General features: G+C 40.1%; 1 protein-coding gene and 3 long non-coding RNA genes across 4 annotated transcripts; all 4 read left to right on the forward strand.

Annotated features, from left to right (window-relative positions):
* The first annotated feature begins 1,210 nt into the window (after window positions 1–1,210).
* Window positions 1,211–53,315, forward strand: LOC110207639 (uncharacterized). The gene is made up of 3 exons (XR_002324265.1): window positions 1,211–1,419; window positions 48,093–48,167; window positions 53,211–53,315. It is a non-coding gene; the product is annotated as an uncharacterized LOC110207639 (long non-coding RNA).
* On the forward strand, window positions 28,732–44,309 carry LOC144456193 (uncharacterized). The gene is made up of 2 exons (XR_013485102.1): window positions 28,732–28,993; window positions 44,145–44,309. It is a non-coding gene; the product is annotated as an uncharacterized LOC144456193 (long non-coding RNA).
* A 2,612-nt stretch (window positions 53,316–55,927) lies between the features above and the next one.
* Window positions 55,928–64,736, forward strand: LOC144456397 (uncharacterized). The gene is made up of 3 exons (XM_078151630.1): window positions 55,928–56,098; window positions 60,360–60,575; window positions 64,356–64,736. The coding sequence occupies exons 1-3, from the start codon at window positions 55,928–55,930 to the stop codon at window positions 64,590–64,592; spliced, it is 624 nt and encodes a 207-aa protein (XP_078007756.1). The 3' UTR covers window positions 64,593–64,736.
* A 43-nt stretch (window positions 64,737–64,779) lies between these two features.
* On the forward strand, window positions 64,780–66,625 carry LOC110200183 (uncharacterized). The gene is made up of 2 exons (XR_002322195.1): window positions 64,780–64,927; window positions 65,984–66,625. It is a non-coding gene; the product is annotated as an uncharacterized LOC110200183 (long non-coding RNA).
* The last annotated feature ends 77,554 nt before the right edge of the window (window positions 66,626–144,179 follow it).

Consider the following 144,179-nt stretch of genomic DNA (forward strand, 5'->3'; position numbering starts at 1 on the left):
CATCTTTGTCTAGGAAACTACCCCATGCTATAAGATTCAACTGAAAGGTAACTTTTCTTCCTCCATGAAACTTTCCATGATTAGCCCAGCTAGATGGGATCTCTCCCTGTGTCGCCAGCAATCAAATAGTGCTCTGAACGGAAGAGCGCGAAATGAACTTGAGACATGGGCCAGGTGGAGCAGCAGAACTGACTCAGTTTATTGATCTGAGGGTACAGGATACATAGAGAAACTCTAGCCTAACTTCAAAGAGTCCTCCTCGTAAGATACTCCCCAGAACATCTGCTCAGGATGTGACAACATACATTTCCTCGTTATCAGGGTTCCTAGATTGGATTGTATTTTCCAAGGTTTTCTCAGGTGCCTTGGTGCCACCTGCATTCAAGAGTGCCACTGACCCCATTTATTAATTATTTCTACCATGATTAATAAAATGATCAATTACACAGAAACTATGTCTCTTCAACTTTTTATATGTCCCAAGTTACAGCTGAAAGACTATGGATAGGCTATGATAGAATGTGTACACAATCTCTTTTCTCTACTTCTTTATCATTGCATTGGTTGAAACCTATATACAGATATATAGAAATTAATCTATATCTGTATCTATATCTATATCTATTTATCTGTTGCTTCCAATAGCATGGTTAAAAAGAAGTAGAGAAAAGGATGTCATCAAACTATGTATGAGTAAAAGAGAAGATGGTCTGGTTCCATATCAAGAGCAAGGGACAACCAAAGGCCAGCCAATGTGATCCTTGGGTGTATTTTCCAGGTCAAGAGACATTAAGGTGCCCAGCACATACCTCCTATGGTAAACTTAAGAGAAAGACTTCGATAAAGATAGTCCAGGGTGGGCAGGCTTGGATGAGTTACACTCTGCATTGTTAGAGAGAACACTTCAATCATTAATTGAATAACACATATGACTCTGTGTGTGCATGTGTCTATATATGTGTAGGGTGTCCCCCCAAATCCTTGTTTTTTAGCTTAAAACTGCACCAAAAGTCTTGAGACAACCTGTATATGTAAATACGTAGTCAAGGGGACATAAGACACTGGAGAGGAAGCTAGTTTGGAGTCAGGAAGACTGAGTTCCTCTCACATACACTGGCTGTGAGACCTAACAATGGGGAAAAAAGGTCATTTGTGACATCCCACCCTGAGACCTTAAAATGTCTGCCAATTTCTGGGTAAAAATATTGCTATCCAAGAATGCATTAGACACACTTCTCATCAGTTTGCAACCATGCCTCACAAAAAAACCTTCTTACACAACAATACCGGAGAGAACATGGAGAAAGGGGCATTTGCTCAAGCACACAGAACATCACAGGATTTGATTTCTGATTATGAGTATATTCAGAGTGCCCCATTAAGGGAGGATGGAGAACACCATAAATCACACAGGAAGCGGTATGAACTCTTTATTTACTTCTCAATGTGCTTTTCTGATGTCTCACTTCTGACACTGTTGATCAACCTCTTCTCTTGGATACTCTCTTCTCCCTAGGTTTCCAGGACACCACTCTACTCTGGCTCTCCTCCTACCTGTCTGACCACAGCTTCTCAGTCCCCTTACATCCAGGTCATTTCTTCTAACTGGGATTGCCCCACAGGGCTCTGTCCTGGGTCCTTTTCTCTTCTGCCTCTCTATACGATTTCACTTAGCCTTCTTATCAGCTCCCTTTGCTTCAGTTATCATCTCTTTGCAGCTAACTAACTCTCAGATCTCTTGGCCCTAACTTCTCTCCTTACCTGTAGACTCCCATTTCCAATTATCTTAAATTGGATGTCTCACAGACATCTTAAGATCAGCACACCCAAAACTGAACTCCTTTTCCCCTCAAATCCTCCCCTCTTTTTTTTTGAATGACATCAGATTTTATTTTTACACATAAAGAACAGAAAAAGACTGTATATGATATTGTGAATCTCTAGACATCTTATTTTTTAAAAGTACATATTAAATTTAACATGATAGTATCAATATTGGTCTGCTTTTGTCTTTTTTTTTGCTATTTTCTGCATAATTTAAAATATTTCCTTAGTGCTTTTTTTATCCCTATCACTCCCCTTTTCCTCAAAAAACAACTCTACCCAATAAAAACCCTCCAGAGTAACAGATAGCTATAGCTGAACAAAACAAATCCATCCTTTAGCTGTGGCTGAACATATATCTTTCATTCTTCATCTACAGGTCATTCCCATCCCCTTTCTGTGGAGAGGTGGGAAGGATGCTTCGTCATTTGTTATCTTGCCTAGTCTTTTCATTGATCAAAGTTCAGAAGTCTTTCAAGGTTTTCTTTTTTCTTTTTGATTGTTTTGTTTTGTTTTGTTTTTACAATATTCTAGTCATTGCATAACTTGTTTTCCTGGTTCTGCTCACTTGTTCTCTGAATACTATCCTATCATTATTTCTTATGGTTCAATTATATTCCCTTACATTTATATTGTTGTTCAGTGGCTTCAGTCCTATCTGACTCTTTGTGACCCCATTTAGGGTTTTCTTGGCAAAGATACCGGAGTGGTTTGCCACTCCAACCGAGGTAAACAGGGCTAAGATGCTTGCCCAGGGTCACACAGCTAATAAGTAAGTGTCTGAGGTCAGATTTGAACTCCGGAAAATGAGTCTTCATGACTCTATCCACTGCGCCACCATACTTTATTTAGCTATTCCTCTAATTGGTAAGCACCCAGTTTATTTTTGGTTCTTTGCTTCAATAAAAAGTGCTGCTGCAAATAGTTTTCTATCTCTCAGTTCGATGATCTTAAATGCACTGCCTTATTCCAGACCATGTAGCTAGCATTATGGGAAGCCAACCTACTATTTACAATTCAGGGTACAAGTCAATCAATGGCCTTAATTCATCCCTAATTACAGTCCAATGCATGCAGAAACATAGATTGGTACACAGGGAAGGGAATCTCTATGAGGTAAGCAGGCTTCTCAATACAAGCCATTTCCCACATAAAGTCTTATTGTACCAAAAAGACATAATTGTGCTGACTGCAAAACAGGTCGGCCACTGGCCTTGGGTGACGTCTGTCACGTTTCAGGGACAGGTCAGAAACTTCTTATTCTGCCAGTCTGTCATTACCCTCTGGGGTTTGAGACAGGGTGCACCATTTGTCTTTTGGTGCTCTTGCCCATGATCTTTTTTTTTTTCAACCAAAGACAAGGTTTATTAAACATCAGTCATATTGGCCAGACTCTTAAAGAATCTAAACATATTGATGCTCATTAAGATGAGAGGACATGAGGAAGTCTCAGCTTCTAAGTGGTGGCCAAGATGGATCTTATATGCAGAAAGATTGTGGGAGGGATCTAGGAGTAGTTTGAGGTGACTGGAGAAGGGGTATCTTGATGGGAGTGGCCAGTAAGCTGGGGTGACTGGAGGAGGGGTCTAGGGGAGATCTTGATGGGAGTGACTGGGAGGTTGAATGGGATCTAGATAGGATTAAGGGTGGGAAGCGTCCAGGGCAGTTGGGAGGTAACAGAACAGAATTGGGAAATTGGGTTTAGCCATAATGAAAGGTCAGTTGATAGGATTATAGCCTCAGGTGAACACTACAGATCTGGCCAGATGGGAAAGTTCAGCGTTTTTCCTTTCTGGGGTACACATCCAAAAGCCATGGCTTTTTCCTTTTAGGGGTTCAGATCCCACCCCCATCATTCCCCCCTCAAACAAATGGGACCCAAATTCTTTTGGGGTAAGGGAAGAAGGTCTTGGCTTCTGAAACTGCTTCCTGCTGGCAAGGGGCATAGAGTTGTCCCTGTCTTGAGAGGGTCTCCAAGAGGTTGAGTGGAACCGAGTACAGGCTGCATCCAGGGAATGATGTGGGGGGACATTGGCTGGTACCCACTGTTTGCTACCAACTGTAGGTGAATGGCCTGTAGTCTGGAAGACATAAATCTGACAGAAAAGACTTGCAGGTCCCATTTACATTTGACCTACAGGATTATCTGATCTTGTTATTTTTTCTAAAGTTGAAGTAACACTTTTGCAAGCAGAAGTTTTCCACCCCTGGGTTCAATAGTTACGCCAATGAATTTGCCAGAGGCAGACTTTCACTTCAGTTATCACTGAAATTGTCCTCCCCAAACCAAACTGAAGATGTTTCTGACTTAATTTCAGTTCTTTGGGGATACTGCATAACTACACATTTAAGTCAAAACAGCAAGATCTCACACACTTGCATTGATCTTTTACTGATCATTTGCTCTGATTATAGAAATCTGCTATAAAAGGATAAAGCAGGGACTACATTTAGGACCCAAATATGACAGGATAAAACATCCTTAGCTCTGTTTGGATTCAGATAATTCAGTTTTCCAACCATGCTGTATCAAATCCACCTCATAGCCAGACTCAGGAACAGCCAGGTGAGTAACATTCCTTTTCAAAGGAACATAAATGGGGAAACTGAGCCAGGAGGATTCCATCTTAGACTGAGGCTAAAATTGTCCTCTCAGCCTTTTCTGATGCTGACTTCCCACCAGTAACACATTCTCTCTGAGTAGCTTGTGGCATTTCTCTCAGGTGGTGGATTATTGATTATTGATGGTTATTATGATCCATTAGACAACACAAAAAAAAAAGTACCATGAGCTTTTACCTCAAACAGCAAGTTTCACTAATCACAGCTTGGGAAAAACTTTTCCAGGATTTACATCTCAAATTTAAATTTGTCCTACTGTAAAAAGCCAGTCATTAGAGATTATTTCTATATGCTTGCAAATTCTCAGCAAGACAAAACCCAAACAAGCTTTTTGGCAAGTTTACACATTAAAACAATAACCAGCAATAGCCAAATTATTTTAGTGCTAACCAAATTATGAAAAGTTGCTTGACATAACTGATACAAAAAGTTCACCATTTTGAAACTTAAAACAAACCCATCACCAATCAGGTGACTTCAATTTTATTAAATTCATTTCCAAATTACTTTACACAGAGAATCAACATCTCATCGTTAACAGTTAAAACTACAACTTTACAAGAGCGTGCTTACCCAAGTTCAGAGGCTAGCTTCTTTACCTTGAGCAGGATGATGTGCTGAACCTGGGTGATGCTTCCAGGCAAAGGTTGCCCCAGGGCCCAAGGCCATTGCCAGTGGGGCCCATTCTGTAACTGCTGCCTCTCCTCCATCCTTCTTTTCACCAGGTAGGGGAGGGCAAATTTAAAGGTATGTGTTGGGGTGGGAGAGTGAAACTCTCTTCTCCTATGACAGGGATTAACAGATATGCTCTTGACTGAAGGGAAGGGAGTGACAAGGGTGTGAAGAGATGTTTCAAAAGTCCTTAATGATTGATCACAAGACCTCCAGAATCAGCTGTTCTAACTCTTCCCTGGAGCCTCCTTGAAGGATTTAGGGGCATAGAAGAAAGGGAATAAGTATGCCTCAGGGAACCAAAAAGGACCTGCAGTTTTTCCAGTTTACTAGCCCTGAGAGAATTGACAGAATTGGGCATATACCTCCTGAAAGGGCATCCATCCTTGTCCTCTGTGCTGTGGGAGGTATACCCAGGTTCACAGTCTTGAACTGAACCAGTGGATTAGTAGCCTGAGAGCGTCAGGCTGAGTGGAAGACAGCCTCGTAATGGTCTGCCCAAAAAGCCCCTCCAAGTCTTCCTAGGTGCTTGGAGAGTGACCCTAACTGCAGGGCAAGAAAGGTGGGGGAAGGCTTACATACCTTCCAGTCTTGGCTGGAGAAGAGCTTGAGGTTATGCAGTTTCCCCATACAGGCCACCAAAATGTTGAACTTTAGGGGTTAGGGGTGCTGGAACCCCAAAATCAGAACACATAGGTTCTGCCTGTATGAATTTCAACCCAAGCCTTCTCTCAGCCAGAGACAAGGTTTATTAAAGATCCATATTAGCCAGACTCTTAAATAATCTGAGCACCTGTGAGTTATTGGTTAGATCATAAAAATCTGAGCAGTGGCTAGATTATAAGAATCTGAGCCCCCAAGCTCTTTTACTGTGACTGCCTTTGTACAGTTGCATCATACTGTGGCATTATTTACACTTCAGTATTTCCAGGATTGGTGTGGCCTCTTGCTCTCTGGATACAGATTGCAATCTTCCCAACTCCTGCATAGACAATCTCTTTATGGGCTGCTCTGTCAGGGCAAGCAGGGTAGCCTCTATATAGTGCTTTATTATCTTCCTCAGGCCTCAATTTCCTCATCCATAAAATGAAGAGGTTGTACTAAATGACATTGGAGACCCCTTCCAGCTTTCTATCTATGATCTCATAAGTCACTTACAAAACAAGGCCCCTTCCCCCTCTTCTGAACTCCATTATTACAGCTGAAGGCACTACTGTCCTCACAGAACTCAGCCTCACAACCTGGGTGTCATGCCCAACTTTTCATTCTGTCTCACCCACCATATCCAGTCAATTGTCAGGTCCTGTCATTTTTACCAGAGTAACATCTCTTATACACCCCCTTCTCTCCTCTGACCCTGTCACCACCCTGGTGTAGACCTCATCACCTCACACTCAGACTTCTGCAATAGCCTTCTGCCTGGTTTCCCTGCCTCAAGTCTTCTCACTCCAGTCCGTCCTTCATCCAGCTACCAAAGAGAGCTTCCAAAAATGCAGATCTGACCATGTCACACCTCCCCCTGACCCCACCACTACTCAGTAAACTCCAATGATTCCCCATCTCCTACAGAATCAAACATAAATTCTCCCCTTGGCATTCAAAGTCCTTCATATCCTAGCCCCCTTCTACTTTTCTAGTCATCTTATGCCTTAATCACCTCACACACTCGGTGATCCAGTGACGCTGGCCTTCTCCTTGTTCCTTACACAATACACTCCATCTTCAGATTCCAGGCATTTCCCCCGTCTATTCCCCATGTCTGGATTGTTCTTCTTCCTCATCCCTGCCTCCTGGCTTCCCTGGCTTCCTTCAAGGTCCTGATCAAATTCTCCCTTTTGAAAGAAGCCTTTGCTGATCCTTCCTTAATCTTAATTTCTTCCCTCTATTGATTATCTCCAGTTTATCCTGCATAGGTCTTCCCCCCCACAGAATCATATCTTTATTTACTTATTTTTAATTTTTCAACATTTTTATTTAACGTTTTAAGTTCCAGATTCTATCCCTATTTCCTTCCTTTCCCTCCCCCCACTCCCCAAGACAGTGAACAATCATAGATAGATAGATAGAGAGATAGATAGATAGATAGATACACACACACACACACACACACACACACACACCCTGTATATATCTTGTTTGTACAGTTGTTTGCATGTTATGAGCTCCTTGAGATCACAGACTGTCTTTGCCTTTCTTTCTGTTCCCACCACTTAGCACAGAGCTTGGCACATAACAGACAATTAATATATGCTTACTGACTGCCTGACTTGCTGTGTTTTACACTTACTATTTTAGTGTTCTTTGACATCAAAACCACCATGACTTCGAGGGGCCATTGGTTGCAATGCAATGAGGATTAGTGACAAGGCTGTGGTGATCACTCAGTCACTAATATGGCATGCTCATTATTTGATGTGAGTGAATTTAGTTACCCATAGTAACTGGTCTATAAACTCAGTGATGAGAAATGATATATTATATTGCATTCATTGGACAAATATTTATTAGGTGTCTTCTGTGTTACCAAGCACTACCAATATAAATTATCCATAGCTCTGGAAAATCTGCCTTTTGGTCAGTTCTTGGGTTATGGAATATCTGATAATATGGGAATCTTTTTTCTCTCATGTGGCATGAGGGGAGGGTGGAATCTTTGGGAGATATATGGTACCATGTGCCATGCGTATTTAAACATTATAACATGACAATTTCTCTGCATGATGTTCATATAATATTGAATCCAATCAGGTTCCTCCATCATTGTCCTCAACACTAATTATACAAAATATAGTTGATTGTAATGATAAGACATCTCCCTCCCAAATCAGTTCCATTTAATTTACGAAGTTTTTATCAAGTGCTTATGATGTGCCAGACCCTGAGGATACAAAAAGAAAAATGAACCCTGCCCTCAAGAAGCTTACATTTTACTGATAGAAAAAAATGTATACAGCTAAGTTCATATAAAATAAACAAGAAATTATTTTTTACTTTAATATTTTATTTTTCCCAACTACATGAAAAACAAATTTTAATATTAATTTAAAAAAATTTTTTTGAATTCCAAATTTTTCCCTCCCTGCCCCCTTTCTGAGACAGTAAGCAATTTGATATAGGTTATACATTAGCAATCATGCAAAACATATTTTTCCCTATCAATGTTGTCAACAAAGAAGACACAAAACAAAACCAAAAAAAATCACAAAAAAATAAAGTAAAAAAATTATGCTTTGATGTGCATTCAAACTTTATCAGTTCTTCCTCTAGAATGTGAATAGCATTTTTCATTCTGAGCCCTTTGTAACTGGCTTGGATCATTGTGCTGCTGAGAATTAAGTCATTCAAAGATCATCATTGTACAATATTGCTGTCACTGTATTATTGATGTTTAGGAACTATTGCAATATCTGACTTGTGTGTGTGTGTGTCTATATGTATATATATATTTAACTATACGTATATAGAGATATGTATATAAATATAGATACACACACGTTGTCTCAACATAAATACATTTGCATTTATAGGTTGACTGCATGTATACTCTTTACCTCCTGGAAAAGCTAAAGCACAAAATGTTATTGAGTCAGCTCACTGCCTTGCACATAGTAGGCACTTAGCAAATGTGTCATGATTTTAATTGAATCAACTCTTGTGGGTTCTTTTTTATTTTTAAAATTTTGTATTTAAATGGTATTTTATTTTTCCCCCAAGCACATATTAAGAACATTTTTGACCATTTGCTTCTACAAGATTTTGAGTTCCAAATTTTTCTCCCTTTCTTCCTCCCATTCCTGCCCCTCTTCTGAAAATGGTAGGCAATTTGATATAGTTTATACATGTGCTATCATGTAAAACACATTTCCATATTCTTCATAGTTCTGAAAAAGAAACAAGTCAAAAGGAAATGAAACCATAAGAAAGAATAAAGTAAGTGAAAAACAAATATGCTTCGATCTGCATCTGTGTCCATCAGTTCTTTATCTGGATGTGGATTTTCCTTTGTGAGTTCTTTGTATTTGTCTTGGATCATTGTTTTGCTGAGAAGAGTTGAGTCATTCATAGTTGATCATCACATGATGTTGCTGATACTGTGTACAATGTTTTCCTGGTTGTGTTCATTTCACTTTGCATCAGTTTGTACAAGTCTTTCCAGGTTTTTCTGAAATCCATCTGGTCATCATTTCTTATAGCACAATAGTATTCCATTACATTCATATACCACAGCTTGTTCAGCCATTCCTCAATTGATGGGCATCCCTTCAATTTCCAATATTTTTCCACCACAAAAAAAGGCTGCTATAAATATTTTTGCACATATAGGTCCTTTCCCCTTTTTTATGATCTCTTTGGAATACAGACCTAGCAGTGGTATTGCTAGATCAATGAGAATTCATTGTTTGGTTTCCCTTTGGGATAGTTCCATATTGCTCTCCAGAGTGTTTGGATAAGTTCACAACTCCACCAAAAGTGCATTAGTGTCCCAATTTTCCCATATTCTCTCCAACATTTATCATTTTCTTTTTTGTCATATCAGCCAATCTGACTGGTGTGAAGTGGTATTTCAAAGTTATTTTTATATTCATTTCTCTGATCAAAAGTGATTTAGAGCACTTCTTCATATGACTATAGAAATAGCTTTGATTTCTCATCTGAAAACTGCCTGTTTATATCATTTGACCATTTTTCATTTGGGGAATGACTTGTATTCTCATAAATTTGAATCAGTTCTCTGTATGTTTGAGATAGAGGCCTTTATCAGAGACACTTGCTATAAAGATTGTTTCTCAGGTTTATGCTTCTAATCTTGGTTTCATTTGTTTTGTTTGTACAAAAGCCTTTCAATTTAATATGATCAAAAGGATCCATTCTACATTTCATAATACTCTCTTCTCTCTTATTTGGTCATGAATTCTCCCCCCTCTTCCATAGATCTTAAAGGAAGACTATTCCTTCCTCTTCTAATTTGATTGCTTCATTGTCTATGGTACTTTTTAGCAAGATGTAGTTTCCTCGCTTATCTCTTTTAATTAGGTACGTTTTTGTTTTTACTTTGTCTAAGATCAGGATTGCTACCCCTACTGTTTTTACTTCAGTTGAAGCATAATAGATTCTGCTCCAGCACCTTATCTTTACTCTGTATGTCTTTCTGTTTCAAGTGTGTTTCTTGTAAGCAACATATTGTAGGATTGTGGTTTTTAATTCACTCTCTTATCTGCTTCCATTTTGTGGGAGAGTTTCTCCCATTCACATTCACTGTTATAATTACTACCTGTGTATTTCCCTCCATCCTATTTTTCCTCCTGTTTACCCTCTCTCTCCTTTCACCCTTTCCCACCTCACCAGTATTTTCCTACTGTCTACCACTTCCCCTGATCTGACCTCCCTTATGTCAGTCTGCCCCTCCCCCTTTACTTAATCTCCTTCCCTCCTACTTCCTTATTGGGTAAAGATAGATTTCTATATTCAATTGATTGTGTATATTATTTCTTCTTTGAACCAATACTGATGAGAGTAAGGTTCAAGTGATGCTCATCACCCACTCTCCCATCTTCTCCTCCACTGTAATGTGTTTTTCTTGCCTTTTTATAGGAGATAATTTACCCCATTCTACCCCTTCTTTTCTTCTGCACCCTTTGTACTCTCTTTTTCATCCCTTAATCTTTTTTGTCATTCTCTCAAATTCACCGCATGCTTGTATCCTTTGTATATGTATATTCTTTTTATCTGTACTATTAGTGATATAATTTTTAAAAGTTACAAGTATCTTCTTCCTGTGTAGTATGTAAACAGTTTAGCTCTATTGAATCTTATATTTTCTTTTCCCTTTTTACATGTTTATGCTTCTCTTGGGCTTTGATATTGGAGGTCAAATTTTTGGTTTCGTTTTTGTCTTCTCCCTGTGAAGGTTTGAAATCCTTCTATTTTGTTGAATGACCATTTTTTTCTCTTGATGAATATATTATGCTTAATTTTGCTGGTAAGTGATTCTTGGTTGTAGTCCTACCTCCTTTGCTCTCTGGAATATCATGTTCCATGACCTCAGATACTTTAATGTTGCAGCTGCTGGGTCCTGTGTGATCCTGATTAAGACTCCCAGATATTTGAATTGTTTCTTTCTGGCCACTTGGAATATTTTTTCCTTGACCTCATAGTTCTGAAATTTGGCTATGATTTTCCTTGGGGTTTTTATTTTGGGATCGCTTTCCTGAGGTGATCAGTGGTTTCTTTCAATGCCTATTTTGCCTTTGGCTTCCAGGACATCAGGGCAGTTTTCCTTGATAATTTCTTGAAAGATGCTGTCCAGGTCCTCCTTTTGATTATGGCTTTCAGGGGTGACTTTGCACAGCCCTCCCTCACTTAAATCTAATTCACTTGCATGTCATGGCATCACCTCCCTGATGTCACAGTCCTCCTCAAGAACAAAGGACAAACAACAACAATAATAACAACAACAACAGCTTAATTCTAATATTGTCTCTCCTGGATCTATTTTCCAGGTCACTTGTTTTTCCCATGAGGTATTTTACATTTTCTTCCATTTTTTTTCATTCTTCTGAATTTGTTTGATTGATTCACAATGTCTCAGAGAGTCATCAGCTGCCACTTGCTCAATTCTGACTTTTAAGGTGTTTTCCTCGATTAGCTTTTGTACTTTCTTTTCCATTTGGCCAATTGCACTCTTTGAAGAGTGGTTTTCTTCAGAGGATCTTTGCATCTCCTTTTCCATTTGACCACTTCTACTTCTTAGGCAGTTTTCCAGGCTGTTGACTCTTTTTTCATAATCCTCTTGCATTACTTTCATTTCTTTTCACCATTTTTCTTCTATCTCTGGTATATGATTTTTTGAGCTTCTTTTTTGAGTTCTTCCATGAGATCTTTCTGGGCTTGAGACTACTTCTCATTTTTCATTGGGGTTTTGCCTGTAGGTATTTTGACATTGTTGTCCTCCTCTGAGTTTGTGTGTTGGTTTTCCCTGTCACCACAAATAGCTTCCAATGGTCAGACTCTTTCTGCTCATCCTTTTTTTTCCTTTTTCCTTTCTTTTAAATTTGAGCTCTGCTCCCAGGGTGGAAGGGGCACTGTCTCTAGCTTCTTGTACTAGTTGCTATAGTCCCTGGCTGTTTACCTAGTGGTGCACTGGTGTTGTCTTGAGGCCCACAGGGGAACCTCATGTCTGGTGCTGTGCTATGTGTGTGTGTGTCGGGGGGTTGGCTGGCGCTGCTGGAGGCTGTAGGGGTATGGCAGCTTATCTAGTGCTAAGCTGGGGTCCTAGTGGTGATGCCTGGTGTGTGTTGAGGCTGGGTGTGGAGTTTCTGTGTTTCCCAGTGGCTACACTGAAGCATGTTTGGTCTGTTCTCTGGAGGCTGCTTGTTTGCTTGGGGCTACACTGAAGCATAGGCCTTGAGTAGAGCCATAAGGGGCTTAGCAATAAGACCAAAATCAGGGACTTGAGGGTCTTGGAGGTGAACAACGGCTGGGGTGGCATGAGAAGCTTACAAGGAATTTCCTGATCCCAAACAATTAGCTCAACTGTCTCCCACACTTCCAGGGGAACATGGGGAGGTCTGGTGCACAAAGGGAAAAGGAAGATGGGAGGCTTAACTAGAGAATATTGGCTCCTATGAGGGAGCCAATTCACCATCAGGTCCCTTCACAACAAAGGTGCAGGGCAAGAGGAGAGCATAAGGAGAGTATTCAAACAACAAATCCTCAAATAGGCAGGGGAGGGGGTATGTCCGGAGACATCCCTCAGTTTTCCCTTCAATGCCCATCACCAGATGGGTTGAGGGGTGGGTAGGGCCAGAGTAATTGGTTAAAACAAAGAGAAGGGCTCAGTGAGAGAGATGGAGAAAGTGGGAGTGCTGCCGAGCTCCAGGCTCCCCTGCTATTCCCATCTTAAATGAAGAAAGGGAGGATGTGGTACTGAGGGGTGACTCCACCACTTTTCCAACATCAGGGACAATCCTTCCTCCAATTTCTCTCCTGGTCACATCTTGGGTGTAGTGTCAGAGGCATCAGTCCCAGGGGCTCCCTGGGGGGGGGCGCCCTGGAGCGGAATTCCTTGGACCAGTGGGCCTCCTTGTGGGCCTCACTGCCTGAGTTGACAGGCTTCCTCTAAGGGGGGTGCCCTGGAAGGGCACTCCTTGGACCAGTGACCCTCCTGGTGGCATCGAAAGCAGGTTTCCCCACTGCCAGAGTTGCCAGGAGCACACAGGTCTTTTCCTGGCCATGGCAGCAGCTGAGAATTGAGCATGCTCTCTGTCTCTAGCCCTTTCCCTTCTTTTTCTTTTCTCTGCTGCTACTAAGTCTCTGTTGTTAAAAACTCCAAAGGCTGTCTCCAATAGTTGGGCCTGAGGTGTCTGAGGTCCCATTGTCAATTTCTGAAGTTTCTTGCTAACATCCAGGGCAGACTATTAATGAAATACATGCTAAGGATTGTTGCCTCTTCTATAGAGTTGGGATCTAAATTCATATACTTTTTAATAGCTTCTACTAGCCTGTCTTGGAAAAGGGCAAGGTTTTCCTTTTTCCCTGAGTAATTTCCTTAATGTTTTGAAAATTTACTTGCTTTTGAAATGCAGTTCTTAGGCCTTCTAACAGTCAAATTACCACATTGTCTCTCTTTCCCCTATCCTCACTCTTCTGGTAATCCCATCCTGGGTCAGTAGCAGGAACAGCAGCTATTCTTGGGGGGGTATTTTGTGGGGTCATTGCTAGCCAAATGGTCCCCCAATTTTTGGGCTTATTCACAGATTTTCATCTTCTCCACAGTGGTACAACAGGTGGAGAAGAGGATATGCAAATCGCTCCAAGAAAGCTTGAATTAGAGGGACATATCCCTAAAGCCCTCAGTAAACTTAGTGGGACCTTCTGAGTATCGCCCCAGTTTCTCTTTAACCTGAAAGTGGTCTGAAATGGTGAATGGAACATGCACTCTAATTGTCTATACAGGAACTTCCCTTAAGGGAAAAAGTTCTGAAGGCACTGTGGGAACTGGGACTGGGGAGGAAGGGAGATAGGAAGATTCACAGCTTGTGAGTGAGAGACTGGAGAATGCTGGCTGACCTGGGCTGGACTGCAAAGCTGGGGTATCCGGCTGGCAAGGGGAAAAATCAGCTGGTACCAGAGGAGGGGGAGGGGTCAGGGAAGCAGACACCACTGAGACTGGGGCCTGGGTGGTCCTTTCCTCAGGGTAAAGGGCCTGGGGAGGAGGTGCTGAGGCAAGGCCCTTGTCCAAAGCCTGGGTAGGGGTTGCCTCCAGATCAGGGGACTGGGGAGGAAATGCAGGGTAGGATACATGGAAGGTGAACAAGGCAGGGTACAAAAGGGGGGGGGTGCTAGAGGAAAAGGAAAGGAAAACCAAGGGAAGGAGGGGGGGACATGGGGAACAGGGGGGGCCAAGGGAGAATGGGGTAGAGATTGGAGCTGAGGGGAGGATGGGAAGAGGGGAGTGCTCTAGCACTGGGGCCATAAGAGGGTCATCCAAAAAGTCTAGTTGATCTCCATTCCCCATTTGTGGGGCAGCTCTCGATACGAGCTTCCTACAATCTTTTCTGAGAATGGGATCATGAGGAAGCTCAAAAACAGTCATTATGTAGGGAATCTCTACCCATTTTCCTTCTCTGCTACAATATCATTCTAACTCTGAGAGAGTATGTTGCTGTAATGTCCCAAAAATGGGCCATGCCTCATAATTTTCCAGGTGATACTGAGGCCAAACAGTGTTGCAAAAGAATACCAGCCTTTTCTTTTTAAGTCCTTTAGAGAAACTAAAAATTTCCCAAGTTTCTAAAAGACAGACCAAAGGCAAATCTTTGGGAATTGAAGAGGATTGACCCTTTCTGGGCACGGGGTTCTAGAAGTCCCTCCCTCCTTAAAGGAGGATTTGGGAATAAGCCTCAGGAAATAAACAAAAAACCACAAAGCCCAAAAAAGTATCTGAAGTTTTCCCAATTCCCTAGCACTGAGAGAATTTAGAGGATTGGGCCTATGCTTCTGGATAGGGAGCCCAAAGGTGTGCCCAGGTCCATGGTGGAACAGAACCATGGGACTGAGAGCTTGAGAACATCAGACTGAGTTCAAGACAGCCTTGTAGCTGTCTGACCTAATGGGACCTGAGAGTTCAGGCCAGAAAAAGACTTCCAAGCCAAGCCTTCCTAGTTGCTTGGAAATCCACCAACTGCAGGGCAAGAAAGGGATCAGGGAGAAGGGGAGAGGCTTATATACTTTCCAGTCTTGGTTGGAGAAGAGCTTGGAATTAGGCAGTTCTTCCCAGTCAGGGTACCATATATTGAGGTCTAGAGGTTTAGGGGTGCTTGGACCCCAAAATATTGAGAGCAAGAAATGCGGGTCCTGCCTGAAAGAATTTGACCCAACCCTTCTTTCAGCCAGAGACAAGGTTTATTAAAGATCCACCATATTGGCTAGACTCTTAAGGAATCTGAACATTTGTGAGCTATTGGCTAGGTTCTTAAGGAATCTGAGCACCTTAATGGAGGTAAAATGGACCTTATATGCAGAAAGACTGTGGGAGGGATATAGGAAGGTTCTTGATGGGAGTGACTGGAGGTCTAGAATGGGGTCTAGATAGGGTCAAGGTGGGAAGTAGCCAGGGGCCATTGGGAGGTAATAGACAATGGAGCACTAGGCTAGGTTAAGGGTAACAGAGAATTGGGAGATTGGGCATGGGCAATAATGAGAGGCCAGTTGATAGGATTATAGCCTCAGAGAAATGCCAGAGACCTCTTTGATGAAGTGGAAAATTTAAGGAGAATCCCTTAGACAAATGGGACCCAAATTCTTTTTGGGGTAAGGGGCAAAGGTCTCGGCTTGGGCCTGTACCCCATCACTGGTGTTGGCTTTTGCCTGCTTCACCATGCTGGGGCTCAGGATCCCTGGTGGTTTGTGGAAGTGGGGCTTGCTGCTGGCTTGCTCCTACACTTCTCATCCTGGGCTGAGCTCCCCTGTCACCCAAGTGAAATGGACCTTTCTTGCCGATCCTCTGAGTTTCTTGGGTTACAAGATTGTTTAACCCCATGTTTTTGCTGGTTCTGCTTTTCCGGTTTTGTTTTGGGGCTCTTATTTTATGGTCGTATGGAGGTGAGTATGGGGAGAGCTGCACAGGTTTACTGTTTACTCTGCCATCTTGACTCCTGGAAATAGATCTCCTTGCAAGTTTCTAAAGAGAAGCTAGGCCTACCAATCAATAACTTTGTTCTGTTTTATGGCTTATGATCTATTTTCCACATAAAAGCTCCCCAAGTGCTTTACTTGTGTCTGTTGCTTTTGAGAGTCATGTCTAGCTCATCATGACCCTATTTGGGGTTTTCTTGGCAAAGATACTACAATGCTTTGCCATTTCCTTCTCCAGCTCATTTTACAGATGAGGAAACTGAAGCAAATAAGGTTAAGTGACTCATCCAGGGTCACATATCTAGCAAGTATCTGATGCTGGATTTAAACCCATGAGAATGAGTCTTCCTGACTCTAGGCCCAGCACTCTAACCACTGTGCCACCTCGCTACCCTTGTTAGTATCATAGGTAGGATTTAAACCTAGATCATAGGATCATAGATTTAGAGCTGGAAGAGATATCAGGGGACATCAAATCCAACCCTCTCATTTTACAGGTAAGGAAACTGAGGCACAAAGAGATTAAGCAACATCGCACAGCTAATGAATATCTTAAGAGAAATTTGAAACTAGGTCTTCCTGACATATCTCATCCTACCTTCTATTCACTATGCAATGGTGCCTCTTTGACTGCCAATAGGGAAAAAGAGAGGGAGAACAGGGGGAAAAAAAACAAAACAACTTTTTGGGTTAAATGGTTAAATTATGGCTGTCAGACCTCTGCATTCAAGAGACCAGGCCTGGGGTAGGAAATTGAAGCTGGTCATGGTCCTGATGCATGTTTGGAAAATAAATTTGTGTGGCTTAGGTAAGATTATTGGGATGCCTCAAACTCTCCCATTTCCTGAATAAAATGGGGTGGTCATCGCCCATTATTGTTGTTTAGTCCTGTCCAACTCTTTTTTTTTTCTTTCTTTCTTTTTTTTTTTTAAGGCAATTGGGGTTAAAGGACTTGCCCAGGGTCACACAGCTAGTAAGTGTCAAGTGTTTGGTCTGAGGCCAGATTTGAACTCAGGTCCTCCTGACTTCAGGGCTGGTGCTCTATCTTCATGACCCCATATGGAGTTTTCTTGGCAACGATGCTGGGATGGTTTCCCATTTCCTTCTCTAGCTCATTTTACAGATGAGGAAACTGAGGCAAACTAAGTGATTTGTCCAGGATCACACAGCTAATAAGAGTCTCAGGCCAGATTTGAACTCAGGAGATTGAGTATTCCTGACTGCACCCAGTGTGCTATGTAGCTGTTGTTGATTCTCCCTAGACAGTCTGTTTCATAGAAATAACCAAGGGTCGCAGCATTTATTTGTCTAATGGCTGGTCTTGAGAGATAATTGCATGGAACATGGCTTTCCCATTTCTTTACCCCTATATTTCTTCACTGGCGAAATTAAGAGGGGTGATAAGTGATAAAATGAAGTGAGGAGTGACCTAGTTCAGCCATTTTATAGTGAGGAGATTTATTTTCTTAACTTTATACAATAAACATCCTCATGGTCTGATTTATTGTATTTTTTTCCCTTGGTCAGCTGTGTTGAGGTTGCCATCCTGTGCAGTAAAAGATTGATAGGAGCTTTTCCTTTCCTTTTCTTCTTTTTAAACAACTATAGCATTCTTGGGGGAGCTTCCAGACCTATCAAATTTGCTGGGGTTGTAAGTTTCCTCCTGGCATGGGGCATAGAGGCATTCAATTCAACTGAATTCAGTTCACTTTAATTCAGTTCAACACATTTACTACGTGCACGTTATGTGTAAATAAATGTGCTAGGCATTGAAAGGGAAATAAAACTCCTGGTCTTTGTTCTCAAAGTGCTTGCAATCTAGTCAGGGAGATCTGTCAGCACACAGAAGAGTTATTTAAAAAAAAAAGAATAGGATGCAATGCACAAGTTACAAAGAGCTGTTTGTAAGTACCTAATATGTTTACAGAACACTGATTGTATGGACAATGTTTGTAAAGTACTGAAATAAAAACTGACCTCTAGGTGTTTACAATCTAGGCAAGGAGATGTATGTATACAGATCATTGTAATAAGAGCAGAATGTGATATTTTGTAAAAGAAGAATCAAATACTATGTCAGAAATACCAGTTTGCAAACTACTATAATTACTTGGACTATGTTTGTAAAGTATTACGATTGGAACTTCTCTCAAGGTTCTTGCTTTCTAGTCAAATGGATATGGCTCATACACAAATTGCTAGAATAAAGGCAGAATGTGATTTTTTATTTTAAAAAATTTTAAGTAACATTTCATTATTCCCCAGTTACATGTAAAGACAATTTTTAACATTCATTTTTTTCAAAATTTTGAATTCCAAATTTTCTCTCTCCTTCCCTCATCTCTCACCTCCCTGAGATGATAAGCAGTTTGATAATAGGTTACAATCATGCAAAATTTATGATCATATTAATCATTTTGTGAAAGAAGACACAGACCCAAAGGGGGAAAAAAAACATGAGAAAAAATGTAGAAAGTGAAAAATAGTATATGTCAATCTGCATTCAGATATTATCAGTTCTCTGGAGCTGGATAGCATTTTTCATCATGAGTCCTTTGGAATTGTCTTGGAACACTGTATTGCTGAGAATAGCTAAGTCATTCACAGTTGATTACCATACAGTATTGCTGTTACTGGGTGCAATGGTCTCCTGGTCCTGCTCATTTCACTCAGCATCAGTTCATGTGAGTCTTTCCAGTTTTTCTGAAACTAGCCTGCATATCATTTCTTTTATGACACAGTAATATTCCATTACAATCATATATCACAACTTGTTCAGGCATTCTCCAATTGATGGGCATCCCCTCAATTTCAAATTCTTTGCCACTACAAAAAGAGCTGCTATAAATACTTTTGTACAGATAGGTTTTCTCCCCCTCCCTCTTTTAAAAAATCTCTTTGGGATACAGACCTAGTAAGTGGTAATGCTGGATCAAAGAATATGCACAGTTTTATAGCCCTTTGGACATAGACCAAAATTGCTTTCCAGAATGGTTGAATCAGTTCACAACCCCAAGAATAGTGCCTTGGTGTCCCAATTTTGCCACATCCTCTCCAGCATTTACTATTTTCCTTTTCTGTCATATGAGCCAATCTGACAGACCAATGTGACGTGGTACTTCAGAGTTGTTTTAATTTGCATTTCTCTAATCATAATTATTTAGAGCATTTCTATGTGACTATAGATAGCTTTGGTTTCTTCATCTGGAAACTGCTTCTTCATGTCTTTTGACCATTTGTCATTGGGGACAATTATTATTCTTATAAATTTGAATCAGTTATCTATATATTAGAGAAATGATGCCTTTATTAGAGACATTTGCTGTAAAATTGTTTCCCATCATTCTGCTTTCCTTCTAATCTTGGTTGCATTGGTTTTGTTTGTGTAAAATCTTTTTAATTTAATATAATCAAAATTGTCCATTTTACATCTAGTAATGCTCTTTATCTCTTGTTTAATAATAAACTCTTCTCTTCTCCATCAATCTGACAGGTAAGCCATTCTTTGCTCTCCTAACTTGCTTATGGCATCACCCTTTATGTTTAAATCATGTACCCATTTTGATCTTATCTTGACATATAGTACAAAATGTTGATCTATACCTAGTTTCTGCCATACTGTTTCCCAGTTTTCCCAGCAGTTTTAGTCAAATAGTGAAGTCTTGTCCCAAAAACTGGGGTCTTTGGGTTTATCAAACACTAAATTACTATGGTCATTTACTATTGAGTCTTGTGTACCTAATCTAGTCCTCTGATACACTACATCATTTCTTAGCTAGTACCAGATAGTTTTGATAATTGCTGCTTTTTAATACAGTTTGAGATCTGATAGAACTAAGACCATCTTCCTTCACATGTGTTTTCATTAATTCCCTTGATACTTTTGACCTTTTGTTCTTCCAAATAAATTTTGTTGTTATTTTTTCTAGCTCAATAAAATAATTTTTGGTAGTTTCATTGTCATGGCACTGAATAAGTAAATTAATTTAGGTAAAATTCTCATCTTTATTATATTACTTTGGCCTACCCATGAGGAATTAATATTTTTCCAATTGTTTAGTTCTGAATTTATTTGTGTGAAAAGTGTTTTGTGATTGTGTTTATGTAGTTCCTGGGTTTGTCTTGGTAGGTAAACTCCCAGGTATTTTATATTGTCACAGTTATTTTAAAAGGAATTTCTTTTTCTACCTATTCCTGCTAGACTTTGTGAGTAATCTATAGAAATGTTGATGATTTATGTGGGTTTATTTTGTATCTTGAAACTTTGCTAAAGTTATTGATTATTTCAACTAGTTTTTAGTGATTCTCTAGGATTTTCTGAGTATACCATCATATCATCTGCAAAGAGTGATCGTTTTGTTTCCTTGTTGCCTATTCCAAATTCTTCTATTTCTTTTTCTTCTCTTATTGTCATAGCTAACATTTCTAGTACAATATTGAATAATAGTGGTTATTAACAGGCATTGTTGCCTCACCCCTGAACTTACTGGGAAAGGTTTTAGCTTAATCTCCACTACAGATAATGCTTGATGATGTTTTTAAATAGATACTACATTATCATTTTAAGGAAAGCTCCATTTATTCCTAGGCTCTCTGTGTTTTTAATAGGAATGGGTGTCGTATTCTGTCAAAAGCTTTTTCTGCATCTATTGAGATAGTTATGTAATTTCTGTTGACTTTGTTATTGATATGATCAATTACGCTGATAATTTTCCAAATATTGCATTCATTGTATAAATCTCACCTGGTCATAGTGTATGATCTTTGGGATATATTGCTGTAATCTCCTTGTTAATATTTTATTTATTTTATTTAAAATTTTTACATTGATATTCATTAGGGAAATTGGTCTATAGTTTTCTTTCTCTGTTTTGGCTCTTTCTGGCTTAAGTATCAGCACCATATTTATGTCATAAAAGGAATTTGGCAGGACTCCATCTTTGCTTATTTTCCCAAATAGTTTATATAGTATTGGAATTAATTGTTCTTTAAATGTTTGGTAGAATTCACTTGTGAATCCATGTGGCCCTGGGGATTTTTTCTTAGAGAGTTCATTAATGGATTGTTCAATTTCTTTTTCTAAGATGGGGTTATTTAAGTCTTCCATGTCCTCTTCTGTTGATCTGGCAATTTATATTTTTATAAATATTCATCTATTTTTTCTTAGATTGTCAGATGTACTGTCATATAATTGGGCAAAATAGTTCCTAATGATTGTTTTAATTTCTTCTTCCTTGATGGTGAATTCGCCCTTTTCATTTTTAATACTGGTAATTTGGTTTTCTTCTTTTTTAAAAATCAAATTTACCAAATCTTTATCTATTTTGTTGTTTCTTTGTTTTTTTCCCCCCACAAAACCAGCTCATAGGTTTACTTGTTAGTTTGATGGGGTTTTTTACTTTCAACTTTATTAATCTCTCTTTTGGTTTTCAGGATTTCCAATTTGGTGTTTCATTGGGAATTTTAAAATTACTCTTTTTCTAGTTTTTTCAGTAGCATGCCCAATTCATTGACCTGCTCTTTGTCTATTTTGTTGATGTAAGCCTTTAGAGATATAAATTTCACCTAAGTACTGCTTTGGCTGCATCCCATAAATTTTTGTATGTCCTCTCATTGTTGTCATTCTCTTTAATGAAATTGTTGATTGTTTCTATGATTTGTTCTTTGACCCTCTCATTCTTTAGTATTAGATTATTTAGTTTCCAATTAATTTTAAATCTATTTTTCCATGCCCTTTATTAAATGTAATTTTATTACATCAGGATCTGAAATGGATTTATTTAATATTTCTGCCTTTCTGCATTTGAGTGTGTTTTTTTATGGCCTACATGGTCAATTTTTGTGTAGGTTCCATGTACTGCTGAGAAAAAGATATGTTCTTTTCTTTCCCCATTCAGTTTTCTCCAGAGGTCTATGATATCTAACTTTTCTAAAATTCTATTCACCTTCTGAACGTCTTTCTTGTTTATTTTATGGTTAGATTTCTCTAGTTCTAAGAGGGGAAAGTTGAGGTCCCTCACTAGTATAGTTTTACTGTCTATTTCCTCCTGTAACTCATGCAACTTCTTAAAAAATTTGGTGCTATACCATTTGGTGCATATATGTTTAGTATTGATATTACTTCATTATCTATGGTTCCTTTTAGCAAGATGTTGTTTCCTTCCTTAACTTTTAAAATTAGATCTATTTTTGCTTTTGCTTTGTCTTACATCACAAGTGCTGCCCCTGCTTTTTTTTTTAATTTTAGCTGAAGCACAATAGAGTCTGCTCCAGCCTTTGACTTTTGCTCTGTGTGTCTCTCTCTGCTTCATATATGCTTCTTGTAAACAACATATTGTAGGATTCTGGTTTTTAATCCACTTTGCTATCAGCTTCCATTTTATGGGTAAGTTCATACCATTCACATTCACAGTTATGATTACTACCTGTGTATTTCCCTCCATCCTGTTGTTTCCCTGTTTATACTTCTCTCTCTCTTTCTTTTCACCCTGTCCCTCTTCACCAGTGTTTTGCTTCTGATCACTGACTTTCTCAATCTACCTTCCGTTTTATCACTCTCCCACCTTACTTCCCTATAGGGTAAAATAGATTTCTATACCCAACTGCATGTGTATGTTATTCCCTCTGTGAGCCAAATCCAGTGACAGTAAGGTTCAAGAGATACTCACCTTCCTCCCTTCTTTCACTCCTTGGTATAATAGGTCTTTCATGCCTTGTTTATGCTTCTGTTGAGTCGTATTTGTAAATTGAATTTTCTGTTTAGCTCTGCTCTTTTCATCAGGAATGTTTGGAATTCCTCTATTTCATTGAATGCTTATTTTTCCCCTGCATGATTATGCTTAGTTTTGCTGGTTAGGTGATTTTTGGTTGTAATCCTAACTCCTCTGCCTTGCAGAATCATGTTCTAAACCCTCTGATCCTTTGATGTAGAAGCTGCTAGATCCTGTGTAGTCCTGACCTGGCTTCTTGATATTTGAATTGTTTCTTTTCTGGCTGCTTGCAATATTTTCTCTTTGACCTAAAAGTTCTGGAATTTGGCTATAATATTCCTGGGAGTTTTCACTTTTTGATTTCTTTCAGGAGGTGATCAGTGGATTCTTTCAATTACTACTTTACACTCTGGTTCTAGGAAATGAGGGTAGTTTTCCTTGATGATTTCTTGAAACATGCTGTCCACACTATTTTTTTTTTTATTGTGGCTTTCAGGTAGTACAATAATTCTTAAATTATTTCTCCTCAATCTATTTTCCAGGTCAGTTGTTTTTCAATGAGATATTTCACATTTTTTTCCTACTGTTTTCATGTTTTTTATTTTGTTTGATTGCTTCTTTCATGGAGTCATTAGCTTCCACTTGCCCAATTCTAATTTTTAAGGAATTATTTTCTCCAGTTAGCTTTTGTACTTCTTTTTCCATTTGGCCAAATCTACTTTTTCAGGAGTTGTTTTCTTCAATGAATTTTTGCACCTCTCTTTCCATCTTTTGTACTCCCTTTCCCAAGCTGTTGGCTCTTTTTTTCCTGATTCTCTTGTATAAGTCTCATTTCTTTTCCCATTTTTTCTTCTACCTCTCTTGTTCGAGTTTTAAAAAAATCTTTTTGAGCTCTTCCAGGAGTTCTTTTTGGGCCTGAGACCATTTCATATTTCTCTTTGAGGCTTTGCATGTAGTCATTTTGACACTGTTATCCTTTTCTGAGTTGCATTTTGATCTTCCCTGTTGCCATAGTAGCTTTCCATGGTCAGGCATTTGCTTCTTTTTTTTTTCCACTCATTTCCAGCCTATTTCTTCACTTTTAAAGTTGAGATCTGCTCCTGAGGTACAGGGGACACTGTCCTACACTTCTTGTGCTGGGGTCCAGGGCCTACCCATTGGCCTGCTGCACCAGGGCCTATGGGCCTGGTCATTCCTGCTGCACTAGGGGCTGCAGGCCTCACAGTGGACCTCGGACCTGTTGTGCCATGAGGCCATGAGGGGGCCTCAGTTGCTGACCTGTATCTGGGCTCAGGGGCCTCCCACTGGCTTGCGCAGACACCACCTGCACTGGGCTTCACTTCACTTTTACCAATGGAGACAAACCTTTCCTGCAGTCCTTCTAAGTTATCTTGGGATGGTAAACTGTTTCACCTTGTTCTTCTGTGAGTTCTGCTGCTCCAGAATTAGTTTTGAGACATTTAAAAAAAAATGTTTGGATAGGATTTGGGCAGAACGCAGGCAAATTCCTGCCTTTTCTCTGCCTTCTTGGGTCCACATCATGTGGAATCTTTTAAGTGTCATATAAACAAAGGAATGTGAGATTCCAAGGGATAGTCATTATTTCTATATGACTGTGAAAATGCTACTATTATCATTATTAAATCAGTCAACAAACATTTATTAAGGTTTTTCTAGGGGCAGCTAGGTGGCGCAGTGGATAGAGCACTGGCCCTGAAATCAGGAGGACCTGAGTTCAAATCCGGCGTCAGACCAAACACTTGACACTTACTAGCTGTGTGACCCTGGGCAAGTCACTTAACCCCAATTGCCTTTAAAAAAAAAGTTTTTCTGTATGTCAGACACTGTGCTAAGTGCCGAGGATAGAAATAAAAGCCAAAACAATCCCTACTCTCAAGGAATTGTAGATTCTAACTGGGAGACAGTCTGTAAATAATTAGTTACATATAAAACATATATATCGTTATCTGAAAGATGGTACGGGCTGAAGTCAGGAAGACATGAGTTCAAATCTGGCCTCAGACACTTAGCTATGGGACCCTGGGCAAGTCATTTAATTTCTGTGTACCTTGGTTTCTCATCTATAAAATAATGATAATAGTTGCATCTACCCCAGGGTTGTTGTGAGGATCAAAAGACATAACAATTGTAAAGTACTTAAGACATTATATGGCATCCAGTAAGCATCACATAAATGGTAGCTCTTCCTGTCCTCCTCCTTCCTCTTCCTCTTCCTCTTCCTCATGCTCCTTCTTCCTTTTCCTCTTCTTCCTCTTCCTCCTCCTCCTCTTCTCATTATTATTTTCATCATTACTATTATTATTACCAGGAAAGGCCTCATATAGAAGGTGGGATTTGACTGTAGCTCCCCCATACTCAATGAACTTCAGTGTTTTCTGATTATTTTTAGGATTAAATATAAAGTCATCCACTTAATAATAATTAATGGAATACTATAGCAACTACTACTATTAATAAATAATTAAATAAGAATTACTTATGGTAAATATATTTATAAATAATTATTAACATTGCTAGCTTAAATAATAATTAAATATAGGTAATGGGGACTATGAAATATAGTTCTGTTTTATAACTGTGTGACCCTGGGGAAGTTAGTTGGCCTCTCTGGGCCTTAGTTTCCCATCTGTAAAATGAGGTGGGGAGGAGGTGAAGCCTCTAAAGTTCCTTTTTTAGTTCTGATCTATGATCCTATGACCTTTCGTGACCTTCCAAGGAACCACTGAATGGATTCAAGCTCCTTAACCTGGTATTCAAGGCCTTTCAAAGTCTTGCCCCATTTTATCTTTCTGGCCTTCTTTCCTCCCCAACATAAACCCTTCATTGTAGTAAAACTGGTCCATTTGCCATTTCCCATAGATGAGTCATACAATCCTGTCTGTAAATTTTTTGTTTTGCCATTTCCTCTCCTTGGATTACCTTCTCCCTCATTCTGTTACCTCTTCCTTTTTTATCTCCCCTCCACCGCTCCAGCCTCAGCTTTGTCTAGGAAACTACCCTACAAGGTAGTAGGGTCCTCCAAGGTCTGACTGAAATGTAACTTCTTCCTCCGTGAAACTTTCCATGATTAGCCCAGCTAGATGGGATCTGTCCCTCCCCTGAGCTCCTTCTGTTTATGCCACCTTTATGGCACTTATTGAATAGAGTCTTGAATTGTAGTAATGTGTACATCTTCTCCTCCTGGACCATAATCTCTTGGAGGGCAGGAGCTGTTCTTTATTCACCTCTAGATCCTCACTGTGTCTAATACAGTTCCTTGCACACAGTAGATGTTCAAACATTTGTCAGATGAATTGATTCTATTGCCTAGGGTAGTATTTTGCACACAGAAAGTGTATATCACATGTAAATTGAATTTTGAAAGCTACAATAGTAATAAATATTTATGGAGTGATTTAAAGTTTACAAAGTATTTTATCAATATTATTTGATCCTTACAACAACCCTGTGAGACAGGTTTTATTAATCTCCATTTTTATATAAATGCTGAAATTGAGGCTGAGATGTTAAGTGACTTACCCAAGGTCACACAGTTAGTGTCTGAAGAAGGACTTAAACCCAGTGCTTCCTCATTTCAAATTTGTTCTGTCCACTCCTATGTCAGATATTATTCAGGATTCACATGCATATAGTAAATGGGAGAAAAATAATGATTCCTTGCCCTGAATGAAGGTTTATAGAAGGAAAATGCTGCCCCTCTTCCACTGACTACCAAGAGATGCTGCTCTTAAAATAGGGTTGAAAGTTTTGGGGGATGGTGGGGAGGAGAGCCAGGAGAGGGAGAGGAAGAGAAAGGAGGAATTCACAAGGTAAATGAAGGAGAAAGTATTACAAATGGAGAAGGATTTGCTTTAAAAGCTTTGGACTCATTGAATGATTTTTATTAGACTCTCTTACTTACATTGGACTTGCCCTAACATTTTAGGCCCTGGGTATGTCAGGCAGTCTTTATTTTCATGGCTAGACTAAAGGTCTCATAGTGGCCCATCCAATCCTGTATGTAATTCTCTCTCTCTCTTTCTCTCTTTTTTTTTTTTTTGGTGTGAGGCAATAAGGGTTAAGTGACTTGCCCAGGGTCTCACACAGCTAGTTAAGTGTCAAGTGTCTGAGGTCATTTTTAAACTCAGGTCCTCTTGACTTCAAGGTCAGACCTTTATCCACTGTGCCATCTAGCTGCCCCTGTGTAATTCTCTAATGTAGTATCTTGTAATGTAGGAGTCCTGGAATTTTGGAAGAACAACCTCTATTTCTTTGCCTCCCAGGGACCAGCATCCTCAAATCTCCAGTCTGGAGGGTGTCTATGGTGCTTTTTGTATCTGCATAAGCATGTATGCATTAATTCCTACAAGCATGCGCAACTCTAGAAAATGTGGTTATGGAAGCAGTCCATGTGCTAGGATTACACATAGGATCCTTTAGGGATTTGCAGCCTGAAAGACTAAAGCCTGATTTGAGAAGTTAACATTCAAATAGCCCCTCAGCCCCCTACAATGGGTCAGTCACCCCTCTGACTAAGCCACAGTGCTTTTAAGGAAAGAAACTGGATCATATTAGAGGGAAAGAAGAGAGGCACAGGATTGGCAGAGCTATGGGAAGGCCAAAGGAGCAGTTTATTTCTGTCTCTCTGGGTCTTAAAGCAGGACCATGTGTCCAGTTCATCATCTCCAACTGGAGTTAGAGAAGAGCTTCGTGGTGTTGCTCAATCGCTTCTGGTTTTGGAGTTTTTGCTCAATTTATAGAATATTTCCAGAATCAAAGTATTTTTTTTTCCTATTGGGTCAATGTTTTAGAACTTCTTTGTATATGCAAATACATTTGATTATAGCTGGAAGACTACAAATAGGCCATGATAGAATGTGTGCACAATCCCTCACAGGAGAATTGTTTCATTCTTTGTATCTCTACCTGGCACATAATAGGAATTTAATAGACTACACACACACATATGTAGATATACATATATCCATATAGATATACATATGTAGATACAACACATATCTTATATTTTTTGATGAGATCCTTTTCTCTATTATCTTCTTTGCTATTCCATTAGTTAAAATCTATATGCAGATACAGATAGGTATACATATATTTCTGCATATATATGTATAACCACATATAGGTTTCATTCCACAGTTAAAGACAAGTAGAGAAAAGGATGACCTAGAAAAACATGTGAGAAAAAAAGAAGATGGTTTGGTTCCATGTCAAGAGCAAGAGGTAACCAAAGACCAGCCAATGTGCTCCTCTAGCCCATGTCAAAAGACATTGAGGAAGGTGCCCAGCCCTAAGGTAGACACTATAGGGCAAACTTAAGGGAAAGAATAGGACAAGAGTAGCACAGAGTGGGCAGACTTGGATAAGTTAAACTCTGCATTGTTAGAGAGAACACTTCAATTATTAAGATCACAGACACATATGAGTGTGTATTATATATACATATATAAATGTATGTATACATACACCCATATACATACATACATACACACACATATAGGATGTCCTCCAAAATCTTAGGTTTTATAACTTTAAACTGCACCAAGACTCTTAAGACAAGCAGTATATGTAAGTATGTAGTCAAGTAGGTATGTCCTAACATACTGGAGAGGCATTTAGACTTTGGAGTTTGAAGTTGACTTTGGAGTCAGGAAGACTGGGTTTCCTCTTACATATACTGGCCATGTGACCCAACAATGAGGGGGAAAAAAAGGTCATTTGTGACATCACACCCTGAGGCCTTAAAATGCCTGCCAATTTCCTGGTAAAAATATTCCTATCCAATAACGCATTAGACACATTTCCCATCAGTTTGCAGCCATGTTTCACAAAAAGGCCTATTTACACCACTATACTGGAGAGGACATCAACAAAACCAAACCACAAAGAAAACCTCACAAGGACCTAACCAATGGACTAAAAATGTCACATGAAATGATTTCTGATTATCAGAATTGTCTGGGTGCTACAGAAATGAAGGAGCGAGAAGATCATAAATTAAATGGAAAGAGGTTTGAACTCTTTAATTACTTCTCAATATGCTTTTCTAACGTTTCACTTCTGACACTGTTGATCAGCCTCTTCTCTTGGATACTCTCTTCTCCCTAGGTTTCCAGGACACCGCTCTACTCTGGCTCTCCTCCTACCTGTCTGACCACAGCTTCTCAGTCCCCTTACATCCAGGTCATTCCTTCTAACCGGGATTGCCCCACAGGGCTCTGTCCTGGGTCCTTTTCTCTTCTGCCTCTCTATACGATTTCACTTAGCCCTCTCATCAGCTCCCTTTGCTTCAGTTATCATCTCTTTGCAGCTAACTCTCAGATCTCTTGGCCCTAACTTCTCTCCTTACCTTCAGACTCACATTTCTAGTTATCTTAAATTGGATGTCTCATAGATATCTTTTTTAAATTTAATTTTTATTTTTTAATTATGGAATCAAACAAGCATTTCCATAATAGAGTATAATAAAAAGATGATAACACATGAACTTGCAAATCTATTATGTATAACTTGCTATTCCTTTAAAATATATAATAAAGCTATCATGTAAATTTCTTCCCCCCCTTCCCTGGCCTTAAAGATGTCTACCAATAGACACAAATAGGGTGTGTGTGTGTGTGGTGTGTGTGTGTATACACACACAATGCAGATATACACATATATGTATGTATGTAGAATTATCATATATACATACATATATATATATATATATATATATATATATATATATACACACTTCTATTTATCATTTCTTTCTATGGATGCAGATAGAAGCTTTCTTCATATGTCCTTTGTAGTTAATTGGAGTATTTGTATAGTCAAATGACTTATTCGTTCCAAGTCATTCTTAAAACAATATTGCCGTTACTGTATGCAGTGTTCTCTTGGTTTTGCTCATTTTGCTCTTCATTATTTCATGCAAGTCTTTCTATGTTTTTCCTAGGATTATTGAGCTCATTGTTTCTTATAGGGCAGTAGTATTCCATCATGATCATATACCATAACTTGTTCAGCTATTCTCCAATTGATGGGCATCCCCTCATTTTTCAGTTCTTTGTCACCACAAAGAGAGCTACTATAAACATTTTAGAATACATAGGTTCTTTTTCTTTTTCCCTAATCATCTTTGGAAACAGACTTAGTAGTGGTATCGCTGGGTCGAAGGGTATAGGCAATTTGGGCATAATTCCAGACTGTTCTCCAGATTGGTTGGATCAGTTCACACTTCCACCAACAATGAATTAGTGTCCCAATTTTTCCTCACCCTCTCCAAAATTTGTCACTTTCCCGTTCAATTGTTTCAGCCAATCTGATAGATATAAAATGATATCTCAAAGTTGTTTTAATTTGTATTTCTCTAATCAATAATGATTTAGGCCATTTTTTTTCATATGACTATAAACTGTTTTGATTTCTTCATTGAAAAACTGCCTGTACATATCTTTTGGCCATTTGTCAATTGGGGAATGACTCATACTCTTATAGATTTGACAAAGTTCTTTATGTATTTGAAATATGAGACCTTTGCCTGAGAAACTGTCTATAAAATAGTTTTTTCTCCCAATTTTCTGCTTTCCTTCTGATCTTGGCTATATTTCTTTTATCTGTACAAAACCTTTTTAATTTAATGCAATTGAAATTATCCATTTTATACCTAACTTTGCTCTCTACCTCTCTTCCTCTTGTTTATTCATAAATTGTTTGCCTATCCATAAGTCTGATAAGTAATATATTCCACATTCCAATTTTCGTATAATATTTCTATGTCAAGATCAGGGATACATTTTTACTTTATCTTGGTAAGTGATGTAAGATATTGTTCTGTCCCCAGTTTCTGCCATACTGCTTTCCAGTTTTCCCAACAATTTTTTTTACCAAATAATGAATTCTTATCCCAAAATTTTAAGTCTTTACACTTGTCAAGTACAAGGTTACTATATTTATTTGCTGTTGTAAATTGTATATTTACTCTGTTCCATTGATCTACCAGATAGTTTTGATAATGACTGCCTTGTAATATAGTTTAAGATCTGATACTGCTAAACCTCCTTCATTTACATTTTGTTCATTATTTCCTTTCTTGACTTTTTGTTCTTTTTTTTTTTTGCCTTTTTTTGATGAGGCGATCAGGGTTAAGTGACTTGCCCAAGGTCTCACAGCTAGGAAGTGTTAAGTGTCTGAGGCTGGATTTGAACTCAGGTCCTCCTGACTACGAGGCCAGAGCTCTATTCACTGCACCACCTCGCTGCTCCTATGACTTGTTGTTCTTCCAAATGAATTTTGTTATTATTTTTTCCAACTCAGTAAAATATTTTTGGTAATTTAATTAGAATGGCCTTGATTAGTTTAGATAAAATTGTCATTTTTATTATGTCATTTTTACCCTGCCTCGCCATAAACAACGAATATTTCTCCAATTATTTAAATCTGATTTTATTTGTATAAAAAGTTTTTTTATAAGCTTGTTTATATAGCTCCTAGGTTTTTTTTTGGCAGGTGTAGGTATTTTGTACTGTCTAGAGTTATTTTAAATGGGATATCTTTTACTATTACTTCTTGCAGGGTTTTGTTGGTGAGATATAGGAATGCTGATGATTTATGTGGATTTACTTTGTATCCTGCTACTTTGCTAAAATTTTTAATTGTTTTAACTAACTTCTTAGTTGAGTCTTTTGGATTTTTCAAATGTATCTTCTGCAAAAAGAGATAGTTTTATTATCTCATTCCTTATTCTAATTCCTTCTGTTTCTTTTTCTTCTCTTAATGCTATTTCTAGGATTTCCAATACAATATTGAATAATAATACTGGTGATGGTGGGCTTCCTTGTTTCACACCTGATCTTACTCGGAAGTGTTCTAGCTTATCTCCATTATAAATAATGCTTGTTGATGGCTTTAGGTAAATGTTTTTTATCAATTTAAGGAAAAATTCATTTGTATACCAATATTTTCAAGTTTTTAATAGAAATGAGCATTGACCTTTATCAAAAGCTTTATCTGCATCTATTGATATAACCATATGATTTTTTAAAAAGTTTTATTATTGATATAGTCAATTATGTTAATAGTTTCCCTTATGTTAAACCATCTCTGGTATAAATCCCATTTGATTATAACGTATAATCTTTGTAACATATTGATACAATCTTTTAGCTAGTATTTTATTTAGGATCTTTCCATACATATTCATTAATGAAATTTGTCTATAATTTTCTTACAATGTTTTTATTCTTCTTGGTTTAGTTATCAGGATCATATTTGTTTTGTAAAAGGTGTTTGGTAGGATCCCTTCTTTTCCCATTATTCCAAATAGTTTATTTAACATTGGAATTACTTGATCTTTAAATGTTTGATAGAATTCACTTGTAAATCCATCTGGTCCTGGTGCTTTTTTCTTAGGAAGCTCCTTTATGGCTTGCTCAATTTCTTTTTCTAAAATAGATCGATTAAAAAATTAAAAAATAAAATAGATCTATTTAGATATCCTAATTCCTCTTCTGCTAATTTAGGCAATTTATATTTTTGTAAATATTCTTCCATTTCACTTAAACTGTTAAATCTATTGGCATATAATTGAGCAAAATAAACTCCTTATAATTGCTTTAATCTCGTCTTCATTGGTGGTATATTCACTCTTCATTTTAAATACTAGTGATTTGGTTTTGTTAAATCAATTTAAAGTTTATCTATTTTAATTTATTTTTTCATAAAACCAGCTTCTAGTTTTATTTATTAACTAAAGTAATTTATTTATGAATTCAATTATACCCAGTTTTATTAATCTCATCTTTAATTTTTAGGATTTTCAATTTAGTGTTTAATTGGGGATTTTTACTTTGTTCTTTTTCTAGTTTTTAAAAATTGCACACCCAATTCGTTAGTCTGCTCTTTCTCTATTTATTTAGACATATAATTTTTTCTCTGATTGCTGCTTTTGTTGCATCCCATAGGTTTTGATGCATTTTCTCATTGTTGTCATTGTCTTTAATGAAATTATAGACAGTTTTTGATTCATTCTTTAACCCACTGTTTCTTTAATATTAGGTTTTTAATCTCCAATTAGTTTTTAATTTATGCTTCCTTGGTCCCTTATTAAATATAATTTTATTGTGTTTTGATCTGAAAAGGATATTTTTAATATTTCTGATTTTCTGATTTTAACTATAAAATTTTTATGTACTAATGTGGCCAGTCTCTGTAAATGTACCATGAACCACTGAGGAAAAAGGTATTTTCTTTTCTATTTCCATTCAACTCTCTCCAGATAGCTATCATATTTAGCTTATCTAAAATTCTATTTATTTCCTACACTTCTTAATAGATTTATCTAGTTCTGAGAAGGGAAGATTAAAATACCTCACTATAATAGTACTACTCTCTATCTCCACCTGTAATTCATTTAACTTTTCTTTTAAAAATTTAGACGCTATAGTATTTGGTTCATATAGGTTTGGTATTGGTATTGCTTCCTTGTCCATGATACCTTTTATCAAAGTTTAGTTGCCTGTTTATCTCCTTTAATTAAATTTTAGCCATCACTTTGTCTGAGATCCTAATTGCTACCCTGGCCTTTTTTGCATTAGTTGAAGCATAATAAATTCTACTCCAACCTTCCACTTCAACTCTATGCGTATCTCTTACTCTTAAATGTGTTTCTTGAGAACAACATATTGTTGGATTCTAATTTTTAATACATTCTGCTGTTTCTGTTTTATGGGTGAGTTCATCCCATTCACATTCAAAGTCATAATTACTACATGTCAATTTCCCTCCTTATTTTTACTCACTATTTTCCTTCTCAACCTCTCTTTTTACCCTATCCTCATTACCTTATCTTCTCCCCTTATCCTCCTATTCCTCATTTTACCCACTTCTCTATGAGTCCCTTATCTTCTCCCCCTACCCTCTAATCTTAATCTATATACCCTTCTAAAAGTCTCTCCTTCATCTTGCTCCCCACATATAAGAGAAATGAGGCCAGATTCATGTAGCTAGGTGGCGCCATAGTGCACAGAGTGCTGGGCCTGGAGTCAAGAAGACCTGAGTTTGAGTTCAAATGTAAAATTGAGATAATACAGGTTCCAATTAATTTGCATGACTGAATACATCTATGTTTTGGGGTTTTTTTATGATATCATTTATGTTCCTCTGCATTGTCCTCTTTTCTCACTTTCTCAGGGCATTTTTATTCACAGAATGTCACCAAGTGCATTTTTTTCTAGGACTGAACTTATATTTTCATTCCTATTGAGTAATCACAATGAGGAGTAAGGCACCCAGAGAATATGGTGCTGGGCCTGGAGAGTCAGGAAGCCCCAAATTAAATTTTAGCCTCAGATTCTTAATAGCTGTGTCACTCTGGGCAAGTCATTTAACCTCAGTTTTAACTGTAAAATGGTGATAATAGTAGCTCCTACCTCCCAGGGTTATTGTAAGAATCAAATGAGATAATAATTGTAAAGTGCTTAGCATAGTCACTGGCACATAGTGGGCACTTAATAAATGCTGGCTATTATTATTACTATGTAGAAGGGCCTTGACCTGAATAAGCTGTTGTATTGACTCTATCCCTTCTTAGAACTTTGAGTAACGGCAGGACTCAGCTTTATTGGATGAATCATAAAATGTTAAGGGTTGGAAGAGTCTACAGAGATCCTTGGTCCAACTCCCTTATTTTACAGATTAGGAAACTGAGAGCAATTTGCTCAAGATCACATAGTTCCAATGATAATTACTTACTGGTGTTTAGGAACTATCACAATACACAATATTTGACTCATATGGATATATATAGACATATATATACATATGTATGTCTATATATATGTATATATAGACATACATATGTCTATATATATGGAGAGAGAGAGAGAGAGAGAGAGAGAGAGAGAGAGAGAGAGAGAGAGAGAGATTGTCTCAACATAAATTCAGTTGCGTTTATATCCTGACTGTACATACATTCTTCACTCCCTAGGAAAGTTGAAGTGCAAAATCTTATAGAATCAGCACTTAACAAATGTTTGATGATTTGAATTAACCCACTTTTGCCAGTTTCTAAAGAGAAGGGAGGCCTGCAAGTCAATAACGTTATTCTGTTTCATGACTTATAATCTGTTTTCTACATAAAAGCCTCCCAAATGATTGTTTTTTGTTTTTTGTTGTTTAGTCTTTTACATTCCTGTCCAGCTCTTCATGATCCCATTTGAGTTTTTTCTTGGCAAAGTAACTGGAGTGGTTTGCCGTTCCCTTCACCAGCTCATTTTACAGATGGAGGGAACTGAGGCAAACAGTGTTAAGAAAACTTGCCAAGGATTACATAGCTGATAAGTGTCTGAGGCTGGATTCGAACTCAAGACTTCCTGACTCCAGGTCTGATGTTCTATCTGCTCTACTACCTAGCATTCCCTCCCTTTTGTCTACACCTAATCAATTTCTTTTCTTTTCTAGATGGTTATGTGGACAATTATTGTACTTTAGATTCATGCCAAGACTCAGTGATTCTGTTTGTATTAAAATTCCTTGTTAACAGATCTTATTATGCCTATGATTAGTAGATAAGTATTAGAGATTTGCCTGAGGCTCAGAAAGGAGTCAATCAGTTGCCCGGGATACAGAGTTAGTATCGTAGATAGGATTTAAACCAAGGTCATGGGATCATAGATTTAGAGCTGGAAGAGATATCAGGGGACAACAAATCCAACCCTTACATTTTACAGGTAAGGAAACTGAGGCACAGAGAGATTAAGCATCATACCCAGGATCACACAGCTAATGAATATCTTAAGAGAAATTTGGAACTAGGTCTGACACACCATGTCCGGCCTTCTATCCATCATGCGATGGTGCCCCTTTGCAAATAGGGAGGAAGGGAAGGAGAAAAAAAAGCTTTTCTGGGTCAAATGGTAAATTATGGTTGGTAAACCTCTGCATTCAAGAGACCAGGCCTGGGCTAGGAAATAGAAGTTGGTCATGGTCCTCATTGCCTGTTTGGAAAATAAATTTGTCTGGCTTAGGTAAGATTGTTGGGATGCCTGAAATTCTCTCATTTCCTGAATAAAATGGAGTATTCAGTGCATATCATTGTTCATTCCTGTCCTATTCTTTGTGACCCCATTTGGAGTCTTCTTGGCAAAGATACTGGAGTGGTTTGCCATTTCCTCCTCCAGCTCATTTTACAGATGAAGAAACTGAAACAAATGGGGTTAAGTGACTTACCCAGGGTCACACAGCTGGTAGGTATCTGAGGCTAGATTAGAACTCATTGGATGAGTCTTCCTGACTCCAGGCCTGACACTGTAGCCACTGTGCACCCAAGACATGTGGCTATGGTCAAATGCAGAAGGTGATGTGGTATCATTAAAAATGCCCCAGATGTAGATGTAAAGGTTTCTCCAGAGAAGGGAAATAAAGCAAATCAGGTCACTGCAAACTGGCTTGGCTTAATATCAATGGAGCCAACATGTGGAAGGGGACTCCCCACTCTATCAGACCCCCACTCTACAGAAGTAGGCCAGCAGGTCATAAGACATTTGTTAGCTTTTCTGTGCAATCATACACACCAGAGGGAGGGATATTTTAATGAAGAAAAAAAAGATGATATACTCACAGTTTTCAGCTATTATGTTCCTCTCTAACACTTTTATCATGCTGTATCAGTAAAATAGCAAATAGACAGTAGTGCATTTGTGAACATTAATAATGAATTAAAGTAGCTTTTTGATGGAAGAGTATTGATAATCTATAAGAGAATAAAACTTTCAAGACTATTGCTTCCTGTGAAAGATATCAAATGAAGTGAATTTGCACTAAATTACATTCTGCTAGTTCATTTTCTTTTAAATAAATCAAACAATAAGCCATAATATATTGCAAAAATGCCAGCTGTGTACCTTCAGTTACATTGCTATAATACTTATCCCCAGTCTGGAAACATGAGCATTCATTGCTAAATAAACCTTGGCTTCCTTGATACATGTGGTGATGCTGTTCATAATATTGTTAATGGTGTGATAACTGCTAGATCAGTAGCTTCATTCATCATTGGTTTTTTTTTTAATGTCTTGATTCAATTATAGACTCAGACCCATCCCTCCTGCAAGCTCCCCATTTGTGCTAAAGATGACATCTTCCTAGTTACCCAAGTTCATAACCTTGGAGTCATCTCTGACTCTCCCTTACTCCCCACTTCTGATCAGTTGCAAAAGTTCTATTGAGCTTTCTTCTCCAATATCTCTAGCATCAGTCTCTGAAGATTTTGTTCCCAAGGCCACCACCCTAGATTAAGCCCTTTTTTCTACTTGCCTGGACCACTTTTGATTTTTCTTCATGCTTCCAGTCTCCTCTCCAATTCATCCTTCACACAACATCAAAATGCCATTCCTTTATTCTTTTTAAAATTTACTTATTTTTAGTTTTCAGCAATCACTTCCATAAGATTTTGAATTTTAAATTTTTCTCCCCTTCCCTCCGTACCTCTGTCCCCAAGATGGTGCACAATCTGATATCAGCTCTACATATACGTTCCTACCAAACATATTTTCACATTAGTCATGTTGTAAGTAAGAATTAGAACCAATAGGAGGAACCACAAGAAAAAAGAAACAAAACACAACAAAAGAAAAAAAAGAACGAATAGTATGCTTCGATCTGCATTCAAACTCCATCATTCTTTCTTTGGATATGGAAAGCATTTTCTATCATGAGACTTTTCGAGATGTCTTAGATTCTTGCATTGCTAAGAAGAGCTAAGTCTATCAAAGTTAGTCATCATACAATGTGGCTGTTACTGTGTACAACATTCTCCTGGTTTTGCTCACTTCACTCAGCATCAGTCCATACAAGCCTTTCCAAGTTTTTCCGAAGTCTGCCTGCTCATCATTTCTTATAGCACAAGTATAATTATCTTATATCTATTATCATATCTTATAGCACATTACATTCATATACCACGACTTGCTCAGCCATTCCCCAGTTGATGGGCATCCTCTCAATTTCCAATTCTTTGCCACCACAAAAAGAGCTGCTATGAATATTTTTGTACAGGTGGGTCCTTTTCCCATTTGTATGATCTCTCTGGGATATAGCCCTAAAAGTGATATTTGCTGGGTCAAAGGATATGCACATTTTTATAGCTCTTGGGCATAGTTCCAAATTGCTCTCCAAAATCATTCCTTTATTCTTCATGTCTGACAGTGCCACTCTCTACTCAAAAATCTTCAATTTTCCTTACTGCTTCTAGGATAGAAATGCAAAATCTATAGCCTGGCATTTAAGGTTCTTCATAATCTGGCTCTCACTTTTCTAGTCTAACTTCTTATTACTCCTCTTTATCAACTCTGTTCTCATCAAACTGGCCTGTTAACTGTTCTTTATACAGAACAATACATCTGCTGGCTTTGTTGGGTGCACAGGTAGGGTCCCTATCCCCTAGGTTCACTCTCTTCTTCTGTTTTTTAATTTTTCTCCTTGACACACTAGCCTCTTCCTTAATTGGCCATTACGCGGAACTGAAGTGTATTCGGTGTATTTACTGTGATTATCATTATTATTAATGGTGTTGTTGTGAGTTGGAAAAAGACCACAGACTCCAAGTCCTATCTGACTGGATCCACTGCAAATTTACATTCTTTTAATTCAGCTGGGCCCTCATTGTAGCAAAGCAAGCCTTCTACTCCTTCCTAACCGGTGCTCTATGGTACTTACCAGAGCCGTTGTTCCAAACCTTTCTGTTCTCCTCAAGCCTCTGATAGCTGTTCTCCTCACAGCTCTCTAAGTTTAACTCATAAAACATAAGGAAAAAAAAAACATGAAGTTGTTTGCCAAGAGCTCCTTCTTGCCTCTTACCTCATCTCACATTCCCCCTGACCTTATCTCCTGTTTACTCCTTTATTCCTGTCTCTAAAGAAGAGGTGGCCTTGCTCTTCACCCAAGTCAACCCCTCTACATCCCTTTGATCCTATCATCTTCTATTTTCTTCAGTAAATTTCCCCTTCTCACATTCTCTCTCCTTCCCTCCCTCTCCTCTTCTCTTTTCTCTCTCCCTCTCGCTCCTCTTCTCCTTCCCTCTCCCTTTCTCTCTCACTCTTTTCTCTTCCCCTTCCCTCTCCTCTCTCTTTCTATCTCTTACATTCAGTTTCTCCCTGTATACTAGTCCCTCCCCGATGCCTACAAGCACATATAAGTCTATTCTTTAAAACAATCCTCCCTAGAGTTTATTATTCCTATTATCTATCATCCTCAAATTCTCCACCTTGAGTTTGTTGAGGAAGAGTGAAGAGTTGAAGATAACAAACTGAGACCTGGTATAAACCTTAATTTAAAAAGGCCAAGGTCACCCACTGCATCCTGGGCCATCGCCAGTCTTTGTCTTGCCACTGGACTCTGATGACTCTGAAAGAGAGAGAGGTTAATGACTTTGCACCACCCTGCCTCACTGAAATCCAAAGACACCGCCCTCGTGATGTCATTGGTCCTCTTCAAGGACAAAGGACAAACAACAACAAGCAATAAAAAAAAATCTACTCTCATTGACTCTGCCCCCTTTTCTCTTACTCTTTCATAAACCTTTGATATTTTTGGTGACATTTGACTCCACTGACTACTTTCTCCTTCTACACACTTTCTCTTCTCTGGGTTTCTGTAACATAGCTCTCTCTCTCTCTCTCTCTCTCTCTCTCTCTCACTCTCGCTCTCTCTCTGTCTCTGTCTCTGTCTCTGTCTCTCTCTCTCTTTCTCTCTCTCCTCTTCCCAATGTCAGAAGTCTTCTCAATTGACTTTGCAGGATTTTCATCCATGTCACATCCATTAACTCTGCTTGTCTGCCAAGACTTTGCTCTGGGTCCTCTTTTTTTTCCTTTCTTTCCATATTCTTCAGTTGGTCATCTCATTAGCTTCCAACAGGTTCCATTATCTCAATTACCATTCTCTGCAGTTGGCTCCCAGATGCATATATCAAGACTTAGTCTCTTTTCAGAGTTCCAGTCCCTTATTACCAACTGCTGATTATACATTTAGAAAAGGGAAACAGCAGGAAATAAGCATTTCTTAGTAGCCTACTATGTGCTAGGCATTTTATCAATGTTACTTCAGTTGGTGCTCACAAAGTTGTTGTGAGATAGGAGACAGAGATGAAGCGACCTGACCAGGGTCACTTAGGAAGTGTGTAGGTTTGGATTTGTTTTTCCTGAATCAAGGCCCAGCTATAAATCTCAAACTTAACAACATGTGTAAACCAAAACTCATTATCTCCCCCAACACACAGACTCACTTCAAATCTGATATTTCCTATATTTTTTCAAAGAGAACTACCATCTTTCTGCAACCTCAGGGTTATCCTTCTTACTCACCTTATGTATTCATGTGTTGAATCTCACCATTTCTGCTTCCGTGACATCTGAAACCCTTCACTATCTCTCCATTCGCAAAGCCACCACTCTGATACAGGTTCTCATCACCTCTTACCTGCACTACTGCAAAAACCTCTTACCTGGTCTCCCTACCTCATCTTCCCTTATCCCAATTCATCTTCAATACAGTTTTCAAAGTGATTTTCTTAAGGCACAGATCTGAGCATGTTGTCTTCCCCCCCATTCAATAAGTTCTAGTAGCTCCCTATTACCTTTGGTATCAAATACAGACACAGCTAGGTGACACAGAGGATAGCGTTCTGGACCTGGAGTCACAAAAACTCAATTTCCAGAGTTCAAATCTGGCCTCAGACACTTACTAGCTGTGTGACCCCGGGCAAATCACTTAATCCTGTTTGCCTCAGTATCCTCATCTGCAAAATGAGCTAGAGAAGGGAATGGCAAACCAACCACTCCAGTATCTTAACTTAACGCAGCTCTTAATACTCTTAACACAGTTCCTTGCACGTGGTAAGCTCTTAATAAATACTTGTTTTGGGGACAGCTAGGTGGTGCAGTGGATAGAGCACCAGCCCTGGAATCAGGAGGACCTGCGTTCAAATCCGACCTCAGACACATGACACTTACTAGCTGTGTGACCCTTGGCAAGTCACTTAACCCCAATTGCCTCAATAAAAAGCAAACATAAAAAATAAAAATAAATGCTTGTTTTGATTTGATGAAATGGAGTTGTTGCTCTCACCTTGCAACACCTATCATCACCCTCACCTGTGGGGTTGCTACAGATGGGTTTGCTACATATTCATATCAGATCCCTTTATATTTTCAATATCAGAATTTTAACTGAAATGTTTGATGCAAATAATTTTCCAATTTAACAGCTTCTCTTCTTAGTTTAACTATATCAAGCTTGTTCCTGCAAAATCATTTTAAGATTTTGTGTAATTAAACTTGTCTTTTTGGAAGTCCCTCTATCCCTTGTCTGGTGTGAATTATTGTGCTAACCGGAACTTTAGGAAGGAATCTTCTTCCCTCCTCTGAGTTCTTTTTGTGATGTAGCCTTTTATATTTAGGTTACATCCAATTCAAATTTATCTAGCAATTCTTATCAGATGGGGAGATGTTCTACCATTAGTTTGAGTTTACAGACAAAGCAATTGTGTTGATTTGCTTTTAGGTCTTGCTTATCTAGTCTGTTCCACTGATTTAGTTTTTCTTAAATTTCAACTAATACCAAATAATTTTGATGATTACTGTTTTATAATATCATTTAAGATCTAATAGTACTCGGTCCCCTTTGTTTCCAATTTGTCCTATTTTCCCTTGAAATTATAGAGACATTTTTTGCTTCCAAATGAATTCTTATTTTATCTAGTTCTTTAAAGTAATCCCTTGGTAATTTGCTATAGCACTAAATTTGCAAATTAAATTAGGAAGTATCATCATTTTTATTATATTGCTATGGCTCAAACATGAACAAAAATGCCTCTCTAATTATTTTACTCTTGCCTTATTTCTAAAAAAGAGCATTTTAAGTCATCATATTTTATCTATTTTATAGTTATTTTGAATAGAATTTTTCTATCATTTTCTTCTGAAATTCTATAGATACTGGTTATTTTGTGTATTTATTATGTGTTCTGCTACATTACTGAAACTACAGACCATTTCAATTATCATCTTCATTTATGCTTTGGAGTTTTCCATATGAATCATTATATGGTCTATTACAGGGCAAAATTTTGTCTCCATTTGTTGGTATTTATTCCCTTAAGTTCTTTCATATACCTTATTGCTACAGCTAGCAGTTCTGGAAATGTGTTAAATAATGATGAGGAGGGAAACATAATTTACCCCTATGCTTCTTAGCAAAACTCATTGGGTCTTCATTTTAGTTCCAAGCTCTAGATCATATTAAAGAAATACTGTGCGTTCTTATGCTTTTGTTTTTAACATAATGAATGTTTTCTTTTGGTTAAATCCTTTTCTGTACCTATTGATATAATCATCTTGTGGCCTGTTTTTGTCACTTATGTGGTCAAATGTGTTAATTTTTTATAATGTTGAACCATCTTTGCAGTCCTGGCAAAAATTTAATTTGACAATAAGTACATTTTAATATGCTGCCATAATGTTTTATATTTGTAGCTGTCAGTCCCAAGTATATCTCAATAGATTAATTCCCAAATATTTTATACATTTTATAATTATTTTTAGAATTTCACATTTTTAGTCTAGCATAGAAATATGGATGATTTTTCTGCATCTATTTTGTATTTCACCCTTTTATTGAAGCTTATAGTCATCCCAGTTGGTTTCTTCACTAATTCTGTGGGATTTTCTGAGTGAACTATTTTGTAATCTGCAAAGGGGAATATACTTGTACTCTCCTCTTTGCTGATGTTTATACCTTTAATTGCTCCCTCTTATTTTAGTGCTTAAAGTGGCATTTCTACTTGCTTCATTCTTGCTTTACCCTTGAACTTGTTGGGAAAGCTTCCAATGTTTCTGCATTCTTGATAATTCCTTGTTTTAGAAATCTATGTTAAATCATGTTTTAAAAGGGTTCTTCCACACCTAAGCAGATGGTGCAGGGGTTAGAATGCTGGTCAGAAAGACCTGAATTCAAATCTAACCTCAGACACTAGCTATCTGACCCTGGACAAGATCACTTAATTGCTATTTGCCTCAGTTTCCTCATCTGTAAAATGGGGACAATAATAGCAGCACCTACCTCCAAAAATCAAGTAAAATAACATTATTTGTAAAAAGAGCTTAATATAGTGCCTGGCACATAGTAGGCAATATATAAATGTTTATTCCTATCCTTATTCCCAATAATACAAGTAAGAATCATATTTTGTCAAAGGCTTTCCCTGCACCTAAGAATATAATAATGTGAGCTTGTTGTCTTAACTGTTTATATTATTAATTATGCTAATTGTTGAACCCCTATTGTTGAACCATCCTCATATCCCTGGTATAAGACCAACTTGAACATATTGAATAAATTTTGCAATATATTCATACTCTGCTCAGATTTTTAAAAAATGGTATAAATATTTATTAGTAGAATTGGTCTATAGTTCTCTTTCTTTATCAAGATTAATGCCACATCAGGCACCAAGCCCAGCTAATAGTCCACTAAGAAACTTACAAAAGCTAAACTTATCCTAGCCAGTTCATCAAACTCTTCTGCTAGTCCTATGCAGTGTGTTCTACCTGAAAAAGCAAAACAAGGATTTACAAATCAAGGCCCCGTAATACAGTTCATGAGACTGAAAGTCATGTTGCACTATTGCTATTTAGTATAGGAGGACAGAAAACAACAAAACACTTAAAATGCTTTCTTCATAATTTACTAATATGAGACAACTGGTTCATACGGGTTAATGCTGATAATTTCAAGTATTACAAAGGGCTTCTTTGCCTACAAGGATGAGGGGAAAGCAGAGACTGGAAAAATGGCTGACGTTGATGCTCATAAGGTATCTGGGGAATCAGGGCATGAAAAATAGACTATAAAATTCAAATAATTTAACATCATTTGGCTTTAGTCCCCCTAACAACACTCCAAATTTTTTGTGTCAATCACTTGGCTTAATTTTATGACAACAATAGATCAGCGTATACACTTCTTCAGAGATTGATTCAAAACATCTCACTGACCAAATGAAACGGAAAGGAAACCAAATTGAGTTGATTTCCCCAAAGCTCAGTTAGTTGTTTGTCAATCGAGTACTGGATTCTATGTTTTTCCACACATTTCATCACTCTCTTTTGTTGTGTTTTTAAGACTCTCCGCTCCCCGAAAGAAAAATTCAAGAATAGTAAGTCATAAAGACTGTATTTCAGTGCCTGTTAACACCAGACCAGCGGGTTGTTGCTGCGGCTGTTGTTGTGGCTGCTGTTGTAAGAAAATCAAGTACTTCCAGGAACCTTCAAACTCTAAAAGAAACAAGATCAATCACCAAAGCACAAAGAAAGGTGAAGCAAAATTCAGAAATCAATGTCAAGAGAAATGCTGTAATTCAGCCTATATACCCACCAGAAGATAAGCAAAGACCATCAGAAGATGAAGAGATAGTTCTTCCTCTACCATGTGGCTTAAACTTCTTGAAGATGGAAGAAGAGAGAGAAGGCCAGTTAAAAACTGATGATAATTACTGTTATGAAGAAAAAAAAACTTGTCGTCAAAATGATAATGCGAAGACTGAATACTAAGTATAGTATTGGAAAAAGGTTAATTTTTGCTCACTTTGATGAAACTCAACTTTTTCATCCAAGTCAATACTAAAGCTGTTATCAGAAGAAGTCTAGGTGAACCTACAAGATATCCTAGGCATCTTCATCACACTATAAGAAATCCATCAAGAAATTCTTTGTTCCCTTTTTTTTTTTTGCTTCCATGGGGTCTATATGTCTTGTCTTCATTAAGGGAATGATGAATATGTTGATATGCTAAGAAGAAAAATTGCTCCAGAATTGTAGAAATCCCCAAATGGAGGTGGGAGATGGCAATATGACCTTGCATCATGTCACATGTCACAAAAGTTTATTAAATTCATCTAAGAGCTAGAGATAAGCTTGTTTCTATAGCCTGGGAACTCACCGAAACCCCACTGAAAATCCTTAGGTTAAAATAAAGGGGGTAGACTAGGAAAGATGGATTGTTTGTAAAAGGTATGCTTAATATCTGATGTAATAAAAGTGTAATTTTATGATGAAGAACTGAACAATGTGTCAAAATTCTATGAACTCTATGCCAATTGTCTAAAACAAGTGATTACAGCAAAAATATACTATGCATATTAAAAGGTTTTTTAAAGATGTAAAAGTATTATAAAGTTTATAGTTTAAGTCAATACACTTATTTTAAATTACTTCAGGTAAGTTATATGCCTCTGGCATTGTCTCTGGCAGCCACCACACTTCTTTTCTGGTTCCAATTTTTAGTAAACAGCTTTCCTATTCTATCCTTCTATCTTCATATGTACTCATTTACTTCATACGTACAGAGGTGTATGTGTGCGTGCGCATATGTGTACACATCTGGTCACAGCCATTTTAAATGATAATAGTTAATATTTACATAGCATTAGTATTAGTACAATCTGTATGGTAGGACACTTGAGCTGTAGGGGCAGAAAAAGCAGCAGCTCCTGCTAATAGCTCTTCAGAAGGCACTGGTATGTCTCCCATTTTTAGATTGCTTTCAGGAAGCACCAGGGAAACAGAAAAACTCAAACTTTCCTACCTGGGTCTTATACTATAGGTGCAGAGTTGACTATTTTTGACCAGAGTAAAGGAAAGAAAATTAGGTAAGACCTCTTCACTGGCATAGCAGAATAATTCTGGAGGTCTAGTGAGCCTTGATGGTTCCCATAAATGTCTATGTGTGTCCCCCAGCATCATGTTGATCCTTAGAAAATTCCTGTGCATAGGTTATGCTATAAGTTACCTAATATCTAGGTATAGACAACACCAAAAGGCTACAAAACAATGATTATTTTACCTAATTATTTGCCTATTCATTTACTTATCTATTTATTCATTTATCTATTTTCACATCTAATTTTTTCAGTTATCAAGTATTTATTTTTCTTATTCCCATCTTTCTCTGTCTTGCAAATAAGAAAAAGAAAAACACTTGTTAAAAAAAAAAAGGGCACTGTCAACCCAAACAAATTCCCATATTGATCATGCCTGAAAATGTATCTCATTCTGCATATTTAGTCTATTACCTCTGTGTCAAGAGATGAGTGGCATTCTTCATCACTGGTCCTCTGGAATTAGGGTTGAATTTTATCACAAGGTCAGTGAGAGCTGTATCTTTTGAGAGTTTTTAAAGTTTTGTTATTTGAGAAGTGGCCAGCATCATGGCCAGGGAAGGTCATGTGACCATTTCAGCGTTCCAATGCATGGGATTTCCCTGGTATATTTAAAGAAAAGAAAGGGCTAGTACTGTAGCTATTTGGTAATTTGTCAGATTTCTACACTTTTCAATTTGGGGAGTAGAGAGAAGGCAAATTTGAGGGTTGGACCAAGGTGAGCTTCTAGGGAAGCATATGTCTAGGTTTCCTAAGAGCAAAATTTCCAAATAAAAGAATGTTTCTGTGACTCTTTCCCCTTATATTAATGTGCAGGGAGGTAGCTGGGGGAAAATATGTGAGTCTAGGGGCAGTTAGGTGGCGCAGTGGATAGAGCACTGGCCCTGAAGTCAGGAAGACCTGTGTTCAAATCTGGCCTTAAACCAAACCCTTGACACTTAATAGATGTGTGACCCTGGGTAAGTCACTTAACTCCAACTGCCTGAAAAAAAAGAAAAGAAAATATGTGAGTCTGCTTGTCTCTTTTCTAGGTATCTGGTACCCTGAGCATGGATACTGGATGGTCTCTGGTTGATAAGGGCTTAGTGTTCTAGATAAGGCCAGGTTTTTGATGAGATAGCATTTCTGATACTTGTTTTGAGATTTAATTTCAGTAGCCAAAGGGTAAGTTTAATAATAATATAGTACTTACTATGTGTCAGACACTGTGCTAAGTACTTTACAAATATTATCTCATTTGATCCTCCCTCACAACAACCCAGTGAGTTAGGTGCTATTATTATTCTCATTTTATAGATGAGGAAATCAAGTGACTTGCCTAGGATCTCACAGCTCATAAGTATCTGAAGCCAGATTTGAACTCAGCTTTTCCTGATTCTAGGCCCTGTGCTCTTATCTACTGTGCCATCTAGCTAACCCTAGTTTAAGAGCACAAAAATAACGTCCTTCTCTATTTTCTTGGCCATGTCTTTGTCTGACTGTCAGAGTTTGGAGGAGAGTTACATTTTCCAAAGTATAAAACCCTGCAAGGTAGACAATATAAATATTATTATCCAATCTTACTAGAATATGAGGTTTGAAGAATTTAAATGACTTGTTTAATTAGTTATACTTAATACAAGAATTGAAATTCAAATCCAGGTCTTGAACCCACTGACTTGAAAGTCAGCATTCTTTCCACTAGTTGTACCTTCTCCTTACCAACTCCAAACATTTCTGGACATTCTGATGAAACACCAAAACAGCTTATTTTCTCAGTACTGAATAAACTGAAGCCAGCAGTAGTAAATGGGAGTCCACATATTGTAGTAGCCTGGAGAAAGACATAACAATGAATCAAAGCTGCCTTTCCATACCTCCAGTACTTGAGATCCCAATGAGAAAAGTCAACGCATTTTTGTTCTCTGATATTTCTTTCTCCTTCTCTCTCTCTCTCTCTCAGAAAGATCTCAATGCAACAAGTTGCTTAAGGCTTGAATTTCAGCCAAAAAAAGTCTGGAGCTCACCCTGGGGAAATCAAGACCCAGGCCTCTGGCTCAAATTTCAATTCTCTTTCCAATATACCAGGTGCTTCAAAACAATGAGGCCAATAGTAATGGTGAGGGGAAGGAGCACTGAGGTGAAGGAGAGGTGGGAGGGTAACCTTTTTAATAATAAGGAATATTGATGTACCATGTATATCGCTAGAAGAAACCTTAAACATCATAGGAGTGAGGAGTAACATAAAAATCTCCGTAAATTCAATCAATTTATTCATCACCTGTGAAAGTTCTTTTTCTGGTTCCCCCACATTGAGGGAAGAAGATTGTCATGCAACTTTATTAATTTTTCTTTTCCTTTGGATACCCGCTAATGACTCTAATGGGGCAGGGAATTGAATAGAATGACAGACATTTTGTTCTTTTTCTGCCAAGGAGCAGTGCTGGGGCCAACACCAATGCTTCTTAGAGGAAGAGAATTAACTTGGGGTTTAGACAAAAGGGAGACAGGTGAGTGCTACTTCTTCCTTGGAACAAGATGTCTGCCACACAGTGTACTCAGGCTCCCTGAAAGGAGCCCAGCTAGGAAGCTTAGGACCAGTTACAATCACTGGATTGTGAAAGGGGAAAATCTTGCTTAGAACTTTCAGCTTTTTATACTGTTAACAGGGTAACTCATAAAACCCTCTAATCTTTTCTGCCCTTGGTAAATTCTGTTGTATTTGTAAAAAAAAAATTCTACCTTATCTCTTATAAGTAATAAATCCCTGCTAAAACTCACTTGCAATTTGGATCTCGTATGTGAAAGAGAGGGCAGACACTAAGAGAGGAAGCTTCTGGAGATGAATCTGAAGTGAATATAGGTAATGAGGTAGAAAGGAGTGCTCAAGGCAGAAGGAGCAAGTTGGATGTAGGATATGAAATACGAGATAAGACGCAGGATGTGACCAGCTAGAAAACTGATCAAGAAGACTATGCATTGAAGTCCCCCATTGTGGACTTATCTGCGTGCTTTCACAAAGCACCCCCCAACCACCTGACATTACAGAACAGCCCTTCCCTTCCCCTTTCCTGTTCCCTTTGCTTATCTGTATGGACTGTGTGATATTCCAGGGCAGCACTCCTCCTCCCCTTCTCTTGTTCCCCTTCCCCTTATCCCATCAAACTGCCCATAGACCATAACCTGGCTCAGTGCTCTGCCTCCCATAGGGAATAGGGCTCTGATGCTCTGGCCTCCCATAAGGAACAAAGCTGGCTGGAGGATGTGTTACCCCAATTAATGCCTTTCTTTAACTTGGAGACAGTCTGAGAAATTCCTTCAAGACACTGGATCCACTCATCTATTCCTTGTCACCATGGTGCACCCCAACATTTTGAGATGCCCGGGAAACCCAACATAGGGAGGTGAATCTTGAGTGCTATGTAGCTGTGGCCAGATTGCAGCACAGAAAAAGGAAACAGGAGACTTTCCCTGTGTGGGTCAATCAATTATTTAATCAAAAAGCATGTGTGGTGCATCTAATATGTACCAAGCCCTGGGCTGAGCTCTGGGGAATAAAAGGACAAAAGATGAAACAATCCATACTTTCAAGGAGTTTACATTCTATCTGGGGAGATAACATGACCTTATAAAAGCATATGCAGATTAAAGAAAAACTAAATATAAATGCAGTTAAATACAAGGTAGTTAGGGAGGGAGGAAGGTTAGGGTAGGGAATCAGTGCAACCTTCACATGGAAGGTAGTGGTTGAGCTGCATGGAGAGGGTGGGAGAAATTCTATGAAGCAGACATGAGGAAGGAGTGCATTCCTGCCATGGTGGTGGCGGGGGTGGGGGTGGTGCTGGGGGGGGGGGTGTTGACAGATGCAAAGGTACAGAGGTGGGGGATGGATTGTTATGTTTGAGAAAAAATAGCCAGTTGGTGTAAAGTGAGGGATGCAGAGTTAGGTCCACTTTTGATAGGAGTCAGTGGATTTGATGGGTTTCCCAGGGATATTGTACTAAGGATTCCTAAACTGGAGAGAAGGTTAGACAGACAGAAACACCTCTAGAAGTCTGTACCTACTGGGCAGGTACAATAGTGAAATATAAGACATTATTCTTTCCAATGAGGAGGTTATAATCCACCTGGGGATATGACATGCACAAAGCACAATTAGAGAATCATGCAAAATTTCTACGTAATTAGGGGCAGCTAGGTGGCGCCATAGTGCACAGAGTGCTGGGCCTGGAGTCAGGCAGACTTGAGTTCAAATATGGCCTTAGACACTTATCAGCAGTGTGACTCTGGGCAAATCTCTCAAGCACGGTTTACCTCAGTTTCCTCATCTATAAAATGGGGATAATGATAGCACTTACCTTCCAGGGCTGTTGTGAGGATCAAATGAGATATTTGTAAAGCTCTTAGAACAATGCCTGGCACATAGTAAACACTATGTAAATATTGGCAACCATTGTTATTAATCATTAGACCTAGAATCAGGAAGACCTGAGACACTTACTAGCTGTGTGACTGGACATGTCACTTAATCTTCTCCAGCCTCAGTTTCCTCATTTGTAAAATAGGAATAATAATAACAGCACCTACCTCCAGGATTATAGTGAGGATAAAAATGAGGTAGCATTTGTAAAAGCACTTTGCAAATTTTAAAATGTCATGTAAATGCTAGCTAATGTTATTATTAATAGTAATATTTTGTTGTTCAGTTGTTTCAGTCATGGCTCTTCATGATTCCATGTAGGATTTTCTTGGCAAAGTTATTGGAGCAGTTTGCCATTTCTTTTCCAGTTTATTTTACAGATGAGGAAACTGAGGCAAACAGGATTAAAGTGACTTGCCTAGAGTCACACAGCTAATAAGTGTCTGAGGCTGGTTTTGAACTTAGGAAGATGAGTCTTCTTGACTCCAGGCCTGGAGCTCTATCCTGCGCCACCTAGCTGTCAATATTAATATTTAATAAAGTATAAAATTATGTAGTAGAGACCATAAGTCCTAGAGGAGAAAGAGAGATCAATGTGGGTTGAAATCATTGAGGAAATCCTTATGGAAGAAGTGGGAATAGAACTGAGCCTTTGAAAGCTGAGAAAAATCAATTCAACCATTGAAATTCCAAGACAAATTAACATTTTGAGTTCAGGAAAACATTTAATTTCCAGTCCTAACTCTTATCTTCTGTTGCCATTGAAATTTTCAGTTGAAGACTTCATTCTATATTTTAAAAGCCCTTGCCACATGTTGGCCTCAAGGTTAAGAGCTGTGATCTGGGTCTCAGCAGGCTTCTCTCAAATAAAGTGAATAAGAAAGCAATTAGGCTTGTATACTCTTTGTACACTGTATTTGATCTAATTGATACCCTTTGCTATGTTCCTACCAAACTTCAATAAAGCCTTGAGGAAATGTGTAAGGAATAAGTGACTTGACATTCAAACCCCAGCAGTTATATGTTTGATTATGGGAGCGACGTGTATATATTATCTCTCCACTCATTCCTCTGCAAGGTCTAATTATGGTTGGGTGGTGACCCTGAGCTCTTGAAGTCTATGCTAAAGGAAAAGTTTCACATATTGGCTTGGTGCCAGACTATATATCTTTCCTCTGATGATCAGTCTAGCCAAGGGTAGAGAAGCTTATCACCAGAGCTTGGGCCACCATATGATGACTTTTTTTTTTTAGTTTGCTTAGATTCATGAAACCGCTTACTAAGGTGTCAGGGGTAGGGCGGGATAGAATAGTTATCACATTGATAAAATAATAGATCCTTAAAGTATGAAAGTCTCATGTTTAATCAGTGATCAAATAGCCATGAGTGAATCAGAAGCTTAAACTTATCAAGGTGGGAAAAGTCAAGCTTTCTTTCTTCTTCTTCTTGAAGTGGATTGACAAATTTCCATTTTATGAATATGGGAAATATTCTGATTTGAAGGCACTGCCCATAGCATTTCAAACTGGTGGAGTAACTGACTTACTTGATTTGAGAGAAGCCGGAAGTGGGGACTTGGAGTTACAGAAGCCCACTGGAGAAGTATGGAACCTTAAACTCATTTATACTAAGGTGTTGATTTCAACAATTTGATTCAACAAATCTTTACTGGGTGTCTACTATGGGCAAGGCACTGTGCTAAGAGCTTTGTTACAGATACATGTAAATACCTAGTTGTGGCAGCCGTTTCCAAGTCATAGGTGCCCAGTGTTGCCTGGTATTTCCCCTTTCATTTTTCATTAGGCACCAAAGTGACAGAAGTAGGGCTGGGAAAATTTGGTTGACGAAGGATGATTGCCAGGCTCATGACAAGTTGTGAGCTTTAGGACAGAGGCAGCTAAGTTGCTCACAAAACTCTGAGTATGGTCTGAGCCAGTTTAAAATGTAACTGGGAAATATTTAACAAAATAGTTAAAAATATAATGCAACACAGATAACATTAATTTGTGGTCTTCTGTCAATATGCTGCCTGGAGGGATTTGTTTCTGTTTGAGTTTGATACTACTGCTCTGGAAGGATCTTAAAAGGCTGGTGTGTCATTTTGTATTTCTTTTTATCTCTACTCTTGAGAAAGTCAAAATGGGAGAGTGAAATCTTGGTTGGAATCCTGGTTAGAAGGGGCGCCAAAGTGAGATGGAGACTAGTAGAACATACAAAATGGCCCTTGCTTGCATTCCCTTAGGCGGCTGGCTGAGGCTTCCTGTAACAAATTTGTCTACCTGATATTTAAGAGTTGAGAGCATTTACTAGGAGAGCCAGAAGCAGAGACTCTTCCCTTGGTTTGCTGGGCAGCATTAGAATAATAGAAGGGAAGGGCAAGCACTTATTAAGTGCCTACTATGTACTAGGCCCTGTGCTAAGCCCTTTACAAATATGATCTCATTTGTTCTCACAACAACCTTGGGAGGTGGGTACTATTATTATATCCATTTTATAGTTGAGGAAGGGTAGCTAGGTGGTGCAGTGGATAGAGTACCAGGCTTGGAGTCAGGAAGCCTATTCAGGAGTTCAAATCTGGTCTCAGACACTTACTAGCTATGTTACCCTAGGCAAATCAATTAACCCTGTTTGACTCAGTTTCCTCATCTGTAAAAACAAGCTAGAGAAGGAAATGGCAAACTGTTCCAGTATCTTTGACAAGAAAACTCCAAATGGGTTCACAAAAAGTTGGACACAGCTGAACAACAAAAATAGTTGAGAAAAATGAGGCAGAGTTTCAGTGACTTGCCTAAGGTCACATAGCCAAGAAGCATGAGAGACTGAATTTGAACTCAGGTCTTCCTCAGTCCAGACCCAGCACCTTATCTACTGTTTCATCTAGCTAATTCTTGGTACATCCAAGAACCTCTAACTGTATCTCTGTCGACATGATTTACTTCCTCCTCTCCATGAAACTTTGAAAGTGTGTCTTTTCTAAAGTCATTTGGGTGTGCATATGAGAACCACCTGCAGAAGACTGTGTGAGGAATCAGAGAGACTAGTGGGTTTAGCCATTGAGGAGTCTGCATGCTAAACCTACCTGTTTTGATTTCATTCAGTAAATGATCTTTAATTTATATAATTTTCCTCTCAGGGCACATGAAGTTGGAAAGAAGATGAAGGCAGGAATGTGCTGAGTCAAATTCCACGAGCTGGTTGTTAAATTTTTGAAATAAAAATTTACACCCTGGAAATCTATAAATGCTACAAATCAGGGCTTGAGTTATTGTGTTATTAATTGTCTAGACTTAAGAAAGTGGTGGAGAAAATGTTATTAATGCCAGCTGTTAAACATTTACCAACACATCCCTTGAGGGAGTTGACCACAAGCCACTCCTGAATGTCCAAAGGGACAAGGGTGTTAGAGTAGTTAGGGTCCTGCTCATGCCCAGGCTTGGTACTCAGAGCACCATCTGAGGGCAGATATAGAGAATGTATCCTAAATGGCCTTATCTCCCAGTTTTACTGTTTAACAGGGAAACTTGTCCCGTTTAAGCCTTGTTCCTGGTTCAATGACAATTTTTTTCTAAAACAACCTCCAAGGTATTTCCCATTCAACAGCACAGACCTGTCTATGACTTAGTAGAGAATGCAATCTCTGATAAATGTTTGCCTGCATTTTGCCATAATTAATTATTAAAATGATGAAATTCCTTTCTTTCCTCCCTCCCCCTTGAAGCAGCTAAGTGGTACAGTAGATAGAGGGCTGGGCCTCGAGTCAGGAGGCCTGAGTTCAAATCCAGCCTCAGACACTTATGACCCTGAGCAAGTCACCTAACCTCTGTCTGCCTCAATTTCATCAATTCCTCCTTCTTTCTTCCAAGTCTTCATTTCTTTAAAGAAGCTTCAGCAAGTGATTGTGCAAAATGGAAGCAAGAATGAGAGAGGCTGTATCACCTCTAAATTCATATGATGATGCTGGGGAAAGCACACTAGATTTGGAGTCAGAGAACCTAGGTTCAAATCCTAGCTCTTTCTATGTGACCTTGGGTAAGTCACTAGGTCTAATTTTCCTCATTGGTTAAAAAAAAAAAGAAAGAGTTGAACTAGATCATCTAAGGTCTCCTGCAACTCCAAATCTATGCAATGTACTTTGTCTTCCAGACAGCAATTGTTACATGAATTCAAAGATTTTTAACTTTCCTATTAAATATATTTGAATTGTTTAACTGAAATTGCCCACCATAGCCTTAAGAATGTCTGGTTTTGTTTTGTTTTGTTTTAATCATAGACCACCTTTTTTCCTTAATAGAAATCACTCTTTAAAAATGCCACTTTACTCCTCCCCTATTACTTTGTACACACCTATTTGTGTACATAGGTTTTTCTTCAACAGAATGTAAGCACTGTGAGGGCAGGAACTATTTTCTTTTTCTATCTTTGTATCCCCAACACTTATGAAGAGTACATAGTAAACTTAGCAACTGTGTATTGAATTGGTATCTACAAACACAAAGTCCTTAATGGAGGGGTTACAATTTAATAGGAAGGAGAAGATGAGCTTTACCGTCTTTTATGATATCTCATTTGAATTACATAAGATCTCTACTCAGGGGATGAGCTTGAACCTCTTGGGAATCCCATTCCATTTAACTTCGGGGAAAAAATCTTGATTTCTTTTTTAGAGTTTTAATATGGGGGAGGGGTTGTCTGTGTGTATTTGCACACATGTGTATGCATGTGTTTTGATTTATTTTTAAAAGATAGAGACTTCTCTTCCCAAAATGGCACCTGAGGGAATAATCTTTAGCCCTTTCTATTGGCACTTGCCCAAGAAGATGCTGAAGAAGATAAAGGGAAACCTGTCCCAGGTTAAGTCTTGTTCCTGGTTCAATGACAATTTTTCCCAAACAGCCTCCAATGTATTGACTATTCTACAGCACAGCCCCAAAAAATGTGTGTGTGTGTGTGTGTGTGTGTGTGTGTGTTAATGTGTAAATGAGTCAGAGGCAGACAGATTAAATTTCCCCTTAAAGACAAGTTTAAAAAAAATTTAGGAATATATACACACATACATGTGTGTATTATATGTGTACATACATTTGTGTGTATATATGCACAGATATATGTATGTGTGTTTGTATGTGTGTGTGTATGTGTGTATATTCCCTAAAGAATCTAGCTCTGTTCAGAATGAGATTTTGCCAACCCCAGCACATCTGAAAAAGAGTTCTTGCCAAATTCCCAAATGCCACTGGTCCACTGGTTTCTTAACCCTTTGTCTCACTGCAAAACCCAGTAGCTTATAAATCCTTGATGCCAATCAGGATTCAGAGCCCATTTCTGTGCAAATAAATTCCTTGCTGTTAATTTGTGTAGCCTCCTGGCCTTGCCAAGGTGCTGAGGAGTTTATTTATTGTTGCATTCCTATGCAGTAATACTTCAATGAATCTCCTCTTCCTTCCTTGAATCCTACTGTCATCCCCAACCCCCACTTCCTTCACCACCAGAATCTGAGCAGGAGTCAGTACCAACAGTGGATTCCTTTGGAGTCTGGTCCATCATTCCCTTTTTGCCTCTGGCAGTGTATTTCTGACAGGTGCAGAGCAGTCAAAAAAAAAATGCCATCAAGCATAAAAAAGAAAAGAAAAAAAAAACCCCAAACGAATGTAACACGTCTTTGTTCAGCTTTTTTATTTATTTCTGCTGCTACTCCCTCTGTGGATTCAAATGGAACTGGGATTCAGAATGGTCTCCATTTCCTTATTTAAAAAAATAATAATAATAAATCACCACAGTCCCCCTTTTCCTCAGCCCCTCCTCTTCCCCTTTAAAAAGCACAATGTCAGAACCAGGCTAGAATCAATCTTCATGCCTTTGATTACCCAAAGAACTTCCTATTCCAAGTTTTGGGGTAAACAAAAGTCCCCCAGTGCCCCATTGCTGAGCAAGTTGCAAGTGGGATCTTTGGAGATTTATTACAATCATCTTTCTTGCTGTGGGATGCTGCTGGTGAATGGTATTTTCACAGAGCACATAGAGGTATGTGTGAAAACCAGAAAAAACTAGACAGGCTTCCCCCCCTCCCCCACCCCCCGTCCCTAACCCCCTTCTCCCAATTGCAGGCAACTCCTATGCCAAAGGTGGTGAAATGGTGAATCTAGTGCCAGGAAAATAAATCTCTCCTCTTTGCATTTTAATGAGTGGATGGATCTAATTTCCAGGACTGAGCCACTAGCCCTTGCCAGCTCTCTGTGCTTGGCTTTGGTTTTTAATGAGCCCACAGAGCAAATTTGCCTTTTTTGAGATATTTGACATCTGTCCGGAGGACTCTTCAAGAAGCCTCCAACTGCAGAAACTAATGGGATAATGAGCCCTCCATTCTTCATCTCTTCCAAAGGGCTCCCCCATTTTAATATATCTACCTTTACTTTGCTAGACATGGCAAGACAATACAGAATAGAGAAGACTGATTTGAAGTAATGCACATCTCTACGGGTAGGATTTCATACATTGCCATTTGCCGGCTTAGTATAATGCCCATTTAATGGCTGGCATGCTGTTCAGAAAGGAGACTGAAATACAAAGTATTTTGACACTGAGTGGTACAAGTGGAAGCCATGAATGAGTCAAACAACAGATGGAAAACTCTACCCGAACCTTTTATTGGCCATATGCCATTTCTGAGAGTTGGCCAACAGCAAGATTGGTTGCTAATATATAATGATTTAAACAGCAAAAAAGAGTAGCTACACTTTGTTTCTTGATGCCTTTCCCCCTAGGCTTGCCTGGCTCCCTGTTTGCTTGGCTGGACTTGGTTTTTTTAATGTGGTCTTGTCACTTGGAGTCTCCAAGATGTGGACCTCTCTTCCCAGTGGGAGAGAGAACCACATAGGAACTTATTTCCCTTATTTCCTCAGCCTTTCCACTTCACAGCTAGAACATCTCTACTCATATTTAACAAATCTTTTAAACTTATATATAATATATATGTATGCATATATATGTATACATACATATATACACATGGATATAGCTCTTTTTACACATTGTGACATTTAAAAAGTTCAAGAGACATAGTTTTGGGGTAATCATTTTACTAATAATGCTAGCATTTTATTAATAAAAGGAATGGACATTTGGCCAATCTCTCTTGGACCAAAGATGAATCATGGCAGTGGGCTCACAGTTTATATGCCCTTGGAAGAATGGGTATTCCTGAGTGTGGCAATCAACTGTGGTTAACAATTAATGAAAGAATGAATATTGCAATGAGAGGTGGGCCTATTCTAATGAGGGGATGGGGGAAATCTAACTTTGATCATGTCATTTACTTCCAAATCACCTCCCTGCCAGCCTTGTGGAAATCTAGACAAAGGATCTCTATTCCCCACCCAAGCCTGAACAGAACACAATGGGCTTCAGCTTAAATTCTCTTTAAAGGTTGAGTGGGGTAGCAATACCTAAATTGAGGAGAATGTTAATCCTATCTGCTATTATCAGTCCTGACCTTGCACAGCATGTCTTGAAATGAGGACTTTAGAAAAAGGAGAACTCTGGATCTCCCCAAGTCATTGGTTATTAATAATTATTTCTCTCAATACATACACACATTTATATCTATCTATCTATCTATCTATCTATCTATCTATCTATCTATCTATCTAATCTATCTACACATCTCATGTAACCCCTAGTGGATTCTCTTGTAACAGCATGACCAAGTTCCTGCTAGCCTGGAGGAGGCAGAAAGATGATACACTGGAAAGAACACTGGCTCTGAAGTCAAAGGACCTGGGTTGAATTCTTACCTCTGAAGTCACAGTCATGCAAACTTCATTGGCTCCCTATTGTTTCTACCATCTACTATAATAATAACTAGCATTTACATAGTGCTTTAAGGTTTGCGAAGCACTATACAAATGTTATATCATTTGATCCTCACAACAATCCTGGAAGGTAGGTGCCATTATATCTCCATTTTACAGATGGGGAAAGTGAGGTAGACTTGTCCAGGGTCACAAAGCTAGTGTTTGAGGCAGGATTTGGATTCAAGTCTTCTTGACTCCAAGTTCATTGCTCTTATTCACTGTACCTACTAGTAGCTTCTGGCATTTAAAGCTCTTTACAACATGGATCCAACTTATCTTTCCAACCTTACTATACATTATTCCCCTTCATGCACTCTAGCGTTTGGAAAAACTGGCTTTCTTGCTCTTCTTCACATGCTACTCTATCTTCTGTATTTAGAATTTTGCACTGATTATACCCAGGCCCTTATACCTGGAATATATTCCCTCCTCATCTCCACCTCTTAGAATCTCTTGTTTCCTCCAAAACTCAGCTGAGTGACACCTTTTCCAGGAAGCCTTTCCTGTTTTCTCCTCAGGAGCTTATGCCTTTCCTATGAAATTACTTGGTATTTGTTCTGTATAAATACATAATTACAAAGACCTGTTTTCAAATCCTTTCTTAACCCTACTAGCAGTGTAACCCTGGCCAAATCATTATACTTCACTCTCCTCATCTGTAATATTAAGGTAATAATAGCACATATCTTATAAGGTTATTGTGAAGATCTAGTAAGATAACATATAGAAAGATCTTTGCAAACTTTAAAGTGCCATAGAAATATTTCTTCTTCTTCTTCTTCTCTTCTTCTTCTTCTTCTTCTTCTTCTTCTTCTTCTTCTTCTTCTTCTTCTTCTTCTTCTTCCTCTTCTTCCTCTTCTTCTTCTTCTTCTTCTCTTCTTCCTCTTCTTCCTTCTTCTTCTTCTTCTTCTTCTTCTTCTTCTTCTTCTTCTTCCTCCCCCTCCTCCTCCTCCCTCTCCTCCTCTTCCTCCTTCTCATTATGCTTGTATATGAATATGTTGTTTCTCTCATATAGAATGTAAGTTTCTTGAGGGCAGGGCCTGCTTCACTTTTGGTTTTGTATCTCAAGTGCCTAATACAATGCCTGGCATACAGTACGCGATTAATAAGTACTTAGCATCATGGGATGATTGATGTAGAGCTAGAAAGGACTTCTAGTCTAATCCTTTTATTTTAAATATGAGGAAACTGAGGCCTGGAGATATGAAGGGAATTGCTAAAGACCATACAAATGGTAAGTGGCAAAACTGGGATTTGAAACCAGGGCCTTTGACTCTAGTCCTCTTTCCACTCTTCTGCTTATTACTTAATTTGCAGCTGTGCTTGCTCTGGCCCCACTATCTGAGGATCAGGCCTATTTTCTACCCCTTCTCTTAGGGATCTCCAGTACTCTCAAGGGTTTTGAGGAAGTCTTTCTTCTCTGCCACTGGTAGAGTCACCACTGATTGTGTTCCCCCAATTTTAGAGTTCCAAGAACGCTAATTTCCTTTAACCACTTACCAGTCAGCTTGGATTTTACAAAGGATATTTACTTCAAAGGTATATCAAGCACACATATACAAACACTTTCAGGCTATAATCCTTGCCCCCCCCTTCTTTCCCTGCCCAACCCCCACAACAGTACCTCAGTCTCTGGGGAAGGGAGGGATGGAAATACTCACAGCTTAATTCATTTCCTACATAGCATTAGTCCCACCAAACTCAACTTCAAAGCTTTCCCAATGCATCCCATGACCCTAGCTAGCTTCACCAGGCTTCCCTAATGGACCAGCTGAAAATCCACCTTGGAATCCTGAGTTCCAGGGTCCCCATTTCTCAAACTTTTGGGTCTAAGACTCCACTACCTGCACCAAGAAGTGAAAAGGTCAAATGAAACAGACCAAAACCCCTGGCCCATTTTTCAGAGTCATAAGGTTTAATTGGAGGGGAAGATGGTAGCTGTTAGGCCCTTTTCTCAGCCTGTATGGTGTCACATGCTTTCAGTTAATCCTTCAAGTCTGGTAGCTTTAAAGAACCAGGAAGTTCCAGCTATTCAGCCAATAGAAAGAGGCTGCTCCCAACCACAAGGGAGGCCAGTACAGAATATGCACTCCTGTTCCAAGGGATCCTGTCTTTCAGAAGCAAGTCTCTGGCAATTCCCACATGGGTACCTCCAACTTGAGTGATCTGGTCATTCACCAACACCCAGTACTTATTAACAGTACCAAATTGTTGGAAGCCAGCACCTGGTAGTGGGCCCCTAACCCCGTGAAAACACCAAACCGCAAGCAGCTTGTTCCAGGACAAACCGTATCATACATGTTTTCGTCAACAGATGTACTAACCGCAAAATGTTGCCATACCGCCCTGGAAAGTTCCGGAGGCCTATTTTTTCTTTAGCCCCTCCCCACTTTTACCCTATATAAGCTTGGAACGCTCAAAAATAAAATTAGATTGCCTACCATCTTTTTGGTCTCGCTCCTCCTTTCACCCATTCCTTTCAGCCAGGATCCTCCTCGACCCCCCACGTATACTGGCCCTGCAGGTCGGGGCAAGTGGCGCCCAACGTGGGGCTCGAGGTTCGGACTTCTGCCAGGTGGACCAGCATTGAGAAACGATTCGTCGCGACCCCCTCCTTCTCATCGCTCATGAAGAGCCCCTGCGTTTTGGTAAGTTGAGTTTTCGTCCGCCTCATTCTAGTCATGGGTTCCAACCTTTCTAAGGAACAGGTCTTTATCCAAGACCTTAAGTATGCTCTTAAGGAGAGAGGAGTTATAGTTAAGAAAAAGGACCTTTTGAAATTCTTTCTTTTTGTAGATGAGGTCTGCCCTTGGTTTATGGTTACTGGCCCAGATATTCATCCGGGAAAGTGGCAGAAGGTAGGGAGAGACCTCAATAGAAAATTGCAAACTGAGGGGCCAGAGGCGGTCCCTCCCTCGGTTTTTTCTTACTGGGGTATCATCAGAGACATAGTGGAATCTGCCCCTGGAGCCACCGCAGGAAGCGCAGGGGTGGACTTGTGTGCCGCCTCCACCTCAGTATTGACCCCTGAGGGTGGTCCATATTATTCCTACAGGCATCTTTGGCCCCCCGCCCCCTGACTTCTATTTTTTCATCCTTGGTCGTGCCTCCGCTACTATCAATGGCCTCATAATTCATCCCTCCATTGTGGATAGTGATTATACGGGGGAAATTCAGATACTTGCCTCAACCCTGAAAGGGCCCCTCACTGTCCGTCAGGGACAACGCCTTGCGCAGGCTCTCCCGCTCCCCCTACAAACTCCATACCCTGCTCTCGCCACTGTTAGAGGCCACTCCAAGCCTGGTTCCTCAGACATCTATTGGGTCCAGGCCATTTCCCAGGACCGCCCCATGCTTACGCTTTTTATTCAAGGCAGGCTTTTTGAAGGAATATTAGATTCAGGAGCTGACTCGACTGTTATTTCAAAAGATAGTTGGCCATCTTCGTGGCCCCTTCAACCATCCATGACACACTTGCAGGGCATAGGTCAATCCCACAATACTCTACAGAGCTCTCAATGGCTGCCTTGGCAAGACAAAGAAGGAAATAAAGGGACTGTTCGGCCTTTTGTGGTCCCCGGCTTACCTGTCAACTTATGGGGAAGGGACATTCTTTCACAGATGGGGGTAATTATGTGCAGCCCAAATACCGTTGTGACCCGTCAAATGCTCTCCCAGGGATTTCTCCCAGGGCAAGGATTAGGCAAGAAAGGTCAAGGGCAACTGTCCCCAATTGTTGCTGAAGGGAGAAAAGGGCGAGCAGGCCTTGGTTGTGAGAGCCCAGATAATCAGAACCATTTTTTCGTGAGGGCCGCGGGTCCTCCTGCACTCCAGGCAGATAGGATCTCGTGGAGAAATGACCTACCCGTCTGGGTAGACCAGTGGCCCTTACCCAAGAAAAAACTGGAGGCAGCGTTTGCTTTAGTGCAGGAGCAACTAGCTGCAGGGCACATAGAACCGTCTACATCCCCGTGGAACACGCCCATTTTTGTTATCCAAAAAAGATCAGGTAAATGGCGACTCTTACATGATTTACGGGCCGTCAATAAAACTATGATTCCTATGGGGGCCCTTCAACCTGGGCTCCCCTCCCCTGTAGCCATACCGCAAGATTTTTCTAAGATTACAATTGATCTTAAGGATTGCTTCTTTTCCATTCCCCTCCACCCTTCCGATTGTCAGCGCTTCGCTTTTAGTGTTCCTATTACCAATTGTGTGGGCCCTTCTCCGCGCTTTCAGTGGAAAGTTTTGCCACAAGGCATGGCTAATAGCCCTACGCTGTGCCAAAAATATGTTGCCCAAACAATTGATCCTTTTCGCTTGCAGTATCCCAAGCTTTATATTATCCATTATATGGACGATATCCTCCTTGCAGGACCAAATAATGAGGAATTGACTCAGGTATCACAGGAGCTCATTAAGGCGTTGGAATATCGGGGCCTTAATATTTCCCCTGATAAAGTACAAACCTGCCCCCCCCAGCTCTTCTTGGGATTTGAACTCTTGACGAATCGCATTCTCTCCCAGAAGGTTCGCCTACGAGTGAGTCACCTTTGCTCCCTTAATGATTTCCAAAAATTACTGGGAGAATTGAATTGGCTTCGGCCATATCTTAAGATCACTACAGGGGAACTGAGACCCTTGTTTGATATTCTTAAAGGAGACTCCGATCCAAATTCACCCCGCTCTCTCACGCCGGAGGCCCGTAAGGCCCTTGCCTTAATTGAGCAAGCCATTCATGATCAACATATTGGCTATTACGCTCCTCAAAAACCTCTTTGGTTCTTAATTTTTTCCACCGCTTTTTCCCCCTGGATTGTTATGGCAGGGACATCCGTTATTTGGATTCATATGCCAGCCACACCTACAAAGATCCTTTCTCCTACCCGCATTTAACGGCGGGGCTCCTGCGCCTCGGCCGAGAGGCAGCCCTTCGGCTTTTTGGTCGGGAACCAGATCATATTGTTTGCCCCTACACTGCTTCGCAGATTCAATGGCTGCTTCAGAATGATGATGATTGGGCAGTTAATTGCATTTCCTATATGGGAACTATAGACAATCATTATCCCTCAGATAAGCTCATTCAGTTCTTTCAGAAAACACCCGTGGTCTTCCCAAGGATCACCAAGGCGGAGCCCATAGAGAGGCGCCCATTTGGCGTTCACTGATGGGTCTGCCACAGGGAAGGCAGCCTTTAGTGTTGATGGGAAGGTCACCTCTTTTGACACCCCTTTCACTCCGCGCAGCTGGTAGAGCTCGCAGCGGTCATTAAGGTTTTTGAATCTGTCTCGGGCCCCCTCAATGTTTATACTGATAGTTCCTATATTGCACAGTCAGTCCCTCTATTGGAAACCGTCCCGTATATCCGTCCCTCCACTAATGCGTCTCCTCTTTTTGCCACTCTTCAGCTTCTAATTCTCTCCCGCAACCACCCCTTTTTCATTGGTCATATTCGTGCCCATTCCGACCTCCCCGGTCCTCTTTCTGAAGGGAATGATCAGGTTGATCAAGTAACTCGTCGCATTCTGCTTGCTCTGTCTGCCTCCCCTGTTGAGGCTGCCACACAAGCCCACAAGCTGCATCACCTGAATGCCCATACGCTTCGTCTCAAGTTCCCTATAACCCGGGAACAAGCCAGACAGATTGTGAAACAGTGCCCTGGTTGCCTGACCCTCCTTCCTGAACCTCATAATGGCATCAATCCCCGAGGTCTTATCCCCGGGGAACTTTGGCAAATGGATGTCACTCACTATCCCCCTTTTGGTCGGCTTAAATATGTTCATGTGTCCATTGATACCTTCAGTGGCTTCATTTTTGCCACCCTGCAACCTGGAGAGGCCACCAAACATGTCATTAATCACCTCCTTAGTGCCTTGGCGGTCCTCCCGCAGCCCAAAATTCTTAAGACAGATAATGGCCCTGGTTATACCAGTTCTTCTTTCAGATCTTTTTGTGCACAGTTGCATATTAAGCATGTTACTGGTATACCCTATAATCCTCAAGGGCAAGGAATTGTGGAAAGGGCCCATCAGACACTGAAAAACATGGTCCTGAAATTACAATCAGGGAGGGAAGTTCTTTATCCCAGAGCTGGCAATGCCAAAATTGCTCAATCACGCTCTTTTTGTTTTAAATTTCTCACTCTGGACACTGCGGCAAAGAGTGCCGCAGACCGCCTTTGGCATTCCACTACGGCCCAAACCTACGCTCAGGCAAAATGGAAAGATCCCCTGCTTGGCAAATGGCAGGGCCCTGATCCTGTGTTAATCTGGGGCAAAGGCCATGCTTGTATTTATGACTCAAAGTGCCAAAATGCTAGATGGTTGCCTGAAAGGCTGATTAGGTTGATGGACAAGCCAGAAACTCATAATGCCGTCCAGGGAACCACACCCCCTGAGACACCTCTGTTTTCTTTCTCTGTTTTACAGAAAATGACGATCCTCGTAATTTTCCTCCTGTTCCGTGGGAGCCACGGTGGTTTTCAATCTCCTGACCCAGTAGCGCTCAGCCGTGCCCTCTTTGGAAGCCCTTGTGACTGCGGCGGGGGCACGTTCACTGTCCGTCCCGCCACCTACACGCAAGAAGTGGACTGCGGGGAAAAGACAGCCTACCTCGCCTACCGTCATTCTATCACGGCGTCTCCAAACCCAAGTGGGAATGCGTAAGGAAGCCCCGAGTTATCCCTCCGAATGGTGACCAGCCCGGGCCTTGCCCCAGTGATTGCAACTACCCTGAGGCCTTGCACTCCACATGCTATAGTTCTACCCAGCAGTGCAGTGGCAGCTCAGGAACAGTCTATCTTACTACAATACAGGAGAGAATATGGTGGCACAGGAGGGGACTGGGATATAACTAGCCAAGGCCTACGTGGAAGTACCAATAAGTATGCTCAGGCTTCCTGTCGTAAAGAAAATATTGGAAAAAATGTCTGTTGGCCCTTCATGCACCTGTCCATATCTCTGATGGGGGTGGCCCTACAGACCAAATTAGGGAACATGAGGTTAGGGAACGATAAATGAAATAATTAAGAGTATGTACCCCCCATCCATTACCATCCACTTGCACTGCCCAAACCCCGGGGAACGGACCTAGATGTCCAAACTTCAGAAATCCTTGAAGCAACACTTAAGGCCCTTAATTACTCTAACCCTGATTTGGCTGCCGATTGCTGGCTGTGTATGGCCCTTGGCACACCCATGCCCATAGCTTTGATATCCAAATGGCTCCACATCCACAAATTGTACACTTAGTCCACCTTTTAAGGTACAACCTGTTGGTCTCCGCCCCTCTCCTTGTATCCAAGCCCCATTTCAGAATTCCACTGCTGATATTGATGTTGGTCTCGCTACCTTTGCTAATTGCTCTGAAGTCAAAAACTATACCTCAGGAACTCTCTGTCCCCTGCCGGGACAACTTTTCGCCTGTGGGGGAAATATGGCCTACTCTGCCTCCCCCAGAATTGGACAGGACTCTGCACACAAATTTCAATCCTCCCTGATATCGACATCATTCCGGGAGATGAGCCTGTCCCACTGCCCAGTTTTGATTATATTACTGGAAGACCCAAGAGGGCTGTTGCATTTATCCCCCTCCTTGTTGGCCTTGGGATTACAGGGGCACTCGCTACCGGCTCTGCCGGCATAGGAGTTGCTGTAGATTCATATACAAAACTATCCCATCAATTTATTAATGATGTGCAAACCCTCTCGGGGACGATAAATGACCTTCAAGACCAAATTGACTCCCTGGCGGGAGTCGTTCTTCAGAATAGGAGGGGCCTAGATTTACTCACAGCAGAACAAGGGGGAATTTGTTTAGCCCTACAAGAAAAGTGTTGCTTCTATGCAAATAAATCTGGGATAGTGCGGGATAAAATCAAAAAACTGCAAGAGGATCTGATTAAAGACGCAAAAACTTTTTGAAAATCCCCTCTGGAGTGGCTTGAATGGAGTCCTCCCATACCTCCTCCCTCTCTTGGACCTTTAATTGGTCTCCTCCTACTTTTTCTTTTGGACCCTGGGCCTTTACTAGACTAACCTCTTTCATTAAAACACAGATTGAGGCTTCTCTTAAAAACACCGTCAATATCCATTACCACCAACTTGCTTTGTCAGAAGATCCTAGTGATACCATGGAAGAGGGTCTCCAGTTCTCGAAGCTCGTGCAACCGGAATCTCGCTGCTCGCGGTGGTGGAGAAATCTTAAGGGTAAAAAGTAATCTGGCAGCTGTGAGAAAGCCCATGACGGGAATATTGAGGTCCCATGTGTCAAAAAGATAAGCGCGGCTGCAGTTGCTTCCCCATGACGGGAATAGAGTGAGGCCATGATGGGTTACATCGTGGGGACCCCTCGCTTAGCCTAAGACAGGGACCACTGCCACTAATGCGCTTTGAACATGGAGGCCGACCTCATAGCCTAAGACAGGCCTCTCACCTGCTATTTTAAATAGAAAAGGGGGACATGTTGGAAGCCAGCACCTGGTAGTGGGCCCCTAACCCCGTGAAAACACCAAACCGCAAGCAGCTTGTTCCGGGACAAACCGTATCATAACATGTTTTCGTCAACAGATGTACTAACCGCAAAATGTTGCCATACCGCCCTGGAAAGTTCCGGAGGCCTATTTTTTCTTTAGCCCCTCCCCACTTTTACCCTATATAAGCTTGGAACGCTCAAAAATAAAATTAGACCTTGCCTACCATCTTTTTGGTCTCGCTCCTCCTTTCACCCATTCCTTTCAGCCAGGATCCTCCTCGACCCCCCACGTATACTGGCCCTGCAGGTCGGGGCACCAAATGGGACCTACTTGTTTCCCCTCATTTTACTACAGATCAGGAAACCAAGACCAAGGTCATGCAACTACTTAGTGGCAAAAAAACAAGTCTCCCGACTCTGTGGACCGTATTATGTTGCCCCTCATAGTGTCCATTTGACTTCATCACAGTTCCAATTCTAGAAATGCTATGACATCTGAATAGCATGTGAGAGCCTTTCCAACTACAACAGTCAACGCTTTTAAGTAATATTCTGTTGATGAGCTTCATTAGTGGCGCTCATAGATGACCTTTGGCCTGTGATGACAAAGTACTGATTTACTTTGAGTTTATATGGACACCTGAAGAACACAGAGTGAAACCTAGAGGCTAGATACAAAGAAGACATTGCCCTGGCCTGTATCCTTCCTCAAAGAATGACAATAACCCTAGCACATTCTAAAGACTTTTAGAGAGTTGTTTGTTTTTTTTTTAAATATATCAAAGGCATCCATTAGCTTCTCTTTAATTTCTGAGCCCTTGACTCTTAAATGAGCTAGGTAAGGAGGCCATCTGAGAACACTTATTTTGCAAAGCAGATGTGCTATATCATCTTTTTTACTGTAGGGGTTCCTGGAAATATGCCTTCATAAAAATCTTCAGAGAAGATTGAAGCAGACTCTCTCAGCCTCAGTGTCCTCAGCAGCAGCACAGTTGGGATTTCAACCCAAGTCTTCTCCAATTCCAATGCCGGCTCCAATGCCAGTAGTAATAACTAAAATAATAATGGGTGTTAAAGCACTACACAAATGTAGAGGATTTTTAAGGGCCTGGAACAGTACAGGGAGCTTCTGGATAAGGAAATTCTCTCTACCAATGCATGTTCTGCCCTTTTTTCTGCAACTTAAGAATCGTTTAGAGCATTCAAAAGGTAGTTGATCTGCCCAGGGTCACACAACCCGTAAGTGTCAGAGGCAGGAGACTTGAACCCTGGCTTTGATAGTTTCCTGGATGGTTTTTTATTCATTATATCACAATGGGATTGTTATTCTTAGAAAATCGTTGGCCAATGGGCAACAAACTCCAGGCCTTTCCTCTCTTTCTTCTTCTCCTTTATTTTCTCTAGTGAGCCCAGCCTGACCTGATTTCATCCTAGACCTGCACCATCCAGCATTGACTGATCCAAAGCACCCTTTCCTGTAGCCAGAGAGAGTCTCCAGTGGTTACACAGGCCTCCCCTTCCCCCCCCTCCCCCAACAGCTGGTGCTTCAAAACCGGAAAAGTTTTTTGGGTTTTTTTCCAGCTGCCAAGCCTGTAACTCTTGTGGTACATTCATTTGCCCTGCGTGCTTGAGGGGGAGGCCTGTCTCGACCCACATGTGCAGTCGAATGTGAACCTGCACCTGATTTGTTGCCATTTCTGAGGCCTCAGCACTTATCCTCATGCACATTTTTAAAGGAGCAGTAATGGCTCCCCAGCACCTCCTTAAATCCACCACAGCCTGTGAGTTATTGCTTCATCTGCCCTCTCCTCGGTGTCTGATGAAGCACGGGCAACAGCTGCTGAGGATCCTTTATTTAAAACCCAGCATCATCAACTCAGTAAACCAGGTTAACAACTGCATTGGAATTGTCTTGGTTGGCTTTGCAGATAATCCTGCAAATCAAATGATCAAACCCACCAAAGCTTTCTCCCACTCTTCACCTTCCCCAAACCCCCACCAAATCCCTGATGACAGATGTTTTCAGTTCATTCCAGTTAGAAAAAAAAATCATCAATTTATGTCTAAGAAGCTTTTTAAAAAACTAACAGTAATAGGTCCTTAATTGGGTTTCTTTTTGGAAAAAAGTGATAGACATTTTTAATTTGTTATAATCCGACCAGAAAATTTGGAAGCAAAGAAAAGATGGTGAAATTTGCATCTCTCTCTCTTCTATATTTCTACCATATGCATTTGGTTTCTACTGGGTTGACCAACCTTCCTTCCTATGACATCAGTATTCTGAATAGGCCCTTTCTCTGGCACAAAAGTTCATTTTTTTTTGTGTGGCTGTAATATAGATGATAAATACAATGGGTTGTAGAGTTATTAATTTGATGATGAGTTAGAAGTTGCCTCAGAATTAGAAGATGTTTGAAGAAAATCTACTATGCCTGGATTATGTGAGTGTTTAAGTGCACCCCTGTTCTGAGACTAGAACCATTTTAAAATCAAAAATGAGTTTTGAAAAAGGGGAGGACATTTATGGTATAGAAGAAAAAACACTGGATTAAGAATCCAGAGATGTTTTCATTTCTGGCTCTGACACTAACTTTCCGGTTAACTTCAGGCAATACATTTTGGCCTAGAAGTTTCTCATTTGAAAAAGAAGGAATCATAGGTGAGCTAGAAGGGACCTTACAGGTCATCTGGTCTACCTTTCCCATTTTCCAGATGAGGAAACTGAGGCCCAAAGGTTACATAATTTGTAAGCAGCTGAAGCCAGAATTTGAACTCAGGTCTTCTGTACCAGTGAGTTGGTCTAGATTTGCCAAAGTTTAATTTAAGATTTTATGATTATATCATTTAGTCAAATCTCATGGCTTAGGCTATGGCTCCTCCTTTTGTTCCATATATCCTACATTTCATTTAAGGCTACTTAAAAGAAATACTTAGTAGGACTTTAATGAGAATGGAGGAAATAATTCAGAGCAATTTGATATCAATGCACACACTCCATGCATTCCCAATCTATGACCCTATCAACCGCTCAAATCAGCATCTTCTCCAAACACCCAGACAGGGTCAAATGATAAAGGCTCAGACATGCTGAATGCATAAGCATCTATTAAGCATTTACTGTGTGCCAGGGACTATGCTAAGCACTGGGGATATGAATACAAAAAGCATGACAGTCTGTGCCCTCAAAGATCTAATATTCTAAAAGAAAAGATAAAATGGGTATAATTTAGGGGACTCTTGGCCAGAGAGGGGGTGTTTGGGAGGGAGGTGGTACGCTGTGGATAGAGCCCTGAACTTCCTCTCAGGAAGGCGCTGTTGAGGTGCTTCACTTGTTGGTCTGACTCTTCATGACCCTTTTGGGCTTGTTTTTATTTTGGCGGAGGATGGGGGGGGCAAAAATACTGGAATGGTTTGCCATTACCTTCTCCAACTCACTTTACAGATGAGGAAACTGAGGCAAAGAGGGTTAAGTCACACAGCTACTGAGTGCCGGAGGCTGGATTTTGAACTAGGATGATGAGTCTTACTGATTCCAAGCTCTAGCTACTGCACTACCTAGCTGCCCCCATGTCAGGAAGGCCTGAGTTTAAATCTTACCTCAGACACTGATTATCTGTGTGACCCTCTCCACTTCAGTTTCTTCGTATGTAAAATGTGGATAACAATAGCTCTACATAATATAATATACAATAATTATAACTCCCAGGTTGTTGTGAGGTAACACTCATAAAGCCTTTTTGCTGTATTAATACTAGCTATTATTATGTAGATCCTGGGTGGGAGCGTGCCAGGATTTTGCCTAAGGCTTGTCACTCACAAATCTTCCGTGGCAGATCAGCTTCTGTTAACGTGGTACAGGGACATGAAGCATTCTGTTATCTCATCCAAGGTTGTTATCAGCTGCTGAGCAAGTGCGTCTGGCTTCTTTATAATGGTAAAAACAATAGCTGCCATTTCTATAGCACTGCACTTTCCATATCTTTTCTCGTCCAATCCCCACAACAACTTGTGAAACAGGTATCATGTTATTATCCATATTTTACAGATGATGAAACAGATCATCAAAAGATGTTGAGTAGGGGCAGCTAGGTAGCACAGTGGATAGAGTGCCAGCCCTGGAGTCAGGAAGACTTGAGTTCAAAACTAGTCTCAGACACACAATACTTCCTAGCTGTGTGACTCTGGGCAAGTGACTTAATCCCAATTGCCTCACTAAAAAAAAAAAAAAAGAAAGGGTTTAAGTGACTTGCCCAAGGTCACAGAGTTCATAAATGTCCAAGACAAGACTTGAACTCAGGCCTTCTTGACTTTATTGACTCTCGTACTCCTTTATGATCATGGCTCTGATGTGGTTTAGGGGTTCAGGGGTGCTGAGACCCCAAAATCACAACACATGGGTCCTGTCCGAAGGAATTTGACCCAAGCCTTCTTTCAGCCAAAGACAAGGTTTATTAGAACACCCATCATATTGGACAGACTCTTAAGGAGTCTGAACATAAGTAAGCAGTGGCTAGATTATAAGAATCTGAGCCGTGGCTAGATTATAAGAATCTGAACATCTTAATGGAGACAAGATGGACCTTATATACAGAAAGCATGTGGAAAGGACCCAGGAGTGGCCAGTAAGCTGGGGTGAACAGAACTTCTGGGACCTGGATCTCCAAGGCCAAGGGAGAATGGAGCCTAGCTAGGAAGACAATGGAGGGGAGATTGGGTGTAGCCACAGTGAAAGGCTAGTTGATGGGATTATAGCCTCAGGTGAACGCCAGAGATTTGTGGGAAAGCTCAGGGTTTTTCCTTTCTGAGGTCTAGATCTCAACCCCATCAGTTCCACTGTCCAAAGACAACTTTCTCTTTTTTTTCTTTCTTTGGATGATTACATATTATGCTTATTCCTATGCAAGTCCTGGGGAATTTCTCCACCTTGGGACATAAGCTGCTTGGCTGAACACATAGTCACAATAAACTAGAGAAGGCTGACACCAGGGCACCATTTCCTGACTCTTCCTCCTCCCATTCAGATTCAGCCTCTTTTTTAAATCCCTGCCTATTTTCTCTGTTAATTGCTGTACTCCTCAGCCTTGCTCTCTACCCTAGGGTCCCTTCTAAAGGAACAGGGGCACAAGAGCAGAAATTATCCTTGGCATTACCTATTAGGGTTCACCGCTGTCTGGGTAATGCTGGCAGAAAATATGGTTATATAAAATTGTTGCACACTCATTCTATTTAAATACATATTTATTGAGCATCTTCTAATATGAAGAACTTTGCCTAAAGTCTAAAATATGGAACCATGACTGCCCGATACAGGAAAATGAGCACCGGATTTGTATATGAAGGATCTGGATCCAAATTCTATCACCCTCTTGTAATATTCTATTACCTTAATATACCTAAATTTGTTTAGATATGTCCCAATTTGATGGGCATCTAATTTGTTTCTTCTTCATACCTACCACAAAAAGTGCTGCTATGAATATTTTGGTGTGTCTGGAACCTGTCTAGTAGTAGAATCTCAGGGTCAAAGGGTGTTAGCCACTTCATTAGCATAATTCCAAATTCCTTTCCAGAATGGTTGTGCTAATTCATAGCTTCATTAATATTGTTTAGAGGAGCCTGTCTTTTCACAACCCCTCCAACAAGGACAATTCCCATCTTTTGTCATCTTTTCCAAGATGTTGAGTGTTAGGTAAAGCTTCAAGGTTGTTTGCATTTCTCTTATTTGTGATTTGGAGCATTCTTTTATGTGGTCATGAATACTTGGCAATTCATCTTTTGAGAACTGCTCATATTCTTTGACCACTTATCTGTTGGGCAATGCCCTTGAGGAGCAATCTAACAAGGAAGATATAAATTCCAAAGAAGTAACTAAGACATAAGAATATATGTGATGATTTCAAAAAGAGAAGAATTAATTTCCTTGAACATTTTCTGAAACTGTTAGAGTTCAGACTTGAAGATGTAGTTTCTGAAGCCTAGTCCTGATGATGGGGTTGAGATCTGGACCTCAGAAAGGAAAAACTTGGACTTTCCCACATGGCCAAATCTCTGGCGGTCCCCTGAGGCTATAATCCCATCAACTGGCCTTTCATTGAGGCTACACCCAATCTCTCAATTCTGTGTTACTCTTAACCTAGCCTAGCCCTCCAATGTTTTACCACCCTAGGGCCCCTGGCCACTTCCCACCCTTTATCCTAGCTAGGCTCCATTCTCCCTTGGCCAGGTGGTCCAGGTCCCTGGCATTCTATTACCTCACAGTCCCATCCTCCACCCCCCCCCCCACCAGACTACTTGGACACTCCTAGATCCCTCCCATAGTCTTTCTGTATATAAGGTCCATCTTGTCTCCATTAAGGTGCTCAGCTAGCCAATAGCTCAGACCCCTTAAGAGTCTGCCCAATATGACAGATGTTCTAATAAACCTTGTCTTTGGCTGAAAGAAGGCTTGGGTCAAAATCTTTTGGGCAGAACCTGCATATTGTGATTTTGGGGTCCCAGCACTCCTAAATCCCTAAACCTTGACAGTGACTGGTACAGAGTAGTCACTACTATAAATGCTGGTTGGAGTAGCTAAGTGGCATACTGTATATAGCACTGGGCTCGTCTGCATGAGTTCAAATCTGGCCTCAAACACTAGTCACTTAACCCTGTTGGCCTCAGTTCTTCATCTGTAAAATGAGCTGGAAAAGGAAATGGCAAACCAGTCCTGTATCTTTGCCAAAAGGATTCCAAATGGGGGTCACGGAGAGTGGGACACAACTGGACAACAAATGCTGGTTATTATTACAAATTGAGATAATACTTGTAAAACACTTAGCATAGTTCCTGGCACATAGTAAGTGCCATATAAATGCTAGCTATCATTACGATTATTGTGGACTCCAGTTGCGTAGATCCTCATTCTCAGTTTCCCTCCTCCTTTTCTTCCAGCACAAGGAACACCAGGTTTCACCATTGCACTTTCCAGCCCTTGTGGGCACTCCCTCTGGGACCTCTAGAATCTCCCCTCCTCCCCCGGGGGTCCAAAGGCAAGATGAAATTTCATCATGTTCTACGTGAGCCATATAGGGCATCGCCAGACCTCCTTGAAGCATTATGGTACAGTGGGAAGAGGGGCTTTGGGGGTCAGCAGGACTAGGTTCACATCCCATCTCTGACATTATTGGTATGTTGCCCCAAAGCTGTAAAATGAAGGGTTTGGATAAGATCACTTATATAGTGCTTTGTGATATTCACAAAGTTCTTTCTGGGTTATCTCATTTAAATCTCACAACAATCTAAGGTCATAGGTGCTATTATTATTATCCCCATTTTAGAGATAAGGAAACTGAGGTAGACAACATCTAAGTGACTTGCCCAGGGTCACACAGTTGCAGTCTGAGGCAGGATTTTAACATAAATCTTCCCAATTTCAAATCTGTAGTTCTCCACACGGTCTGCAACTCCCCCAAGAAAGCAGCCTGAGCCACTGAAGTGTAAGCAGGCTCCATGCCCTCCAGCACACCCCAACCTGGGTTACTGGATGCCCAGTGGGAGCCATTCTCTTTGCTTTTTCCCCGTTTCTCCAGAAATCCAGGCTGAGAAGGGAAGAAGATCGCGTGCCTCAGTGCAGCCCTCTTTGTAGTTCTATATTTTCTGAGAGTTTTGCACAAACTCTGGGATAACTCAAACCAAATTGATCTATTTATTGCTTTGTGCCAGGAGGCCTTGAACCAGCCCAAACTGGTTCACAAGAGCTAGCATTTCAGGGCCAGACACCCTCCCTCCCCAACTGCCAGGGAACACTAGTCAGCTAGCAATGATTTCAATGGGCCTGCATCATCAATCACCAAGACGTGTAATCAAAATAAGAGGGGGTGGGGGGAGGCTTGGGGAGGGGACAGTCTTCATCTCTCCACCCCCTTCCCCCCAAAAAAACTTGCATTTGCTGTGGCAATTAATAAAAGTCAAAGACACAAGCTTAACCTGTGGGTCCCTGAGCTGAATCCTGAGTGACTTTAGTTCTGCCTTCTCAAGAGCCAGCTCCTTGATTCTCTCCCTCCCTCACCCCCCAAATCAAAGCCTTCTTCAAGGCGCAGAGAAACAGGCCAAGTGCTACAAAACAAGAATGAAATAGAGGCTTCAAATGAGGTTTTTAAATAGGTACTTTATATGCAGCGGAGACCCAAAGTACCAACATCGGTGTTCTTCTAAACAGCAAATAAAATCCACAAATAATGCTTTAGAGAATGGGGTATCATTCGATTGCATTAATATTCATATTCAAAGCCTACACATACAATTACAAACATCTTCCTGCTACAATTCTGCTCTTCCCAAACAAACCCAGACCCTCGGACAAATCCATTAAACACATAAAATATCAATGCTACCTTCCTCTCTCCAGCTTATTCCAATTCCACCGATTTCTAGGAAGCTAACTTCAGCCTTTGGCGTCTATCCTGCAAATGGAATGAATGGGGACTTCAAGATGAGAATGATCACACACAGAGGCACATGACCTGAAATGGGGACAATTAGTTTCACTTCTATCTCTGTGGAAAACAAATCCGAGAGCTTTTTTTTTAAAATGCTTGTGATTTCTTTAAATCGTTTATACCTTCACTGTCCTTCCCCTCCATCTAACACTTCAAGGAGAGCCTGACCCTCAGATCTTCAGGGCTGTTTTGCTTTGAAGTAATTCAGGTGGCAGAATAATAGTGAAGGTCAGAATGCTGGCTTCAGCCCCCTTCTCCTGCCTGCGCTAGAGTCTGCCCGCTGCCCTGCATCATACTCTATCAACTGAGGCAATTAATGCACTCTCAGTTTCTGAAAGATGAGCCAAGGTATTTGCCAACAGGGAACACTCACTTGCGAAGGGTTCAAGTCTATTAGGCAAAGAATAGGACCAGGAACAAAACCCACATGGTCTGAAATGTGAAATGATACAGCTGTCGCTTGCGCATTTATTAATCAGGACAAACATGGGCACCTTTTGGGGTTATGCCTGTGTGGCTTGGATGACCTGGGGATAAGTTGGATGGAGGGTGGTGAGTCTTAAATTCACAAAACAGTAATATTCAGCATAAATAGTCCTGGGGGTAGGGGGGAATCCTTAAAGGAGTAAAGCATTACAATGTACCTGAGAGCTTTTCTTTCTTTCTTTTTTTTTTTTGGCAAAGATTTGCAAAGGAAGTTATTATCTTTGCCAAGAAAATCCCAAATGGTGTCAAGAAGAGTCTGCCACTGATGTGGATACAAATGGCATAAAAGCTAAAAGAATATAAGGATTATTTTTCTAGTACCTTGAGAGGACCCTCCTGAACTTGACGGTGTCCTAGCATTTCCTCCCCTTATCTTGAGATACCATAAAACTTCCCCCATCGTGGACCATAAAAATTCCTTGTCTCCCTCATCCTGAGTCATAATATTTCCCCTGTCTCCCTTATCCTAGGTCCCCTATCCTGTCATCCACCTTCCTTATCCTGTTATGACAATTCCTCCTTATCTTATAAGCAACCATCTTGTTCATCCTGTCCTTAATCTTCAACTCCCATAAGAAACTATAAAATTACACATCACCCTACAGGCTGTATAGCTTTCTGTCTATATAATCCTGGTCCTTCCAAATATCAGGGCCTTTGTTTAGCTCCTTGACAATCTCAGGCCCATGAAGCTTTCACATAATAAAGCTCCCACTGATTAAGAGAAAATCGTCTAAGTGAATTCGTTCACACTAGAACTAATGAGGATGGGATCTAGACCCCAGAAAGGAAAAACCCTGGACTTTCCACACGGCCAAATCTCTCGTGTTCCTGTTCACCACAGCTTACTGGCCAGTCCCATCCAGATCTCTTTATATCCCTCCTCCACTCACCCCAAACTACTTGGCCACTCCTAGATCCCTCTCACAGGCTTTCTGTATATAAGGTCCATCTTGTCTCCATTAAGATGCTGGTATTCTTAAAATCTAGCCACTGCTCAGATTCTTATAATCTAGCCAATGCTGGGATTCTTATAATCTAGCCACCGCTCAGATTCCTAAAATCTAACCACTGATCAGATTCTTAAAATCTAGCCAATAGCTTACTAGTGTTTGGACTCCTTAAGAGTCTACCCAGTATGACAATGTTCTAATGAACCTTGTCTTTGGTTGAAAGAAGAACTTGGGTGGAATTCTTTCAGGCAGGACCCAAATGTTGTGATATTGGGGTCCCAGCACCCTGAACCCCTAAACCACATCAGAACCAGCTCTCCCAACTCTTAACTTCAACACCATGACTGACTGATTTATTTTTTTAAATGTTCAATGAATTTTTACTTTGTTTTACTTTGTACTTTTATATTGTTATTTCTCACTGCCTCTTCTCCACCCCATCCCCACCCCCACCCCCAAATTTCCTTGTGAGAAATAGAGTCAAGCAAAACACATCAATACAATGGCCCACATATGAAAACATGTGCCTCCTTCCACACCCTTGTCCACCAGCTCTCCACTAAAATGTGGGAAACCTAGTTTACTGACAGCTTCCTGAAGTCATGACTGGTCATTGATTCAGGTCATTGACCAGAGTTCTAAAGTCTTTCACTGTTGTTTTCTTTTACTTTATTGTGATCATGGGGTAAATTGTTCTCCTAGCTCTACTTAGATCAATTTGCATCAGTTCATAAAAGTCTTGGTAAATGAGGTAATGCATACACATATTTGTCTTTGGGGATTTCTAATAAATGCTTTAGAGATTTAAAGGCAAAGGTGAATCTGCTCATTACTTTCTATATCAGAAATCTAAATAAAAGTTAATGAACTGAGACATAGGGCATGGCACACAATAATTCAAAAGCTTTGAAACAGTAGCAGCCTGTCAGATAATTTGAATAGATTTCCATGGTCAGTGCTAATGAGGTCCCCCTGGATAGGCATACACAATTGGTTGATTTCTGACATACAGTCCAGCTGAGCACAAGTCTCCAAAATCTAAATGTTCTAATAAATGTTTCATTAACCAAGGACACTGTACATGCCAATTTGGTCAAGACAGAACCTCCTTCAGCATTTGAGTTTCCTGGAAAATGTTCCTGGCAGCGTCTGTTGTACTAAATTATAGACAAACTGTGAAGTACCTATCATTACTTTGTGAATTACCACAGCATCTTACTTTTATATTTGTACGTGTAAGAAGTACATGTATTGTGAAAAGTTATTTTTCTTAGTAACCATTATCTTGGAGACTCAGAGCTTCCCCATAACCCCTCTGTTCCAAAGTTGTGTTTCTTCTTCAGAAGGAATTTAAGATCTAATTTAAATGGGTCTATTCCTGCTCATTGTGTTGCCCAGACTGGGTCTGGTAAAATGTTAATTCCTCCCTATTGTCAAGGCAAGTGATGTGGAAATTGACTTCTCTTTGATGTCATTATGCGATCTAAATCACTACTTAAAGACCCTCATTTTAAAATAGCCCACCACCCAGTGTGTTGACCAATCAGAGTTGATTGGCTCCCCTTGGGAACACCTACTTTTTGGAGGGCATATAATCCTATATTCTCAACCCCTAAATTGTGCCAGTTCTGGACTAGCCCCCTTGGGAGAGGGGGTGGGGAGGGCAGCCTAGTTTTGGATTGTAACCACTATGCAATGCATGTCAAGCCAGTGTGAGAGAAATTAAAGAGCAGACACACACAGTCTAATTTCATTTGTGGACTGTTTTTAAAGTGGGGTTCGATGATATTTAAGTAATGTAATTCTGAATGCAGCTGATTATGAACTGACTGTTGCAGACCAGACTGTTAGCTGACTGAAGTTGACCTTGTCCCCATTCCCAGACCCATGAATTGCCTGAGGCTGACTACAAGTTACCAATACTCCCCAGCCCAGGCTATTTTGTAAATATTCAACTCTCTCCTGAGAGATTCCCAAGCTTTCTCTAAGGACTTTCAGTTGTTACACAGTACCACTTACCTTGTAAAACTGTGGACCCTGTGGACCACGCCTGCAGTTGGACCCCTCCCACTCTCTCTGCCCCTGGTACCCTATGAGAATCCAGTGCCCCCCCCCCCAGCATTTGCTGCTGCATAGCACCCTGAGCCATAACTTTTTGCTGTATTTATAGTCCTCTTTAATTCAGGTTAACAGTAACTAATAACATGCTCTGAGCCCTGAAACAACTCTCATGTGAGAAATTGTTTGATAAGTATGGTGGGCATTGATGGTCAACATTTTGGGGTATTGGGCTTCTGCTTGCTTCCTAACAATGCAAAGTGAGCTCTCTGAAGAGGCTTGGATTCATGAATTGCAAACTCTGAAAAACGACTACGATGTGGGAATACCAAGATTCTAATTTTCAGGGTGTTTGTTGCTTGGGCCAGATTTTGTTTTTGTGCCAAGATAGCTTGGCGCAGTTTCCTTTCCAATTCTTCCTTCTATAGCTTTCATTTCTTTTCCAATTTCCCCTCAAAATCTCTCATTTCATTGTAAAAGCTTTAACAAACAAAACAAAACCCTTTCTTCATTTTTTTGAAGAATTCTAGTTGAGTTTTTGCCCAAACTGCGGTTTTCACTGTGGGTTTGCTTGCTTTGGAATAATTTTCTTCTGGGTTTGTGTCTTGAGAGTCCCTGCCACCATGATAGTTCATCCGGGTGGGATTCCCTATTTTGTTTGCTCATTCTTCCAGTCTTCTTCCTGACTTCAGATTTGATGTTATGGCTGGGCTCTGCTGAACTTGAGAGGGAAGGTCTGGGCTGGTCTTGATGCTGTATTCTTGGGATATCGAATGCTGTGTTATTCTAGGATCTCAGGGATGTTGAGGTCAAGAGGTTTAGGGATGCTGGGACCCCAAAATATTGAGAGAATGAGAAGTGGGTCCTGCCTGAAAGAATTTGACCCAAGCCTTCTTTCAGCCAGAGACGAGGTTTATTAAAGATCCACCATATTGGCCAGACTGTTAAGGAATCTGAACATTTGTGAACTACTGGCTAAGTTCTTAAGGAATCTGAGCACCTTAATAGAGACAAGATGGAGCTTATATACCGAAAGACTGTGGGAGGGATCTAGGAAGGATCTCGATGGGAGTGACTAGGAGGTCGAGAATGGGGTCAAGGGTGGGGAAGTAGCCAGGGGCTATGGGAGGGCTCGGCTAGGTTAAGGGTAACAGAGAATTGGGAGATTGGGTTTAGGTGACAATGAAAGGGCAATTGATAGGATTATAGCCTCAAGGGACCGCCAGAGTCTTTGATCAAGTGGGAGAATTCAAGGACAGTCTTTAGACAAATAGGACCCAAATTCTTTTTGGGGTGAGGGGCAAAGGTCTTGGCTTGGGCCTGTACCCCATCAAGGGACAGGGTGGGGACCTGAAAGCTTTCAGTGCTCCCAAAGGGGTCTGATCCAGGGCAAAGTCTAGCTGCTGTTCCCCTAGTCTGAACTCTGCAAGTTCCTGGCCTGGGTTTCGGTCTGAGCAAGAGGAGGCTGCTGCTGAACTTAGCCACCTCCAGGAAGCTCGGTGGGGCTCAGAGTGGCAGAATTGTAGGCTCCCTTATGCTAGGATTCTCTCCTTGCTCATTCCTCTGCAAACTGGGCTAGAGGCTTTAAGTGAGACTGCTCCAAGCCTGTGGCCTGAACCATACTACTGCTGCAAATGGCTTCTGAACTTCCTCCTTTCTTGATAACACCACTAAGGGCCTCCCTACCCTTGACGCCACTGCCCTACTCAGGTCTTCTCAGTCCAACCTGAATCAATGACCCAGAACTAAGTACTGGGTGACAAAACTGCCCAGGGGGCACATGGGAGTGCCCCAGCATGGGTCTGGGAGCTCCTCTTACCCTGGTGCACAGCTTCTTCCTGGGTGCTGGAGTGTTCCTTGAACCCTAATCCTGGCCTGATCCCTTCGATGAGATTCAAATAGAGTGATCAAAGAGAAGCCCGTTATCTCAAGCACCACTTAAAGCCACTTTAGGAGACAATAAGATTCTTATGGGAAACTAACTGGAGCCCCTTTGCCCCTCCACCTCCAGCTGAGCAATGGAATAATAATAATAATAATAATAATAATAATAATAATAATAATAATAATAATAATAATAATAATAATAATAGATAATGCCAGGAACTCTGAAATACTATTCTCGGTTACCTCATCTCCCCACTCACAGCAGGTTTTCCTCTATACGAATCCTTAGCCTCTCCTGGTAAGTGGGAGTCTTCCTTAATCAGAGAGTATTTCCTTTAAGGGGAGTCTCCCTCAAGGACAATCTCCATTAAGCTGGGGTCTCCCTTGATGGGTGCCTTCCTCTGGTGGGAGACATCTCCCTGAATCAGCCTCTTCCTTATGGGGGGGTTGCCCCCTCTACCTTTGGGGGGGCTGTCACTCTTAAAAAGGTGCTGTGTCCATTAAGGTGCTGCCCCCCCCCCTTAAGCTGGGGCCTACCTTAAGAGGTGGAGGAGTCTGCTTGGTGTGTGTTATCTGCAATAAATGCCTTTACTTGATTTGGAGAGAGACAGCTTCATCGAATTCTTTCAAGACAACCTTGCATTCTAACATTTTGGGGTACCCCTGAACCTCATGACCTTCTCATTGTTTGCAGACCTCCCTCTCTATCTTTCTATGCTGAGCTGGGCTGTGACATTTCTGCATTTCCCCATCAGGATTTGGTCTGGTGCATTTTCTAGATCAGTTTAGATAGGATTGTGGAGAGGATATCACCACATTGCTTCCATTCTATCATCTTGGCTCCATACCCCCATCCCCAGCAGGAGTTTTAAGAATCTCTTTAAAATGAGATGGAACCCACGGAGAGGAGAGGTGTGGTAGAGCTTTCCCAGGGCATGTGGAATGGTAGTGGCTTCCAAGCAGCAGGGACAAGGGCAGTTCATCTTCTCAAACTCAAGTCTCCAAGGGAGACTGCAAAAGGCAAAAGCTAAGAGGGCAAACAACAAGGTATAATATGTATTATTAAAATTTTTTAATCAGGTAGCTAGAGCACCAAGGGAAAAAAACAAACCTGGAGGAACTGGCAGTCTCATCCTCTTCTGGGTTTACTAGAGCTGGGTGCAACCAGCACCAGGCCTTTATTCTGCTAAAAACTGCATCAGACTTAATCATATCTCACAAATGCCTGCAGTTTACCCAGTTCTTTGCATTTCCTTGAGTCCCTTTATTCCTGTATGAGGGTGTTGGACAGTTCTGGGAGCCAAAAAGGAAAAGAGACCTTTTCCAGGCCCAAGCTGGGAAGAAATACAACTCTTGGGGTCTTTAACAACCTAGACCCTCTTGCCTGGCATCCATCCAAGCTTTGCTACAGGATTGTTACATTTGAATCAGAATATGATTGTTAGGACTTTTTGTCAATTGTAAATGATATCCTTCCTTTGTGAATGTAGAGACTTCACTTACTAGAAAATGTATTAAGGGAAAGCCATAAATTCCTAAATCAAAGTCCTTATTGTCTTCTCTTCAAAGGACATACCTCAAGGCCCTCTTTCTTGTCAGTAGTGAAGTATTTTAGAGATAAAAGACTTCTGTTAACTCTGACTGTTTTTTTTCCTGCTTACCTATGCAATTTTTTGCTTTCCACTCTTTTGCTTTATATCTCCCAAATGCTGAGAACTTTCCCTATTTCTAAAAATTAATATTTCACAAATAAAGTTCATCTCATACCAAATAGAGTAGGTTATGTAGAATCCTAGAAGAAAAATGCAGGTTCTGACACCCCTTCCCCAGTTTATCTTCCCATCTCATCTAGCTAATTGCTACCCTAGAATCCCTTGAGAAACTGGAAAACTAAAAACCTCAGGGACACAAAAGAGAAACTTTTCTGTATAAAAAGGGAAAACTGGTGAGCCATTAGTGGTACTCCATAAGTCATCTGGGGAGTTGCCACCTCCCCACCCTCACCCTTCAGCTAATCTGAGATTCCAGGCCCCTTGGGTGTCCATTACACAGGTGGAGACAACTTGAGAGGGACCTCAGAATCACAGCATCTCCACTCCCAGCCTCCCAATAAATTTCATTTAGAATATGCAGTTTCTGTGTTTGGGTTATTCTTTCCTCTCTGGTTTGGCCACTAGTTTCACTCATTTTAGCAAGCAATTGCTGCTGAATGTTGGAAATAACATAGACAGGTGAATTTGATCAATTCTCCTTATCGTTTACTCCTGTGAACCCCCCAAAATAATATTAATTCATATGGGTTGTCTGTTCAGAGGCTGTAGAGGGATGTCTCAAGTTTTGTTTGCAGAATGAAATATGATTGTCTGAGATTTGCCGTCAAGCACTCTTTCTCCTCAATCTTTACAATCACTTCGGTCTGTGTTCCTATGACTCCTGGAGGAATGAACGGACCTGAGAGATTCATGGCGGGCATCACATGTACTACAGTACATTACTAAGACTGATTTTTGGCAAGAAGCAACATAAAAGATGTTCGCTTGGAGACTTATGACTAGAGAAGGAAGTGAACTAGTCAGGCACTTAATAAATGTTTACTGTTTCATTAATTGACTAATGTGGCAAGAATGAGAGGCAGCAAATGGACAGCCCAAGTAGTATAATGGTATCCCAAGGGTGTGAAGAAAAATAGAAAATGTTAAGCCAATGAGTGAATCTGAATGAGGAGGGAGAGATGGTTATGAGATGTATGGAAGGAGTACCCATGATCTACGTGGAAGAAATCACCAACCTTGAAAATACAAAATTTGTCTATGGCTGTATGGCGTACACAATGCCTTTTTCACCTACCCTCTCTCATTTGATTATCACAATAACCCTACAGGAAAGTGGGAAAGATTCAAATCTTGTTTTATAGAGAAAGCTGCAATTCAGGAAGATTACAATGACTTAATGAAGGTTACATGGTTCCTAAGTGGCAGAGCCAAGACTCAAAAGCCGGTTGTAGACTCCTAGACTAATGCTCTTTTATTTCCTGAAAGAATCACAAAATCTGATGATTCTGCAAGCCTTCAGAACTCCCCAGTGACCATCTAGTCCCACAGGTACCAGAGCAAAGGAAGGGAGATCACAGTAAACAACCTGACCTGGGAAAAGACATTTGAGAATGCTGTTACATCATAACAGTTGATATATAGTTAAATCATACTAAAACTCCCTAATCTTTTTCAGTAATACTTTTTTTTTTGGTGAGACAATCAGGGTTAACTGACTTACCTGGAGTCACACAGCTAGTGAGTGTTATGTGTCTGAGGCAGGATTTGAACTCAGGTCCGTCTGACTCTAGAGCCAGTGCTCTACTGCGCCACCTAGCTGCCCCAGAAATACCTCTAAAATACAAGTTATTCCAAAAATCTAAGATTTTTGGAGCATGCTATATCACATATGATTTTTTGAACCCAAGTGTAAGTTTTTTTTATAATTTTACATTTTCCATTTTTTTTTACATTTACCCCTATTAAATTTCATCTTCTTAGATTCAACCCAACATTCTAGCCTGTCAAGCTACTTTTGACTCTGTCATCCAATGAGTGAGCCTGTTAACCATTACATGGTACTTTAAGGTTTATAAAGAGCTTTACAAATATTATCTCATTTGATCCTCACAACCTGGGAGGTAGGCATTACTATTATCCCTATTTTATGGCTGAGGAAACTGAGGTAAACAGAGATTAAAGTGACTTCCCCAGGTTTACATAGCTAGAATTTGTCTGAAGCCAGATCTGGGGTTAAATCTCCTGACTCTGGGTCCAGTGGTCTATCCACTGTGCCACCCAGCTGCCTTGATGTTAGCTATTCCTTTTTGTCACCTGCCAGTTTAACAAACATGTCATTTGTGTCTTCATCCAATGAACTGCTGAAAATGTTACACGGCAGAAGGCAATGTGGTAAGGTGGAAGAAATTAACTAGTAAAGAGACAAAGGAAATATCAAGCACATTAGGAATCATGGCCAAGGAGGACTATTTTGCCCAGTGGTATCATACCTGGAAATCAAATGGATGCTCACTAATTGAACAATGGCTAAACAAGTTGTGGTATATGATTGTAATTATGTGCGATAAGAAATGACAATCAGGACGATTTCAGAAAAACCTGGAAAGACTTACAAGAGGTACACATAGTGAAGTGAACAGAACCAGGACAACACTGTACACAGTATCAGCAATATTGTTCAGCGGAGAACTGTGAATGACAGCCATTCTTAGCAATACACTGATCTAAGGACCAATTGATGAAGCAAGCTATCTGCCTTCAGAGAAAGAACTGATATTGATTGAATACAGACTGAAGCAGGCTATTTTTCACTTTCATTTGTTCTTTTATTTGAGTCATCTTGTACAAAGTGACTAACATGGAAATGTTTTACATAACTGCACACATATAATCTATATCTGATTGTTTACCATCTCAGGGAGTGGGCAGGGGAAGGAGAAAGGGATAGAATTTGGAATTCAAAACTTTAAATAAAAATGTTAAAAAGTTGGGGAAAAGAAGCAAACTAAGTATGTCATACATAGACATTCACAAATTTTTGCTAAGCACACTTTCCAATTCTTATCTCCCATTGCCTAACAGCATGAGGCAGGAGCTGGGAGTGAAGTTTCCCTCTAGAAAACGATTCATCATACAAATTTTATGGTCTTCTATGTAAAAGTAAAAAGGTTTGACTTGACCTCGCTGGGGCTTGACGCTATAAAACTTTTTTTATTCTAGAAGTCTCAAAGTTTCAAAGCAACTTCCCCTAAAAATAAATGGAAGGATAGCACATTAAGCAATCTGACAGTGGAAGATTCATTAGAGAATACCAGTGACATAAGTTGAAACTGTGGTTCCTAAATAAAAATTTCATAAAAGGTCACTTTGTATTTTGTCAACTGTAAAATAAACAAATCTGTAGTGGGCAGAGATTCTTTCTTTCCAAAATCTTTTTTCCCCTCTCTTTCCTTCCTTCCTTTATACCTCTCAAAACCATATTGACTTAGGGGAAATATTACCCTTTCTAGAGTAAACAGCATGAATGAAATCACATCAGCATTACTTGCCAAATATTTTAGAAATTGGATCCTATGTCTATAGAGGCAATGAGCAAATGTTGACGGGTATACAAATGAAAGGCATTAGAGTAGGGGATAGGAGGTCTGGGTCCCAGGCCCAGCTTTGTTCCTTACCTGATGTGCATAAATTTGGTAAAGTCACTTCCTCTCTCTTGGATTCTATAAATGATCCCTAAGATTTCTCTCAGTCCTAAGATACTATAATTTTCATTACCATGCATGTTGGCTTAGATAACTTTCCATCACCACTCTGTGAAAGCACCATTATTTATTAGCAGAATATAATTACAAATCCATCTGCATGACCTGAGACAGAAATTAAAACTTTATAACCATTTTTCCTAAAAGTTACTGGAGCATTCACTCAGTGGAAAAATAGCAAGGAAAAAAAATAATTTTAACACTAATTTCAGGGAGTTTGCGCTGGAACCAGCTCAAACCAGTTCAGGAGAACTAATTGTTAAATTTTCAGAGTGAGCATTTACACTTCAGATATTGGCAAAGGTTACAAATCAGAGCTTAATTTATTGTTTGGTTGATTGTCTAGATTTCAGATGGTGATGGGGAAAATGTCAATAACATAGATTAAACTTTAAGTAGTGTGTTGCACAGACCCAGAGAGCCTGTTGTTAAACATCTACCAGCACACTACTGCTGATAAAATTTGTAAAATACTTTATACACATTATCTCATTACACAACACTGTGAAGTAGATATTGTAGCTCTTATTGTCCCCATTTTACAGATGAAGTAACTGAGGCTTAGAAGGGTTAAGTGATTGACCTATGACACATAGCTAGAAAGTGTTAACAAGAAGATCTGTACCCAAGTCTTCCTTACTCCACCTGCAGCTCTCTAGCTGAAGTATCCCTGCTTTCTTGCAAAGGAACCTTTTCATTGGCTTATTTCTCTGGTTCCTGTAGGAAGTGGACAATTTTATTTGTAAGTCTCACATAAGGTAAGTAAATACCAGGAATGGTCGTAAGGACTACAGTAACTCTTGAACTAGGCAAAAGATGACAACAGGACCCTGCAGCAGACACCATACTGTGAGGTATAGAATCAGAAGACCTAGATTCTGCCTCTAGAATTCTACAGAATCAGAAGACCTGAGTTCTAACTCTACCATTTCCTATCTATGTGACACAGGACAAATCATTCTTCTCTGGGTCTCAGTTTTCTCAACTGTAAAATGAGAGGATTCAGTTAGATTAGGGAGTTCCAACCCTTTTCACTCTTATAGCCTTTTGGCTTTTAGTAAACCCTCTTGTACCCCCTATTCAATGTGAAAGGAAATAAATTCTAGACTTTATATGCACATAAGAAATAAAAATATTATTTTTTCATAAAGAAAACCTATCGGGTTAATAACATTCTTAGTATAATAAAGTTGTTAAATGTTTTTCTGAGCACAATCAAATAACTTAGTGAGTCCCATGATTCTGTTTCATGTCAACCAATAGTTTCTTCATCTGTAAAATGAATGTACTGGATGATGTGATTGCTAAGGCCTTTCAAACTACAATATTCTGATCTTATGTTTTCTTGTCTGCTACATCAATCAATAAATCAATCAATAAATAAACATTTATTAAGCACCAGTACTACATGCCAGGCATTGTGCTAAGCATTGGGGATACAAAAAGAGGCAAAAAATAGTCCCTTCTCTCAAGGAATCTAATAGATGATGATGATATTAAAGTCACATATTGTGGTCAGATCTCTACTCTCATTAAGAATCGGGAAATTCTAATTTTGGCTGATATTTGCTATTTTCCTAATTTTCTGATGTGCTTGTGGGTACTTGTTCTGTGTGTGCCCATCACTAATTGGAAGAGTATAGAGAGAAAAGAGAGGGAGGAATAAGGATAGAACTCTGGGGGGATGATAGCATATAGGGAACGGGAAGAGACAAAGAGCTAGAGAAATAGAAGGAGAGTTAGATTTGAATAAAATGATTAATCCATAACTTTGCTCTGTAGAGGAATTTCAAGAACTTTTTTTTTTCTTAAGGAAAAAAGAGACCACAGTCAGTCAATTAGATAATAAGCATTTAGCAAGTACTTACTATATGTCAAGTACTGTTTTAAGTACTGGGAATACTAAAAAAAGGCAAAAACATGGATCCTCCAATTATTTGAAACTCTCTATTCAGCATTCTTGCCCATCTGGAATACAACTGAGAGTATAGGTACCAAAACTAAAAAGGTTCTGGGAAGTCCAAATGTGTGCCCAGAGTCTACACAATACTTCACTTATAGCACAGCCCCTTACTCTTCACTTATTTTATACACAATTCTCATGGGTTTGTGTTGGGCATCAGTATAATTGGTTATTTGGTTTTCAAGGCCACTGAAGATCTGCTCATGGCAAGTCATAAGAGGGGAGAGGATACAGATGGGCATACTGACATCCATATTTGAAAACTGATAGTTCTAGGCTCTCTTTCCTCCCACTAAGCCCCAGCCCCAGATAGTTTCTACAATGCCATAAGTCCCAACTTGGAAGGAAACAAGGCCACAGTTCTGTTTACAGCATTTTTTTGTGTGTCTAGATCAGGGGTGGGGAACCTGCAGCCTTGAGACCACATATGGCCCTGTAGGTCCTCAAATGCAGCCAAACTTCACGGAACAAATAAGGGGATTTGGATTCAGTCAAAGGGCCACACTTGAGGGCCACATGTGACCTTGAGGCTTCAGGTCCCCCACTCCTGATTTAGATCATTCATGCCTTTGGTATCTTTTATTTGTCAAGGTTGGCAAAGTCATGACAAAAGGCAGCATCCTCCAATTCCCTTAAGAATATTACTGACCCAAGTTATTGGCCATGGGAAAGCATAAATTAGTTACTGTTGCTCATTCCATCTTCAGGCAGTCTGAGCTCGGCTTAGATTCTTAAAATCTAGCCACTGCTTACTCAGATGTCACCTCTGGGAAGCCTTCCCTGATTTCCCTAGTTAAGAGCCTTAAGAGCCTGCCCAATATGACAATGTTCTAATAAACCTTATCTTTGGCTGCAAAAAAAAAAGAAAAAAAAAGCAATCTGAGCTCCACCTCACCTAAAATCCAATGTCTTCTCTGGGTGTTTGTGGTGATACCAACTCTTTCCTCACTATCAAATTCAGATTACAGCTATCCGGGTACTAGGTTCTCCAATGGATGGGTGAACCTCAATTATATTCTTACTACCTTTGTGACCCTGGAGAAATCACTTCCTTGGACTTCAGTTTCCTCACGTATAAAATGAAAGGTTGATGACCTCTGAGGTCTCTTTCAGCTCTAAACATGAAATTTTGGTCCTGTGATCCTCCTCCCAAAACACCTTGGTGCCATGTGTCCAAATTAAGCAAAACCAATTCCTTGTAAATGGGCCTTGACACTCTGTCTCTATTGCAGATTAAACTTCAGATGGGCTATTGCCCTGTGTAAGATTCTCCTCTCTGTCTGACAGTGGCATCAATCCTATTCTCAAAATTTATCGCTGCTCTAAATTAGAGTCAGGAACTTGAGGACAGGACAGCTATCATTTTATATAAAGCAGCCTGTCTTGTTCATTCCCTGACTCTAGGTTTGCGCTAGAAAACTGAGCTGGAGATCCCTGGCCATCCAGTTAAAAACCTAAAGAAACATCCCTGGGACACACCACAATTCTGCAGGTGGAAGATTCACTTAATTCTGGCAAATCTCGCATTTGGCTTTATTGGTATTTCATACTTGATCAGACTAATTATTTTGTTGTTGTTGCTGTTGCTCAGTTGTTTCAGTCACGTCTGACCCTGTGACCTCCCATTTGGGGTTTTCTTGGCAAAGACAGTGGAGCGGTTTGCTATTTCCTTCTCCAGATCATTTTACAGATGAGGAAACTGAGACAAACAGGGTGAAGTGACTTGCCCAGGGTCACAGCTAGTAAGCATCAGAGGCCAGATTTGAACTCAGGTCTTTTTGACTCCAGTGGGCCTGTGGCTCTATCCACAGTGCCACCTTGCTGCTTTGTTGATAAACCCAATTCATTTCATAGGACCAGAGATTTAGAACTGGAAAAGACCTTAGAGGCAATCTAATTAAACTCTCTTCATTTTATAGAGCAGGAAACTGAGGCTCAGAAAGATTAAGTGACTTCCCTAAGGTCATACTAGGAGCAGGTCCATAATTCAGATTTAGGTTCTTCGATTCCAAAACAACACAATTTCTTTCTACTCTATAATTCTTCCTTTCTCAATTTCCTTCCTGTATGGAAGAGGGCTCTGTTTCCCTTCCTCCCCCAGTCATAGAGAGGTTTGCAAAAGGACCTGCATTAGGTCAGCCTTCCAGAGCAAGAACACCCAGGATGGAGTGGGTTACAGGCAGGGATGTTTTAGTAAATGTTTAACAACTGGCCTGGAGAGGGCAGGGGGGAAATGTATGAATGACACACCTTTAAGTTTAATATGCATTATTAACATTTTCTTTATTGCTTTCTTAAGTTTAGACAATCAACAAAAAAAATGAATCGAGCCCTGATTTGTAGCATTTATTGATTTCCTGGGTTTAAATGCTCACTGAAAAGTTAACAATTGACTCTCATGGGCTGGTACAAGCTGGCTCTAACACCCCCACCCCACCCCCCTCCCCGTTACCTGGAGAAAACGAGCAGTTTGCAATCAGATCTAAGTTGGGCCTTCACAGTGTGGCCTTTTTAAAGAAAAAAATCAATTTAACATACATTTAGTAAGGGCCTACTATAGTCAAGTCACTGGGTTAGGTGTTGGGGATAGGAAGGAAATACTTTTGCCCTCAAGGAATATGTTCTACTGGGATGTGTTTGTGTGTGAGTATGGAAGGGGAGGGCGATGAGAAAACATGAGCACATCTGTAAATGCAAGGTGATCTAAGGAGGGAGAGTATAAGCTCAATAAAATGTAAGTTCCTTGAGGGCAGGCACTATTTAATTTTTGTTCTCATACTTCCAGAACATAGCACACTGCCTGGTACACAGTAGATGCTTAGTAAAACCTCATTGGTTGGTTGAACTAGAGAGTGTTAACAACTAGGGAAATCAGGGAAGGCTTCCCAGAGGTGACATCTGAGTTAAGCCTTGAAGGAAGATAAGGATTTGGAGAGGTTTGGGTGAGGAAAGAAAGAAATTCTAGACAATGGATTGCCCAAATGGGGGTCAGGGAGGAGACAGAACACTAAGTCTTCGGAAAAACTAGTTATTACATTTGGCTAAAATATGGAGTTTCATGAAAGAGAACAATGTGAGATTAATATGTTAATGAAAATGCACTTATTATGTGCAAAACACCACGATACAAACAGAAAAATCCAGAAAGTTTCTGCTTTCAAGGAGCTCATGCTATAATTGGGAGAGACAGCATCTAAAAGAAAATTTAGCTTCAAGGCTGATGATGGTGAAGCCCAGGGATCCTTAGCTTGCATAAATAGGTCTACTTACAGTGTGGGTGCCAGCTGAGTGTGGAGGCAGGGTGGATGGTACTCCCATCTCATCCATGCTCTGGGAGTCAGGCAGAAAGAGGGAGCCCCTGGGTGGTGGAGATAAGGAAGGTAAATTGGAGCTTTATTGTAGAGGGCCCTGAATGCTGGATTGAGGACTTTGTATTTATTTCTGGAGACAATAAGGAATTTCAGAAAGGTGAGTGACAGGTCAGAATTGGATCCCTAGTACATCAGATGCAGCCATATTAAAATGTAAATATTTAAATATAGAGGCAACTAAGTGGCACAGTAGATAGAGTGCTTTGCCTGGAGTCAGGAAGCATGAGTTCAAATCTGGCCTCAGATACTTACCAGGTGTGTGACCCTGGGCAAGTCACTTAACCCTGTCTGCCTCAGTTTCCTCATCTTTAAAATGAGCTGGAGAAGGAAATGGCAAACTACCTCAGTATCTTTGCCAAGAAAACTCCAAACGAGTCAGACATGACTGAAAAATGACTGAATAACATTCAAACATAAGGATTCAACAACAGGTAATGAACCATCATAAAAACAAACAAAAGTTTGAATTATTTGACAATTTGGATAGTATAACAATCACCATTTATAAAGTACTTAATTTGGAACTCAAGATTTTAAAAAATGAATGTTAAAAAATGTAATGTAATTGGGAGATATTTAACAAAATGAATAAAAATAATTACAAAAAAGTTTTGATATTTTTTTCTTAACATATTGTGATTTTTTTTTCCTTCACGGATATTTCCTTCTTAACTCCAGATCACAGACTTAGAAGTAGTTGACACCTCATAGGTCAGTTGACCCCCTCATTTTATGCATGAAGAAATGGAAGCAACCTTGTAAGTACTGTAGGTATTATTATTATCATCCCTATTTTACATATAAAATAACTGAAGTTTTTTGAGGGGCTAAGTGTGACTCGCTGATGGTCACACACATCTAAGAGGTGGGTTTGGAATCCAAGTGCCTTGACTTCTTGCCACTACAGTATACCACGTATTGAAGCAGCCACTCCTATTCTTCAATATATGATACGTTTGTTCATGATTTACTCATGTTGTTAGTAAATCCTTAAACACACTGGGACATTCTGGGACATTGTCCCATTTAGAGAAAGTTAAGTCCTAGATGGAAGCTGCCACTTCTCACCATACCATGTTACTTATGAGGTGGAACATTATTATGTATCTGAGAACTATTTCTGGGATCCCATTAGAACAAAATTACTGCCTAAGGCCTTGTAGCCGGTAATCTCTAGGTCAGTTTAGCTAGGCGTGCAACTAAGCACACCTCTAAAGTTCTCTGGTAATTACTTGAATCAATCCTTCCTCCAGTTCTTAAGATCTGTGGCACTGCTGAAGGACTTTTTAAGGCTATTTGTCAGGGCTTAACAGGTTGTCAGGTGAAGGCTGAATGTAAAACCAAGAGTCCCAGAAGGAAAGTACTAAAGCATTCATCTGGGGACCGAAGAAAAGTCTGATAGGGAAGACAGAGAGTTTCTAGCTGACCTGAAGAGTAACTACTCCAGGAGAAGGGTGGGGCTTTTCTGGAGGCCTAGAATAAGATGGGCTAAGGGTTAGCTGAGGGCCCAAGAAACCCAGGCCAAAAGTAAGAAAATAAAATTAGCTGCTCTTTAAAGGTTCAGATGGGATGTTTTTCATTTGTTTTACAGTAAGCACAGGTGTATTAACCTTTAGAAAAAAAGTTTTATTGACGCTTTTTTTAAAAATACTGATTACTTCCCAATATGATGCAGTGGATAGAGAAGTGTGCCTGGAAGACACGCGTTCAACTCCTGACTCTGACATATCCTGGCTGTGTGATGCAAAGTGAATCATTTAGCCTCTCAGGGCTCCTGGCAACTAAGACTATAGTATAAAGTAACTGAGGTTTTTTGAGGGGCTAAGTGTGGTCATGCCCATCTAAGGGTTTTGAATCCAAGTGCCTGGGAAGTCACTTAACCCTGCTTGCCTCAGTTTCTTCATCTGCAAAATAAGCTAGAGAAGGAAATGACAAACCGTTCCAGTATTTTTGCCAAAAAAACTCCAAATGGGGTCATGAAGAGTTGAACATGACTCAAAACAACTGAACGACAACAACAAAGCAGCCATTTTTGATGGTATGTGCAAGATTCAACATCTGTAGTCTTTTGAGTGGAGAGAAGCATTTTAGGTGGCACAGTGGAGAGAGCACTGGACCTAGAACAAGAAAGACCTGAGTTCAAATCCAACCTCAGACACTTACTAGCTATGTGACTCTGAGCAAATCACTTGATCACTGTCTGCCTCAGTTTCCTTAACTGTTAAAAGGGAATAATAATAGCACCTACCTTACAGGGTTGTTGTAAGGATCAAGGGGATAATATTATTAAGCACTTAGCACAATTCCTGGCTCGTGGTTGGCACTTGGTAAATACTTCTTCTCTTTCCCCCTTCATTGTTGGTCCTCTGAAACCAATTTTGGTCACTCCATTTAATCTGTGTTTAGATGCTTTATAGCATTGTTTTTATTTACATGAGTGTAGACATGTCCATTGTTTCTTTTGTCTTATTTTTCTGGCAGTGTATCAGTTCATCCAATTCTTCCCATGTTTCTCTCAGGGGAAAAATTCCTCATATTTGCAATATTTTAGAATGTTGAATGCATTTTCCCTTAGGTCAGTGGGTCCCATGGAAATGGCCAAATCACTCAGGTTTTTCATGCTTTGTTTTTTAAGCATGTGGTTCAACTTTGTCCATTCCAGCATAGTTCCCGCATCCGTTTACTCTATTCAAGCATCTAAAAATCTTTCCCTTAAAAACAATCAGAGAACAAAGCTATCTATGTAATTTTAGTAGGTATAGGTCAGAAAGAATTATACTATCAGTAGCGTGTGGGGCCAGTGTTTCAAAGTCTTTTACTCTTTTTTTTTTGTCTTTTGTAATCATAAAACATTTCGAGCCCAAGAGGGAGAGGAAAGATTTAAAATTTTCATATTTTTAAAAGGAGACCTTGAATGCCTTCAGCTGAGCTCCCATCCCGCAACAGGGATAGAATTCAGTCTAAACTACCGCAGAAAAGCAAAGTTAAAAAAGCAGGCCAGAAATCACCTGCAGTTGGGGATAGCTTCTCCCCAAGCTTTCTCTTTTCTTTTGTGACAACTCAATTAGTCAGTCAACTAAAATTTATTTATTTATTCATTCTTTTTTTTTTTGAGACAATGGGGGTTAAGTGACTTGCCCAGGGTCACACAGCTAGTGTCAAGTGTTGGAGACTGGCTTTGAACTCAGCTCTTCCTGACTCCAGGGCCAGTGCTCTATCTACTGCAGCACCTAGCTTCCCCAGACTATATGATTCTTAAAATTCCTTTCGGCTATAAATGACTATTCCTCTAACACACTCTCCCAACCCTCATCACCTAACTTACAGAGTTTACAGAGTTATTTAAATCTTGCAGAAGTTCAAATAAGATAATGCATGTGAAATTTCTGGCAAATCTTAAAAGCACTATGTAAATGTGACCTGTCATTATTATTTCTCCCCTTTTCTTCCAATACTAATTATAGCAGGGACAGTAGTGGGAGGAGGGAGACATACATATCAGTAGGGTTATAGAGCTTACTTGTATGAAATAATGGCAGCCTAGAGGTAGGATGTGGGTGGGGATGCTGAAAGCATAAATTCAGCTTTCCTCCTCTGATTCTCGTGTAGGGGTTGCTGGACAAGACAAATAGAGGTGGCTGAGTGAATCATTTTTGCTATAAAGACAAAGCTGCCCACATAAATCCTGCCTTCTTCCCTGATCAATTTCATTGTCCCTAAGTGGATCCATAAAAGAAAAGAAAACAAACCACTTTGGGCTAAAAATATAGCCTGTTTGCTGATGTTTGTGCCATATAGATATTTTTTTCTCAGTTTCAACCTTGGGGGGATTAAAGAGAAAGGCAGTTATTTTATATTCATAACATTTAACAAATGCTTATTAAGGCCCTACTATAGTGTCAACACAGCAGTAGGTGATAGAGATATAAAGATAAAGAATAATGTTGTTCTTATTCTCAAGGAGCATACATTTTACTAAGGTATATATTACATTTGCATTATAAGTTCATAGATTTGGAGGTGAAATGGACCTTCAAGGTCATCCGATCCAATCCCCTGATTTTACATTTGAGAAAACAGACACAGGGAGCTAGGGACCTGGATTCCAGAAGACCTGGTCAAATCCAGCCTCAGATACTTACTAGCTGTGTGACCCTGGACAAGTCACCTAACCTCTGTTACACCAGTTTTCTCAGCTGTAACATGGAGAAAATAGAACCCACCTCTTAGATGTCTCTGAGGGTCAAATAAGATGTATTTGTTAAGGCACTAGTACAGTGCCTGGCACATTGTAAGTACTATATAAAATATTACTATTACTAATTATCATTACTATTTTTAAAGAACATGGAAAGCTTTCTCGCATTTTTTAACCAATTCCTGTGTGCCTTAGACTTATTGCTTAGAGATCAGATCTGTTTAGTGCTTAACTCAAGATGTTCAGGTTATGTTGATCCCCAAGACCTTCCAGGGGAGCCAGAGATTTCTGCAAGGAATATGAGGAGTTTCCTTCCATTATACATTTCAAGCAACCTATGTGTCCCACTTGGAAATTGCATCTGTGCTGGCCAATCGACTGTTATTTTTTTGTTCCTCAGTTGGAATTCTATATAATGTGTAACTCACAGGGGTTTAGGGGAACAGTTCACCCCTTTTTCGGTTCTCCTCTCTGCTACATGACTTAATAAACTTCTTTCTAAAACTTTCTTTCAGTTCTGAGTGTGTTCTTGACCAGGAAGAACTTGCCCACAGTCACAGAGGCAATAAGCAATAGAGTCCAAATTGGAAACCCCATCCTCTGATTCGAAATCCAGGTAGTTCCAAGCAGTAGAAGCTACTGCACCATGCTGACTCTCTTCAAAAAAAAAAAAGCATCCTGCCTCTGACATGTTGTGTTTTGCTTTGAACACATTGATTAACCTTTGTGAGCCTCATTTTCCTCAACTATAAAATGAGGTCAGACTAGATAGATAGCATCTGAGTCTATTCTATTTCCAGAGCTATGATTTCTAACATAACACAACCAGTAACTAGGAAATGGAACAGGGCGACTTGTTCAGTCACTACTCATGAAGGGACAACTATGTTCAGAGATCTGGATTCAAGTCCTGCCTCTCAAACATACTGGCTATGTGACCCTGAGTGAGTCACTTACCTTCTCAGGGCTTTAGGCAACTCTCTAAACTTTAAGTTGTCAAGAAGATGCCTATCTGCATTGGCAGAGGGAGTTTTCTCTCCTGAGAGTTCTCTAAACCAAGGAAATTACAAATCGAGTCCCTATCCATCCTTATATGCAGAGAGAACATTGTGTTGGGGAAGAAATTAGGACATGGTCCCTGCCCTCACAGAACTCACTATCTAAGAGGGTAGCCTTGGAATATGGTCAATTACCATTTTGCTCACGGCAATTTAGAATTTCTATTAAGCAAGTTGAAAAGAAGGGGTTTCCTTTCACTTGTTATCTTCGCAGGAGATTGTTTGGTAAGGAATTTGTCATGGATCTTGGGATGCTATTTTACAAGACCTGCGTATTCACTGAATTTGAAAATGATGCGAAGCTAGCAGGTTCAACTGATAAAGAATTAATAGAGATTCTGACCATACCAAGATAGTGGCACAATGACAGCAAAGTTAAAGAATAAATAGGGACATGATACCTAAGATAAAAAACTGTGTTTCCCACAGTGCAAAATACTTTTTCCACTAACAGATTACTGAGATGAAATAGGTAAGTCCTGGGGAGATGACTGAAGCAAAGGGAAATTAAGTTATTTGCCCTGGCAAACCTAGACAGGAAGTTATCTGAAGCAAAGGTAGGAACTCACATCTTCCTGATACCAAGCCCAGCACTCTTGTCAATACACCCTCTGCCTCTACAAACCATCAATGTAGGATGGGCAATTATCATGTGAACTCATTTTAAAAAGAAAAGAAGATAAGGCTGATCATGGACATAAGCTAAACTCCAGTGGGTGATCTTTTCCTGTTACTACAAAGACAGGAAGCAGGATAATGGATGTGACCTTGGCTTCTTGCTGTACTTCAGACAACACTGCATCTCCTAACTGAGCATTTTCACTGGCTGTTCCCCATGCCTAGAATGCTCTCCCTCACCATCTCTGCCTCCTGGCTTCCCTGGCTTCTTTCAAGTTTCAGCTAAAATCCCACTTTCTAAAAGAAACCTTTCCTAATCCCTCTTAATTCGAATGCTTTCCCTCTGTTGATTGCCCCCAATTGTCATATCATATCATATCATATCATACCATATATCATATCATATCATACCATATCATACCATATCATATCATCATATCAGTCTGTATTTGTATTTTGCTTGTACACGGTTGTGTAGTTTTTTATATGTTGTCTGCCCCATCAGACAGTAAGGTCCTTGAAATCTGCCCGTCTTTGTATCTTCTATGTGCACATACTGGTGCTTAATAAAGGTTTATTGGGACTGGACATAATTGTATATGCTAGCTTTTTTCAGACCCTTATAGAACTGGCTATTTATTTCTGGGTTTCACAGTTCAGGAGGACTCATGGAGAGGCTACCATCTTGGTGATGATCAGGACGCAAAAAGATTGGAAAGAACACCCATGAAGAAAGGTTAGTTAATAAAGGAAGTGGAATTATCTGGCCTGGAAACTAGGAAATTGAATGCTGACATGTAACAACCTTCAGATAATATAAAGAGGCATTGCTTAAAGGATAAAAACTAGTTATTCTTTATCCTCTGTAAGGATGGAATAAAAATAAATGAGCTTTAGCTAAGGTATTAAAGGGGTTAGAGGATACACAAACACATGTTTTCTGACACTGAGGTTATACACACAATGTCAAAATAGCCAAGTGAAAAAATGAAAAATTCAGTCAGTTTTATCATGCTTGTTTATACAATAGGAAATAATTTGATGTTTGATGTTAACCTAAAATAAGTACTCCAAGGTGTTTTCCATTTTTTTTTCAGGCTCATAGATAGCTTGGATATGACAAGAGCCTTTGTAGAAACAGAAAAGATGAGCTGATGTTATGGTTAAAGTGTAAGACTAGGAGTCAGGAAGACTTGGGTTTAAATCCTTCAATTTATTAGCTGTGTAACCAGAGGCAAATCACTTTACCTCTCTATGTCTCAGTTTCCTCATCTGCAAATGAGGGGGCTGGACTAAATGGCCTCTGGGCTCCCTTTGGCCTCCAAATTTATGATCCTATGACCATAGGTAATGTAAGAATACTAAACAGAACCATAATGAGCAAGTCTAGCATCTGGGCAATTTCTAATCCCCATTTTTTACTGTTTAGAAAACTGATATCCAGGCAAATTAAGTGACTTGCATAAGGTCAATTAGGTCAGTTTGGAAGAGTTGCTCGGGAACACTGAGAGGTTAACAGACTTGTTCAGAGTGACCCAGCCAGCATGTGTTAAGAGGTGAGACTTGAACTCAGGTTTTCCTGGCTCCTAGGCCAGGTATCTACTGTATCACACTGCCTCTTTAACTGATACAAAATATTAAAGGGATGAAGAGCAGACGGGAACATTGAAGATGTATACAGAGTTTGATTTACCCTGGGGTCTAAACTCTTCTATCAACAGCCCTAGTATGAGGCATCATGGCTAGGACTTGCTCCTTTTTTTTTTTTAAGGCAATTGGGGTTAAGTGACTTGCCCAGGGTCACACAGCTGGTGTGTCAACTGTTTGGTCTCAGGCCGGATTTGAACTCAGGTCCTCCTGACTTCAGAACCAGTGCTCTATCCACTGCGCCACCTAGCTGCCCCAGGACATGCTCCTTTTGTCAAATTGTCACAGCAGAGCTTTTACCTCTTTACCTCAAGTTCACAGAGTTCTTTTCTTCCATTAAGATTCAACTCAGAACCATCTTCAGCACGGAAGCTTTCTTTGATCTCCCAACTGCTCGTTCCCTCTCTTCAAATAATCTTGTATTTCATTTCTCTGAATGTATATTTATGGGCAGCTAGGTGGTACAGCAGAGAGAGCACCAGGCTTAGAGTCAGGAATACCTAAGTTCACATCCAGCAGCAGATGCTTACTGGCTGTGTGACCCTGAGCAAGTCACTTAACCCAGTTTGCCTCAGTTTCCTCATGTGTAAAATGAGCTGGAGAAGGAAATGGCAAGCCACTCCAATATCTCTGCCAAGAAAACCATTTGATCCCCCAAAATGGGGTCACCCAGAGTTAGACTGAAATAATAGGACAACAACATGTATGTGTGTATGTGTGTGTGTATCTATACATCTATATATAGATATATAGATGTATAGATATAAATATTTTGCCAAGGGTCACACAGCTAATAAATATCTGAGGACAGATTTGAACTCAGGAAGATGAGTTTTCCTTACTTTAGGCTTAGCATTCCATCCACTATACCACCTAGCTGCCCCAAGAGCTATATCAATATTAGCTCTTATTATTATTAAATAATAATAAGAGCTATATAAATATTATGCTATTATTAAGGACTATAGAAATGTTAGCCATTATTATTAAGTGCTATATAAATGTTATCTATTGTTATTAATAATAATACAGGCTAATACAAATGTTAGCTATTATTATTAATAAGAACTATATAAATATTGTCATTAAAAATCTATAATGTTACCCATTATTATTAACAAGAGCTATATAAATGTTATCTATTGTTATTAATAATAATAAGGGCTATATAAATGTTAGCTATTATTATTATTATTCACCAGACTGCCAAAGAGGCAGTCTGGTGACCCAAAAGAAGTGAAAAGCCCCTGCAACCCCTGCACTCTACCATGCTGGTTCTCATGCTGTTGGCAATCCTCCGGCCTGGGTCTGTTCTCAATATAATATTTGTTAATTTTATGCTGTACATATTTTATAGGACTTGTTATCTCCCCTATTAGAACTTAAGCTCATTGTACATAGGGATCATTTCATTCTTTGCACCTGTATCTTAGCAAAATACCTTTCACATAGTAGGCACTTAAAAAATTCTTGATTTGATTGGTTAAGGTCTGATGAGACACAATGGCTTGGAGAGTAAGAGAGTAAAAGGTACAGAAAGGACTTGGGCTAAGTCCAACTCATAGTTGAAAAACCCCTTCCAGTTTCCTGAAGGGTGAGGCCCTGTCATTTACTTTGCATCTCATCTACCCCTCCCCACACCCCCAACCCGTCTCGTCAGCACACACATATGAGATCTCTTGACCTGAGCCATAGCCTCCACACAGGTTGTTGTGATGTGGTTTACAGTTGCTGGGGACCCTGAAATGTCAGGGTTTGGGATGAGTCTACCTGGAAAGAATTCAAGCACTCAAGCCTTCTTTCAGTCAAAGAAGCAAGGTTTATTGCAAAGCCAATAGAGATGGCTAGATTCCTAAGGAATCTGTGCCTTGAGGGGGTGAGACTGATACTTGCATACAAAAGGCAGTGAGAAGATCTGGATGGGATTGAGGAGTGGTACATAGCCTGCGGTGGCCCAGTGAAAGGAGTTAAGTGGTCTGGTCTGGGTCAGAGAGCCACAGTGAAAGGACTACTGAGTATCTAGGTAGGTTGGGATGGGCCAGATGCCTTGGGCAAGCCACCAGTGATCTGGGCTGCTGAAATGTGTGGGAAAATTCAAGGAGTGAGTTGCTGAAATGTATGGGAAAATTCAGGGTCCCAGTCCCATCATCCCATCAGTTGTGTCCTGCTGTAGACCACCCAGGTAATCCTTGATTACCTGGTAATCAAGACCACATTCTGAGAACCAATGTTCAAACAAGTTCCTTCTTCTGAGGTCTAGACAGACTCTGACCCTGATGCTGTCTCCACATTTCTTCTAATTCTAACATTCGATGCCAATTCATATATTGACATGTTCTCTTTTAGATTTCAAGCTTCTGGAGCAGCTAATTAGACACCCAAAGGAAGTCCAACATTCATCCCATATTGGCATCAGTTCTGAAAGCAACCCCACAGAGCATTCCTCTTCTGGTTGTCATTTCAGTGAATGGCTATTTGATTCCATTATTCAGTTGACTTAAGAGAAAAGAGACTGACCCCTAAATCCCATCTTGTGGTAGCTTCTGCCACATCCAGTTAATTTTCTATCATTATATTTTGTTGAGTTAGCAGAACCACAATCTACCTCTCCCTTGACTTCCCACTCAATCCTCTTGGGACCTGGCAAGGGTTTTCTGGTTCCTGTAAGTGTGGAGCTCAAGTGGGTACTGTAAATATGGGAAGTGTTTTATGGAGCCCTGCTTTGCACAGACTGGATGCTTTGCTTGTGTTCATCTCTATGCTAGGAGGTGGTGGTCCCTACCTGGGGATGCAATGAGAAAAAGCAAAATAGAGATCACCGTAAAGGAGCTCATATTCTATTGTGGGAGCAGGGCAGGGGAGGTCTCAGCATGGACAAAGAATGAATGCATAAGCAAATGAATGAAAAATCACTTATTAATTTCTTCCTCTGTGTCAGCTACAGAGATAAGCATTGGGGATATGAACACAAATGGCAAGATAGTCCCTCCTTTCAAGGCACTTACATCATAATAGAAGAAGATAACAAATACAGAGGAATGGTGGCCAGGGAGGGATGTTTTGGTCTGGGAAATTATAGAAATGGTTATTGGAGCCATATTCTAGGAATAGTGGTACTGATTTAGTTAATATTCCAGGAGCAAGAAACAGAAGGGGTGCCAGGAAGGTCTTGCTCTCATGGAATTTATATTCTAAGATGAAGTGAAATAACGCGTATGCCAATAAGAAAAAACAAAATACAAAAAAAATATACAAAATAAATAGAAAACCACTTTGGAAGGCACCAACCAATAAGGTACTCAAGGAAGGCCTCTTATTGGAGATGGCCATGAAAGAACGGATTCCGGTAGGAACCAGTGAGGAGGGAGAACATTCTGGGCAGGGGGGAAGTGGTTATAAAAAGGCCTGGAAGTAGAACGGAATGGAAACTAAGTCCGTTTCCTTCTTTGTAACATGAAGTCACTTCTCACATGTTATGATTCTAGTTCAGTGGTGTCAAAACCAAATAGAAATGGGGTCCATTCCCATGAACCATATATTGATAAATTTAAAAAATGTAATATTATTTCTATTTTATCATGTTTTAATTTATTTTGTTAAATATTTCCCAATTACATTTTACCGTGGTTTAGGCCACGCTTGTGGTGAGACACATGTAGCCCACATACAGGCCATGGGTTTGATACCTTGGTTATAGGGCTTAGGAATGAGAGAAGCAGCTCTGGGCCAGCCACACTGATTCTGATAATTCAATAAGGGATAATTACAGAAAGCTGAGGGTGGAACCACAAAACACAGAATTTTCTTACAACCCTCCCTTGCAGGGAGAAGACTGAAGAGGGCTCTGAATATGCACAGAAAGTGGTTAATCAGAACCAATCATAACATTCAATCCTTACAGCTAAATGGCATCTCAGATTCCCACAGAAAGACGGGATGTTAATGATCTATTTTTGTATGTAATAATGTAGCGATGGTTTGGTATTTCCTTTACTGACTTAAATAAGCAGTTGATTCTGTTAACCAGCGATTCTGCAAAACTGGCTCCTTTGTATTTCTGAATGTTTTTCGGTCATTCCAGAGGAAAAGATGTTGCCTTACTAAGATAAAATAAGGCAACAAGCATTTATTAAGCACTTACTGTGTGTATGGGGTATTCAAGGAGGACTAGCGCCTCAGGTGTGATGGCCTGCCAAGCCCTTTTCGGGCTGCTCATTCATCCTTGGTGTCCAACTTCACCCAGTTCTCACCTGGGGCCCCAAGAAGCTGTAGCACGTGTATTGGCCACATCCTGATAAAACCATCGTGGCAGATGGGCTAAGCCATGTTGAAGGTAACCGATAGGCCTCAAACCCATCAGTGGGTTAGGGGGATGTCTACCCCAAGCATGTGAAGACTTCCTGGGGGGTGAGGGGGAATGAGAGGATGAGAACAATTTGTTCCAATGGCCATGAAGGTGGCTGAAGAAGGTGCTGTGGAATGATTAGAGCTTGGTCAGACATTGAGGACACCAAGGTCATCTATGGCATCCCAGGTTACTGCCAGTCACTTTGACTTTTGTGGACTTCAATGACTCTGGAAGAGGGAGTGAGGATATGATGACTTTGTGCGACTCTACCTCACTTAAATCCAATTCACTTGGGAGTCAAGACATTACCCTGTGAGGTCATTGGTCCTCTTGGAAAGGAAGGATGAACACTGTGTACCAGGTACTAGTTAAGTGCTAGTGATACAATTCAAGCAGAAAGGTAGCTCCTTCCCCAGGACACAGTTGGTAGGGGAATAAAGTTTGACCAGCCAGAACTCCTCCCCCAAAAAGAAGGCCCAAGGAAGAACTTACCAATGGGAGAAAAGGGCCAGCATTGCAGAGTGATGTTCCAGGGTCAGAAGGCCACTGGGGCTGATGGATATTATGGGTGAGGGCACCCCAGGTGCTAAGGAAAGCTCCAGGTGAGCCTGCAACTGAGGTATTACATTAAAGTCTATAAAACCAGAAGCAAAGGTGGAAGGGGAATTAACTTGGCTGGCCTGGGCTCCTCCCCAAGATGGAGGTTGATAGGAGAAGGGGATTGGCGTAACAGAGGGATATTCCAGGAGGCAGAGGCTGATAGATGCTCCAGGGTGAGGAAACCCCAGCCACTGAAGGAGGTTCCAGGGTGAGATTATAACTAAGGAATGGTAATAGAGGCTGGAAAGTCAGAAACAAAGCTTGAATGAAATACACACAAACATACACACACAATACATACATATATGTATATATTTTATTATGTTGTTGTTCAGTCATTTCAGTTGTGACTGCTTTTTGTGACCCCAGCTGGGATTTTCTTGGCAAAGATACTGAAATGGTTTGCATTTCCTTCTCCAGCTCATGTTACGATGAGGAAACTGAGACAAACAGGGTTAAGTGACTTGCTCAGGGTCTCACAGCTAGCAAGCATCTAAGGCTGGACTTGAAGTAGGTCTTCCTGATTCCAAGCCTGGCACTCTATCTGCTGTGCCACCTAGCTGTCCCATATTATTATATTACCATGCAAATACATACATATGTACATATTTCTAGTAATATACATATATATCTACAGCTCTCTATAGATATATGACATGTTACTTTTGGGGGCAGGATAGTCAGTGTTCTATTATATCATTATAAGTGATTGAATTAAGCTTGAATAAATTCCGTTTCAATCTGACTAGCACTCTGAGTCAGTATGTCTCTCTTGTATTCTAACTTTACAAGGAATTGATCTATTTGACTACATTTGGAACATTAAGAGAAACAGAATCTCAGAGCTAGAAAGGGACCTCAAATACCATCTAATCTAACCTGCAGTCAACCCCATTATATCTCTTATCTTCAAACTTTCCCTGTCTCCTGGCTCATTCTTTACTGTCTACAAACACTCTCTTGTCTCTGCCACCCTCAAATAACCCTCACTTGGTCTTTCCATCCCCACGAATTGCCATCCAATATCTCTTCTGCTTTTTCTGTCTAAACACCTTGAGAAAACCATCTACAATAGGTATGTCCACTTCCTCTCCTCTCACTCTCTTCTCAACATCCTACAATCCCTCTTCTGACCTTATCGTTCCGACAAAAATGCTCTCTCCAAAGTTACTAATGATCTTAGCTGCCAAATCGAACAGCTTTGTTTCAGTCCTCCTTCTTTTTGATTTCTCTATAGTCTTTGACACTGCCAATCGCCCTCTTCTCCTTGGTACTCTCTTTCCTCTGAGTTTTCCAGACACCACTTTCCCCATGCATGTCCCACAGGGCTCTGTCCTGGGACCTTGTCTCTTCTTCCTCTATACTACTTCACATGGTGATCTCATCAGCTGCCATTGATTTAATGATCATGTCTATGCTGAATATTCTCCAATCTACTTATTCAGCCCTAATGTTCTCTGCTCATATCCAAGACACATCTCTAAGTGCCTTTCAGACATCTTGAACTGGAAGTCCAGCAGACATCTTAACAACAATATGTTCAAAATGGAACTTGTTATCATTCACCCTAACCCTTCCCCCCTTCTAAACCTCTCTGTTACAATAGAGGGCACCACATCCCCCTAGTCCCTCAGGTTCGCCACTTTGGAGTCATCTTGGTCTCCTCGCTATCTCTCACCACCCCAACCCTCCAGTAGCCAATCTGTTGCCAAGGCCTGTCTATTTCACCTTTGCAACATCTCTAGAATACATCCGCTTCTCTTCTCTGACATTGCTACCATTCTGATGCAGGTCTTCATCATGCCTGAATATTGTAACAACCTGCTGGTGGGTCTGCTTGTCTCAAGGCTCTTGCTACCTGTTGCTTTTTTTAATTTTCTAATGCTCAGTTCCAAATTCTCTTCCTACCTCCACCCTCTCCCACCCATTGAGAAGGCAAGCAATACAATACACGTTGTATATATGAAGTCATAAAAAAACCCACACTTCTACATTAGCCATGTTGTGGGGGGAAAAAAGCAAGAAAAATTAAAAAAAGAAAAAATATGCTTTGATTTGTACTCAGAGTCTATCAAGTTTTTCTCTGGAGCTTGACAGCATTTTTTATCACAAGTCCTTTGGAATGGTGAAGAATCATTGTATTGATCAGAATTTCCAAAACTTTCACAATTATCATTAGAATATTGTTACTGTGCACAATGTTCTAGTTTTGTCCACTTCACTTTGCATCAGTTCATATAAGTCTTACCAGGCTTTTCTGAAACCATCCCCTTCATCGTTTCTTATGGCACATTATTATTCTATCATAATCATATACCACAACTTGTTCAGCCATTCCCCAGTTGATGGACATCCCCTCAATTTCCAATTCTTTGCCACCACAAAAAGAGATGCTATAAATGTTTTTTGTACATGTGAGTCTTTTCCTTTATCTTTGATCTCTTTGGGGGTATGTAGCTAGTAGTGGTATTGCTGGGTTAAATGGCATATATAGTTTTACATCCCTTTGGACATAGTTCCAAATTCCAAACCCAGTTCACAACTCCATCAACTGTGCATTAGTGTACTTATTTTCCCACATCCCCTCCAGCATTTGTCATTTTCCTTTTCTTTCATGGTAGCCAATCTGATAGATATGAGATAGTATCTCAGAGTTGTTTACTGATTAGTAATTTAGAGCAATTTTATATAACTATCAGTAGTTTTAATTTCTTCTGAAGACAGCCTATTCATGTCCTTTGACCATTTATTTATCAATTGAGAAATGGCATTTGAATCCATTCCCTACATATTTGAGAAATGAGACTTTTATCAGAGGAACTTGTAAAAACTAATTACTTTTTCCTGCTTTCTTTCTAATCAGGACTGACTAACTTCTCATTTTACAGATAAGAACTCTGTGGCCCAAGGAGGTCTACTGAAAGTCACATAAGTAGTAAAAGTAAAGCTGGAATCTGAGCCCAGGTTCTCTGATTCCATATCCCATACTCTTTCCTCTGTATTATTTCCATCTACCATTGAAAGGCTAATTGAAAGGGATACCTCTTACCATGAGGGATATTAGCAAAAAACTGTATTAGATATTGGAAGAGGTTGGTGATTATAAAGGGACTGAAAATATATGGAAACCTCCTTTCCTTCTCAATTTTGAACAAACTGACCCCTAGCTATGGCTATAGCTAGTGGGAAGAGAGAGCGCTGACATGAAGACATTCTGTGTGCTGCTTCATGTCTAGAAGGAACAATTCATTCCCTTCTGGATGTGCTTTTGTCTCCTAAAATAACAGGTGTTATGTCAAGATGTGGCTACCAAATAACTCTTTCCCTCTTTCCTCTCTCATTCTCTCCCATCTCTCCTTTATCTGTTTTGGTCGGTTTGCATCCAAGTGACTTTTTCTTTGCTATGATCTTCCCCCTCACATCTGCTTGTATCCCCCCCTTCGCTGCTTCTAACGCACATGAGTCACACGGGCTGTGCTGACAGAGGTGTAACTGTTCTTTGGCAATCAAAGCATTTCTCCGGCTGGGCTCTAAGTCCTAGCGTAATGCTGCAAATGCCAGCTCAAATGCCAGCAAAGAACCGGACCCCCTTTCATCTCCCTTTTGAAGAAAGCCTTTGTGAGGCTTCCTCATGAATACGGTCTAGAGGCAAAGGGCAGGGCCACCCATTTGTCTGTTTTTTTTTCTCCCCATTTTGTTTTTGTAGGGAAAGAGAGAGCAAAGTTGATCACTAAGAAAATGGCGAGCAAGCTATGGGAATGGAGAGGAGCAGCCCCCCAAGACCCCAAAAAGAAGCACAGAAATGAAATGGCTATACTAAAGTGTTGGGTTTTCACATCCACTCACTGACTTTTCCAGGAAGTGCCCACCCTACTAAGCTTCTGAGTTATTAAGTACTTTTAAGCTTATTATTATTCTTATTAAGCACTATTAAGCTTATTAAGCACTTATTATGTACCAGGAACTGTGCTAAACACTGAGGATATAAAAAGAGGTAAAAGACAGTTCCTACCCTCAAGGAGCATACAATCTACATGGCTCATGGATTTGTCCCTAGTTCATTTATTTCAACTGAATAATTATTAAGCACGTGCTATGTAAAAGGGACTTGGTTTAAAAAGACAAAGCAAAACCAATCCCTGAAAGAAATGTATATGCTACTGGAATGTTCACAGACATAGACAGATACAGTGGATGGAGTGTTGGACTTGGAGTCAGGAAGACCTGAGTTCAAATTTGGCCTCAGACACTGTCTATGTGACCCTGGGTAAATCTTAATCCTTCTCAGCCTCAGCTTCCACATATATAAAACAGGAATAATGATAGCCCCTACCTTACAGGGTTGTTGTGAGGATCAGAGGAGATCTGTAAAGTGCTTTTCAAACCTTAGTCTTATGTAAATGCTAGTGATAATAGATGTACAGGAACATATTCACAGAGATAAATGCATGGTGTAGGAACACAGAAATAGACATAAAATGCACATACATAAATGCAGAAACACAATATATATAAACAGACACACAGAAGCATGCATATGTGATATGGTACAGGCCCAAGCTGAGACCTTTGCCCCTTACCCCAAAAGAATTGAGTCCCATTTGTCTCTAGCCCTAGAAAAGCCCACCTTGGACTCTCCTTGAACTCTCCTTGAATAAGGAAGTCTCCAGCATTCCCCTGAGGCTATAATCCTATCACTTGGCCTTTCCTTATTGCCTAATGCCCAATCTCCCAATTCTCTGCTACCCTTAACCTAACCCAGCCCTCCATTGTTTATTACCTCCCGATGGCCCCCATGGCTACTTCCCACCCTTGATCCTATCTAGACCCCATTCTCCACCTCCCAGTCACTCCTATCAAGATCCTCCTTAGACCCCTCCTCCAGTCACCCCAAACTACTTGGCCACTCCTAGATCCCTCCCACAGTCTTTCTGTATATAAAGTCCATCTGGCTTCCATTAAAGAGCTCAGATTCTTAAGATCTAGCCAATGGCTTACATTTACTCTAGCCTGTTTGTCAATAGGAGCATAACAAATGCTTACATTCCTTAAAAGTCTGGCCAATATGGCAGATCTTTAATAAACCTTGTCTTTGGCTGAAAATAGGCTTGTGTTGAATTCATTCAGACAGGACCTGCATGTTGCTATTTTGGGGTCCCAGCACCCCTGAACCTCAACATATTCACAGGTGCCTCCACTTCTCATGCAGATGTCAATGAAGCCAATGTCTGTTTCCATGTGAAAGAACATCTGAATTGTATTATCTGCTCAGCCTCTCCATCCCATCCCAATTGTGTGTGTGTGGAGGGGTGGAAATTTACACTTGAATATAATTTTGTTCTGATTTCATTTTGTGGAACATAGTATCTTCCACACAGTGACCTAGCACACATAAAATACTGGAATGAATAAATACTCAGTGCAATGTTGATGAAGTTTATAAGTTACTTTGAACAATTATGCCTTACCTGGGGGTCACTTAGATAAAATGATGTGCTGTGGAATAGCACCATCAGCTTATCCTTCTGCCTCAGCTTTGTTTGGAACGTGCTTCGTTCATAGGCAGCCAGGTAGTGAAGTGGATAGATCATTGGATCTAGAGTCAGGAAGACTCACATCAGGCCTCAGACACTTATTAGGGGTGTGTCCCTAGAAAAACCACTTAGCCTTTCTGTCTGCCTCAGTTTCCTTCTCTGAAAAATGAGAATAATATGAGTATTGACCTCCCAAGAGTGGTTTTGAGGATCAAATGAGATCATAATTGTAAAATGTTTCACAAACCTTAAAGCACTATATAAATGCTTGGGTTTTTCAATTTTGTTCAGCATTATTATTATTGCTATTACAATTAATCGGGAAGAGGAAGGGAATAAGCCCTTATATATAGTGCCTACTATGTGCCAGGCACTGTGTTAAGCATTATTTACCACTATTATCTCAACAACAAAAATAATAATAACAATATTAATGATAATAATAATGACAGTAACAATAATAAATAACCATAAAGTGACTGTGTCTTAACACAGTGCCTGGCACAGAGTAAATGCTGACTGAAAGCTCATTGGTTGACCAATACACACGGGTACACGAGTGGCTATAGAGTCCAACTACAGAGATAAATCCTCTTTTGAGATCCTTTGTTTCTGGTTATCTCTGTCCAGTCATCAAAATCTAGCCTGCTCTGAGTACGGATCCTATTTTTCCTTGGTTTCTATGAAGTCTATACAGTTGCACTCTGGGAAAACAGAATGTTAGACAAATTAACCTTACTGCAGCATGAGAACAATATTACAAATGGGCAATCAGCCCAGGGACATCACACTGGGGCTTGGTTATAATATACAGCATGATGCTGGTGAGGAACAAGGTTATCTGGAGTATGGGGGAGGGGGGATGCCTACACTTTGTTCTCTCTTCATCTAGGCTATTATGTCCTTTGAATCTCACCGCCACTGTCCAAACAGTACCAGATATACACAAAGTACTCTGTAAATTTCCAAGTGCTATATAAACATTAGCTAGAATTAGCCCTGCTTCCCCAGTCCCCTTTATCTTCCTAGAATGAGCAGAACTCCTAGCCTAGCTCCTCTGACTCTCTCAGGCAACAGATCTCTTTCAGTTCCAGGTTCCATTAAAATAAGTGCCTTAATTTATTTTCTTGATTATTCTTAGTGGAGCTGGGACTTAGACATATTTTCTGGCCTAGAGTCACCGCGAAGGCAGTGAGGGAGCTAGGTGGTGCAGTGGATAAAGCATCAGACTTGAAGTCAAGAAGACATCTTCCTGAGTTAAAATCTGGCCTCAGACACATATTAGCTGTGTGACCCTGGGCGAGTCACTTTACCCTGTTTACTTCAATTTCCTCATCCATAAAATGAGCTGGAGAAGGAAATGGCAAACCACTTCAGTATCTTTGCCAAGAAAACTCCAAATGCATGCAGACCAAAAAAAAAAAAAAGGATCATGGATCAAGAGAAGCATTGTGCTCTAGCGGCTAGCTTGCTAGACCTGGAGTCAGGAATCTGGTTGCCTCTGACGTTGTAGCTGGATGACCGGAGGCAAGTCAGGTGAACTGTCTGTGCCATGGAAAACTCCCTGCAACACACACTCATAGAAGGATTGTTTTCTGCATGGGTCATAGGAGTTGTGACATAGAGGAACTCTTTTACATATTGACTGTGGGAACCACTGATATATTAATGTATAATCATGGGCAAGTTAGGTGATTTGCCCAAGGTCACATAGCTAGTGGAAGTGCTGGGATTTTAACTTGGGTTCTCTAATTCCAGAGCCAGTATTTTTTCCATCAGATTTCTCTGTGTGTGTGTGTGTGTGTGTGTGTGCGCGCGCACATCTGTATATGTGCTTGCTGTAGCTACTTTCTACTTGTTTTCCTTTAAGTAAAAGAAACTAAATGAAACAATAAGCATAAAGGAAATCCAAGCTAGATTTGAACAGGAAATTCTAAATTAATCTCATGAACCAGTTAATCAAGTATTATTTATTTATTAACCACCTGCTTAATAATTTACCGAAGAATATTTATTAAGTGTTTACTATTTACTATTCAGTGTATACTATTAACTGTTTACTACCAGGTAGTGTTTTGAGGTTACCAATATATTTTAAACAGATAAAGTCACATTGCTCAGGGACCAAAAATTACAGAACCAAGAGATCTCTTGCCTGGAGAACCAATGGAGTTCAATCAGGACTTCACGTGTCACGAGGTACTTAACACTTTTTCAGTCTCTGCCACTATTTCCTTGGCCTACCTAGTTCGTAGAAGTCATGGAGTGTTTGCAATTTGGAAGGGACCCCGAGATCATCCACAAAACTTTCATGGGCAACTGGGCTTTCAGGCTGCTCTTCATTATGAAGTCCCAAATTGGAATTTAGAAAGAGATGTTGCAAATGGTCCTTTGGTTTACTTTTCCAGTTGGTGATTCTAAAAATCCATTTTTGGCTTCATGGAGGACAGAATTTCCCATAACTAAGTTAATCATGTGCCAGCCAATCAGTTGCAAAGGGTGAATGCTTGCCTTCAGAGCTTTCTGCTGCTCACTGGGATTCCATTCTCTGCTAAACAATCTTGCCCTTGTCATAGCAATGTCAGCTGCCTAGCTGGATGACAGCTTCCTGTTCCACTGTTAATTGTTGTATTGGGTGTGTGTGTGTGTGTGTGTGTGTGTGTGTGTGTGTGCGCGCGCGCGCACGCACAACATCTCTCATATACCTTCTCTTCTCCTCACTCATACAACTTTAGTTCAGTCCCTCATCAGTTCTCACTTGGAATATTTTAACAGCCTTCTAACTGGACTCCCTGCCTACACTTTTTCACTATTCCATATACCCTCCACCCACACAGCTGCCAAAGTGATCGCCCAAGATCTGACCAAGCTTCCCCTTTACTCAATACATTCTAATTGCTCTTATTACATCTACGATCAAATAAAAATTCCTCCATTTGATATTTAAGGTTCTTCACAACCTGGTCCTTTTCTATTTCTAGTATTTAGGTATTTAATATTTATAGTATTTAAGTATTTATTATTTCTACATAAGTCTCCTCTACAGGATGTCTAGGTGGCTCAGTGAATAGAGCAAAAGGCCTGGAGTCAGAAAGACTCAGGTTCCTGGGTTCAAAGACACTTTAATAGCTGTGTGACCCTAGGAAAGCCACTTAACCCTGTTTGCCTCAGTTTCCTCACCTGTCAAAAAAATGAGCTGGAGAAACATGTGGCACACCACTCTAATATCTTTGCCAAGAAAACTCCAAATTGGGTCATGAAGAGTCAGACATAACTAAAATGTGATTGAAATTCCCCTCTACAAACTCTGCAGATCAGCCTATTCTCTGTTCTTCATACATGACATTCTATCTCCCATCTCCATTCTGTTCTTCAACTCCTCTCCTAAATTCCAATTCTTAGAGTCCTTGTCTTTCTTTAAAATGAGGCTCAAATGCCACCTCCCACAGGAACCCTTTTCAGTCTGGTTCTCCTATCCTCAACTTATAGTGTCTTCCTCCCTAAGGATACCAGTCATCTATTTTGTATTTATCATGACTGTACCTATTTGTATATACGATATCTCCCCCATTAGAATGTAAGCTCCTTGAGGACAACCGCTATTTTTGCTTTTTGTATACCTAACATGTTGCCTGGCCCTAGTAATGCTGCTTAATAAATGTTATTGATGATTGTCTATATGTGTGTGCGTCTTTATATAAGTGCATGTGTTTATTAGGTGTATGGGAATGGAAATTTGCCTTCTAAGCTAATTTAGAAGATCATGCCATTTCTACACAGGGACTTAGGGGAGACAATTTCCAAAATTAGAAGTCAAGAAAGTCTTTGGAGTCTGGCTTTGGAGTCATTTAGAATTTCTGGGTGAAACATAACCTGGATTTTCACTATATTTAATGTTTTATCCAGTTTCTTTTATATAAACAAAATTTGAAAGAAAAAGGAGCTGCAACTAAAAGTAATAAAGCTACATACTCTTATTGTGTGCGGATGATAAAAATACGTATTTGGATTTAGAGACTGAGTTTAAACTTCTCATGTCTTAAGGCCTGTTTCCTCATCTGTAGAAAAAGAGGGAGTTGAATGAAATGATCTCTAAGGTCCTTTCTAGCTCTAAAAATTATGGTCTGAAGCTGGCATTTCCAAGTCCTGTTGATTCGCTTCCTGAAATATCTCTCATCTATGTCTCCTCTTTTCTCTTCCCACAGTCTCCTATCTTTGTACAGGCCCTTATTATTTCTCTTCTGAACCACTGCTACAGCTTCCTAAATTAGTTTCCTTCTCCCCCTACCCCTCCAATTAATTCTTCATACCCACAATAGATTAATCTACCTCATGCACGTTACTCTCTTGTTCATTAAAGTCTTTAGTCACTCTTTATTGTAAATCAAATAAAGTTCAAAACTCCTTAGACTGGCATTCAAAGCCCTTCATGATTTGTCTCTAAACTACTTTTCTATCCTTGGCTCCCACTACTTCTTTTTAAAATACTCTTTGTTTCAGCCAAACTCAATTGCTCTCCATTCTCTGAACATAAGCTTTGTTTTCTTGCTTCTATGCATTAGCTCAAATGGTTTCTATGCCAAGAATGCTGCTGCCCCTCCTCCCTCTAACTTGGTCTATGGAAAGCCTACTGAGTTTCAAAAACCAGTTCAAATGCCACCTTTCACGAAGATATGCCTGACTGCCTATACTTAGTAGTCAGAACTCTAATAATTTTTTAAACTTCTCTTAAAAGCACTTATTTTGTATTATAGCTCTTTTTAAATAAATCTTTATAGAAATCTTTTATTTTTACATTTGATTTTTACAAATTTCCCCACCCCCACTCACCAGAGAGTCATCTTATAGAACAAAAACTTCTTTTTTAAAGGGGAAAAAAAAAGGGCAGGAGGATGAAAAACAACCAGTAACAATGATAACTATATTGTAAAAATCTGATAAAATAGTAACAGTCCTATAGCTATGAACACCCTTCCCCCACCTCTGCAAAGTAGTCGGGGAGGGAGGAAGTGTCTATTCATATCTCTTCATTGGGGCCAAGCTTATTCTTTGTAATGTTGCAACTTTCATTTTCAATTGTTTTGTGGTCTTTGTCTTTTCTTTCATATTGTTGTAGTAGTCAATCTGTAGATTGTTTTCCTGGTGTTACTCACTTTACTTTGCATAAAGTCATGTAAGTTTTTCCATGCTTCTTTATGTTCATTACATTCTTATAATTACAGTTCTTCATGTACATTTCTTATTTTCTGGGCTAGATTATAAACCTCTTCAAATCAAGAATTATATCTTATCTGTCTTTGTAACTCCATCAGTACTAATATAGTGCTTTTTGTGCATGTACTAGGTATAGAATAAATGTTGAATTTTATTGACTATAGAACTATTTAAAGATATCCACACACGTGTGTATATATCTACATACATATAAATTGTGTGTATAAGTATAGATATTCCCACTTGATGAAACAGACTACAGGCCAGAAATTTTAGGAAACATGTAATTATGTGACCTGTCTTACAGTGTAGGAGTCCTATTGGTATGATGACTCAGTTTTAAGACGTTCTTTCTATTTTCAGATCAGGTGAATCTAGACACCAGGAGGGCTTCAAATACTCTGACATCACAGTTTTTCCCCTTACCCCTCCCTGCTCCTTGGGAACAGATGTGATATCAATGAGAAATATGAATTGAAAGGCTTCCATTACATACAACCATTACTTTTTACATCCCTTTCTTGATTTCTATCACTCGACTGCTTTGCTTTGGATGTCTCTCTGCCCTCAATGTGCTGTTTAGATGCTTAATGTCTCTTCTGTTGAGCCCGAGTCCCTTTGGAGCTGGTGCTAATGAGGGCCTGCACCAAAGTGTCTCATTTCGAAGAACTATTTCAGCTGCCCAAAGAGATGGATGGTGTGAAGCTGCTGATGGCAGCCCCCTGTTTGGTTCGAGAGCCAGACCACCAGGATACCTGAGTGGAATTCAATCAGATTGAGCTGCAGGGGGGGAAATGAGACCTTTGACAGGAAAACAAATTAAATGGGAAAGAAAATCAGAAGACAATGTCAGTTTTCAGGATGGAGGGAAACAGAGCATTTGATCAAAAGCTGCTTCTCTCTACTCCTGATTTCTAATATTCAGCAGGAGATTTCTATCTGACATTGGATGGGGTCTTGACTAAGGTGTTTTAAGTGGAGGAAGAGAAACTTCCTTTGTTGCTTATGGGTGCCACCTTTAATCTAACCTCCTGTGATGGTCCCATTTAAGTGGTAAAAAATGAAGAGATAGCTGGTGATTATGCCTCCTTCCTCTTCTTGTCACAATTCATTGAATGGGAGTGCTTTACAGATAAAAAGTCTAGGGTGTGATTTCAACACACACACAAAACCCTGAGCACCAAAGAAAGTTCAGATCAAGGTGTCCTTGTTATTTTCTTAAAAGTAATAGCTGTGCTGGCTGAAAGGTACATAGAGCATTTGGGGACGCTTTGAAGCATCTGTTTTGCTTCTCTGTCTGGATGTTCCATGCATTTCTAAGCAGGGAGACTTAAAACAACTTCAGACCAAAAAAAAAAAAAACCCAGCAAATGCTGTTAGTGGGGCAGAGTAATGAACATCTCTTTTCTCTTATGCTGCAGTGCCATGATGGCAACTTCTCATTGCACTGCAGTGGGGTAGAATGGGAACATTGGCTCCATACTCCCATGTGAAAGGGCAATTTTGGAGGATAAAAATGTGGGCATACACTTTGGCACAAAGAAAAGTCATTAATGTGTGAGGTTTCACCACAGGAGAGAAAAAGCTATTCTGGAAAATATGGCATAGATTTATATAGTGGTATTTCATGTATGCAGCTATATTAATATGGGATTACAAAGAACCTTTATCTTTGGGAATTCTGATTGCTAACCAATCAACAAGTATTTATTAGGCTCCACTGTGTGCCAGGTGCTGTGTGGGGTGTCAGGGAGACAAACCCGAAGAATCAAACAGTTTGGACTCTCAAGGGGTTTTGTCTACAAAACGCTTATGAAGATCACGGGAACACGGGGAGCTCTTCTAATAATAGAGGTGGAGAAACAGAAAGACAAAAAGTAACTCTCCCATATGTGCTGATTAACCAACCTGGCACAGAATTACGCATCACAAATGTGATGGAGCCAATTACTCAGGCTTCTTGGAAGGGAGAGCTCTGTGTGTGTGTGTGTGTGTGTGTCCAAGTATGGATGTGGGTGTTTATGTACATGTGACACACTTGGTGAGGGGACACAATGACCTTCAGCTACCTACATCTGAATGGAGGGATAGGCTTTAATTCCCATTGTTGGTCAATAGCCCATTAATTCTTCAAGCTCAGACACACAGTTTCTCATGTTAATACTGTCAGACTGACCAGTTCTGCGTAACAAAGCTATTTCCATATGCCCACCACTAGCCCCTGGTAACACTGCTCTGCTGATAGCTATAATAAATTCAGTTGAACAACAACAACAACAAATCCTATGTGATAGCTGTGTTCTTGAATCACTGCTCATTCATTAGTCAATTCATTCAAAGAGAATGACCCTTGGAATGATATTTATGAATGATAAGCTGTACTGGGGGCAGCTACGTGGTGTAGTGCTGGGCTTGGAGTCAGGAAGATCTGGCCTCAGACACTTAGCAGCTGTGTGGCCTTGGGTAAGTCATTAAACCACAATTTGACTCAGTTTCCTCATCTGTAAAATGGGGATGATAGTAACACCTATCTTGCAGGGTGGTTTTGAGGAGCTAATAACTGTAAAGTATTTAGTACAGTGCCTGGCACACAGTAAATGCTATATAAATGTTAATTATACACACATTTTAAATGGGTTTTTTTAAGTTAACATATTTTTTCAAAATGTGATTATAATTTGGGTCTTTAATTTTTAAAATGAATTTGAGAATTAGAGAGCCTATTTCCCCATTGAAGTCAAGCAACTTCAGAGCAATGAATTCAGGGCAAAGAATGACGTCAGGTAAAAGGAAAGGATGGGTAAAGGTGTAGGTCGCTAGCCCCCACGGCATCTGCCAGTGGTGCCTGCCAGTCCACTTTGCTGGATTAGCAATAAGGCCCCTGCCCTAGGACAGATACAAAGAAAATGTAAGCTCCTGAGGGATCCATGGGAATTTGAGGGGGGCGGGGGATATGTTAAGAGTAGGGGAGCTAGATTCAGTGCAGGACAGAGAGCTCAACTCCTGTAAGGTGAAGCAGAGTCTGAATTAGAGTCCCAAGTGTCTGTCATCACAAGAGAAAAGAGCTCCTACCCACATGTACACAGCTCTGTCATTAAAAAGTGCTTTGTTTAAAATAAGCTTATAGAGACATTAGTGGCAGTATTAGAGAAGTCAAATGCCGTTCTCAGGGTAGCAAAGGAGATGGCAAACCTGAAACAGGAACTTAGGATGTTGGACTCAATGTTCAATGCTCTTGTCCACTATAACTTTTTTTATTTTTACCAGACCAGTGATTTCATTGTAAAATGTCATTCTGCAGGGATTTCTTTGTTTAGGAAACTCCCTTTACCAATGCAAAATGGCACCTAGCCTGCAACTTGGTCTTGAAAAGTTCCCCGGGGAGGCACCAAGAGGTCAAAAGACTCGCCCAGGGTCACGCGGTTGGTATGTATGAGAGGAAGGACGTAAAGCTAGATCTTTCTGATTCTGAGGCCAGCTCTTTGTCAGGTCACCTCTACTAGGAACCTGCTACTTCTTTTCTATGTCAGGGATGTTTGTTAGGGGCCAGGACCTGGGCAAATGAGACTGCGATAGGTCACAGAAGAGTGGGAGACACATGGGAAGGCCAGGTACTAGATAGTACGGTAGTGGTAGTGAACATCAAGTGGTCAGGGTTCTGGTTCTACCTCTTCTAGTAACCAGCTGTGTGTTTGGGTGCCATTGACTTATCTTTCTTGACCCCTGAGTCCCTTCCAGCTCTAAAATTATATTACTTTATTTTTGTTGCTGTTGTTAGTATCTTTCCATTCTTTTTTTATTTTTTGTAAACTTTAAAATTTATTTTAAACTTAAATAGCAAATGAGAAAAGAAAAAATATTGCCAAGCACACAGCAGAACATAAGAGAGAACTGAATATAAAACAATCAATTTCCATTTCAACAAAGCCCATGTAGTGGGTGGAGTCAAGATGGCAGAGTAAAAGCAGTGACTTGCTTGAGCTCTCCCCCAAACCCCTCCAAATACCTGTAAAAATGACTCTAAACAAATTCTAGAGCAGCAGAACCCACAAAAAGACAGAGTGAAACAAATTTCCAGCCCGAGACAACCTGGATGGTTGATAGGAAAGGTCTGTTACGCTGGGCTGGGAAAGGAGCACAGCTCAGAGTGGGCGGCACAGGGAAAGACAGAGCCAAAGCAAACTCGGAGCAGGCCTCAGGAGACTGAATCATAGGCAAATGTGGTGGATTCTAGATTTCTCAGCCCACAAACACCAAAGAAAACAGAAGGTCAGTGGGAAAGGTCTCTTGGACCTGCGTGAGAGAGGAGCATGATCCAGCCCTGGCCCTAGCACAGCCCTGGGCCAGCCGTGGCTGCTTCCAGAGCTCTTGGCCCACAGACGGTGGGTGGATCAAGCAACTGATCAGAGGGAGATTGCAGGATCTCTTTGCTGGCACTGAGGCAGGACTCTCTTGCTTTTCCTGTGCTTGGATCTGAGTGGCAGTTGTGGGTGGTGGTGACCCAAAAAAATACTGAAGAAAATAACACCTTAAAAATTGACTATCCCAAATGGCAAAAGAGGTCCAAAAAGCCAATGAGGAGAAGAATGCCTTAAAAAGCAGAATTGGCCAAATGGAAAAGGAAGTCTGAAAGCTGAAGAAAATACTTCCTTAAAAATCAGAATGGAGCAAACTGAAGCTAGTGACGTTATAAGAAATCAAGACACTAAAACAAATCCAAAAGAATGAAAAAATAGAAGACAGTGTGAAATATCTCATTGGAAAAACAACTGACCTGGAAAATAGATCCAGGAGAGGTAATTTAAAAATTATTGGCCTACCTGAAAGCCATGATCAAAAAAAGGGCCTAGACATCATCTTTCAAGAAATTATCAAGGAAAACTGCCCTGATATTTTAGAACTGAAGAGTAAAATAAAAAATTGAAAGAATCCACCAATCACCTCCTGAAAAAGATCCTCAAAGGAAAACTCCCAGGAAGATTACAGCCAAATTCAAGAGTTCTCAGGTCAAGGAGAAAATGTTGCAAGCAACCAGAAAGAAACAATTCAAGTACTGTGGAAATGCAATCAGGATAACACAAGATTTAGCAGCTTCTACATTAAGGGACCAGAGGACTTGTAATATAATATTCTGGAAGTCAAAAGGGCTAGGATTAAAACCAAGAATCACTTACTCAGCTAAACTGAGTATAATTGTTCAGGGGGGAATAAATGGACATTCAGTGAAATAGGGCACTTTCAAGCATTCTTGATGAAAAGACCAGAGCTGAACAGAAAATTTGACTTTCAAATACAAGACTCAAGAGAAGCATGAAAAGGTAAACAGGAAAGAGAAATCATAAGGGACTTATTAAAGTTGAACTGTTTACATTCCTACATGGAAAGATAATATTTGTAACCCATGAGACCTTTCTCAGTATTAAGGTAGTTGGAGGGAATATATACACACATACACATTATATATATATGTGTGTGTATATATATATATATACATATATATACATATATATATACACACACACATGTATGTATGTATTTATATATATATGTGTGTATATATATATACACACACACACATGTATGTATGTATTTACATATATATGTGTGTATATATATGTATACACACACATGTATGTATGTATGCATGTATATATGTATAGACAGAGGGCACAGGGAGAGTTGAATATGAAGGGATGATATCTAAAAATTAAATTAAGAGGTGAGAGAGAATTGTCCTGGGAAAAGGAGAAAGTGAGAGGTAGAATGGGGTAAATTATCTCACATAAAAGAGGCAAGAAAAAGCTTTTACAGTGGAAGGGAAGGCGGGGGAGGTGAGAGGGAATGAATGAATCTTACTTTCACTGGATTTGGCTAAAGGAGGGAATAACATACACACTCAGCTGAGTATGGAAATCTATCTTCCCTACAGGAAAATAGAGGGGAAGGGGATGAGAGGGGGGAGGATGATAGAAGGGAGGGCATACTGGGGGAGAGGGTAATCAGAAGCAAATACTTTTGAGGAGGGACAGGGTCAAAGGACAGAAAGGAAAAAGGGGGGGAGGATAAGATGGAGGGAAATATAGTTAGTCTTTCAACACCTTAACTATTATGCAAGTGTTTTGCATGACTACACATGTATAACCTATATGAAATTGCTTGTGGGCAAGGAGGAAGGGAGAGAATTTGGAACTCAAAGTTTTAAAAAATAAATATTAAAAATTATATTCACACGCAACTGGGAAATAAGTTATACAGGCAAAGGAGTATAGAAATCTATCCTGCCCTACAGGAAAATAGAAGGGGAAGGGGATAAGAGGGGGAAATGATAGAAGGGAGGATAGATTGGGGCAAGGGGTATGTAGAATGTATGCCATCTTGTAGTGGGGGGAGGGTAGAGATAGTGAGAAAATTTGGAACTCAAAATCTTATGGAATGAAGGGTGGAAACTAAAAATAAGTAACCAATTAATAAAAAAAAAAGAATTATGTGCACAAACAAACAAAAACAAAAGCCCATGTAATAAATACTACACAATGTTTTCAAAGCTGCCCAGCTTTTCTTTGCTTCTTTGTAGGTTTTCTTTTGTTCTCTGCTGTGCACTTTTTACTTTATTTTTTCCCCTCCCTCCCCCAACCCTAAAGAAGGTTACATTTAAGCTCATTTTTAAACACACAGACACATATACACATACATACACACACACATATATATTTATAAATATAGACATATATAACATATGTACTCATACACATATATGTAAGATCATACTATCACATATTTCCACTTGTCATCTGTTTTTTAGAAGGTAGATAGCATCTTCCTTCATAATTACAAGTCTTTCCATGTTCTTCTACTTTTTTTTTTTTTGCTTTTTTAGGCAATTGGGGTTAAGTGACTTGCCCAGGGTCACACAGCTAGTAAGTGTCAAGTGTTGGTTTGAGACTGGATTTGAACTCAGGTCCTCCTGACTTCAGGGCCAGTGCTCTATCCACTGTGCCACCTAGCTGCCCCCATGTTTTTCTAAATCAACAAGTTCATCATTTCCTACTCCACAGCAATATTTCAACCCAATCACATCCTATCTGAGAGACTGTTCACAGAAGTGTTTTTCCAATTTTCTTCATTCCTTGAATTCTTGGTGGTATTGGTTTTATTTATATAAGAAATCTTTAATTTAATGTAATCAAAATTATCCATTTTACACTTCAACAATACTCTCATCTTATAATATAGTTTAAGGTCTGATACTACTGGGTCTGCTTCCTTTACATCTTTTTTTCTTGGCTTCTTTGAAGTTCCTGACATTTTGTTCTTCCAAATAAACTTTGTTATTATTTTTTCTAACTCAGCAAGATAAAATTTTAGTAATTTAACTGGGATGGCATTAAATAAATAGATTAATTAGGTAAAATTGTCATTTTTTGTTATATTGGCTTTACCTACCCATGAAAAATAAATATTACTTCAATTATTTAGATTTGATTTATTTGTATAAAAAGTGTTTTATATCTATGTTCATATAGTTCCTGTGTCCATTTTGGCAGGTATACTCTCAGGTATTTTATATTGCCTGGTTATTTTAAATGGTCTAAAACAATATTGAATAATATTGTTGACACATAGTGTAGTTTCTCTATTTTTCTCTTTTGATTAAATCTATTTTAGCTTTAACTTTATCTGACATCATGATTATTACCCCTGCTTTTTTTTCACAAAATAAATTCTACTCCTGTTACTTTGTCTTTGTGTGTCTCTCTCTCTTTTTATAGCATTTCCTGAAAGCAACATATTGCTGAATTCAAATTTTAAATCTGTTATCAGTTTCTATCTAATGGGTAAATTCATCCCATTCATATTCTAAGCTATAATTACTTGTTGCATATTTTCCTCCTTCCTATTTTTCCTCACTATCCTTCTCACCCTATTCCTACCCCTCCTCACTCCTCTACTTTACTTGTCCCCATTCCCTGGCATTCCTATTCCTTAACCTGCCTACCTCTCCAAGACTCCCTCCCTTAGCCTCTTCCCCCCCCACAACCCCTTGCCCTCTTATTTCTTTCTGAATTTAGACTTTTATATATATATATGGGTGTGTGTATATATATTTATGTCATTCCCTCTTTAACCCATTAGCGATTAGAGTATGGTTCCAGCACTACCTGCCTTCCCCTCTACTAGTTTCTTCTGCATCAATTTTTCCATTTATGCCTCATTTGTATGAGATATTTACTCCTTTTTTATCTTTCTCTACAGTTTTTTTTTTTAGAATTAGACCATCATACTCAGCACAACCCAGGCCCAGGTCTTTTTTTTTTAAACTACCCAAAAAATGATGATAATCATAAAAGTACTGATAGTTTTATGCATAAAAAGTAAACAATGAGTCCCTTATAACTGCTCTTTAATGTGTACCTTATATCTCTACAGGATGTTATATGTTGAATTTTCCCTTAAGTTATGCTGTTTTTGTCACAATTACCTGAAAGTCTTTCAATTTGTTAAATGTTTATTTTTTTTCATTCAGGATTATATTTAACTTTGCTGGGTAAGTGACCCTTGTTCATAGCCCCAGCTCTCTTGCTCTACAAAATATAGTATTCCAAGACCTACTGTCCTTCAACATAGTAGCTGCTAGGTCTTATGTAATCCTTATTGTAGCTCCATGATATTTAAATTGTATTTTTCTTGTTGCTTCCAATATTTTCTACCTAGCTTTGAAACTTGGCTATGATATTCTTGTAAGTTTTTTCCTGGGATCTCTTTCAGGTGGTGATCAGTGGATTTTTCCTATTTCTGCTTTGCCTTCTTGTTCTACAGCTTCAGGACATTTCTTGTAAAATTGCATCAAGATTTTTTATTTCTCATAATTTTCAGGTAGTCTGACTATTCTTATATTATTTCTCCTCTTTCCTACAGATCAGGTTTTTGTTTTTGTTTTTTGATGAGATGTTTCACATTCTCTTTTATTTTTCATTCTTTTGATTTTGTTTTATTATTTCTTGATGTCTTAGAACGTCATTAGCTTCCCTTTGCCCAATTCTAGTTTTCAAGGAATTATTCTTTTTTAAGTTTTTGATTCTCTTATTTCAAGTAGGTTGACTTTCTTTTCATAATTTTCTTGGACTGCTCTTTTTTTTTCTCCTAATTTTTCCTTGATTTCCCTTATTTGATTTTTAAAGTCCTTTTTAAGTTCTTCTAAGAACTCTTTTTGTGCTTGGGACCATTTGACATTTCTCACTGAAAAAGGAGTGGCTCTTTTAGTTCCATTATCTTCCTCTGAATATGAATCCAGTTCTTCTTTTATCCCCATATCTCTAATGGTTCTTTATCTATGTCTGAGGTCTTTCTCCTTTGCTTACTCATTTTAAAAAATTTATTTATTTTATTTTTAGCAAGTATTAGTGTAATTAAGTTCTAGTCCCAAGGTACAGAGAATGATGCCCCAAGCCTTAGGTCTTTTTTACTGTTATTTTTTGAGGTCTGTCCATGGGCTTAACTTTGGACTCTCTTTTTCACTCCTAACCACGGCTAGGGCCCCCACCCACGCTGTCCTGCAAATGCTCTTGCTCCCTGCAGTCCCTCCAGCAGCTGCAAACTGCAGCTGTCCTCTCTGCCCTGGACTCCTGCAAGTGCCCACAGCCAGCAGGGTCCCTGCCCCTCTGCTCCTGCACTCACCAGGTGTGTGCTAGCTCCTTCTTCTCACAGCCACAGCCTGGGACGGCTCTGATCAGCACAGCTGTGCTTAGCCTCCCTCCACAGTGGAAGGTCCTTCAATCTTCTCCTACCTAGCCATCAGATCCCCACGCTGTCTGTGAGATGACAGTTTCTAAGGCTGAGGCTGCCTCCCAACCCCAGCTGCCCCCAGGGCTTGTTGTTTGTGGCTTCCGCAGAGTTGGCCTGGAGGTGTTTGCTCTTCACTCAGGCCCGACCTTCACTCCTGGAGGTCACGTCTTTCCTGGGGTCTTCTCAAGTTGTCTTCAGAGAACAACTGCTTTACCCTGGCTTTTGTTTGTTGCTGCTGCTCTACGTTCCCTCTGAGGCTATGTTCTATCTTTGTGTGTGTGTGGGGGGTGGAAATTTGGAGAGCTGAAAGTTTTCTGACCAACTCTGCCATCTTCCCAGGCTTTTCTCCGAATTCTATTATTTTCAAAGAGTGGAAGGAAGGAAGGAAAGAAGATAGGAAGGGAAAAAAAGGAGGGAAGGAGGGATGGAAGAAAGAAAGAAAGAAAGAAAGAAAGAAAGAAAGAAAGAAAGAAAGAAAGAAAGAAAGAAAGAAAGAAAGGGAAAGAAAAAAGGAAGGGAGAAAAAGGAAGGAAGATGGAGGGATTGAGGGAAGAAAGAAGGAAGAAACAAAAAAGGAGGGAGGGAAGGAAGAAGGGACAAAAAGAAGGAAGGAAGAGAGAAAAAAGAGGAAGCAAAAAAATGATAAAGAAAAAGGAAAGAAGAAAGGAGGGAGGGAGGAAATAAACTTTTATTAAGCAGTTACTACATGGTAGGCACCGTGCTAAACCTTTTATAAATATCTCATTTGATCCTCCCAACAACCATGGGCCAGCAATATGAGATCTTAGGATTCAGAGCTGGAAACAGCCTTTGAGGCCATTTAATACAGTATCTCTCATTACACAGATGAGGAAAGTGAGGCCCAGAGAATTCAAGTGGTATGTCCAGTCACCAAGTAGTAAGCATTGGAGCCAAAATTGAAACTTCAGGCTCTCTGAATCCAAAACCACTGAACCATAACTCCCTACTATGGAATACAGAGCCCCTCTGAGAACATAAAGCAATATGGTCTCAGAACCGAGTATTCCATTGTAGTCCCCCATCAGATTTTAAAGCCCCGATTGATGATGAGTCTTTCACAGCATCCCTCACAGACATCTCAATCCCCTCCTTCTCTTTGCCCCTGTTTCAGGAGTAGGCGTCTCTTCATTTCACCACCCCTTCTACCCTATCATTAAGGAGCTAATATTTCATTAAATGTGAAAATGAGTTTTTAAGTATGATGCTGATGACTGAAATTGCTCCATTTTGTGGGTTTCTTCTTGTCAATTGTAAGTTCACTGTGCCCATTCCTCTATTCAACAAAAGCTTCTCTCTCCCATAAGCCTTAATGGAAAAACCTGAGTGGGTTTAGCTTTCCCCTGCCTTTTTATTTCTTATCTACTGAGTACTTTTGACACATTAGATTAACTCTCAGCCCCAGGCCAATCTGTCAAAGAAACAGGGAATATCTCCTGCTATGACAGACTTGCCAGAGGCTGCGGTTTGAGACAAGTTGAGTTTTTCTTCTGGAACAGAAGCAATTTCTCCCTATTGAAAAGGGCGATCGCCGAATCAGCTGAACAGAAGCCTTGCATTATGGGTCTCTGATCTGAAAATCTTGCTAAAGATTGTAAAAAAAAAAACCTTTCATGGCACTAAGCCATTCTAGCAGCATAAGTCTTGGGAAACTAAAGGAAATAAAGGAAAAATTCAAATCTAAATAATCTATATTGAAACTCTATGAGACTAATTTTAACCTGGTTATCAGGATGCTAAACACATTACATATTAATATATAGTAATATGCACATTAGGGTTAATATATTAATATGTAATATATAAGGGTTAATACATATTGACATGTAGTATATATTAGGGTTAATACAGATTATTAATTTGTAATGTGTTTTAGCATGTTGAAAGCCAGATTAAATCAGCTGCATAAAGTTTCGATACTGATAAAAGTACAATTATGTTTAGATTTATATATGCATGTATGTGTGTGTGTGTGTGTATGTGTGTGTATGTGGCAGGGAGATAAGGAGAAATCTTAATATTCAGAGAAGTACAGGGTAAATATATATATATATATATATATATATATGCATATATATGTATATATATTTACACATGTATGTATATATAATCTCACTACTAACAACTCTCTATAACCAAACACAAGGCCTCACTTCAATTTATCATCTAATGTGAGAGATAAGAAGTTACTCACATCTCCTTGTGACTCATCTCTTCAAGCTAAAAGTGGGGGAAGGGCCCTCCCCTGGCCAAACTCTCCTTCCTGAGCACGACTCCAGAGGAAAAATCAATACCCAACACAGAGAACAAATCTAACAGCATGATGGAGGCCAGTGTTTCTCTCTTGGCTGCCTAAAGAAGATATCTTTTTTTGGTCTTGGTCTTGACAAAGGAGGGTTCAAAGCATAAAGTAAAGGCTGATCAGTAGCTCAGCGGTTATTATAAATTGTCACATGTGTGTATAAATATAAACACAAACTAAACTGAATATTTTTGTTTTATGTAGCAAGGACATAGAATAATCTTCTCAGGCAAAGGGGAAGTCCATGACCTCTTGTGTGTTCTCTAGCACCTCAAAAATACTGGGGTCACTTTGTGGGTAACTCCAAATTTGGCAGGCCATAGACTCCTCTTTCAAAGATATGAGGCAAAGAAGTGCTCAATGTTCTTTCTAAAGCCATCTTTGCACATTATGTCTGTGAAAAAGCTTGAGTATCATATTTTGCAAAGAGGGAAGCAGAGGTACAGAGAGCTGGGAAAATCTCCCCAAGGGAATAAGGATCATAGGATCTGAGATTTACAGAGATGGAAGAGACCTTGGACATCACCGAGTCCAGATGAAGAAACTTGGCCAAGGTCACACAGGTAGGAAGTAGAAGAGACATGATCAAGGCATGTCAGAAATAATTTTACCTCCCCCACATCCCTTTTACTCTGACAACCATAATCACCTCTCAAGGAAGATTTGTGGTCCAAGACCAAAAACAGGTATTGTAGAAAAACAGAGTTTGGGGAAGTCAGTGTGATGTAGCAGAGAAGATGCTGGATTTGGTAGCTGGAAGACCTGAGCTCAGATCCTGATTCTGACACTTAACAGCCATGTTTGTTGTTGTTCAGTCATTTTTCAGTCACTTCTGACTCTTCGTGACTCCATTTGGGGCTTTCTTGGCAAAGGTACTGGAGTGGTTTGCCATTTTCTTCCCCAATAAAAACTATGTAACCATGGAAAAGTCACTTAAATGCTCTAAGGCTCTGTTTTCCCATCTTTAAAGTAGGCATAATATCTGTGTATCTATCTCATAGTGGTTTTTGAAAGCACTATATAAATGATTGACTTACTATTAGGTTTTCACAGCTTCCAGGTAAGAGGGTACTATAAAAGGTATCTAGATCTATATATAACTGTCCTATTCTCAAAGGTCTATAGGGAACCACGTCCCATAGCTTTTCTCAGGAATCAATTCCACTGTTTCCTAACCTAAAAAGGAGATTCTTACTCATGTAAGCGCCTTGGTCCATCTTTCTGAAATTCTGAAATTTCTGAAATTCAAGCCTCCTCTTTCTGGTTCTGTTTTGGCTAGAGAAGGAGAATGGCTTATTATCATGTATGTAATCACTCTTCATAGCCTTGAAAAGGGGTTTCAGTATCTTCAAAAAAGAAAACCCAGTTACTGGGTCAAGTTCCCAGGATCATTAACCACTTCCTACCACTCCCTCTATTCCTTTATCAAAGTTCAAAAGAGCAGGACAGGGGTGAAGTGGAAGGAACATTGGATTCGGGGTCAGAGGACCTCAGTTAGAATCTGGTCTCCATTATTTGACAGCCCTGTGACTTCAGGAAATGTTATTTCATCACTTTGGTCCTCAATTTCTTCAAATGCAAAAGAAGAGAGTTATACTAAACCATCTCTAGGGTCCACTACCCCTTGATACTAAATTGTCCTTCCTCAAAGATTATTATTCTACCAAATCATGCTTTTCTCTTTTTGAGGGCCAATCATCTGAATTCTTTTAGCTTTTAATTATAGCAGTTGTTCTTGATTCTAATTTCATAATATCTTATCACTTTTTTTTTTAAAGACAATTGGGGTTAAGTGACTTGCCCAGGGTCACACAGCTAGTAAGTGTCAAATGTTTGGTCTGAGTTCAGATTTGAACTCAGGTCCTCCTGAATTCAGCGCCAGTGCTCTATTCCACTGTGCTACCTAGCTGCCCCCTATTCTATCACTCTTGTTATCTTATGGGGCTACCAGGAATTCTAAAGAGAATATTAACTTCAATTCACTTTTAAGTAAAAAAATCTCATGCTTTTTCAATAATTTGAGGGGTAGGCACAGATCATGAAATCAGACAGCTGGATGTCACCTAATTTTAATAGGAATCTTATAAGGTTTATTTCCCCAAATATATTGTGAAGATAATACTAACAGAGGTTCTACGTGTGTGTGTGTGTGTGTATGCGCGTGCGCGTGTAATAGTATAGAAGATGGAGACCATCACTAGGCAAAATTAAATCCTCTAGGTTTTTTTTTTAAATTAAGTCCACCTTTCCAAGGTTACCCAGACTATTTTATACCTATAGGAAAATAAAATATTGACTTTTTACTGGGCTTATACACATAGGTGTTAAGGTGTTGTATTAGGTATCAGATGTTTCTGACAAGGGATGAATAGGCCTTCATTCTATTTGATTACTGTAGAAACTAGGGAGAGGCATAAGGACTGGGCCTATGATTTTATTGATTAGGGAGCTTTCAGGTGAGGAAATGTACTTTACTAATGAATACCCACCACCAATGCTGGTGGGCACCTTCTCTGCCAGTTACAGTCTTAGAGAATGGGGGAGGGAAGCAGCATTGAGAAATTAAGTGACTTGCCAGGCTCACACAACCATTATGTGTCAGTGGCCAGACTCAAACCTAAGTTTCCTTGCCTTTGAGGCTACCTTTCCCCTGCAGAAATGGCTTTGGGCAAAACTTCATCTTAGAAAAATACGGTATTTGTACAACTTTAGGGATGCCAGCGGGAGAACATGTATAAGAATTTATAAAGAATAAGAATACTGCAGGACATCATGTGGCCTCCTGACACTGTTTATGTAATACCAACCAAGTTTCCCTAACCTGAAGGACCCCTAAGTGAAGGAACAATAAGATAAAGAAGGCCATGAAAATCTACTGTTTATAATCAGATATAGCATTTAGATAGCGCTTATAGTTAATTTTGTCCTTACAACAACCCTGGGAGGTAGATGCTATTCTTATCCCCATATTATAGGTGAGGAAACTGAAGCAGACAGAGCTTAAGTGACTTGCCTAGGGTTACACTCTTAGTAAATAGCTGGGGCTAGAGTTGAACTCATGTTTTCCTGACCCCAGGTTCAGGACTCTATTAAATGCCTTGAACCTTGGGAATTTACGGTGCTTCTTTGGGGAATTCTGCTTTCTGGTTCAGAGGAAGCCTGAAACAAGGGAACTCATTGCTTCCCCTAGAAGAGCCAGAAAGTCTGAGGCCCCTTTCAGGAAGTGAGTTCCTTGTAAGTCCACTGTCCTTAGTGGCACAAGACTCAGGTTGATAGCCCTTCCAAGCAGCATTGTGGCTTCCAGCCTGAACTTGGCTGGTGTAGTTTGGACAGCTAACTGGTCCTGATGAGGCAGTGAACTGGGTCTGTGTTTTCTTTTGGATACCTCACAGATGGCCCAGCCATCTGATCCTGGCCTGCCTTACCAATGACATCGAGGCCCAGAAGCTAGCGGGGGTGGACAGGCCTGCATTTTTCTGGTTTTCTCCTCAGTTTTCATCATTTTCATTGCTCTCTTCTGAACCTTCCTTTACTTCTCTCTAAGCAGGCACCATAATTGGATACAGAGCTTAATAGGTTGCCTAGTTAAGTATTCTTAACTGCCAACAATTAGCACCAGATCCTAAGGATCCCAACAGTGTCCCTTTCCTCATTTACCTCCTGCTTCTTGCCACCCTGAAAATGAACATTTGGCTTGGCTGTGATGGTCTACAGATGGAAAATAAGGCACAAGAGTAGAGGGATAAATTCTAACTAACTGAGCCAAAGGCAGAGAGGGAGGAAATGAGCCTTTATGAGGTGCCTACTGTGGGCCAGACACTGTGCTGAATGCTTTATCGATATTATCAAGGTGGATGGGGTGTTCAGGGAGGACCAGAACCCCTTCAGGGCTGCTCATCCACCTCTGGGGTCTGCCTGACACTCAGCTTAATCCTGCGGCTCCAAGAAGTGCAGCGTGCCAAGCTGTCCCACATGGCTGAAACAAGGTGAGAGTAACCAACGGGCGGGCCTCAAATCCTACTGGTGAGTTAGGGGGGTGTCTGCTCCATGCATGTGAAGACTCCCTCCCAAGGAATGGGGAGATGAGAACAATTTGTTCCACCAACCACGAAGGTGGCTGAAACAGATGTCGGGAATGCTTAGAGCTTGGTCAGCCATCAAAGACAGCACCCTTGCATCCTGGGCTATTGCCAACTGTCTTGACTTCTGTCTTGCCGCTGGATTTTGATGACTCTGGAAGAGAGAGTGAGGTCAGGAACTTTGTGCAATTCTGCCTCACTCAAATCCAATTCACTCCTAAGTTCAGAGACATCACGCCATGATGTTCTTGGTCCTCTTCAAAAATGAAGGACAAAACAATAAATATTATTCCATTTGCTCCTCCTAACAACCCTAAGAGGTTGGTGCTGTTCTGATTCCAATTTTATCATTGAGGAAACTGAGGCAGACTTGCCCAGGATCACATAGCCAGTAAGTGGTTAAGACAGGATTTGAACTCAAGTCTTCTTGACTCTAGGTCCAGGATTCAATCCATTATGTCACCTGGTTACCTCTAATGGATAAGTTAGGAATCTCACAAGTTCTCATTTCTGTTTCAATATCAATTTCTTTACTCCAGATTTAGTATCTTCCTCTCCCCCTGCTTCTTCCTCTCTTTCTTTTCCTTCCTTTATCCCCCTTCTGCTCTTCCTACCCCCTCACCCTCACCCTGCCCCCCCCATCCCAGGTGAAATACTTGAGAAATCTAGACTGGAATGGAAGAAGTATCTTCTTATTTAAGAAAAAAACATTTTTATAAAGCACTTGATTACCCATGTTCCCTGAGTTGCTCTGTTCCTCACTGTCTCCCTGCCCCCATGGCCAACACCCCCTCCAACCAACCAACCAACCACAACGATAAAACACCAGGATTTGCCAGCAGAATATTTTAAAGTCCTATTGGCAATAATACTTTTGGGTTGTGTTCACTAAGAATTTGCTGTTTCTGAACCACTGCACACTTTTTATACCTGAATAAAAGAGAAATATGCCCCGATGTCATTGTGCCTGATTGAATCCTTGTGCATGACTATCTAAAAGTGCTTATTTGAAGCATTATGAACAATTAATGATTTACTCATCCCTGAGTTGTAGTAATGTGGCATATATTACCAGAGGTGATGAAAGGCACCATATGAGTGCAAAATGTTATTAGCTTTTAGAGAGGAGATGATAGGACTTGAAGCAGAGCCTTGAAGTTGCTCCCAGTTTGAATTGATGTGGCTAAGAGGCTTTCTGTTAGCTTCCTCCAGGACATTAAGCTTCTAGATGCAATGAAGCCCAGAGACCCTGCAGATTTCAAACAGGAAACCCTATGAACATAATTAGAAATCACAGTGGGATTAAGATCTGGTGCCTCATCCCCAGGTTTCCCTGCATGACCTTCAGCTCAGGGCCCAAATGTCATAGGTACAGGATGGAAGGGAGGGCGGGGCCGGGCGGAGGAGGGGTTAGGCTTCTGCTATTGTGTTCCACTGAAGCCTTGACCAAGGAGAGGCAGGGTTGAATGTTTAAAGTGTTTGTCTCTGGTGACCTTAGGAAAGAATGCCGTTCTCCCTGACTTAGTGTATGCATTTAATTTTTAGATTATGCTAGAGGATGAAAAGGGAGAGTCACCAAACAGGCTTACTTGGGGAACTAGGAAAAAAATGAAACAAGTGAGCAGAAGGAGATTTAGTGGCTGTCTGATCCCAAGGCCCAGCCCCTCACTGTTCTGTAGCAAGGGAAATTAGATTTTAGGGTAACTGATACTTTAAATGGAGTGTCTGGAATCCATTTAAACATGTTTTCACACTAGGACAATGACTATATGCTAATTCATAGACACTGAGAAAGAAAAGAGCATTTTAATGATTTTTCCCCATTATGGCACTGAGCTGGGGAGTTCTTGGGTCCCACAAGGGGTCAACAGAAAGAGGTTTCCCGTTAAGCTGGATGTCAACTTCTGTCATGTAAATGCATCGAGATGCTCACTTTCCAATCCTGAGCACTCCCAGAGAAGTGGTGCCATCAAGACTTGGATACAAATTATTTCCATAATCAATTGCCCCCTGCTGCCCTCTACAATAAAATAGAAACTCCTCGGTTTGACTTTTAAAACCCTTTACAACCTGGTCCCAACCTCCTTTTCCAGCTTCATTACACTTCATTCCCCCTCCTGCATTCCATGGTCTTGAAATAATAGTCAAGCTGTTCCTGACTCATTGCATTCCATCTCCATGCCCTGGACATTTCCCGTGCCTTGGATGCCCTTCCTCCTCACCTTTGTCTTTTAGACAGCTTCACTTTCTTCAAGACTCAGATCACATACTATCTTCTACTTGAAACCTGTCTGGATTCCCTCCTGCCTTCCACCAGTTTCTAGAATCTTCTCTTCTTATATTGGCTTGTATTGACCTCATATATATTCTGTAAAATGGATATGCTTGTCCTGGAGAAAAGACTATTAAGGGAAGACATTGTGGATGTCTTCAAATATGTGAAATGTTTAGATGTAGAAGAGGTGGGAGACTTATTTTATATACAAAGAAAAATAAAGTAGCCTTTGCACTTCAAGAACTTATATGTTATCCTGGGAGACAGAATTGTACTTAAAGTAAGAAAGAACTTGGGCAGGTCCAGGATTAATATGGCAAACGGTAGGGATGGATGGCCACAAGGGTGCCTAAGGAGGGGGACTTGCCCAGGTCAGAAAAACGAACAGGTTAAAGCTTCAGTGCTGTTGAGTCCTAGAACTGGGCCATGAGTGGCTGTTGTGCTTTTAGCTTAGGGAAGACAGGGAGACCCAATCTCAGATAAAACATAATAACTTGTCAACAACAAAAGCTGTTCAATGGTGGTAGGAACTACCTCAAGAAATGGTGAGCACACTGGTAAACTCAGAGTGCAGACTGAAGTATATTTTTGTTTTTCTTTCATTTTCTTGCCTTTTTTGGGGGGCGAAGATAGCTAATAAGGAAATTTATTTTGTATGACTATACATATTTATAATAGGTTTTGTTTTTCTTGTTTTCTCATTCAGTGGGGGAGAGGGAGAGAATTTGGAACTGAAAAAAAGTCTCTAGGCTTTAAAAATAAATGAATAAGTAAATATTTTTTTTTAAAAAAGAAATAGTGAGCACTCCATCACTGAAGATGTTCAAGTAAAAGCTTATATGACTATCTGCAAGGCAAAACTATAGAATCCATCCTCGCCCTGGGGGTCCATTTGGACTAAATGACTTTGAAGTCTCCTTTCACCACTGTTTCTATTGTGTTAAAAAAGAAATACCATTTTATTTATTCCTTGTGAGTAAAGTTCCTTCATAATCTGAGATAACTAGGATTCTGTCAGAGAATTTCTGCCACTGAAATGTATTGAAATGTCCCCATGTTTGATTATTTCTTCTCTGCCTTTTTTTCCCCTCTTTTTGAGTCTACATTGCCTTATTTCACCTAGGCTGTAAGTACAGTGATCACTCATGTGCCTGTTCCTACTGCTGACCGGCCTTGAAGTTTCCGCCTGCTCTGTTTCTGATCTGCTCTACCTCATCCCTCTTTAAACCATTCTGGTGCACACCCTTTCCTCTCATCCTCAGGGGCTCACCATTCTGGTGCCAGACTTAGTGTAGATACTCGATTGGCTTAACCCTACTGCAGCTCGGATATCCATAGCTCAAACAACCTGCTAGCCTTAGCCTCCCCAAGAGCGGGGACCATAGGCTGCGTCAGCATGTCTGACTATCGTTTCATTAGTTGTTTTCAACCTCTGAGCGCCAAAATTAGCAGTTGTGAGCCTGCCTTCATGTGCTGCACTTCTCTGTACTTAATGGAGCCTTTCAGAACTCAGAGTCACCTTCATGTCATGGTTATCACAGTTAGACCTTAGCGAAGGTTCAACCACACAAAAAAATACAAACTAGACTAATGAAACATGACCTAATAGATGAGCCCAGGAGATTGCCTTAGTGAGTAAGTATAAATGATTGAAATTAGAGTATCGATTGTTTGAATATAAATGCTTCTAAACCCCTGAGAACAGTTTGTTCTCTTTAGTATAGAATAATCTTGGGAAACCTCTCTGGGATTCAGTTTAGTAATCGCTAAAATCAGAAGGTACAAAAAAAGGGATTTTCCGGTTTAAAATCCCATGACCCTTTTAGTGCCTATTATCTACAATGTATGGGGGCAGCTAGATGGTGCAATGGACAGAGTGCTGGGTCTGGAGTCAGGAAGACTCATTTTCCTGAGTTAAAATATGACCTCAGACACTTACTAGCAATGTGACCCTGGGCAAGTCACTTAACCCCATTTGCCTCAGTTTCCTCATCTGTAAAATGAGCTGGAGAGGGAAATAGCAAACTATTCTAATATCTTTGCCAAGAAAACCCTAACTGGGGTCACGAAGAGTTGGACGTGACTGAAATGACTGAACAATAACACATCTACAACGCATGCTCTCTGGCCTCTCAATGAGCTTTTGCTGTACTTAAAAAATAGTTCCTTCTCTAGCAGCCATAGAAAACGAGGGGTGGAGTTCACGTCCTGACCATATGGTTTACTGTTGTTACTCACCCATTGCTGTGGGCTCACCCACATCTTGGGCCAGTGCATGTCTGCATAATGGTGTTGCCTCATTCATTCTCTCAGCACTCCTACATAAGAGGGATGATAACTTCAAGAGACATTTTTCACATATTGTAGTTGGGGAAACTGAGGCACAAAGCAGTTATGTGACCCATATATGGTTAGCCAAAATATCAGTGGAGGCATAGAAAACCGGAACCAGTCTCTCAGCTCTCTAGTTCAAACAAACTTAGCCTGTCTCTAGCTTTAAAGAATTGTTGTTCAGTTCCTTTCAGTTATATCCAGCTCTTCATGACCCCCTTTTTTTTTGCTGGGGGGGAGGTTCTTGGCAAAGATACTAGAGTGACTTGCCATTTTCTTCTCCAACTCATTTTACAGATGAGGAAACTGAGGTAAACAAGGTTAAGTGAGTTGCCCAAGATCACACAGCTAGTAAGTATCAAGTGTTTGGTCTGAGGCTGGATTTGAACTCAGGTCCTCCTGACTTCAGGGTTGGTGCTCTATCCACTGAGGCATCTAGCTGCCCCTTACCTTCACCTTTTGAAGTGCCCAGTTCCACTCAAGGCTCACTTCATGTGTTATCTCCTTCAAAAGGCTTTTCCTTATTCCCCTAATTGTTAGTGTACCCCCAAATTACTTTGTGTATGTCGTGTGTTATCTGTTAATATACTGCTTTCCCTAAGCAGAATACAAACTTCTTGGGGACCACTATTGTCCTGCTTTTGTCTTTATAGCTCCAGTACCTAGTCTAGTACCCAATACCCAAAGGTTCTTAACCTAGTGTCCATGAACTTGTTTTTAAAAAATACTTTACTATAAGGGGCAGCTAGGTGGCGCAGTGGATAGAGCATGGGCCCTGAAGTCAGGAGGACCTGAGTTCAAATCCAGCCTCAGACCAAACACTTGACACTTACTAGCTATGTAACCCTGGGCAAGTCACTTAACCCCAATTACCTAAAAATTAATAAAATAAATAAACAAATGAAAATACTTTACAATGAATAGAATTCTGGCCTTGGAGTCAGGAGGACCTGAGTTCAAATCTGGCCTCAAACATTTGACACTTATTAGCTGTGTGACCCTGGGCAAGACACTTAACCCCGATTGTCTAACTAAAAAAAAAAGGGGGGGGGAAATATTTTGATAACTGTACTTCAGTTTTACTTTGCAATTCTATACATTTTATTTTAGACATTTAAAAACATCATACTAAAAAGGGGTCCATAGGGTTCACCAGTCTGCCAAAGGGATCCATGAAACAAGAAGATTAAGATCCCCTGCAGTACATGTTGTGTTTATGCTTCTCCATCATTCGATTGCTGGTTTATGTCTGACTTACTTACTATAGAGCCTAGAGTGTCTGCTGCATTGGCCTCCCGACTTCAAACCATTCATTGTGACAGTACAGGCAGATTTCTTAGGCCACAGTCTGCCTGCCATATGCATGGCTACAATGCTGCCTGTGGCTGGAGAAGGTGCCCTGAGAAATCTCTCTAGCAGCTGAGGACTGTGCCTTGGGCCAGCTGCTGGGCTAACTATGCTATATACCTCCACAGTTGGTGGAGGAAGCCTGGGACTGTGACTGTCTAATCTGACAAGAGAAAAGTGAGTACCTTGAACACATTTTAAACGAGTAAACATAAATTGTAAAGAGCGCCAAAAAAAAAAAAGATGGATCCATTTTCTCTACCAGTCGCTATGTTTGTTTTCCCCCTTTTTTGTTATCTCTTATATTGGTTGGTTGTTCAGAGGAAGGTGATTGAGATTTTGTGGAGGGGGGTTGAGGGGCATTGTTATATAGCCAGGAGAAGGCTTAGAAGCAGGAGCAGGAAAACTGAAGGAAGGAAAAAAGGAAAAATGAACAAAAATAGGAAAGCAACAAGCAAGTAAAGGAATAGGAAAAGTTAAGAAAGATTATCATCCTGTGTAGATGGAGCGGCTAGGTGGCACAGTGGACAGAACATTGGTCCTTGAGTCAGGAAGACCCAAGTTCAAATGTGACCTCAGACACTTAGTAGCTGTGTGACCCTGGGCAAGTCACTTAACCCTGTTTGCCTCAGTTTCCTCATCTGGAGAAGGAAATGGCAAACCCCTCCAGTAACTTTGCCAAGAAAACCCCAAATGGGGTTATGAAGAATCAGACACAGCTGAATAACAACAGGCCTTGATCCTACAGATGATCATTTTTAGAGACTGAAGAGGCAAACAAAGGAGGAACACTTGTATGCCCGATCCTGCCAACCCACACCTGCGCTAGTTATAACCTTGGCCTATTTAAGAGCATCAGCGGAAGTAGCCTCAGAGTTGGTATGGGCGTGCAGGAAGGAGCATGAACTAGGTGCTCCTATTTATACTTAGAGGAGATGGAATGAGAGCCAGTCTAGTGAGGGGGAGGCACAGTATTGAATGGAGTAATGATGAAGGCAGCTCAGAACACAAGGGAGTAGAGAGAAAATAAGTAGAGACAAGGATCCATTGAGTTATAAGGGGAAAAGAGCAAGTGAAATGGTGAGTACTACAGATGAAGATGGCAAGCCAAATGGGTTGACCTGGTATGAGAGGGTTTCTGAGTCCTACTGTCCCCTTCTGCCATTAGTCATGAACAGCAGCTCAAGGAACTTTGGTAAGAGGCTAGTTACTAAACTGATTTAATCTCACACCACTTACCTGAATCAAATATTTTTGAGCTCTTCTAGCTCTATTTGGGAAATGAATTCCAGGCCAAGATATACCACATAGAGATCTAGAACATGGGTTCTTAATTTGGCATCCACTAGGTCTATGGATTGGTTTCAGGGGGTATGTGAAGTTGAATGAAGAAGAATTGTATTTTAATTTCAATATAATTAATTTCCCTTGTAATCTTATGTATTTTATTTTTTACATTTAAAAACATTATTCTAAGGAGTCTATAGGCTTCACCAGACTGCTAGAGGGATCTATGGATACAAGAAAGGTTAAGAATACCTGACTTAGAGCAAGAAGTATGTGTGACTATGAGTGATGAGTTCATGAGATTCACTTTGTGTGTTTCTTCCTAGAAGATAGTATTTGTTTGTGTCTGTCAGTAAGAAGGTGGCAGGAAGGAGTTTTGGTAGCTGGTACAGGTGGGTCAGGTTAATGAGGGGGAAGGGGAAGGGGCCGTCCACTGATGAGGAATGGTCCTAGCTTGCTCTGCAAAAAGTGCTGAGCATGTGGTTCTGAGACATCAGTATTTTCTAGGCGCTTTGAACATAGTACACAGTAAAAAACACTTATTGAACTGAAGCATTTGTTGAATTAACAGCCAATGATAATTCAACAAGCATTTTAATTCAATAAAATTTCTTGCTTAGCCTCATGATTCTGCCTACTATTACCTTAACTGCTAAGGCAGGATTTGGGGACAAAACATTATCATGATGCCAGGTTCATATGCTACCTGTTACTCTCTGTTTTCCACTCCTTTCTCAGGGAATAATAATCAAATCAACTCTATAATTGCCTTTGTGAAGGATGCGGCAATCTACCATGGAGGGTGGAAGCTCTCTTCCTTCAGCATCACTCCCTGTTCCCTTGCACTCATCTATGTTATCTACATTCTTTAGTATCCCTATCTCACTCTTTTCTCCCCTTCCATTGTACTCCTATTGTTAAAAATTGCCTTCTACAGTTTATCTCTGCCTTCCGTGCAGAAATTAATTTGTACATATTTTGTATTCACTTACATGTATAGATATTGTTTTTCTCAGTAGAATGTAAGCTTATTGAGGGCAAAGACTTTTGGTTTAGCTTTATATCTGTAGTACTTAAGACAGTACGTAACACATAGTAGCTATTTCTGTTTGTTGAATTAAGTGCTTGCTCTGTGTTATCATTATGATATAAATAACTACTCTGAAAGAGGCAATAATTACCCTGTCAAAGTCTTGAGAATCACAGTAATTGCCTAGGTGCGAGGGAAGCAGATCTGTTCTGCCCTAATTATGCCAACTGTAGGGTGGCACACTCTCTGAGAGAATACTGAGATACCAAAGAAAGAGGGGCTCATACCAGCTTGGTTATCACTGGGCCTTATTAAGCTTAATTGAATTAATTGGGGGAGTTTACTGACAAGAGGCCAGATGTCTTGGTTGGTAGCAGGACAAAGTAACATCATGGATCCTGACATCAAACCTAGACCAGGGCAGGTATTACATAGAAACAGAAGAAAGAAGATACGGTGCCAGATTGGCCCAGGGTCACATGCAAGTTTTCCATTGGAGAGTTGGAGCTTCTTTTGTAATCTACATTTACTCAAGGCAGTTTACATTTTTCTGTGGAGTCATAGGTCATAGTCACCATACACTAGGATATAGTCCTATCCCTGTTCCATCCCTGGATTCCAGGAAAAAAAAAGTTTCTGGTTTGGACCTGTCATTTCATCTGTTTGAGTAACTTCCTGCATGGAAACTCCTTCAACACAAATCAGTAATTAGTCAATAATTTATAGTGTTAGGGAGTTAGCTAAGACACTGACCATGGGCTTAAGTAATTTGCTTGTGGTCAGGTAGTAGGTGTTAAGAGAGAGAAATGGAAACTTACTCACTCTAAAACTGCTCCTTTAGTCACTATTCCATGTTGTATCTCCCCCAGAAATCTGGGTGCTTCTTAGCGTCATAGCTATGAAGCCTGAAGAACAGTGGCCCTCCAGGTAGGTGAAGCCATGTTTTTGTTTTTTTTTTAAATGGATAGATGGATAAAACCTAAATGAATGAGAAAACAGAATGTCTACCATTTGTGATCAATCCTCAATATCTATAGTTAATTTAACAGCAGAGAACACTGAGAGACTTCCTTCCATACAGTGAGTGCCAGAGCCCCAGCCACTGTTGCAGATGGACGATTTAATAGCCACAGACTCAAAAACCATGACTACTTTTCAGCCCAAGTGGTTGTGAAATGGTAAGAACCGTGACATCGGGGAATGTAGTAGCAGGTCTCCATAACACTCAAACATGAAGGTGATCTCTGGTCATTGTTGGTTTTGAATACCTTCACTGTGCCCTTTCCATCATTTTTATGATAAGAAAGATGTCATCTGTGTGGCACCTGCAGAGTCTTAGTTGAGTAGTATGTGGGTTTAAAGCATTTGATTCCAGATTACTCATAAAGATTTCAGCAGCCCTGTTCATTCATTTTAGCTGCTGTCCAATTTCCTCCAAGACTCACCAGCATCGGGTGTACTCTGAATACTGGAGAAAAATAAAACTTGGCCTCACCAAAACCCAACAACAACAAAGCATTCCCTTTGTAGAGTTTCTTTTGAAATGCAACAACTTGTGTTGTCCAGTTACTGAACTGCTTTCTCTTTTCTTCTCCCTTCTTTGCTAGCCTCCAATAATGGTCCTTCAGTTCAAGTACATGCACTTGATCCTCTCGACAGTTTTCAGGGACTCCAGGCCCTCTGCCTTTGGAGTGAGATGAAGCCGGTATTTATTATTTAGTCTGTCATTTCAGCACCAAGCCTGTTCACTTACCTGAGGGAGGCTGACATCTCTCAATCCTTCAGACTTGTGACCCACATGATTTCTTCGTTTGGGGGTGGGTGCAAGCCTGCAAGCAATTTTCAATTAGTGAGATGGGGCTGACATTTTGGCTTTGCTGGGATGCGGCTGCTATCTTTGAGGCACACAGATGTCATTTTTCTTGGCACTAAATGAGACCATCATTTGTTATGTGGCAATGATCAGATGTGATTTTTTTTCCCCTAGTAAGTAAGTGAGAGGCTCAGTTAGAGTATCTCTGAAGGGTACTGTAGGAAGAGAGCGGCTGTACATTTACATTTGAGATTATTGGAATTTCTCCTGGCAAGTTCCAGACTGTTAATGTCCTGGTGGAGATGGAAGATGCTAGAGATTTGATGGGGCTTCAAGTCCCTCTCCCTTACATCATTATTGTCAATGTATTTTTCTTTTTATTAAAATCTGAATAAAAATAATATAATCATGAGCAAACAGAAACACGTAAATACACAAAGAACAAAAAAGAGAGTTGAATACGAAACTGTAAATTTCTGCTATGTACAGCTGGTTTTTTAAACATGCATATTAAATTTGGCAGATTAGTTAACAAAATTGTCCAGATTACTTCCAAGTTTCATCAGAACTTTTTTTTTGTTTGTGTATTTTTGTTTGGATGAAGTAAAAATTAGACATTCATTTTTCTAAGACAATTTAGAAGTAATATTTACTAGAGACAGGGAGACAGTCTTAGTGTCACAGTTTTAAAGCTGACCTCAGAATTAATTAGTCCAACTCATTCATTGTGGAAATGAAGAAACTGAGACCTAGAAAATGTAAGTGACTGAGTCAAGAGCATAGAGATAGTAAGCAGCAGGGTCAGGATCTCAATCCAGATCCAGCATTCTCCATATTACATTTCATCACATCACCTTCTGACGACTTCCTGAGGTTCCTTCCTGGTACAGAATCCACAAAATAAGACTTTAGGATTAAAGATCTATATTTGTAGTCTGTTCTAAAGAATTCATTGCATTTCCACCCTTCCGTTAAATGAATGAAGTTTATGCTGTAGTTCCACAAAGATAAAGAAAACATAGTCTCTAACATATACACACCTGTACATGCACACATACACACATGCACACTCACACATGCACGTACACACACACACACACACACAGAGTCATTTAGTGCTACATGCTATAAACTGGTGCCACAAACGCGCAATGGCTATAGCACAGAACAGAATGAACATAAGAGGAGTAAAAAGTGCCGTGAGGTCAGAGGAAGCAAAGAACAATAATGTCTGCTTCAGGTGTTTTTCAGAATCATCTGGCACACCCCTATCCTGCTGGCTCTTGTGTGCTTATAGATATCCAGAACCAGTTTAACTTATGGAATGAACACACCAGAACTGCCAGGCTACAGGCTAGTGAAACAAATAATATCACGGAATTCAAAAAGTAAATTTTGCCCAGGAGGTTGGATTCATAGAGAACGAGGGCGGATGACAGGATCATAACCATTTGTCTGCAGGGATCTTTCTTCTACCTTTTCCCTGAGATGTTAGGGATAGGCCAGCAGAAAGGGACAAATTCTCTGTTGGACATATGGTACCCTGGGATGCATGTCTTGTGGGAGTGGATCTGGCCTTTGGTTGGCCCCAGAAAGCAGATTTGGGAGCAACAAGAATGAGTTCTATAGGGCAAAATTTGACCTGATGTAAGAATCTTCAACAATTAGTGCCCAGATGTTAGGGAAATAATTACAGCTGTCTTAGGAGGTAGTGTTCCTTATCAGTAAAGGCCTTTAAGCATAGGCTTGTTGACTGTTTTGGGGTAATTTTGTAGAGGAGCAGCTAGGTGGTGCAGCGGATACAGTGCCAGGCCTGGAGTCAGGAAGACCTGAGTTCAAATCTGGCCTCAGACATTTATTAGCTATGTGACCCTGGGCAAGTCACTTAACGCTATTTGCATCAGTTTCCACACCTGTGTAAAATAAGCTGGAGAAGGAAATGGCAAATAACTCTAGTATCTTTGCCAAGAAAATCCCAAATGGGGTCAGAATCAGACAGAACTGAAATAACTAAACTACAACAAATATTGACCCCAAACCCTACACCTACCCCAACATATATGTGATAGACATCCATGAGGTCAGAGACAATATTTATTTGATCTTACTATTCCCCCAGCTCTCATCATAGGTGAAGATGGAGAAACAAAAGCATTATTTTCATTTCGGGCAATTACTGAGGCCTGACTCCTGGCCTCTGCTGGCTGGGCTGCATGCATTCACTTTACCCTAAGGATGGGGAATGGAGTATAGAAATACAGTACTGAGAAGGGGATTAGCAGCTGACCCAGTGGAATTATTACCTTTCATCACTGATTGACTCTCAACAGGTGTGAAATTCTGAAGAAAGGCATCTAAGAAGGTTCAGTCTTCCTGGTTCCAGTTCTGGCCACTTTACCTCTTTTGTCAATGGGTAATGACCTTGGCTACTATTTAACTAAGGAAGACCTCCAGGGAAGAGCAATTACTTTGCAAAGTAATACTGGACAGAAGGAAGGGCCATCTTGGTACTGAATACTGGAATGGTTGGTACTAAATAATAAGCTTATCTAACAGCTCTCTGAGTTTTATATATATGAGGTGCTCAGAGCTCTGAATTTGGTATCTGGAAAGAAACAAATGTTTATTAAGTGCCTAAATACTTTACAAATATTATCTTATTTGATCCTCACAACAACTCTAAGAGATAGGTGCTATTACCCCCATTTTACAGATGAGCAAAGTGAGGTTATTACCCACTGACCAAGGGGTAATGGACAGAGTGTTAGAAGTGGAGCCAGGAAGACCTGGGTTCAAATACTGTTTGGACCATGGGCAAGTCACTTAACATCTCTCTGAACCTTGGCTTCCTCATCTATAAAATGGGATCTCAATGAGATAATGTATGTAAAGCACTTTTCAAGCCTTAGAAGCACTACATGCATCATTTTTAACTTATTTATCACACCTGTGATTTGTCGATTCAGGAAACGCCAGGCTGAAGAACTTCCTCAATCAATGCAAATTAATTAGCACCTCTCCTATAATTTAGCTTTACAGAGTTGCCTGGAAACACTGAGGTGGTTTACCAGGAATTATATACCCAGTAGGTGTTAGGGGCGGAACCTGAAACCAGGCCTTTCTGACCCTGAGGCCAGTTCTCTACCCACCACGTGTCAGTTATTGTTATTAATTTTTTTATTTCATTTGGGTACATTGCAGAGAAGGTAAAAATTTCAACAGGGTGCCTTTTTAGGGGGAAAAATGTGGCACTCCAGGATTTTACCACCTCTTGGCATGCAGAAGCAAAAATAATAAAATGAGATAATGAATGTAAAGAATTTTGCAAACCTTTAAGTGCTAAATAAATGTTAGCTATTATGACAATATCATTATTAGTAATAGCTAGCATTTACATAGTTCTTTTCTCCCTTCCTCCCTTCCTCTCTTCCCTTTCTGTTTTTCTCCTTCCCTCTCCTCCTCTTCCCCTGCCTTCCTTCTCTCCTCTCCTCCCCCTCCTCCCATCTTCTCCTCTCCTTTTCTCCTCCTCTTCTGTCTCTCTCCCCTCCTCTCTCTTTTCCTTCTCCCCTCCCTTACTTCTCTCTTCCCCTCCTTTTTATATTATTTGTATGATTAATAGCTAACATTTATATGGCACTTTAAAAATATTATCTCCTTTTATTCTCCCAACATCACCCTGGAAGGTAGATACTATTATTATCCTCATTTTACAAATGCAGAAACTGAGGAAAGCAGTGATTAAGCAATTTGCTCAGGGTCACACGGCTAAGAAAGTTTCTGAGGTCCAAT

Source organism: Phascolarctos cinereus, unplaced genomic scaffold, assembly GCF_003287225.1.
Source record: "Phascolarctos cinereus isolate Bilbo 61053 unplaced genomic scaffold, phaCin_HiC Scaffold_3;HRSCAF=262, whole genome shotgun sequence".
NCBI classification, from domain to species: domain Eukaryota; kingdom Metazoa; phylum Chordata; class Mammalia; order Diprotodontia; family Phascolarctidae; genus Phascolarctos; species Phascolarctos cinereus.

Excerpts from the sequence above, each read along its gene's own strand:
- LOC144456397 (XM_078151630.1), top strand. The coding sequence starts at position 55,928 with ATGCCTTTGATTACCCAAAGAACTTCCTATTCCAAGTTTTGGGGTAAA. Across the intron at positions 56,099-60,359 it reads TTTTCACAGAGCACATAGAG|ATTGCCTACCATCTTTTTGG; the intron begins GTATGTGTGAAA and ends AAATAAAATTAG. Across the intron at positions 60,576-64,355 it reads TGAAGAGCCCCTGCGTTTTG|AAAATGACGATCCTCGTAAT; the intron begins GTAAGTTGAGTT and ends TCTGTTTTACAG.